The 117,990-nt window shown below is 38.8% G+C and overlaps 4 protein-coding genes across 8 annotated transcripts; 2 read left to right on the top strand and 2 right to left on the bottom strand.

Annotated features, from left to right (window-relative positions):
- Positions 1-21,337: 21,337 nt before the first annotated feature.
- On the top strand, positions 21,338-29,913 carry LOC137294509 (fatty acid-binding protein, heart-like). The gene is made up of 4 exons (XM_067825544.1): positions 21,338-21,598; positions 27,215-27,387; positions 29,068-29,169; positions 29,529-29,913. The coding sequence occupies exons 1-4, from the start codon at positions 21,529-21,531 to the stop codon at positions 29,577-29,579; spliced, it is 396 nt and encodes a 131-aa protein (XP_067681645.1). The 5' UTR covers positions 21,338-21,528; the 3' UTR covers positions 29,580-29,913.
- Positions 29,914-33,150: 3,237 nt separating this feature from the next.
- LOC137294371 (N-lysine methyltransferase KMT5A-like) lies at positions 33,151-44,565 on the bottom strand. The gene is made up of 7 exons (XM_067825377.1): positions 44,436-44,565; positions 43,216-43,315; positions 41,749-42,139; positions 40,649-40,736; positions 40,028-40,087; positions 38,277-38,467; positions 33,151-37,753 (listed from the first exon to the last, which is right to left on the bottom strand). The coding sequence occupies exons 2-7, from the start codon at positions 43,289-43,291 to the stop codon at positions 37,543-37,545; spliced, it is 1,017 nt and encodes a 338-aa protein (XP_067681478.1). The 5' UTR covers positions 43,292-43,315; positions 44,436-44,565; the 3' UTR covers positions 33,151-37,542.
- A 403-nt stretch (positions 44,566-44,968) lies between these two features.
- Positions 44,969-79,182, top strand: LOC137294393 (protein strawberry notch homolog 1-like). The gene is made up of 30 exons (XM_067825399.1): positions 44,969-45,072; positions 48,141-48,266; positions 50,569-50,709; positions 52,194-52,811; positions 53,235-53,358; positions 54,103-54,312; positions 55,358-55,442; positions 56,148-56,238; positions 57,042-57,203; positions 57,726-57,967; positions 58,409-58,562; positions 59,045-59,227; positions 59,403-59,500; positions 60,272-60,405; positions 61,427-61,615; positions 63,274-63,501; positions 64,508-64,644; positions 65,526-65,657; positions 66,361-66,496; positions 67,250-67,362; positions 67,558-67,629; positions 67,932-68,037; positions 69,008-69,082; positions 69,230-69,376; positions 69,680-69,774; positions 70,226-70,318; positions 71,348-71,494; positions 71,986-72,062; positions 72,452-72,648; positions 73,996-79,182. The coding sequence occupies exons 1-30, from the start codon at positions 45,055-45,057 to the stop codon at positions 74,127-74,129; spliced, it is 4,464 nt and encodes a 1,487-aa protein (XP_067681500.1). The 5' UTR covers positions 44,969-45,054; the 3' UTR covers positions 74,130-79,182.
- A 1,092-nt stretch (positions 79,183-80,274) lies between these two features.
- Positions 80,275-117,115, bottom strand: LOC137294466 (RILP-like protein 1). 5 transcript variants are annotated; one of them, XM_067825513.1, is made up of 9 exons: positions 116,719-117,115; positions 101,179-101,329; positions 100,487-100,605; positions 99,842-100,108; positions 99,025-99,203; positions 96,149-96,175; positions 93,859-93,963; positions 90,718-90,767; positions 80,275-86,958 (listed from the first exon to the last, which is right to left on the bottom strand). In XM_067825513.1, exons 1-8 carry the CDS (start codon positions 117,010-117,012, stop codon positions 90,719-90,721), a joined length of 1,191 nt encoding a protein of 396 aa, XP_067681614.1. In that variant the 5' UTR covers positions 117,013-117,115; the 3' UTR covers positions 80,275-86,958; position 90,718. The 5 variants fall into 5 exon arrangements, with proteins under 5 accessions (XP_067681614.1, XP_067681599.1, XP_067681592.1 ...); XM_067825498.1 differs by lacking the exons at positions 90,718-90,767; positions 96,149-96,175 and adding an exon at positions 97,631-97,648; XM_067825491.1 differs by lacking the exon at positions 90,718-90,767.
- Between the last annotated feature and the right edge of the window lie 875 nt (positions 117,116-117,990).

Raw genomic sequence — 117,990 nt, 5'->3', positions numbered from 1 at the left:
GTACGTCAAACCTGTCTGCATGCAATCAAACTAGTGCAAAAACAAATTCATTATTTTTGCGTCATGATATTTATATTTATCAGCATGTGTTGGTTTATGCACATGAAGCAGACCGTCTTGGTTAGAGTAGTGAAAAAAAGTGTGAATTTCACCAGAAGTGTTAAGTCAATTTTAATTATGTTTTTCCTGCCAACTAATGCGGATAATCTGGATTATGCGCATGGGTGATCAGCTTTAGGTCTGCCTCAATATAAGGAATTCTAATTTGGTAAATGTGTTTATTTACATTACATTTTATTACATTTACATTAATTCACTAATTGTTTAGATGCCAATAGATTCTACATTTATTGTTGATGGTGCTGTCTATGATTTAACTGCCGAGAAAGAAACCCCGTGCTTGGTGGTAGTTTTAAATGAACCAAATAAGAAATGAATACACAGTCCCGAATAGAAAGTGGTCAAATGTATCATATGCTATTTGGGGCATTACTCTTTTCAGTAAAGTACCGATTTTAGAACTATTGTTAGTGAATCCCATCCGAGTCTCGAAGTCACCCTCAGGTACCCACTCGCCAGCACACAAAGTCAGCCATCTAACCCACTCTGCCACCGCGGCTTCCACATGTCACATAAGGTGACAGAAATCCTGTATTTCATGCGAGTAATATTTTTAGGGGTTTTTACCTTCAGCTTCGGCCACTGTTTTCATCACAGTACCGTATAGTATGTCACTGCTGTTTTCTTGGGTTGTCTTTTTTGTGTTTTTTTTTTTTTTTTGGTTGTTTTGTTTTCGTGTTCCTTTTTCTTTTTCTGTTTCCCAGCAGTTTACGCATTAACCGCCATAACCTCAATAAATGTCAACTTTCATTCACATATTTCATGAAAATTCTTTTTTTTTTTTCATGCTGCCAAATGTCTGACGACATTTTATTAATGAAGAAACATTGTTACTTGTATATTATCAATGATAGTCACAGAAGTTCGCCTTATAAGAGATGGCTGTTGAATTGATGCGCTGACTGCAGCCTTGATGGCCCAGGGTGTTGTGTACGAAAGAACGAACGCCCGATTCATACCGAGAAATCACTCACGCCAAACATTTACCGGGCGCTTCAATCATTTCATCTACCTTTCACCATTGGATACAACTGGAGTCCTGAAACGGCATTTAAAAGTGGTGCATATAAAGCCAAGAATTGTGTGGATGTCAGCGTCTTGACTGTGATGGACACGACGCTTCGGAGCATATTCTTACTCATTCTTCAAGTGAATGATTTGGGCCACAATATGGTATGTATCACCTAATAAAGAAATTAGGTTATACTCAATGCCCATCACAACAAAGAAGTTGATATTCACGTTTGCCTTTATTCGTCACTCTTGCGCCTAGATTATCCTCAGTTGGTCCCACTAAACTTTCTAGTCAATAGTCTGGTATAAGGCAAAATCCCCAGGTATTCCAGTTAGGATTCGAACCGGGTCAATGACGTGACGAGTAGACACTTTACCCACTGGGCCTTCCCTATTCAAACCGTTTAATCACAACGGTCTAAATGGCTAATGGCCAGTGATGTAGAAAAAGACAGAACTCTTAGCTGAACCCAGAAACATGAATTATATTCCCTTAACATTTAGAGAGACGTTTTCAGAAAGAAATTTCTCGCTATAATTTACTGTTATTAGTAATAAAGTGTTATCTGTGTGCAAACTTATAACTTTCTATTTTAAAGTTCTTTCTATGTCATTAATATATCAACACACTCTGATTTTGAACAAATGTTGGTAAAAAAGCCAACAGGGACATAAATATTGGACGAAATGGGTGTGTCATGAGTGTTGGGTACACCACGCATCACCCGACCGTCCGTAATAAATAACCTTATCTCTAGCCATACGACGACATGTATACTTTTTATCAGAAGAAACAGAAATACAAAAATATTTTGACATTTCTATGGTGTAAGACTTGAAATATGTTCTAACACGTGATAACGTTTGTTCAAGTTAGGACAAAGTCCATACTACTCATCTCAGCCGCGTGTTTTACAAGATAATATGGTGAGAAACCACTGGAAGCGTACATAAAATATCACCATAACGTATGGGGTGTATGTTAAAAGTCGCTTTAATCATCCAAGTCACGATAGCTGCAAACCAACTGTCAAATAGTTAAATTTGAATACAAACATTCCTTCTTTAATTTACGTACTGTGAGACTTGACATTATCTCACTCAGTTAGATAGTTTAAGATTGTGTACGTTAGATACATCACGACAAACTGAATGTGGTTGTTAATCCCTCAATAAGGTATGTCCTTTGGTGAATCCGGGTTATGGTGCTAAAACTGATGAAGCAAGGATTCGAACTCACAATCGGTGCCTCATAAAGTAGGGGCGCACTCCACACGTCATAAAGCACCTTTCTTTTTATACAGTCTTCGGTTTGAGATTTGTGTCAAGTAATGTCAGTGACTCTCATTCTCTTTTACTGACGGTATGTTCATGTTTGACATTCTGATTATCTACGAGGATCAATACCAGTGACGGGCTAGCATCGATCTTCAGCATCACATGCATGTCGTAAGCAAGAGGCGACTAACAGGATCAGGTGGTCAGGCTTGCTGACTTGTTTGACACATGTCATCGTCTCCCAGTTGTTTAGATTCATGCCCTTGCTGTTGATCACTAGATTGTCTGGCCCAGATTGTTTACAGACTGCCGCCATACAGGTGAAATATATATACAATAAACAAATTTTGGTGACCCTTCATTAATTACACTGAACATGCTTTCGCCCTGCGCGTCATGCGTTCAGAATATGTACATTTATGTGCATCAGGATATACAGAAACAAACACAGAACTCGAAACCCAGAGGAACCTTGGTGACAAAAAAATTGTATTTTTCAAATGATAACGTTGATGGCTTTAGAACAGATAACCACGCCTAAACAATGATCATATCATACTTAACATTTGAACACGCGAAAACGTGTGATGTAAAATCAGATACGGCTGGCTTTAGGAGTAACATACACAGAAAACTTAATTAAGCACCCCTGTATCTTTGCAATGATAGGTTTTCAACACGTACATAAACCTTTTCACGGTGACCACGATAGAAAAACGTGCGTTTTATGATCCTTTGACTCATAAATGACGACAACATGATTTGAATCCATGTTGAATTTATGGATGATAATTACTCATTTATAAAAACACAGACTTTCATACAGAACCATGTCTGTGCATGTACAGACCTCCTGGAATGTTTAATGTTGAATATATTGGTGAATGTGAACAGATAAAATCGTATTTGTCATATCTTACATGATTCAGTGTAAACTCCGTGTGACAGCCAGCACTCTCCACCTCATACCAAATGTCACCCTCCTGATCCTTTGAAGGGACAGTCTACGCCATTCCCAGTGTAAAGGAGCTTCCAACTGGGTCAGGTTCTGTACATCAGGTTCGGTTCATGCACATGACCATGTTGCAGATATGCTCCAAAGAGTAAGATCGGGGCTCATTTAATTAATCGTTCTATATACCATGTCACCTTTTATTAATAATTTGAATTTACGATGCAATTTTACATTGTCAAGATAGTTCGGAGTTACACCATACCATGCCTGTCACGTGATCAGTAAAATGTGTCCACGCCTTTTGAAAATTTAACTTAGTTTCTTGACAATGTCACCAGCTCGCCTGCATGGAGTGTGTGTTAACTTTCCCTGTTGGAGAAAAGTATCCTTGATTTCATCACTGGCCAAACAATAGTGATATCAAGGCCCTTTGTAATACCGCGAGGTCATGAACGATAAAATACCAACGTCTCATACAACCATTCGTCACTTCCAACAAGTGTCCGTTCTGGGAGAGTTAGGTTGACATGTACAGGTTTGTCCAGTGTTAATGCACAGTCCAGACAGATGGCAACATTTGAGAAATAGCTCACCACATAACATGGACCTTGACTCCCCCATGACCTTGGTGCGACATTTCAGCACCTGGAGCACGTGCAGATGTAGGCGTAATGGCGAGCCGAAGAAACCCTCGGTCAGCACTCCCAGAATGTTATTAATGACTGCGTATACTGGTCGCTACATGTAGATATGTAAGCATGTATACAATGTGGACGAGACGGATACCACTTAACAACTATGTATGGAAATGTTCATAAATCAACGTGACATTGCCGGAGATTTGTTTAATAAATGCTACAATATTTATAAAAGCATTCTTCGAAACCATTTACAAGTATTTAACACACTGATAATTTGGGTTGCAAACATGAACTTTTGGGGCATATCTGAAACTAAAGTAGCAGTTCACAAAGCAAGCAACTAGCTTTATTACTTATTACAGATTGTTCAGACTGACCTGAGCCACTCTACATATGCATGATCCGGTAGGTCATTTGTCACAAAAGGCAGGTCGAATTAACTTCATTAAATGGAGGAGCACAGAATGTTAAACGGCGATCTTGTTTCGGCTGTTCGGACAGGTTGACGATCAACTGACAAAGGTGCATCACGCAACAATGATTATGGACCCAACCAGTTATGGCACGGTCACGCAATGCATTAGTATTGACTTGATCAGGTCAAGATGACCAGGCTATACCTGTAAATATCAGACTCGCGAAGATCAGGGTAAGAAAATACCTTCAGTAATCCATTCTTGTCGTATGAGGCGACTAAAGGGATCAAGTGGTCAGGGTCACTGACTTGGTTGACACATGCCATCCAGTTGCGCCTGATCCACACTCGATTATTTACAGATCGCCGTCATATAGTTGGAATATTACTAATTGTGGTGCAAAACTAAACTCACCCACTCTAAATCTCAACAACTACATACAGTCACCCCTCGCCATAACGTGGATCCATGGGTGACCCCGCGTTATACAAAACGTGGCAAAAAGGCCAAGGAGAATCGCATCTTCCATGTGCATAGCCTAACTGCAATTTTTTCTGTATTGTGCCCACTCAAACCTATGTCCTATTGTCGGAGGTTATCAACGATAACAGGAAACTTGCAATCAAACATCACGAACATCACATGATAATTCAATATGCTACCTCTTAGTCATGTAAGGCGGAAATAGCGATCTGCTGTGTAGACGTGTTTTGCTCTTATCTACATATGATTCAGCAAAAATATCACAACAAAGAATGTCCATTCCATTACCTGTATTATATTAGCCATAACGGTATAACAGTCGCCAACACCTAATGTACAAAAATACGGCTAATGTACCCCTATCATATGCATCATCACTGAATAGCCATAGCGTCTGTGTATTACGCTAAACCGCCCTCAAACATGGACGTTTGTTTCTGTGTCTGGCAGTCGAGGTTTGCTTTTAAAAATCTTCAGGTGACATACTCCACCTTTAATTCTAAATTGATATCCCTGTGTTTTCAGAGCAGTTCCAGGTTTATAGGGGAGATGAATGGGTTTCTTATCCGCTTGTTGTATTGTCCCTTATGTAGCAAGTTCATCCGCGTGGTTGGGTAGGCTGTCAGTTTTACCTGCAGTCATGGTTACGCATACAGTAGACATGATTTCTAAAAGTGTGAACATCACCCTTTATAGGTGGATATGTAAACGGTTCATAGTGACAGACTCTGAAATAATATCCCTAAATCCCGTGGACGTCTACAATTATGTGGAAAAGTCTAGAAACTGAAGAGGTTATTCGTGTCCCTATATATACTAAGGAGCGAGAGAAACTATACACCTTAGTTGATTTTTCATTTTGCGTTTTTCCCTTTGGCAAACATCGGCAGTTTCCGTAAATCCCTGAATGACTCAAAACGGCTCTCACTGGCCAATTTCCACGTGTGTGACTATTGCGCGGGAAATATTCCCTGTCAAGCTGACTTGTCGTCATCTCTTTACCGGGAAGTGTGTTTTTGAGGCAGTATCCAACACAGCGTGTTCTTGTCCCCATTATACATGTACCTATTTAGCGTTTGTATGAGAAGCAGCGTCTCTCTCTCGGGTCTGTTAGAAGTGCGCTGAGAAAATGAAATTGTGTGCTGGCCATTAGGTGCCTGATTCTGCGGGTGTGGTTTCGATTCTCGATGGGACTCACCCCAACAAAAGTACTAGAATCTGTACTTTACAAAAAAAAACTGTAATCCCAAACATACCATGCGTTAAAATGACTACTCGTTTGTCCCTTGGCTGTAAGTTAGTGCATGATGTATGTCTTATAACTCCACTGTGTACACAGACTTCCGTTAAGCGAGATTGTGTCGGTTTTTGCGGATGTATATATTTTGAAAACCATAGGCGGTTCTATTTCTTACAGGATCCTTGGATCTGTCAGTATAAATGTTAGTCTGATCTTCAAAAAGGGTGTCTCCTGAGCGTAATGCCTCGTAGCAACGTGGGGCACTTCATGGGATACTGGTAAGTGCCAATGGAGAACATGGCTTTGATGTTAGACATGTAGTTGGCTCCCCCTGATCACACCCGTGTTCTCGTCGAAATCTTGATTACCGGATCGCCAGGTCTTTTGGCAAGTCAAGTCTTGGTGCGATCAGGACAGAGATCATCTTTCCATAGCTAAGTGGCAGGTGTGCTGGAGCACCGGCTCTGGCAGTTCAAGGTAAGACTTTCCCGCCAGAGATTGAGTGGTAGTTTCCCGGTTTCCACTAAAGGGGCTTGGTGAGAGGTCCCAGACGCCCGTGACCAGTTTAAGAGCTTGATACTGTATCGATTGTGATGTCCAAGGGTAGGCTTCGCACCTGTAGTCCAGTTTGCCTCTGATAACAGCCTTATGAAGGTCATGGGAACGTCACTGTTGGTTCTGCAAGAGCTGCTGGACACAGCCCTCTTTACGCAGAGAAACTTCTAAAGGCCGACCAAAGATGGACTAACTTGTGACAGGATCTCAACTGAACCGTGACTGTTTAAGGTTTTTCACATTGGTGTATAGTCTAATTGGTCACTCAAGATCACATACCTGGCAACTATGTGCAGGTGTTTCTCAATGGCGCATAGTCTCATTGGTCACTCAAGATATCACACCTGAAAACTATTTGCATCTGCCAAAACTGTTTTTGAAAGTATTGTAGGTAGTCAAAATGAACAATCAGTCAGCGTATTGTCGGTTACTGTAGGTCATGAAATCAATACGAGCATTTTATTGATGTCAAAATGCGTCTGTACTCTTCTCGCCTTTCAGTCTGATCATATCTACTTTGAGAACTTAATATAAGACAGAAGACGTAAATCTCTTGTCTCTAATGGTTTCCGTCCCTCATAACAATGCAGAATATAAAAATAGACATCTATTTGCAGGATTTTTGGTCACTCAAGACCATACGCCTAACAACCATTTGCCTCTGACAAAATATTAAGGCGTCAGCCATCTCTGGAAAGTATTTCAGGTAATCAACAATGAACAACCAGTCAAAATATTTAGGAGATAAACATCATGTGTTGGCCAATTTCCGGGTGTTATTGAGTATTTGAAGCACGGGAATGCATTTGGAACCGACGGCGTCAGCCGGAGGTTTCAAATGAAATATTCCCGTGCTTCAAATACTCAATAACACCCGGAAAATGGCCAACACATGATGTTTATCGACATTGTAAACACAAAAGTAAACCAAAGGGGTTTTACTGTCTGCACTCGTTTACATCGAATACGGACACAGCAGTGAAGTGTCATCAGCTGGCCGTTTCAGCTGGTTCTCATGGTAGCATCTGGAGCTGCTCATTTGTGACGTCATTCTAACTTTACGTCACAATATGATTTGAATGACGTCATCACTGTTGATGACACAACAAAACAATTGTTTACGTGTCAATACGCGGTGAATAGTCTTTCAGTTTCCGGGAATCTAATACCATTTAATCATGTTTTTCAACCAATCAGATTACAGAACACAGTAACTTTTGGTTTACAGTGGTGGTTAATCCTTTGAAGAATGGCGTTTAACTGACCAATAATGACAAATAACAGATATGCAGGTTTATCCCAACAAGCACGGGTTATTGCTGGGGAGAAGTAATCGCTATATTTCATGCAATGTTATTTGCCTAAAAACATTTATAGGTCGACGCTCTTTTTAAGAAGATGCGAACGGAACTTCATTGTTGGATAAGAAATACACATGTATTTACACGACTGGGATACGATGATGTGTGTCAGCCAAGTCAGCGAGTCTGACCACCCGATCCCTTTACGACAAGCATGTGTTGCTGAAGACCAGTTCTAACCCGGAGCGTCACGGGTATTAGCCGCATAGAACGTCTAATAGGTTTTGCAAAACATCATAAGAAATGTTTTGTAAATAGTGTACACACTTAACAAACAACTCCAAACACACTCTCTCGAGCTGATGACTCATCACTCAGAGCAAACAATATTAAAATGAATTTCATGATGTGAATAGTATTAAAAAATGTGAACTCTCATAGGTATATGAAGGTCGCGAACTACGTAGTGTCAGCGTAACACTCAGTGAATGGGTCTTTCAGTGCCGCATTTGCCATTTGCAGTAATACTGTGTACACAAGATAGGCTTTAGGACTATATAAACTCACTATGAAACTAGGCAAACAGGACAGCCTGTCTGATCGTAGTCAACGCTGAGCTACGCTTTCACGTCAGCCTTGACCTAGACGCTAGTTACCTCACAACTGGTACACAGACACACACACATCTTTACAATGAACTGACTCTTGTGTTGTGTTATAAGCTGATACCCATACACTGAGACTTGGGTCTCCTTTATCATGTCACGACAGACAGGTGGGACAGCGCGGTTACTAGGTTCAGGTGTGGCTTGGGAGATGGTTAGTGGTTATTGCTTGGCTACGCTACATTAGTGTTTAATGTGCCGATTACAACACTAAATTCTTACATTCTATTGCTTGTCCCAATGACAGTGAACGACCTTGTTGTTAATGATTCTGCCGCTGCAGTCGTCCGAAAATGGGTTGAAATGTTTTGAACTTTATTGAATTATATGCCGTATCCCCACTACTACTACTACTACTACTACTACTACTACTACTACTACTACTACTACTACTACTACTACTACTACTACTACTACTACTACTACTACTACTACCGCTGCTGCTTACCGATTCAACTTCTACCGGTACAAATTTTAATGCCATACTGCAGCAACTACCGTTGGTGTGTCCACTGTCGCACGTTCTAAGCGTTCAAATTTGTATTTATTCTACACGGATGTAAAAGAGTTCGTGAGTGCGTGAGCGAGCAAGCAATGGCTCAGTTATAACATATCGACCGACATGGGCTTCAAAGCTAGGTAACATTACCGGGTGGGGTAAAACATATAATATTCAATGTTAAGTTTTTGAAATTTAGAAATGCATCTGCAAAAGAATGAGTGTGGTTTTACACCGCTTTTAGCAATATTCAAGAAATGAAGAGACACAAGAAATTTAGTTCAGACATTGTACCCATGTGGGCAATCGAACCCAGATCATCAGCGTGACGATCGAACGCTTTAACCACGAGGCTTCCTGCGCCCCAAACAGACAATCATTCGTTTACTGCGTTGACAAATCCGTATCCTTGGTGCAGCAAAAGCAGTGTTAGTCGAAATAAACAAAAAAGGCAGTGGTTCGCTCCCTAGCCGCGCCTTAGCAACATACGACGTAATATATAGCACGTGTTGGTAACCTGACGTGCCCTCAGCATGAAGGGGTACAACAGTGAATGGTTGGGTTCGGCAAGCAGAGCTGGCTACGATAGAGAAATAATCTCGAAAGTGGCATGTAAACACCGTGTCTAGCTACCTCAATGGGCTGGCAGGGGATATCTGTTCAAATGCATTGTGAAATATGCTGGAAGTGGGGGACAACGTCCAACGCGATGCTGTGTACACAGGTAACAGGGACACAGAAACTATTTGTTTATGTCATGTTTTGTGCATAACATTACAGTTGTGAGTGAGTTAGTTTCACGTCACACTCAGCAATATTCCACGCACTCAGTACTATTCCAGCTATACGGTCTGTATAAACAGCCTGGAGCAGACAATCCAGTGATCATGACCATAAATCATACGATGACATGTGTCAACTACGTCAGTGAGCCTGACCACCCGATCCCGTTAGCCGCCTCCTACGACAAGCATGGGTTACTGAAGATCATTTTAACCTGGATTTTTGAGGGTACATTAGAGAAACATGAATCACTGCCACACACACCCAGCGATATGAATGGACCTGTATGCGATGTCGGCATTGTCATAACAGAACCAAAAGAGAGTGAGGTTTTACCAATATTCAGCCAGACAATGAGTGCGTGAGTTTAGTGTTAAGCCACATTCACCAATATTCCAGTTATATGGCGGCGGTCTCTAAATACTCGTGTCTGGACCAGTGATCCAGTGATCAACAGAATGAACAAACGTAATAGAAAGAAAAATATATATACGTCCATCAAACGTTTAGAATCAATAGGAAAAACATTCCATACTGTTTAAAGGTACTGGTTACACATGAACAGACATTGCTAAACGAATTCGTAGCGTTGAGATTATTGTCATGAGTTAAATACATGATAAGAATCAGTGAACTCACTCTGTTCCGAGTAGGAACATTCTTAACGAAACTACATGTATAGGAACTTAAGTAATATTATGGAATTCATACGAATAAGCTATGACATACCTTGATATACACGAAACCTTAATTTTCAACAATAAACTTGTGCCATTTCTCAAACGTCTATCTTAGTTTACACGGGCTACTGTCGCATGTCCTCGGTTATACATGGCTCTGATTTAACCGATGACACTAATGACCCCTATCATATTTATACTGAGATATGCGGGTGATTAATACTGACCATTTCCTGTAACCTTTCTAGAACCTGGTATCAGAAACCATAAAATAGATGTGTAATAGCAATATATTATATGGTCTCTGCTGGGATTGGGTGCCAAAATTAATCAGAATAGACGCCGTGATTCAAGAGAGAGACGCTGTGTCAACAGCGAAATGAATACTAAACGAATGAGTTGGCCTTTATGTCGCTTTAGCTATGTTCCAGCAATTACACCAAGCGTGCGAAAGAACCACTGACCCGCTAGGCCGGGGCGGGTAAAAATCAAGTCGGAACAGTAAATTTCCATAGTCATTCGCTCGAATGTTTCTAGCGTATTTTCTTATGGTCATTATGTAAATATACCATTCTCTCCAACTTGTTATGTTTTTATACACTTTTCAATCATGCAAGATTACAGCCTGATAAAAATGCTCACCATGTTGATGATGAAACCCGTGTCATGGCTACAATATCTTAATCTCACCATATTGATGGTGAAACCCGTGTCATGGCTACAATATCTTAATCTCACCATATTGATGGTGAAACTCGTGTCATGGCTACAATATCTTAATCTCACCATATTGATGGTGAAACCCGTGTCATGGCTACAATATCTTAATCTCACCATATTGATGATGAAACCCGTGTCATGGCTACAATATCTTAATCTCACCATATTGACGATGAAACCCGTGTCATGGCTACAATATCTTAATCTCACCATATTGACGATGAAACCCGTGTCATGGCTACAATATCTTAATCTCACCATATTGATGATGAAACCCGTGTCATGGCTACAATATCTTAATCTCACCATATTGATGATGAGACCCGTGTCATGGCTACAATATCTTAATCTCACCATATTGACGATGAAACCCGTGTCATGACTACAATATCTTAATCTTTGTTTTGCTTAGTTTATACATTTAAATTTCGACCTAGTTAATTGTTTTGTGGCCTTTCGGGTTAGCCAAAGAGTGAAACTATTTCGCACACTGATTACACCAGGCTCACTCATTGTTTCCTTTGAGGAACCGAACCCGGACGTGATAATCAGACGCTTTAACCATTTGGCTACCACACCATCCTCGAAATTATCAGACATCCGAAACGAAGAAATACATGTACATCATTTGCCGTTAAGAAAGATGCAACCGCATAAAATGTACACGTTCAAAGTACGGATAAAAAACTCGTTGAAAATGCATCAGAAATGAACTTATGAAAGAATCTATAACCAGTTATCTGTTACAATCTATTGACAGAGGGCTTGATTATATCAACAGACCTCTGATATGACAGAAAATGGAACAATATTTCGCCCTCTCTTGCCAAGGAGGTGACAGCGTCCTCTTTCGCTATTGCGACAGACGCCTCTGTCTGCTCCCGCTGGGACGCGATCGGACGTCCCATGACGAGGTCAAGCAGTACCCAAGGGCTCTATATCTCAAACGCTGACGAAAACGACAGAGCAGATATGATGAAATTTTGCATTGATGAAATAGGAAAAAATAAAACTCGAGGCACTCCAAGCTGGTGACTCCCAACTTGTGAACGAGGCCATTGTTATATGTGGGCGCCTTTAGCTCAATCAATATACCTTGATATGATGGGGGAAGGCTGAAAATGTCCGTAAATATGATATTGCTGCTGGATAACGCCACGGGGCCACCTTTCGTTAATTTTTCAACGTCAGATATTTTTGGAGGACAACGTTAATCCTCGCGCCCTGATCACCTCTTTTACAGAACACTTCAATCAAGACATGACCATACCAAGGCCCGTGGTGTTAAGGAATATCTAGAGGACAATGGAATGGGTTATATAACAGCCTGTGCAACTATAGAAAGCCGCCTTTGAACTATGTCAGTTTATGAGAATATCTTTTGAAAACTATTCACAGAACTGGTGTGAGAACCTAAATACTAATCCTGACATAAAATGTAATTATTTGTCTGTCTGCCCCACATAAACCTCATTGAGTGAGTGAGTGAGTGAGTTTAGTTTTACGCCGCAATATTCCAGCTATATTGAACATCTTCTGAATTATGTTAAATGTCAAGAGCAAGCTGAACCAGAAAGAGAAGAACTGAAGTATGCACTGTATGGCGGGGGATACAGATACTAATCATACGATGTTTGACTGGCAGTATGAGGAGAGTACTGACAGATGTTGTAAGTCCGAGGGATGGTTACACATGATACTGGCGTGGTCAAATGTAGGGGTCCATACAAGCAGAACAACATTGCTCAAAACCCGTGTGACAATAAGATTTATGGGGTAGTCGTGGTGACCATACTTTCCTGCATTGTTGATATTCATGTTTTTGTGTAGTCTTCTCAAAATGAACAAACGTGTTGCCTCGTTTCTACTTCAGTTTTTTTTTCTTTTTTCTTAAATCAGGGTATAAACTGTCACAATTAACATTTTAATGCGTGTAATTGCGATATCATGCGTCTTCGTACTCATCTTTACAAAGTGGGTGATTGCACTTCTTATTATTATCAATGCATGCTCATGGATACATTTCATTGTGGCCTTGACCATGAGGTTGAGATTCAATATCGAAGCTTGTCATTTGTAGTATAACTGCAACGGGGCGGAGACGATTAATGTGCCACCATGAGTTTCTAATAAAATATTTCATGAACATAAACTTAGTATATTATCAACCATCCAGGAAGTCCAAACCTCAAAACTTATTTTTACTGGAATTGCATTGTTTTAAACGGAACGTATAAAAGATATTTTATTTGACCTTTGTAAAATCGAATTAGACAAAATTGTTACTGAATTGCAATAATTCACGTGGTGTTTAAATACTATTGTCGATAAAAATGCGGTTTAATTATGTTTAATCGAATTAAATAATAATAAAATAATCACTCTCCCTTTGCAAAAGACAAATCAGGATTATATGCCACACTTGCCCTTGAGTCTAATAACTTAAAGATTTTATTTGTCAAGTATCCAGAATGTTAGCTTCTGAATTTTTCTCCGGGTTGTTCTGTCAGACAGTTCTAGCATTTTCAGTCAGTATATAGGGATCAGATAAAACCATATCGTATTTATCGTTTGTCCTGGAGCTCCATATTTGAAAAGCCGTCTACCTGCCATTTTGGACAGAGGGGACATTTATAAATTTATTTTCGGGGTGCGTAAATTACTCATTATGTAAATTTACCATATCTTCTCTTTTCCTGTACCTGTAAATTATTAGTTATTAATTATTTGTTTTGCTGACTTTAGAAGAAACACTGAAAATATATAGTACGGCATTTTTTTACCATGTGTGGACACGGACAGAATAAAATGTGCCTCCATATCTGAAATTTTTCAAAAATGTTCTTAAAGATGACAAACAAAATCCATGCATTCCAGAAATGACGAGCAACGTTTCATGCATTTATCACTAAACGCACATTTTAATGGAAACTTGATCTTAGCCGCTTCACTACAGTGACGTAATCCAAGCTATAGGCCATCCTCTCCTGATAGATGCTGCTGCACTTAGCGTTAAAACCCAGGACGACCTCTCCACACATTCGTAGATGGCACATTACGTAGCGAGTCAGGCAATCCCCGAATCATATAATATCCCATCACACCACTCCGCGCAACAAATGAAGCAAATCTAGATATAGATGTGTCTCTCCCATATCACTAGGGCTCCTAGTTTCCAAGACCAGTGCTTAATTTTTTTAATACTAACTTACGACTATCTTACGACTAAGAGAGCTTCGAAAATCTAGGCCCTGGGTTGGAATTGATCTTCAGTATTCCACGCTTGTTGTAACAGGCGACTGACGTAAGAGACGCACCGAGGTTCACACATGCCATCGGTTCCCAGATCGATGATCATGTTGTTTATCACATGATTGTCTGGTCCAGATTCGATTATTTACAGACCGCCGCCATACAGATGGAATTTTGGTGAGTGCGGCGTAAAACTAAACTCAGCATGACTCCCACAAAAGCAGCATTCTGCTTTAAAACAAATACATATGCTCCAAGTGTTAGTGATTGAGCTGAAACACAAGTAGTATCAGGAACGTGTATAAAGCAGTGATGTTAAGGACCCTCATAGGCTGTCATACAGATCCCGAAGTAAATCTAGCCAAGAAAGCCCATGCAAGTCTTGGAAATGCGGCAAGTATAGATTTCCACAACTGCAAGACTCAGGGCTTCTTTTTATTATTAATTATTAATTTTTTTTTGCTACGAAGTTTTTTTTCTGTAAAATATGTTCATTTCAGAAACAAGATGTTAGTCTAGGACCATGGTTATATATCCCCTCGAAGTATGGTTATATATGTTCTCGCAGTGTTGATATATATTTTCTCGAGCCGTGGGTATATGTTATGTCACAGTATGGTTATATATCCCCTCGCAGTATGATTATATATTCCCTGGCAGTATGGTTATATATTCCCTGGCACTATGGTTATATATTCCCTGGCAGTATGCTTATGTATTCCCTGGCAGTATTATGTATTCCTTCGCAGTACGGTTATATATTTCCTCGTAGTGTGGCTATATATTCCTTCGCAGTATGGTTATATATCCCCTCGTATTATGGTTATATATTCCATCGCAGTATTGTTATATTCCCCCGTAGTGGGATTATGCATCCCCTCGCAGTACAGTTATATCTTCATATGAAGCCTGAACTTGAAGCATGTAATCACTGCGCCATCTTGGTTCCCATTTCATCCGATTTCAATTAACCTGACAGACATATAATTGGCATACATATCCTGTGTTTTGGAATGTCGTAAACAGGAAGTAACATTAAGAGACTGCATAACCTCCAACATGCTGTGATCCCAGGAAAAGAAAGGAGTCGAACTGGGGTCTCGGGGTGACGAACGGACGCTTCGACCATCACACTACCCCTCAGCCTCGACAGAGATATACAGTTTATGTTGAGTGTAAAATATGTGTGAAGTAATCGAGTCTTTGGAGATTGTGAAGTTGTTTTTACTTAATATTCTTAATAAACACGTGTTCCTTCCATGATGTTTGTCAAAGTGGGGAACCTAACTGATATCATGTACAGTCGCTGTGACACTGTCTTACATCCTGGTTATGTATCTTATATTGGGAATGCTTGTTAGCCGTTGTTTATCCGGATCCACAATGTTTTGTTGGGTTTTTTTTAAAAAAAATAAAAACAAACGCAAACAAAGTCTCTTTGTTATCCACGTGCCGAGGAGTCACTGATTAGGTTGACACAATTCTTAAACCGAACAGCCCCCGATGAGTGTACATGACGAAGTGTTTTGTGACGTGTGGGTTGCCTCCTTACCTTGTCAGGTACTGAATGTGAGTTCGAATCCCTAGTTTGTCGGTTTAGAGATACGGAGGAGGGAGATAGGGAGGGGGTTTTCTGGGCCAGGCACTGGCGGTTATTGAGCGCTTTATGCTTGTATTTATGAGTAATATTGTGCATGCGCTTGCGTGCGTTTAAATATGTTTAGCCTTGCACACCCTCCTTAATAAAGCATACTTATCATTTTGATGCATTGTAGAAATACTTATATAACATTTCCTAGCATGTCTTTTTACAAAAGTAACAAATAATTGGCCAATGTGGGCTAATGGTACAAACTTGGTGTTATGATTTCTGTATTAACCCACCGTCCCTCTACTTATCCTGTACACGGATGCGAAGCTTACACACGATGTCGCCCCCCCTCCCCGGGAAAGCCTGATTTGTAAAATACTACTAGCAGCTAAAGCCACATTTCAAGTACACACCTCGGTGCCTTGCATCGCATCGAAAGCCACAATGAGTAAGGGAATCAATACCATTTCTTCACAAATAAACGTCACCATTTTTGCGCGATCCGATTGCAAGCCGCTTCTTCGAATCTAGAACAGCTTCGATCCCAGATCAGCCGCGTGCGCGACACCATCGACCAAGTCTTGAACGCGGGCACCACGTTGGCAAACAGGATCCGAATTTTGTTCCGGGAACAAGGAATCACCATCGCCACCGTGCTGGCGGCTTTAGGGTTCAACATAGCGACCCTTTTCCCAGCGCTGATGACCACCACAGAAAGGCGGAGATTTTAATTTAAAAAAAAACATTTGAAATCGGGGATTTCAATTGATTTCAATTCAATTGATTTGAAATCTTGGGCAGCATCGCGTCCTGGCTTGCTGGGCCTGTTGTTGTCTAAAACGGCCACGTGGTTCGGTCAAAACCTGTGGACTGTCGTCGTTGGAGAGGCCGGCCTGCTGTACGTTGCTGTTAAAGAACTTTTAACCTATTGAGGCACACCTCGACGGTGATGCCCCCGACCATGAGCGTCGTTTTACGATCGATGTGTCGCTGATTGTTTGCCTGTACGGGCGTACCTGATGAGGCTGCTGCTGTGGAGGGTGACGGCACGCCATCCGTTGCACGGGTACGCGTGGGTGGTGCGATGTGACTCACCGTGATCTCGGGGTTGATGTCACGCTTTGGATCAGCGGTCGCGATGACGATGACCACTATCTGGATCCTCAGCTACACCCGGAGCCATGTACAATCCCGTGGAGATACGATCTCGCTCGCTACAATTGTCCTACCCAACAACATCCATCTCATGGGGTTGCAGTGCACGACCGAGAACTTATCCGAAAACCAACTTTCTGAAAACTATTTCGGAGGAAAACACCTTGTACCTCGTGCACTTACAAAACACCGTGTACGAGCGAGTGTCGCTGGCCGACTTCAGAGACCGACTGGTTGCTCAACCTCTCTCTTATGACATCCTTCCTATTTTTACGAAATGATTACGTCTCCGAAATCATAAACAGCGACATCCCCTACATGCCTTATTCTCCTTCGAGAGAGAATACCGTACAAGTAGTGCGAATATTGGGTCACACGGGTTACATGTTAACTCCCGTCAACTCGAATGCATCTTTAACGGCTGAAATACCCGATTACCAACAGTATGTTTCGATTCGAATTACGGCATCAAATTACACGCCACGCTCATCATCGAAGTCTTCCTCGTCAGCGTTTCCGGGTCACGACTGCTTTTGAATGGAATGTCCACAGGCTGGGACAATAGACACCAGGACCGACGTTGCCCGATCGTTCTACGGCCGGGATGGGCTCCCTTAGCATGCCTCGACGGGGTCCGTGTTTTCACTGCAAGACCCATTCACATCTGGACTATTCGCTCGCACGAACATCTCAGCTTGATCGGTCTCAAATATATCAATCAACGATTGACGAAAAATCAATTACATATAATCTTCTCATAAGTATAACTATGGGTGACGTGTCGAACCCGAACAAAAGCGCCACCATCGCGTTATCCGACCTCGGGGACACCGAGAGATCTGCCCGGCGAAGAAAACATCGTGTGCCTCTTGCACTTACAAAACATTGTGTACACGCGACGAGAAGAAATCGCGGAATGGAACTGGATTATTAATCTGGTCCTGACCTACCCCTATATCATCATGAAGGATGACGGTAATAACGACGGAGTAAAAAATAATGGGACTGTACTGAATTTTTTTTCCGTTCAACGAATTGACGGTGCACGTATCAACATTACAGGTGATATGTTAGTCACTCGTCTGGAACCCAAATATACACCGAAGCGATTCAGGTAAATAAATAAATAAATAAATAAATAAATAAATATCCGTGAAACGTGCATGAGAGTGATACGAGGCCCTACACTTATTATTGAAGTTTTTCTCAGAGATGACCCCGCGGAAGAGGTACCAATTCTGTATGGGTTAAAAATACGCCCCCCCCCCCCCCCCCCCCCCAACCCACTAAGTAATTGAAGGAATTACAGCAAATTTGAAGGAATTGCATCTCAAATGTAAACAAACGCATCTGAACCTCCAGGGGCATGACTTGTGACACTCTCCTAGAGTGACTATCTTTTCCTAAAAACATAAGCTATAGCTCCAACAACACCTCATACCTAACCGCATTCAACAAGGGTGGTCAAAGATGGATAAGTATAAAAATGTAATCGTACGAACTAAATACAAAACTCACCGAGACGGGTGCTTCTTCGAACGACGCCATGTTTTGCTGCGTGAGTTTCCGTTCGCGACCGACAAATCACGGATGTGAGCCGAAAAATCTCCGAAGACGGCCGAGTGTGTTTCAAGTATTACCGACACTGCTTCCGATATGGCCGATGTGTTTCTGTTACTACTGCTAAATTGCTGATATGGCTGCAATTGTTTCGCGAGTGGGCTGCGTTTGTTTACATTTGAGATGCAATTCCTTCAAATTTGCTGTAATTCCTTCAATTACTCGAATACATACATTTATCCGACCATATGCACTTCATCAGCATAAGTACATTCATCAACGATTGACGGACCAACTGAAGCTTGTTTCCTGACTGACATTATACTCGCAACGGAATTGTATCCGGCCATGGACGGCGTGGCTCGACCGCTCGAAACCGTGGTCGGATTTCGTTAGCGACAGATTAGTGAGATTAAACACCAGTTGCAACGAGAACACGACCTGCGACTGGGATAACACAAGATGTGATCGACGGAGTCGAAACCGTCCTCGTGGCCGCTGGCATGGGATCAGGCGTGACAGGCGTCGGCTTGTGCACCATCGTGGCCACCCCGTCACCCTGGGGATGGAAATAGCTGCTGGGATGCCGGGACTGGTGGGAATCGCGCTTAAATTCATCTCACGTCGGCTGCAGCGAAAAGCCTTAAAATCCGATGAGACCAGGGTGCTGACCGAAGCCATGCCGAACACGATCCACGATCAGGTTTCCAAAGCACTCAAAGACAGTAAAATCTACGAGGAAGAGTTTCGTCTGATTGATTTTTGTCGAACTCGCCAAGTACCACTGCATGAAGAAAGAGATTCGAACCAAGATTCGGAAAATTACCACCGACCTCGGCGAAGACGAGAAAAAAAGCTCATCGAACAGGGCGACAACAAACCATTCAAGCCGTCATGACCCAGAACAAAGATCTCATAAAAGGCTCACCTTAAACTGCTTTGTAGCGATGAACCTAACATGACCAAACTGGTTCAGTTAAACAAACCATTGTTCATCAAGTCATCAAGAAAGGATAAACTTATCCGCCGTTGCTAAGCTCGGTCGCCATCTTGGTTTGGTTTAGCAACGAAAGTTCAAGCCTTACTGACCTCGTTAAAAGTTTCACCTAAAACTGTTTTGAAAATGACAGACAAAAATAGTTTATTAAAGTGTCACAAGATAAGAATACAATGTATCTTAACAACCATTTTTGGGTCTATGAGTGTCTCATAAAATACATGTAATATTTTTCAGTTAACAATTTGATAAGAAGATCTGTAGGCCCATGTGCATTACAGAGGCAGAGGTTATTACAAATCATAAATCTTACATGCAGTAGATGTCTACATGACATAGACCTATTCAGTGATACTGCGAGCTGATTGTTATGTTACCTTATTGTAAATTGTTTACCTTATTCTAAAATCTTTTCAGCATATATGCCCGCATTCATCATGATCAGAGTGGTCAAGACTACCTATCATGTTTGTATTTTATGTTGGAAGCAATCTCAGGATAAACCCTGAGTAGGGGGCACTCTCATGGCGGTAGAAAGGCACCGACACATTCCCCCTTAGTGAGAAAAGCGCAACACCACCCTAATGGGACTGTGACTGCCGGGAACATGTTGCTACCTTTTATAACGTTTCTATCTTTTGTGGCACATCCAGGTATGGTTCTAGCCCAGTCCTCGCTGTTTTCACTGGGGGCTGGGAGGCTTAGATCCCATCAATAAGCCCCAAAGCCGCATTTCCGGCAAAACCATCATCGTAATACTATCTAGAAAGCGCAATTCACACGATTACTCAAATATGCCTCTTGCCGGTTGATCCACACCATTTTCAACTCTGTTTTCCTTACATGTGGCGTTCCCGGACGGGCCAGGGCACATTATTTTTAAGGAAGGGAGACTTATGAGGATATCACCCAACTTTCTTTACATTCAAAGTATTGGTCATTTCATAGGCCAAATGCAATGCAAGGAGTGTGCACTGTCATGGTCTTATTATTGAAACTGGTACACATCCCTTCATTCCTGGACTCGTGAAGGTCCCGGGGTAGAGTAGGCCTTCAGCAACCCATGCTTGCCATAAAAGGCGACTAACGGGATCGGCTGGTCAGGCTCGCTGACTTGGTTGACACATGTCATCGGTGCCCAATTGCGCAGATCGATGCTCATGTTGTTGATCACTGGATTGTCTGGTCAGACCCGATTATTTACAGACCGCCATATGGCGGCCGCCCTTCATTCCTGAAAAGTAATGAATTGAATGGGATGACTCTACATATGTAATTTCACAGGCTATACTATGCCTACATGCAGTTACCCATACACATTCTATGCTTTCTCATAGAAGTTGCGTATGCCTTCAGTGAGGTTAGGATACATCGTTTAGTTATAGAAATTGCCTTCGCTGTCAGTGCGGTATAAAAGTTTTCTTGGTACTTTAGCCTCTGACAAATGCTGAGCCTGTGGAAAGTTCCCAGGTCCATGCTGTCCCATATCGTCCGTTACTCATTCATGAGTGTTATCTCACCCTCTCTCGCGTCACCACGTGACCACCTCGAGGAGACCACAGTTGGCAGGTTTCTACTACACCATCACTCGGAGTCCGACCGAACAACCAACAACACGCAAGCATGTCCGCCCTTGTTGGAAAGTGGAAGCAAGTCGAGTCAGAAAACTACGACGCATTACTTGATGCATTAGGTGAGAATTGCGTTTTATTTGAATGATATTTTTGTAACAAATATTTGTCTAGTGCATAATTTCCGTTGTGAGAGAATTTCCACAGACCGTTTAGGAAATTTGTTAGATGCATACTTAGAGGTGGTACTTGAGTTTAGACTAACGTGTAGTCCCTGAATAGATATGATGTTGATAGTGACACATAAACCATTTATATTAAATAGGAGCCCCGTTGACACGGGAGATTCAGAACTTGGGGAAGTCTAGACTTGCATCATTTACGGTTTCGGCATCGCAAAAAAGGGATGGGCAGTAGGGAGGAAATTATTGTCCAGGAACTGAGAGACCGATCAACTATATACTTGAGTCCCAACTCAGGGTGTGCTTTTCTGCTACTAAATGTGTCTTTCTGGTGAGGTAATATGGGATTGCTAAATTATCGCACTTACACAGCAAGGTGGAAGAGCGTGCGAGCGTGTATGTTCGAGTTCGATCAATCGATCGATAGATAGAGAGAGAGAGGGACCGAGAGAGAGTAGCCTAGTGGTTAAAGCGTTTGCTCGCCACGACGAAGACCAGGTTTAATGTCCCACATGGGAACATTGTATGGAGCCTATTTCTGGTATCCCATGTTGTAATATTGCTAGAATATTGCTAAAAACAGCTTAAAACAAAGACGTGCTCTCTCACTTCTTCTTGGGTCAGGAATGTGATTGCTCAGTTTGTTTGTTCAGAAAGTTTAGTATGAAACTAAAGCTTAGTCTCAGAAATATATTTTGATAGAAAGAAATAACCCAATTTAAGTTGAAAACGTTCCCCGGCAAGATGGAAGTTGTGCATTTGTAGAATCTGCACTCTGGCCTTTTGCATGGATGCCCGTGCAGGTCCCGGGGTATAATAGGCCTTCAGCAATCCATGCTTGCCATAAAAGGCGACTATGCTTGTCGTAAGATGCTCATATTGTTGATCACTGGATTGTCTGGTCCAGACTCGATTATTTCCAGACCGCCGCCATATAGCTGCAATATTTCTTAGTGCGGCGTAAAACTAAACTCACTTACCTTTTGCATGGCAGGAAGGGGTTGGGAAGGGTAAAAGGTTGCTCAGAGACAGTGAGATTACTTATGTAGGCCAACAGTAATACCAATAATCATAATGATAAAATTTTCAACTGATATCAACTGTTACTATTGTGTGATAACACTCCTCTGATACGGCTTCACAAACAGGTGTCTGTCTCTGATTGCAATATGTGCATGTGCTCCTATTATCACTGAAGTTATGTAAAAACGCCCGAATGATCTTCAGGCAGTGAGGTAGCCAGGTGCAAAAGTGTTCGCTCATCACGTCAAAGACACGAGTTCGATTCCCCACATGGGTACAATGTTTGAAGCCCATTTCTGGACAGCCTCGCCGTGATATTGCTAGAAGGGGCGTAAAACTAAACTCACTCACCCACTTCAAGCACTCCTTATCAGTTTCATCACCACCGTCTGAGTGTGGAGCTACACAACAGGTTACATAGACATGGGTCTGTGTAGACGGATACGTTGTAAACAGGCCGGCGCAGCTAACCAGGTTATTGTGGCCCAAACTGCTCAAAGTCCATACTGTTCATTAATAACGTGCGAGGGGGCCTACTTTTTGTGCAGCAAATATTGGAGTAGCCGGTACATGGCGTCTGTTTGTTTGCAATCAGGTGGCGTAGTGCAGATGTGAGATACTGCCCAGGTAGAACAGGTTTATGTACATGTATGAACGCAATCAGCCGGACAAAAGACGTAAACTGCAAAGTACAAGATACGCTGCGCATCTGCGTAAAGTACGCAGATATTCATGTGAAACCTTAACTCCTATTACCTCTATTGCGTACAAGGTCGATTGAATTTTTAACACTCAAAAAATTTGATTTTAAATGCGTTACATGAGTTCAAACAAAAATTTGATCGCGCACCGGTGGATAGATAAAATAACTGGGAGTATATGAGAAGTTCTGTTTCAGCAAATGAACTTGGCAACTTGCAGTCGTTCTCTTCGTTTTTCATATTACAGACCAAAAATTAATAACATGCGCATAAATAAACGTTTAAGCTTTATTGTGGCTTTACAATTATTATTCCTATTATTGGAAAAAATGGCAAAATACCCACTTGGGTTTGAGTGAATTGAGTTAATTTATTTGGTTTCTCAAAGAAAAATTTGGATACCCAAATGAGATGAACCCAAGCGAGCACATAACACAGCAACCATATAGGCAATGGGTAGCTATGGTATACTCCCTTAAAACATTCTCTAACTTAGCGGAAAACAGTCACAGGAACGCTTTAATTCTAACGTCTAAATCTCAACCCTTACACAGTATCAAATACACTACAATGGAACAATCAGATCTTGTTTCACTTCCCACTGATATCAAACATGGGTGCGGACCCTGCAGTTTGAAAGCAGGGACCCAACTTCTTACTGTCAATATATAGGGAGCTTAAGAGATATTTCAAAGCATGTATTAGTTTTATTGAAACTACCTGTTGCGAACTTTAGCTAAACAACTTATCTATGCAACTTGGAGCTTTGAGATAAGGAAGTTCTATAAATATAGTAGATACAATAGCTATAACTTGCATGCATTCAAATTCAAACTTACTAGAGTCTAAATTGTTGGAGACGTCGACTGAAAAAAATAACTTTTAATATATATCTCAATTTGTTTGGCCGGTTCATGTCGTGTTCTTTTCACTGCTTCTGCGACTTGCAGTTTGTATACACACTGATGCAACTCGTCACTGGTGCCATGCAAATTCGTCCGAATGATAAAGGCATGCTTGTATGGCTGAAAACTGCGTAACCTTTTCGATCTGTGTATTCAGATACACTGAACATAAATAGAACCTTAACAACTGAATAGTGTTATGAAGGACATGGGTCGGAAGCGTCAGCAATGGGTGTTAAGTTTGACTACCGTATTTACACCAATAGCCACGGCATTTGAATGATCCAGCGTTAATCATGGGGCTTTCTGTTTCTACAGAAGGACAGAGAAGTCTACTTGTTTGATATTTTCAGCGAGCGATTTGGTTTAGTTCCGAGTTAGTTTCACCCGCTTTCAACTAAAGTTCAGCTCTACCACGGCCTGCCAGCTTGAAGTTGGTGGTAAACCGGAAGCGAGCAAGTTTTAAATGTTTAACTCGTGACCACATACCGCTGCCGATCTATGGTCCTCATAAACCTACAGGAAAAAAACAAAGAAAAAAATTTTGAACTTTGACTTCGGAAATAATAAATCATCCGTTTCTGGCATTCGGCATATTGTTCGATAACAGAGTTTGATTAAAGAAACTACCAAATTTTAGATTGAACGTGGACGCTTTATACTCAGTAAAACATAGGAGTACCAAGGGCGGATTCAAAGGGGGTGTTGCCGCGCGGCGTTCTCCGTGATCCCCATAACGCCATCTATCCACAGTTACAGCCAACGTGTACAAGACAATAGGCGTGCAGTGTTAATACAAGCCAGATTTTAAAGGTTCTGTCGGCTTGAAGAAATAGGCAGTCGAAGTCACTTTAACTGAAGGTATTCCGGCGGTGTGCCACTTCACATATACCACTCAAAAGACGTTAAAAACATTCTTCCATACTACCGTAGTAAATGGCGTGACAGATTAAGTATAGGCTCATCAAAGGCTCGGGTATTCTTTTTGTATATAGCGATGCAGATCGGTTGCTTGATGATAACCGCTCTGTAACAGACAGGAAAACTGCTTCCTGAATACTATCTATTAGTATCTAGTATCTATCTATCTAGTATCAATAAGACTGAGACTGTACACCATGTTATGAGTGTATCACTGCTATCGTTGTTTAACGCTATCTTCTTAATGTGACTGTTTACTTCAGTTTGTATGATTATCTCCGGGCACGATGTCGCTATAGAGCCTAACTTCTAAAACTGGTTATACAACACAGAAACGTTTGCGTATGATGTAACCGGAAGTCACGTCTTGTTGAATACCTCTATCAATCTCTTCTGGGTGGGAACTGACAAGTTGATATGTAGGACAATTGACGACGCCGTTACCAACCATGTCTAGCTTGATGACTTCACTCATGGTCGGAGGTGACTCATATATGGCGACAGACGCGACTACGTCCACAAAGGTCGTCTGCTACCCAGCTTTCTCGTATAGATAACCTTGAACTTGGACCAGCTCATTTATCAGCCTAGATGTGACTGTTATCAACCAAGACACGTCTGTTCCAGTTCCCACTTAGAACTCCGTCCTGACAGTTATTGCGTCATTACGTCGGTTATCTTCATTCATTACTCATTATTGATTTAACCTGATAAATACATCCGACGTTGGAACCCCTTTTTGTTATCAGTGGCATCACGCCCATCTGCCGCGTGACCAGACCCAACTATTCCGCGAACACGTGGAGCTTTACCCAGAGACCCTGAACATTAAGAAGAAAAGTAGTGTACATGTAATGTATATGATGTAGTTCTCAAGTGGTCAAAAAACAAATGAAAAACAAAGCAAACAAACAAACAAAAAATAAACAGTTGTGCTAGGCAGTTTTTAAGGAGTCATTTTCCGTAAGTTAAATCAGAGACCATAACAGATAATAATTTATTACATGGACTCTGTTGAAACCGGAAAGATAGGGTCTCATGTGACCCTGTGACCTGTTGATCCTAGTACCCCGCGGTTCAGGGCATCCTACTTCTGATCACCCCGCCAAAATTCCAGACACACTTCTGGTAGATTGACAATACCCAACCTTGGTCCATAGGCCACTTCCGGCCATAGCTTGAAGAGATAGCACTTGGGGGTTGAGAGGAGTGGGGCGCTTTGTGGGGTGTGGGAAGGGGAGAAGGGGGAGAGGGAAGGTGTAGGTAGACGCTAAGGACAATATCACAAACGGTTACACGTCAAACATATCTCGCTCGCACCTGCTGATTGTTTGATTGAAGCTCTTGTTGAGGCCATTCTTCTGTACTTTATCAAGATGTTACATATACTGAACAATAAAAGAAACGCAACTCTTTTTTTTTTGTCAAGTTTTTAAATAGAAGACAACCATGAACACTTACTTTTTTAGATTTCTTTTTTCGAAACTTGTGTTTCTATTGCAGTTCAGTATTTTATGCATGTACGTGTTCGAAACAATGCAAACCATTATGCCCTGTGGGTTTCATAATACAATTTATATCTGGCAATATCCTGTGGTCCCTTTTTAGTCTTTTTAATCGATAGAAATGTTGAAGTATAGATTTCCTTGTCATTAGGCGAATTTACCATATTTGGGATCTCACATTCTTAGTAAAGGGCAGATTCTAGTACTTTTATTGAGTAGAGTCCCATCCTACACCCTCAGGTATCTTTTCGTCGAAGGTGTGGGTTCGAATCTCGGATGGGACACCACCAACAAAAGCACTAGAATCTGTACTTGACAAAGAAGGTATACAGTAATCCCAAATATGGCATATGATACATTTGACCACTTTCTAAATGGCATTTGTGTTTCCATTAGGAGAATTGTTTTGATGTTCTAATAAAATTGTATCTATATCTTTTATGCATATTCTGATAATAAATGTCAGTCTGGTAATTTTCCTACCTCGACTGTTTTCTGCAGGTGTGAACGCTGAGACCAAGGCCTTGTTCCTTGGCAACAAGGCGGAAGTGGAGATCGGGAACGATGGTGACACGTGGTGCATTAAGTCCACTGTGATGGGGAAGACGCGAGAGGATTCCTTCAAGCTGGGGGAGGAGAGAGACGGCGTCTCCATCGTCGGCTTGCCAGTCAAGGTAGCATAGAGCGGGGCTCTCGATGGCTCTCGATGGCTCTCGATAATAACTAGGCTACCGACATCCGAAAGGTGTTGATGGACGATATGACGGTCCTGGCGACGTGTTGCTTCAAGGGCTCGACCACTAGGTGGACGGTCATCGGCGCTGTTGGTGGCGTTGTATCTCTGTCTAAGACATTCTATCGTTCGTGCTCTGCAACTGAATGATTACACATTGTCATTTAGAAAGTGGTCAAATGTAACGTATGTTATATTTGGTATTACACTTTCTTGGTAAAGTACAAATTCTAGTACTTTTTATGAGTTGAGTTTTATGAATTGAAGTCATCAGCAATGACGCGAGCACGTTGTCCTGCGTCTACGCGTATAATGACTTGTCGTCATTGATCTCTTATTAGTCTAACCATGGCTGCTGTTTTCATAAAACAAGTGAACGATTGCGATTCACGCCGGCAATGCGTGGTGAATGCATGCATGATGCACGCGCATCACGATTTCAGTGTTGTGTTTGTGCTCTTGTCCCTTTCTACAAACAAAAACATGTCAAACCTCAATCTTAAACATTACTTTGTTAGGCAATACAGACCATATGACCACGATTTATGTTTTCCTCAAACTCGACATCCGGTGTGTATTTTATTAAAATCGTTTCAAAAAATCAGTTGATACTTATATACGTATTTCCATTATTACGTTTCTTTTGGCTTTCAGTATATGTGTGTCAAGTGAAGAGTGAGTGAGTGAGTGAGTTTGGTTTTACGCCGCTTTTAGCAATATTCCAGCGATATCACGGCGTGGGACACCAGAAAATGGGCCTCACACGTTGAACCCATGTGGGGAATCGAACCCGTGTCTTCGGCGTGACGAGCGAACGCTTTAACCACTTGGCTACCCCACCGCCCCGTCAAGTGAAGAGGGTATGTGGGTAGGAGATATATGATTCTTGACTTTAGGATATAGAACATGTGGGATGGGGCATATATGACATGTGGGTTTAGAATTGTAGGAAATATGATAGGCGGGTATGATATGTGGGTTGAGTGTTGTATGACCTTTGGTTTGACTGATTCAATACAGGCCACGTGGGTTGAGTGATATCCGACATGTGGTTTGAGTGATATCCGACATGTGGTTTGAGTGATATCCGACATGTGGTTTGAGTGATATAGAACATGTCGGTTGGTGGTATAGGCCTCGTGAATCGAGCGGTGTAGGCCTCGTAGATCGAATGATCGAATGATCGAATGATGAAGCATGCGGGTTGGCTGATATAGGACATGTGGGTTGGGTGATATAGGACATGCGGGTTGGGTGATATCGGAAATGGTACAGGACATGGGGATCAGGGATACATGACAATGGGTTCAGGTGACACAGAACATGTACATTATAGAACAAGATGTATAGAACGTGTGGTTAAGGGGGTAGTGGATATATGGAAATATTCACCACGAATCAGTAGCTTGCCACAGACACGTTACAGAGGTAATTGATAGTATGCATAAATAATACTCATAGGAAAAAGATGACGCACGTTCATATATGTGTTGGTTTTTGTTGTTGGTTGGTTTGGTTTTTTTATATCAATAAGGGCCACTATATTTGTTCGCCGTCTCCTCGGCAATAAGATAACCATTATCGTGTGTTAGAAGCATACAGTGTATGTTAATTTTTCCAGTTTACAACGACCCTCGAAGGAGACGCGCTTGTGGAAGTCAGTAAAGCTCAAGGGAAGGAGGTCATAACCAGACGCGAGGTGAAAGGGGGACAACTGGTGTCGGTGTGTATACTGCAGTTACTTAAATACGTTTCACTATTCTTTGATAAGATCACAAAATCACATGGTCCCGATGTTTCAATTTCCGAAAACATCATGCTTCGAAGATAGGTATAACTTAAACAATATAGAATATGCAAGTTTACATTATTGTTTTCCGTGGTGATTTCTTACTTGTCTCGCAATAATACCTTCAGGTGAAAATAAAGGGAGAACTCGTTTTCTAAAAAAAATATTTGTTTTCAATTTTAGGACACGTGGAAAACCTGAACATTAATTTTAGTAAAAAGTATGTTTTGCACTCAGCAATTTTTCAGCTATGTGGTTCAATAAAAAGACAAATTACTCTGTTTTCTCCTCAGACCTTCAAATTAGGCAGTGTAACTGCTACCATCAAGTCCGACAAAGCATAACCGATCTCTCCTGTGAAGCTGGGTGTCTTGGATAGTTAGAGAAACCTTCTGACTTTAAAACGTGCAACGACAAGACGCACCAATCGGGTGTACCACTCTGGAAGCATAATGTGATATGAGGTTATCTCCCCTGTTTGAAAACGTCAACTTGCATGCGATTTGTTTACTGGAAGTTCAAGCACCTTCTGGAGCGATACAGTGCCTACAAGTTTAAATTAATTGTATTGACGGTACAAGTGTTTTGCTGGAAAAGTTGAATTTCTGAAGACATCTGATGCACAAAATCTGCTTGCATTGCAGTGCTTTTTTAAAGATAATAAAGAGAATTACTTGTCGGGTTTGTCATTGTCATTAAATTTAGATCCCATATTCCGAAATGACCTCTCAAAGATGTTTGACCATATTTCACCGAGTGATTAAGGTTTTACGCCGCTTTCAGCAGTATTCAGCAATCACTGGGGGTTGGGGGGGTGGGGGGGGGGGGGGGGGGTGGGTAGGGACGCCTGCTGGGGGACCGCACACACACATACCTACCTAGTACCTACGTGAGTATTGAACTCGGCGTGCTGAGGGATCGACTTAACCATTAGGCTACCCAACCGCTCCGCCACAAATGTACAGTTTCTATTTAGTGTGAGAGGTTTGTGGATTGTGAAGTGTTGATTTAATGCTGTTAATAAACGCAAGAACGAATTGACGAGTGTTTTCAAGAAATGAATTCAGTAACAAAAATGAGACTACTTAAAATGCAAAAAAAAAAAAAAAAAAAAATGCAAAACAACAAAATACAAAGTGAAGTTGTTAGGATTCATTGCAGATTAAAACTTTGTGTTTCGACTGAACACTATTTTCACATCAGAACGAACTGTTCGCTCGACATGCCGGGGATATGATTTGTGTAAAACAAATCTTGTGATAAAATGAATTTTGCTCGGCTCCTACCGTTCTTGACCAAACACATCCCATCAGATCGTCAGTAAATGAAACCAGTGTGACCTGACGATCCTGCAGCAAGACGTATGCTCTATGGTACATAGATGTACGCGTGGCTCTACAACAAGCGGTTCGGGCCAATCAGGGTATCCCGGGAAGTAGAATTTGGTTGTCACAGTAGTCTCCTTGATGTACCATGGTCGTGATGAGGGATTAAGTCACTGGGTGCTGTGATACTCTGAACTATGTTGCGGAATATGATTTGAATGTGAGTTCAGCTCACTGAGATTATAATACCGATTAAAGTGTTCACTCAATCAGTGCCATACAATACATACATGGCTTTCGATTACACGTCCCTAAACCTAAAGTCGATAAGCATATCAGGCATTTAATATACAGTCCATGTTGCTCTTCAGGATATCAGAGTGAAAACGACCTACACTATTTTTTCACTAGGGATAACTATATTCAGACACGAACTAAAATGTGTTTTATACAAAGGGTTATCACATGGATACCATTATAAGCTGACACAAAGAACTCATTGTGGAAAATAGTTGAATCCGTCCACGATTTTATCATCAAGACATACATGTTCAAAGTGATTAACTTAAAACAATAACCTGCAAGAATTGACACTGGCGGGCCCAGAACAAATAACAGCTTGGAAGGTTCACATGGAAGGTTAAAGAAGACTGTTGGAAAGGATCACCCCAACATTTCTGAGATGATAAAATTCTTGTTGGAGGAGACACAAATTAATAAACTGGAAATATTGCGCCCACCAGAGACTGCCCCCAAAGAAAAAAAATATCCAGACCTCCAAAGAGTATTTTCCACCCAGAACATAGACTTACGGTTGGCATTATTGATATGTTGTGTTACTTAGATAAGTGTATCATGGAAAGAAACTTGCTTAAATAATGTAATATGTGCAATATGAATTCTGGCTCTATAGTGATATTGATATGGTAATTACCATCAGTCAGAACTGAATTGTAAATATAACAGAATATATATGTGTTATTGGTAATGTTTGGTGCAATGTGTGATATATTGATAGTTCAAATGATATGTTTTATCTTCTGGCTAATAGTGTTAACACCAAATACTAGTAAATTATGACATGAAATGTCAAAAATCAGTTTAGACATATTTCGTTTCTTTTCCACTTCACCTTTTCTTTTCTACCTTGTGCGTGTGAAATTATTCGTTTTTCGACTGGAAGGTAATGCCCTTCAAGCTTACGCCAATGTATTTAGAACTCTACTTCATAAGAACTAACCTGCCAATCATTGATAATTTAAAGTACTATATTGCAGTGCACGGTAAAACAGCTCCTAATGAGATTAGTAACATAAACATAAAAAAATGAATATAACCATGATGCAAGGTTTTGTGGAGGTGGGGACAGTTGCTCAAATCGATCTTAGCTCAACGACTGTTTTTTGTTCATGTTAGAGCAGGGAGACTTACAAGTATGAGAGTTATGTTAGCGCTAATTAAGATTGATTTGGGCAAGTTGTTTCCATGCTGTCGTCTCAACCAGCGCAGCGAAAACCGCGGGGACGAATGCTGAACACATAAGATCGCGTTTCAACCACACAATCAAGTGATCAACTGCATGAACATCGATCTGCGCAATTGGGAAATGACAAAACGTTTTGTCAACCAAGTCAGCACTGCTGACCACCTGATTCCATTAGTCGCTTCTACAAGCATAGTCGCGTTTTGTGGGAAGCATGGGTCTGTCTTTTGGTTAAGACATTAAAACAATTAACTTTACGGAACAGTGTTCTATATCAACCTGACAAACATGAAACAGATGAAGTCTCTGACTAAGTCACTTGTTGAAAGCTCAAGTCCAGAGAAATTCTCTTCCGAGTAGTAAGCTCACAAATAATCTACTCAACAACAAAAGAAACATTACCTTTCAAAACTGACTGCAATGGGTAACTCAGTATCAAAATTGGCGTAATCAGCAATGGAGACCTGTGCCTTTTTCTCATGAAAGCCAATATTGTGTTTCGACAGTTGATGGCAGAGTGAGAGTATGACGAGGTGGAGGGGAACTGTGGGGTGGTCCAGCTATCACGAAATAATGTGCAGTTGGTCTGAACCTGGTCATGGTGTTCCAGAACCTTGGTCCAGGATGTACAGAGGACAGCTGCTGGCTATATTGACCAAATCATAAGGCCCCACATTACACCTAATTTGGATGTTACAGAAATCACATCTTGCAAAAATAGAATGTTTGTGTCCACACTGCCAGAGCAATGTTGGACATCCAAACCCTACAATAGCCTGCACCGAGTCCACACAAAATTCCAACAGAACACCTTTGGGACAAGATTCAAAGAAGACATTCAGACCTCCAACCAAGGCCAACAACTGTGACTGGAGTCAAGACTAATTTTACTGATTTTGTGTGAACGCTCAGTGTGATCAAGCCTGAACTTAGTCCTCCAATTTGTTTTTGTTAATTGTGCCTTAAGAAACAGTGCCACATTTCTGTAGTGGCTGAGTATTTGATAGCACAAACATCTACATGTATTGAAATACCAACAGCCAAGTGTGGCAAGTTGAGTTATTGCAGTAACTTCAAATCCATTGAAATATCACAAATCATTCAACAAACAAGTTAAAATTCATTTTATTTCCAACAAAAATTCCAAGTGAATTTAAAGGGCATGAGATGATATGGAACTTGCATGGAAGGTATCCTGCAGGAATACACACTGACTGGTCTATGCACCTGAACTGACAGGACATCCCTGTGGAGTATCAATAAGCCAAGATGTATTGCTTGTACAACTAGTCACATCCAGTATTTACAGTGGTTATGTGCTGGGTCCAGGGATGGCAACAGGAAAACCTTTTTTCAGCTATAAACTTAACACCATGTCATCATGAGTGAGTTCGGTCTTATGTCACTTTAGCAATACTCCAGAAATATCCCAGTGGAGAATACCAGAAATGAAGATTGTTCACTGAACTGATTAATTTGACATATAATCAGAATATTGCCATCCCTGGTTAGGTCCGATACCAATTTTCTGAGTATGCCCACCAGCAGCAATTAGGGCAGACTGATACATGCTTCATATAGTTAGGATAAACCTTAACTGTAAGCATGATATATTACACTAAACAAGTGGACAAAGATGACATTGTTTGAAATTACTATAGCCATATGTTAGACCATGATAAACTTATACCTTCACCAAGAATCATGTTTTCTTGAATGTTTCTTTAAGAAGTACACATACCTGTTTTGATAATTTTTGGGTTACCGATTTGATCAAATTCAACACCCGTAAATTAATCCTGAGAAGATGATCCTGAACAACAGTCCAACTGTAACAAACTCTAATCTTAATGTAAACATAATTCATTGTTCTAAGGTCAGTTTAAAGTACTTAACAGACAATCAAGACAAGACAATCTATGTGCCATGCTGGGTGAGAAACTATTTACATTAATAAATGCAAACAATAATGGAAACAAGCAAATGAGTCATATTTCCTGAAATAAACCAACAGCCCGGATATAAATTCACTTAAGAAACATCTGAACAAATCTGGGATTCAAACCTATGGTCACTGGATCCTGGCATGCCTAAGGAATGCAACTCTGCACAATGATTTATGATAGACACTTAGAAATAAGACTTGCAGTCTCAGCTGTCACGGTCACAAATATATGAAACAACTCAACAATGCGAGACAGACATTTGTAAGAGATTCTTCAATCAAACAGGGATCCATTTAGTGTAACAGAGCTTCATCACATAGTTCAAATACCATGTAAAGGATTGCATCATGTTTTCCAGTGGTTGACCCTTATATGGACATGTTGGCATATTTTAAGATATTCCTTTTAACCATAGGGCCATCTCACATGCATACTTTTTTGGCAACAAAAACATTGCTAAATAATTGTAACGCCATGCACTAACATCAAAGGTATTTCTGAATCAAGTACATGTATTTACACATATAAACAAACTTGCACATTCTCACACCTAGACTGTAAACTTTATGTTTATTAAGGTACTGACATTATCTTGACACATGTTGCACAGACAACTAACATGGAAAAGAACAAAGGTGGACGTATAGGTTATTGTTTATGCTGGTGCTGTGAAGATAAAAAGGAATGATATGTTCATGATCATGTGAATGAGGTTACAGATGATGTTTATTGATGAAGCACTTCAGAGCAGTTATACTGACTGAATGCTTGCCCTATATAAGTTCTCAGATGATGATGATGATGAAGATGATGATGATGATGATGCAGATGCAGAGATGTAATATTAAGGATGACAAACGTAAATGGCAAAGTATAGTTATTGCCTGTTCCAATATCAGGTAGGCTATACAGATGACATTGACTAACCGAACATAAAGATGATAATATAAAGTTATTAGCTGTTCCAAGATCAACATCGGCAACAATGGTGATATTTGAAGCACAACATGAAAATTATACAGGCAGAAACAGAAAAGGAACCATCCCCATTTCCTTCTCAATGCCTAAAGCCAAGTCAGTGCCATATGATAACATTAACTTACCACTATCTTAGAGCGAAGAGAGCTTTGAGAAACTACTCCCTGGATTATAGTACCCACTGTGCCACTGTACAAATCAATCTTAGCTCCAAGGTGACCAGAACTTCCATACCTTAACACAGACAAGGAAGTTTTGGCACTAAGGTTGTTTTGTACAACCCAGGTCCTAAGGGCATACGTATGTAGCAGTTGACATCATAGCACTAAACATTCAAATCCACCATACATTTATGCCCACAACAGTACATAACCATGACAAATGGTATAGTCAGCATTTAAGTATTGCATGAAAATATTTTGAAATTCAACTACTGCCACAATATGCAGCTAGTCTGCAAGATTCTGTTGTCAATGATGTCCATGGACATGTAAAACATAAACCATAATCAAACAAAACATTCTGACAGTTTCTTTAAACCTTTGTCTCAGGTCATGGTTAAGATGTACGCTTGATGTGGATGAAACCTGTGGTGATGCTGGTCTCACTATGCATGTGGAGTTTAGACTATGGTGCTGTCATTACACATACACTGCAAATATGTAAAAATAAAAAAACAAAAACAGTTTGACTAGGAAATATATCCACAAACATCACACCCTAAAGTACACTATAAGAACAACTAAACCATTCACAACCTCATCAAATGCTTTACTGATGAATTCCTCTCATTATTTCCATACTACGGTAACTACAGTCAGTATGACAAAAATGGGAAAGGTCTTGTGCTGCTTTGGTCAATATTCCAGCTATACTATAATGAGTGATACAACATATTATGGATACCAACCTCTTTATTTTACATGTGTATCATGATGAGCAAGATTCAAGCAAGACAATGGAATAAGAATCCATACCAAACTGCTGCATCAAAATACAACAAAGAAGTTGTTACCCATAAAGTATTGTACCTATCATACTGTTCATCAACTTCTAAAATGCCAATCCAGATCCGATAACAAGATAATATGTGTACACAAGTGGTGATATCTGCTTTACTCACTGATGAATTGGATTTTGGCGCACTATACAACACTTCAAATACATGGCTACTTCCCTGACAATAAAGACAGCAGGTGGGAATATGGACTTGTAAAATTGCCTACAGTCTGCCACTAGGTTGTGTTCTGTCAAACTGCATACACTGCGGGGAAGACCATGCTAGTTCCCCGAAAGTTGTAACAGTCACACATGTAGCCTACCCCGGCAATCTCCAGCTGATACAGCCGAGTGAGTTCAGTTTTATGCTGCACTCAGCAATATTCCAGCTATATGGTGGCCGTCTGCAAATAATCAAGTCTGGACCAGATAATCCACTAACCAACAGCATGAGCATCGATCTTCACAATTGGGAAACGATGATGTGTCAAAGTCAGCAAACCTGCCTATCCGATCCTGTTAGGTGCCTCTTACGACAAGCATAGTTCCCTTTTTATAGCAAGCATGGGTTGCTGAAGGCCTATTCTACCTTCACAGGTCCTGACACTTGTGAACGAAGTCCAAACTATAATTAAGGGTAATTCAAAGTTCAAGCTCGCAGACTGAAAGGATGTATCAACATTGACCCTTTCAGTATCTCGTGAAATTCATTTAGTGTCTTCAGTTACACAACATGAAGCTAGTGACAGGACAAAGAAAAAATATATCCTGGCCCATGATCAGCTCAAGTCCCTTACAAACAATTAAGAGATTCAAAAAGGTTTTTGTTCTTTTTTTATGCACTATTTTAATCAAATCAAAATTAATACCTCTATATTTGAGAAAATAGGATTAATAAAAATCACAATTTCATTAAACATATTTATTCCAAACCTGCTGTGATGGGCATATAGTTGGGAATCCTAGATAAATTCCACAGAGTTTTTCTAAGCATTAATTCAGGGGAGACTATTTTCAGCATCCAAAGAAGCATTCATACAATCCCAAAATAACATTACATGGACTCACTCAATCCAAACCTTTCCCACTCAAACATTGAGGCAATTTGATTTCTGCACATTTCATTTTCCGAATCTGAGAGACAAAGAAAATGGCAACTATAAACAACTCAGTGAATCCTGATTCAAGATTATGCAGTGGTGAACACCATTTGATCTGACACCCTATCCAACACAAAAACCCACATTGTAATGTAGATGTCATGGGTGTCAACTTTCTCACAACATACTCATTCAAACCTGCATTATCTGTCAGATAATGATGGAATATATTTACATTATATACATAATATAATCTGTTACAGGCACAGACTAAATTAATGAGTCAGCTTGGACATAAAAAACGAGTTTGGACTCCCAAGAATCAAGGAATTGGATTTACAATGTTCAGCTATGTTCCAACAAAAACATGTGGCACCAAGGGCTTCACACATTGCACCCACGAAGGGAATCACACCACAACTAGATAATGCTGAGATCATATGAACAAGAACATTAAGCTATACTCAATGGAAGCTTCATAACTTCAACCATGGGTGGGACTCAACAGAGGACTTGCTGCGGTCCCCGTAGTCATAAAGAAGCTCTTCCCCTACTGAAATTTTACGAGATGCCACGAGAGTTAGGTATGGCAGTTTCTTGATCTCAAATATTTTGGGTTGGCAGTTTCCATTTCGACTGTGGTTGATGAGTCGACCTAATTTTCCACTTTCTGCTGTAGCGTCAACACTGAAATAATAGCAATTATTATTCAAAACATTGACATATACTTTCAAGATAATATAATGACAGGATTAATAAAAACATAATATTTATAAGTTACCTAAGTTGTAGGAAAACAATGGATGGCAAACACCTAAAGGCATTTCCTTGGAGTGAGATAATATGGCAAGAAAATGATACAAGATGTAATCTTTTCGAAACACTGCTTTCAATAGTTCATTTCCCAAAGAAAAAATCATTTCATAGAGGCCATATTTAGTAGAAACCTTACAATGCATATTTCAATTCATTTTGTGCAATTTGACTGACAAAATGTTGGGAGTTTGGGTGTTTCATTAAACATGGAGAGAGTTCTTTAGTGAGTGTGTTGTGTCAAAGTAATACAGAAAACAATTATTGTATTAGTGCAATATGTATCATTTCAAAAACATATTGCTGCATACCAGTAATAACACAGAGTCCTAAAGAGGGTTTAAAATGAGTGAGTGCAGTCACCAGCCGTTATCCATCACAGACTGCCATGACTTACCAGTAGTGCTTGTTCTTGTGTATAAAGTAATACATGTAGCAGCCAACCTTCGGGTTGCTCGAGTAATACTTTTCTTTCTCTTTCGCTTCTCCGATATCTATCAAGTCACCAGCATACTCAACAACGAACTCTCCCTTCATGAATGGTTTGGTTGCCATTACACCACGACCTTTCCCTTCAAAATGTACAACCTGAAAGAAAAGGGTAAATATCAACTACATGTCACTTTGTTTCAAAGAGACAACACAGTTAAAACTGACATGATGTATGAATGAACAAGCCAATAAAAACAAACAGGTCAACCTTGTATGTTTCCATATGCATACAGGTTTTACACCTCACCATCTAGTCATCCGCTGCTCAGGTGTGGGGTAATACAAACACATATTCCCTGAAATTTACCAAAGGCCATGTCATTTGGGACATTATAGTATGAACAGGAACAGTACATTTCAATATTTTTACCCTTCTGTGACCACAGACTGTCAATGTGGCATGAGCCAGTTTCACCTATTCTCTGCAAAGAAATTGATAACACTGTCGGTTTTTGCACTTATAGGGTTACACTGGCAGTCATCTTGTCAATTTGGCAAGCTTCCATACATCTATATGATACAGCGTTTGATAAGGCTATTCTTTCTTTTTCCATCATGTCAGTGTAGATTTAAGTGATACTCATCTGACTTTCACTATCATAATTGATGTTGTAGTAATACATGTTCATTTTCAACGTTTGCCCAGTTCACTTATGAAGTTATATATATACTCTTATACTTATTGCTAAGTTCCCATAGGCAGTACAGGGTTTTTTAAAAAGTGATGCACTCTAGAACAGTGGGAAACCAAAATATCACATCCAGAGAGATGAACAAAATTACCAAGAACATACGTACATGAAGAGTAGTCACCTGTGTTTGTGTTTGTCATGAACCTTATCCACATGACCACCAGTTCATTCCAGGCTCCAAAGGAATTATCCCAACATACACAATATTACACAACTTGAAAACTTTACACCAGTAAGAACTAAAACTGATCAGTGGAGGTCCCCTGGATTGCCATCTTGGTAAGTCAAGGTAAAATCCTGGCAGTTGATGAAAGAACATTGTCAAAAGGTAAAAAAGTCAGAAAACACTACTACAGTCTGTTTGCAGTGAAAATGTACCAATAAATTTCACTTTCAACAAAAAGGTTTATCAAATAAAATGAAATTAAGATTACAAATCATCATGATTTTACCTTACCAACTGCACATTTAAATCTCAGAAATTTATTCAACTTAAAACTGATGATTCTAGTTTCAAATCACTATTACTGGTTTGCAATACAAGGGGGATAAACACAGTAAAACATTAAAAAAATGCATGTGGGGTATGTGATGAGCATTGACTAAGACCAGCACTGCTTGTTCTCTGTGTTTCATTAAATATACGGACCCCTAGTAATGCAAACAAGTCACAGTGATTTGAAACTATGATCGTTTGATAAACAAGTTTTAAGCAAAGTTGAATAAAATTCTGAGATTTAAATGTGCAATTGGTAAAGTAAAATTTATGAAGATGTGCAATCTTATTTCCACTTTATTTGAATTTGTTTTAAGTGAAATTCATTGGCACATTTTCACTGAAAACAGGCTATAAGTGTGCCATTCAGGCACCAGGAACCTTTTAAAAATCTGTCACAAAGACAGGATTCAATGCTGTTCAGCAAGCTGGTTGCTTTCGAACTGTGATACACCCATAACAACCTACCTTCAACCCGTCCTCACAGTGAGAAAGAATTTTTTTCTCCACTTCTTCAGTTTGTTCTTTCTGAAAATTCAAAATATCACTTGGTTAGTTACATGAAACATACTACAATAAATAACACCCATACTATTTATCAAATATGTTGTCATGCTTGTCTGTTGTTTAGTGCTTTACTTAGCGATATTCCTGCAGACTGGACCAGAGAGTTGATGAATATTGTGAACAGTCCTTGCCAAAAGGGTATGACATGCTATCAACCAAAATCAGCATGTCTGAACACCCAATGCATCTAGTTGCCTTTCACAACCCACAGGTACGACTATAATCAAGTCTGGACCATTCACCCCAGTGATCAACAGCATGAGCACTGATCAACATGATCGAGATACGGTGACATGTAATAACCAAGTCAGCAAGTATGACCAACGAATCATGTAGGCTGCCTCTTAGGACAGACAAGGGTTACTGAAAAACAGTTCTAATTAGGACCTTCACAGGTAGCCAAAAAAGGGAGAATCAACACGGTACTTGTGAACACCTTTGGGAAAATACTTGCACAGAAAGTATAGAAACAATATTGTTCGATCAGGTATGGCTTATGAGCACAATAGTGACAATCCATACCTTGAGTGAGGACAAACATCTTCGACCACTTCTTCTCACAGGGAAATAGTCTGTGATTGTATTGCTCTGTGTTGGAGCCTCAGTTTTTCTGTGAAATAAAGCAAATATGATAATCTCACTATCAAGCCATGACAAGTCTGCTGATATTAGTGATAATACTGAACATGCTGTTATGTGCAAGTTTGTGAGTAATGTAGGCATATACAACTTAGTAGAACGAAATAGACTGTAACATCATTAATGCAAACATTGCATTCAAAACACTGAAAGTTTGAGTGTAAATAAGGCTTATTGCTAAGTAAGAGCCTGTATCAGTTCCAAAGGCTGAAATGCTTTCCAAAGGTTCCCATGTGGTCACTGTTGTCCGAGATATCCTACAAGTTCAAATCAAATGCTTGATTGCACATCAAGACAGGCCCACTTTCCACACCCTCGCAAGCTGCCATTCATGATTTTAGGCATCATTTTAAACTGGTTGTTGACTAAATCAACCTTTCCAAACTTCAATCCTCTTATCACGCCCAGGGTGAGAAAATCACAGTTCTGGGTGTCAGGGGAATGAATGGCCACTGATCAGAGCATACTTTGAACACTATTTCAGTTTTAATAGTTTGGAGGAATGCAAGTTGCACAAATTTCCACACAGGAATGGTCCAGACAAAATATCAAACTCAAGGTAAATGTTTGACTGAACACATACCCCTAAGACAACTATTTGTAGACATTTATGGCATCCTAGTCAGTGAGTTAGTCTAGTTTTATGTTGCCCTTCAAAATATCCTAGCTACATGGTGGTGATCTGTAAATAATCAAGTCTGGGCCAGACAATCCACTGATCAACAGCATGCATGTCGATCTACACAACTGAGATACAATCATATGTGTCAACTAAGTCAGCGAGTCTGACCACCTGATCCAGCTAGTCGCCTTTTTATGACAAGCATGCGTTACTGAAGATCAATCTTAGCCCGGATCTTCACAGGTCTATGGCATCCTGAACAAATCGCCTCAAGTGCACCAAATATCTCCATGTCACTTACTGTAAGAATCATACATATCAAACAACTAAACATGGTGAATGCATGATGTAAAAGGCTTACTTCCTCCTTCCAGGCCTTGGTCTTGGTGGTGTGAAGGACTTATCATCTGCCGGTGTGGGCTTCACTTTCCCTCGTCTCCCTTTCATCTTCTTGGGCACAGAACTTTGTGAACTACTGGATGAGGAAGGACTTTCAGTCCCTTCCCTGAGCTGTTTACAATGTGAGGTAGATTCAGAGTCTGACAGACACAATTTGGGTTCTATCTGGGCATAGGTGTGGTCGTCACCGACTGGTGACTGACTACCTGTACTTGATGTTTGCACACCATTATCATCACTACATGCAGCAGATTCTGAAACTGAGTCCTTGTCTTTGATCGGAGAGGCCTCAGGAGTCAACAAGACTGAGGATGAATGTAGGGACTCCTCGCCATCAGCAGCCTTGTCCTCATCTGAAATTTGTAATAATGATGTGGCTTGTCATGGTAAGGTGAGTGACAGTGACTTTTGGTTTCATGCCATTTTTAGCAATATTACAAAAATATCATGGCAGGGGATGCCAGAAAAAGGGTTCACACAATGTACCCATGTCGGGAATCCAAGCTGGGTCTTTGGCGTGACAAGGAATGCTCAGTCTAAGTAAACTTAGTCTCAGTGTATTTCGTTACCCTCCACCACCTAGCAGAAGGTCACGTCAGGTAACCTTTGAGCGACAAATGGCCGTCCAATCAAACGCAAGACAGATTTAATCAATCAGACAACGACTACTACTTAGGGATCGGGGGGACTTTCAAAATATTCAAGTCACTGACACAGATATCTCCAATAACAAAAATCTGCATATAACACAGTTATTTCACCTGCAGTATATATGCGTTGGGGTTTCTGTTGACATTGTTACCATTAGCTAATATTTCCGCAAGACAACATCTTTGAATATTGCCCAAAACACTATTTTCAGCGACTGTTTACTCACTGTTGTCATGGTTGTACGTACGCCATGTGCATCACCCGGAAGCGAGTGTACGCTAAATAGCATTTGGAATCGTTCGGGTATGAACCTTTTAGAGATAAAAAGTTCAAAAGGTATGTGCGAATGTGCACTTTTGTGATCTTGTAAGCTGTGTTCTGATTGGTCAGTCTCAAAGGTTACCTGATGCGACCTTCCATAAGGCTTTGTTAGACTCAGTAGTGGAGTGTAACGAAAAGTACTGAGGATAAGTTTACTTAGACTGAGGAATGCATTAATTACTAGGCTACCCCACTAAAGCTAAAAGGAAAGGAAAAGAGAGCATAACTTGTAGGTACATAGTTTGAACATGCCAATGTAAACGTCAGGGTTAAAGAACAGTTATCAAAGTATGGGCATGGTCACTAGAGGAAATCTGAAGAGGCCAGTTGAATTCTATCATCTAGTTTTTTTTTTTTACAAAATGGCAGACATCCAAAATGAGCTGACCCTGTAGATGGACTACATGTATTTAGTTTTCCTGATTTTGTCTAACCCAGTTATCCCTTTTTAACTTACCTTCATCCTCCAAATGGATCTGGCTTTGTTTTGTCTTGGAGTCAATGGCCGTCTGTGAATCAGCAGTTTTTTCCATTTTATCTTAATACTGACAGGTCATCTGAAAACATAATGATGGACTGTAGGAATATCCTGAAAGACTTTTGTACTAGCTGTAATCAAAATTTTGGTTAAACATAAAATTTTACTAAGTCATGGTTTACTGTATACTGGCGTTTCCTATCCTAGTGGTTCTTGCAGATATCAGCTGGAAAAATAATACAAACAGTTCTTATCGCATGAATGTGCGTTGTTTTTAAATAAAGAGACTCCCCCTCTAACATCTGTATCTATCAACTGCCTGATCCATCTGGTGTATTTCCACTCATGAGCTTGGTCGTCTGCCACTGCCTTAATGACGCATTGCCTATTCTCGCGGCATAACAAGAATGTAACTTTATGAAGTGTAAAGAAGAGGAATCCTGTTGGAAAGGGTGGGAAAAAGTTATGATTTGTCCAAGTTAGTTAAAATTTACCAGTATTAATTACAATGCAAAATTTTGATCATTCGAAGATTTGGGCTACTTCCTAATTACCAGTCAGTGATGTAAACAACCGCTAAGTATCGCGCTTATGCGATCTCAGCAGAAAACATGTTTACTGCGAGAACAGGAAACAGACAGGAGACAGACTACATCATCAATGAACAAATCAGCTCTGTATCAATCAATCAAAGCTAGTGAAAGTTTGGATATGGTACTAGAAACCAACATAACAGAGGTTGTGGGCACATTTCCTGGCATGCCTTTGGGTACACACTCATGTACCTTTGCTTGGCAATGGATGGATCTAAATGGTTTCTGGTTGGTTGACATCTGAATTGTTTTAAATTACGCACATGTTCTGTTTATCTTACGCCAGTAACGGCTACTAGTTTTCACATAATGGTACAATCCTCAAGCCAGCGTCAAAGAACACACGATTTCGCACTGCCATTTTGGTTTTATTGAACATATTAGCAATGGATACGTAAAGTATGGTAAGTTTAGGTACCTACACATTCAATCTCAGGCAAAGAGCTGAATTAGAAGATACAAGGGCCAGAACGTTACACATCATCAATCTTACAACTATGTATCAACATGAAAGTATCGATATGGATGAGGCATGGTCTGAGACGTCAGTGGCTGTGAACACATTCATAAGATGCAATAAAACGTTGAACTATTTCTCAACCATACCATTTATACAAACATCGGTCAGAAATATTGTATGTCAATCAGTCGAGATTGTGACTTTCATCCCCCCAAACAGAGAACACAAATTCGTGTTAAATGCGCTTCGCTGATTGGTCGTATCGCCACCTGAGAGAACATTCCATTGGTCGGGGAACGTTCTTTAAAGGGATTTGATTGGCTTTTCAAATAGTGAACAAGTCGTTCTATTGAAATATAATTAATAATTGTACGCTTCCATCTAGTTTGATATTTATATGAATAATAATTACGCTGAAATTATAACTGTGACTTTCTTATGGAGAAATAACCTTCCACAAAACCGTGTAGACTTAGTTATACTAGTTTCTTGACGTACAACTACTATAAATATTCACCCGCTTTTAGTCATATTTAATTTGGGTAAACATATTCAATAAACATTTGACATGCAACTAAGCACAATATTAGCCATTTTTTCTATGCCAACGGATTATTCATCAACCTCTACAATGTGAAAAAAACCAGATGTGTTGTGATTAACAATATGCAGTTTTTGGAAGGTAGTTTGAAAGGCATTGTGGGTAATTAAGCAAGGGACGAGTAATGTTGCCGAAGAGGTGTCGTAATTTGCTGTGAAAATATTATGGCAACAGAAGCAAATGTAAGCCCTGTATTCGGTCAACATCGACTAAATAGAAATATTTAGTTTACAACTGAACCATTTTAAAGAAAATAATACGACGAAACTCGTTTGCTTTACATAAATTTGGATCTTAAAGGGAGGAAGTAAACTCACGTTCACCACCACACTACAGTCACGACACACTGTACTGATGGCAAATAATGTGTTTTGTTTGACATGGAGAATCCTTCGTTGTACCTTTATTTTTGAAATGTCAATATCAGATGAAACGTTCCATTCCAGGCAAGATTTCTATTAAATGGGGGCTTTTTTGAAACGGATTATTCATATAGGTGAACAACCAACAAAATAGAAACCAGATTATTTTTTTATAACTTTATGAATTTCAGCGCCAGTCCTTATCTTTTCTAATGTGTTTCCCATCATTGTTCATAGTTTGTTGATGCTACACTTCTTACTGATTGACAGATAGGAACTTTTAAGTTTGATTCAATTAGACAATTTTGTCATGTTTTTTGTGTAATCTTAGTATGGTATTTATATCAAGGAAGAACCAATCGGGAGTAAACCTTGATCTGATTTCTCGTCCATTTATGTCCATTACATGACGAACCATTAGCTTCACTTTTCAGTAGTTTAGTAGCTTATAATATAGCATAATTTACTGGAATGCATATTTTAACTAAGTTAGTGCAAATCTCCCATGACTGAGCAAAATATATAATGGAACTGCTTTCATTTCAGTTTGTAACCAGGAAGTCATACTGAATGTAACACATATTCCCATAATATGAAATATATAGAACAGAACTAGTTGAAATATCCAGGTGCTTTCTAAAAGGGATAGGACTTGATCTGTGACATGGCTTAATGGGTTGCATGATACTTTCATACCTCGCAGCTTGTTGTTATACCTTTGTAGCTTGTTTTCATGTCTCAGTGGTACACCTGAAATGCTGCTGATCTTCCATCAGATAACATTAAATTTACTTTGAATCCTTCAAGGCTACTATTCCATTTTCTGTCAGGCGTCTGTTACAGAACAGGTCTGGTGTCCATGCTCGGTGTACGGGCTAACTAAGCTGGAGATCATATAGTTGCAGATTGTAGCCTCTGGCCTTAGCTTGTAGTTGGTACCTTAAGGGCTTGGATTATTGTTTACGTTTTTATACATAGTTTTGGCAGGTGTTGTCACAGGCTTGGATGATGTATCTGTACAGCATTCACTCAACCATTACAACATTGTTCCTGTACCCATCATTTCCAGTTTGCCTAGAACTATCAATTTCAGTATTCCTTAATTCCAGTACGTCATATATGTTTGATGATAGAGGAAACTTTAAAATAGTATTTGACTATTTTCTTATAATTTGATGCCTAAGGTATAAGAATATGTATCAGTGTACACACTCATTCACTAAATATGTTCAGTACACAGTGACATGGGTTACATGTGCTGTTTTGCTGTATCTGATCCTGTTTCTCTTTTTGGACCACTGCAATGCTTTGGTCTTAGTTTGAAATTTACAGTGAGAAAGGCACGGCAATTGTTATTTTCTCAACTTTGAAGAACACAATGAGGCATGACAAAACAATGGCATCTTCTAACCATGTGTTTGGCTGATTGTTTAATCTCCAAAACCGCAAGAGTACACAAGGGGAGGTAACTCCCAGCATGACAAGACAACTCCCTCTGCGGCGATACCATGCTTGATTCGCTACTACTATGTCAATATACTACAGTAATGACTCATAATTCAACATTTATGTAGTATAGGGAAATGAAATCAAAATGATATTAAATACTTTTGGTCAGTATGGCACTGAGTGTAATGATATTAATGTATGTATAGCTTTTTCGCCAAACTACCTAAGGTTACTTTCTGGTACAGAGCTATTTCCCCTAAATATTCCAGCATGCACTGTGATATGTATTCCACAGATAACTAGAACTCTTTACATAGGCCCCACATGTTTGGCTGTACATGAAACCTTGTGGTGCCTGTAATCAGCACTATTTATTCTCCATGGGTTAGCAGTATATAACCAGCAAAAGTCTGGACAAGGACAAGCAGCAGCACACACATAATGCATGTTGCAGTGTAAATAGGGTACATTTAAACCAGACCACAATACACCTCAATCATGGGGATGCTGGATTAAAATAGGTCCCAAGCATTCTGTGCTGGTCATATGGGATGGATGCTCATATCAAAAATAGGAGAGCATGGTCCAGTATTTTCTTTTCACAAATTACAATCCTTAAGCTGGAATATTGCAGAGTGTGACATTAAACTAAGGGACAGTGGGGTACCCAAATGGTTAAAGCATTTGATTGTCCTGCTCGAGATCTGGGTTTGATGCCTCACATGGGTACAATGTGTGAAGCTCATTTCGGGTGTCCTTTCTTTTCCCCAATCTGGATCAACATTAACATGCTGTGCTGGTCACATGGGTAGATACCTGTTCAAGTGTGTCAGGCTTGATGGATTTCACAGTTAAGTGTCCTTGTGACTTGATGACATGATTTGCTTGTGATCCTTGTCCAGACATGATTATTTTCATGGTTATGATAGAAATACTGGAAGATTAAGTAAACAGGACCTGGGTGCTATTGCACAAAACAACCTCAGTACTAAGGTGATCGTAACATAGCCGTAGTCTTAGTGCTAAAGTTGGCTTGTACAAAGCAGGGATTGAGAAAGGCAGGGGCCATGGACCATTTTGCACATTAGATTGAAAAATGGCCCATTAAAATTTTAAGTTTACTATTGATAGAAGGGCAGTGGCCCATTCTAACTTCAGGAAATGGCTAATAATTCTGAAAATGGCCCATTGTCAACATTCTCTTTCCCAATCCCTGACAAAGGCAATTTGACCTTTGAAATTTTGAAGCTGAACGTCATAGAATTGTTTGGTAATGAGATGTTGCACAAAACAACTTCAGTACTAAGGTGATCGTAACATAGCCTTAGTGCTAAGGTTGTTTCGTACAAAGGCAGACTCTTGAAGCCGAATGTCATGATAGAATTGTTTGGTATATGAGGATTTTCTCTTATTATATTCCAAGACATGTTTCTTTTCAGAATGACTCTTTTGACCTGTTGTCGGCTGCATTGGATGAGTCTGGTATTACTGGAAATGATTTGGCAGATCTGAGCTGTGATTCCTCAGTGCCATCTACAAGTGACTATGGCAGTTTGCAAAATACAGTGAGTTCACATACACAGCTGGTTGCTTTTATGATTTGTAGCAGGTACAAAACAATCTTGATACCAGGCGTCAATGTGTTTTTAAAATGGTTACTTGATAAAACTTTGGAAGGGCCTTGCGGTGTGTCAAGGTCACTCAATGTCCTGGACAGTTTGCCCTAAGTCATTCCATCTGCATGCAGAATGGTGTTCTGTGAGGCAAGAATATTCCTGCTGCATTGGTATCAGTATGTTTTTTACTTTTACAGATTGTTGATCAGAATTTGTTGATAATATTTTTGTCAATGAAATTTGATTTTGAATTCATGTTTTTTGTGTAATCTTAGTATGGTATTTATATCAAGGAAGAACCAATAGGGAGTAAACCTTGATCTGATTTCTCGTCCATTTATGTCCATTACGTGACGAACCATTAGCTTCACTTTTCAGTAGTTTAGAAGCTTATAATATAGCATAATTTACTGGAATGCATATTTTAACTAAGTTAGTGCAAATCTCCCATGACTGAGCAAAATATATAATGGAACTGCTTTCATTTCAGCTTGTAACCAGGAAGTCATACTGAATGTAACACATATTCCCATAATATGAAATATATAGAACAGAACTAGTTGAAATATCCAGGTGCTTTCTAAAAGGGATAGGACTTGATCTGTGACATGGCTTAATGGGTTGCATGATACTTTCATACCTCGCAGCTTGTTGTTATACCTTTGTAGCTTGTTTTCATGTCTCAGTGGTACACCTGAATTGGTATCAGTATGTTTTTCACTTGTACAGATTGTTGATCAGACTTTGTTGATGTCAAATGTCAGTGAAGTTTGATTTTGAATTCACCGTGTGGTGTATTCAAGGTTACAGTTCAACAGTATGTGGTAAACATGTTACAGAACTGATTCCATTTTAAATGAGGAAACCAGGTGGTTAAAGCATCACCTGCCATGCCAGTGACCACAGTTTGATTCACCACATGGCTACAGTATATTAAGCCTATTTCTGGTGTTCCCACAGTTATGTTGCTGGAATATCGCTAAAAGCAGTATAAACCAAAATTCAATCAATCAGTTTGGCCCACCGGATCAAAAGTCCAGGAAAGTGGTCTTCCTGACTGGTGTCCAGCTTAGTTTTCATATGTGATTCCTACAAAAATCATGTAAGCCAGAATTTCCTACTTCCTATAGATGGTTGATTTTACCAGTTGACCAGTAAAACATGTTTTTTTCCATGAGCTGGTATATACCGTGGAAGCATGCAGAAAACTGCTTTTTTTTTTTTTGTTAAAGACTTTCTCGTTACAAAGATATATGTTAGCCAAATTTGTGATCTAACTAGCTTTCTTTGAAATGCTGTTAACCAATGTAGGTTGAATGAAATAAATACTTGAACTAAACATACTGGCAATGCGCTAGCTGTGCATGATTGGTCAAAAGCCCCAATCATCGTGATTTTTAATATGTGAATGGTTTAACAAAGCACATTGCTACACCTTGCTAGGTTACAACATGGTGAACACTCACTACGAACTTATACCAAATAAAAAGGCAAAAGCCGATATATGTTAGAGTTTGGGTCTCAGAAGGAGATTGAACAGAAAAATAGATGGTCATAAGTTTGTACTTTCTGCAGCATGCTATACCAGTATACAGTGGTAAATACTGTGGTGCTTGAACAAAAACCTTGGCATACCATGGTACTGAAATTTTTGTGGTACCCAACCCTACTGTTTCCACGATTTATCAAGAAGTTCAGATCAGATTTTGTATATGACTATCGTGTTTGTCTTTATGATTGGTTGTTTTGATGTAATTAATTAGATTTAGGGTCGAACCTGCAGCAACCTTTCTGGAATGGCTATTTTTGTTGATATTTTATGGTGGGTAGTGGGGTAGCCTAGTGGTTAAAGTGTTCACTCAGCACACCACAGACCTGGGTTCTATTTCCCACATGGGTACATTGTGTGAAGCCCATTTGTAGTGTTCCCTGGTGTGATATTGCTGGAATATTGTTAAAATCAGTGTAAAACTGAACTCACTTGCTGACATTGTATGTTGTTGACAACATATCCAGACAAGCTACAGTGCTTCAACATGTTTTTTCTTATGATTTGGTAATTAATTACACATGTTGAGCATTCACATTAGGTTTGAAGATTTGATACGGTTGAGAGTTGATTCTGTTCAAAGTTATGTTAGTAATTAATTAAAATATGAGATTTTGCAGATTTGTTGATCATGCGGATGATTTGTATCAGTGTAAAATTCATTGCTGAAAGGGCTGTTCTAGTGAATTTCATTCTTTGCAGGGATTTCCTGATTCACCTTTGGTAAATGGAACACCGAACAGCAAACATGGTGACGTGAATCAAGCTGATCTGTTCAACCAGGCCTTGGGCCAGCTGTCTGCAGCATCTCCACATATCAAACCCAGGAACACACCAAGCCCAGTAAGTCACAAGTCTAGACATGGGTCCTGTTTCATGTGTACAAGGCCTGTGTAGGATCATCATAGATGGTGTCCTCTCTTGTGACACTGTTGCTGTTGTCAGTATGTAGAAACATATCCTGCAGGATTGAGATTATAACTTTATGATAGGACTAAACAAATCCCCAGTTATATCATTTCAGTTTTCCTTCTCAACACTGGGTGGGGTCATTATCCTGATCTGATGTTTCCATTTCATTATTGTAATTTTAAATGGTGTGTCTACATATTTTACAGTTATGCAAAATTTTATTCAGAAACTAAGGATCACTCTGGAGCATAGTTTTTTTGTGCCCCCGGCACAGAGACTTGGAAATAAAATCTGTCATCTAAATAGATTTTGACAGGGTTTTGGTACTCTATAACAGGAAAGGGGTATAACAAGGTCAACATGCGAAGTTGGTTTGTTCAGTTCTCTTTGAAGCAACCCCTTTAATACTATGCATACTTTTCAAGCCAATAGATTTCACTACAAACTTAAACATATTCACTAAAATTATGCTCACATTTTAGGATCTACTGTCTTTGAAAGCTTTAAATTCCAGATTTTTCGACTCATATAACAGGTATATTCAATTTATAGCCAGTGAGATCAATGACCCTTCAGTGCATGGTAGGTAAAAAAGCCAAGCATGTTGGCAGCAAATAGGTTCATCATGGGTCCGATTGTGATGAAAAAATGATGTTAAACTGATCATGGTAGTAAGGTTTGAGTGGTTTGGAAAAAATGGTGATTAGCATCCTGACTGCTGCCATTTTTTCAGACTGTTTTAGTGTGTGTTGCTTGTGTCCACATGCAGATAGACAAGAAGTTCGATAACTTAGTGGTACAAATTAAGTGCAGGGAGTTTTGCTCTAATCGTATTTATTCATGTTTATGGGGAAATATGTTTTTTATTCATTTTGATAAGTCAGGCATGTGTGAAATATACCCTGATCCTGTTGTCTGTGCTTAGGAATAGTAATAATTCACCAGGACCTCTAAATGATATTTGCAATGGTCCTGGTAGCCAGAGAAGTTTGTATTGATAGTTAGGTAAATCTACTAATATTATTTTGGTCCAGTGAACTACAGACAGGGCCACTAATTATTGTCCACTTGCTGGTCCTGTGATCTAGTTATGGTGTGTGGTCCTGTGCACAGAGCTCAGGTCACGAATCAGTGGAAGATCAGACGGTCCGTGGATGGTTGACCATGTTTGGCAGCTTGACTCATGAGAATTCCTGGGAATTCAGGCCTGTCCCATAACGAAGGGCATTATACATGTGGCCTCAGCTCAAGTTAGTTCAAAATTGCCTCTGTTTACCCATCAGAAAATGGGTACCTGGTTGGATAAAGTCATACAGCCATAACCTTTTAGCGCTTACCAGGCAGCTTGGGTTATCCACGGTAATAACAATCAGATTCTGATCAATCAGTTTGACAGGTTTCTTTTGTTGTTGCAGGTATTGACAGGTGTTCCACAGTCTCTGTTACGAGCCAATACAGTCCCTGGGCAAAGTCCTACAGTACATGCACCAAAGATCATCCGTGTTCCAAGTTCATTGTTAAACTCTTCCTCCTCCCCACTATCCTCGCTCCCCAGCAGCATTACACGCTCCCTGGTGCAAGGGGTGTCCCCCAACCAGCCCCGGGTCATCACAATCACCCGCATGGGGTCCGGAGGCAATGTGGGGAGCAGACAAACTATCACCCTCACTCCACAAGCTACCAATGCAAACAGTCCAAAGATTATTGTAGCAAGTAGTAATAAGAATATGAACTCTATTTCAACTGTGAATGGACAGGTCATGCGGACTAGTTCACCGATACAGGTGGTCAGCAAAGTGGGGATGTCGGGAGGGAAGCTGTTACCTGGCTCAACCATGACTTCCGCTCAGACGTCTCTGTTGAACAGTTTGCAAGGAAATCGCTCAGTTACTTCTACGGTTCCAAGCAATGTTGCTACGTCACTTGTTAATGGTAATAACATTAATGCCATCAAAACTAGTCTTTCCAATAAGGATCTCTCAAGGCTGTGGTCTCAAGAAGATGTCCGGCTGAAAACAATGGCTGGAATACAGGTGGGTGGAAAACTCTGTTTCATGAAGTACAGGACACTGTTGTGGATATAGGGATAGAAAATGTTCATGACACCTTGTGTTTCACTATTTATTTCTTTGTTGGTTTATAAGTAGGAGTTATCTTATGTAATAACCTTCTGATATTTGGATGTGTGCAGTCTAATGACTCTCAATGCTGATAAGTGAATGGAAATGATGTGATGTTTTAATTTATTTGCCCTTAAATATTTATGATGAATGTAGTTGTAACAAATATTATTGCTTTCCAGAAATGTGACAACTTGACACAAGCTTGAAAAGGCTTGACTGCTTAAATTCACATTGTAACATTCTATGATATTTCAACAATTTCTCTTAATGAGCTTTACAAAGAGGGATGAGGACAAATCACTTGCGCAGTGTTAATTCTGGGGTGTGTTTCAGGTCCATCGACAACACAGTCAGACAATCATGCGCACTCCAACAGCCCTTGAGGAGGAGGAAGTTGAAGAGGAAGTAGAAGAGTTGGGACATGCAGAGACCTACTTTGAGTACATGCCGGAAAAATGTGAGTAGGAGATGAAACTGTTTTATGCACCACAGTTTTTTCTTTTTAGTCTTCCCATGAAACATACTGGCATTTTAGGGGAGCGCGTTTCAATCTTATAATACCTGGGGCACTACTCTTCAGTAGGTGTAGGGGTGACTAAATGTATCTGTCGGTCATACTTTGAACTTTGTCGATTGCATGACCGCAGCATGAATGTTTGCTGACATGATTCACGTACCAGGGTGTTAGTGACCAGTTGCTAACTTCTGTAAATCTCTGCCCCACCCCCCTCCAATCCCCATCAAAATGAAAAAAAGAAAACCTGACTAGAATTACTGTATTACTGTTAGTATGTGCCAATAATAGGGTTTTACATAATGCAGAAATGTGCTTCCAGTATCCACACCTATAGAATGGATGTATTGTGTCCAGTTGGACACTCAGTAATAAGTAATATTAATTGCACTATATACTTTGCAACATATATGAAGCCCCAGTTGGAAACGAAATGAGTACATCATATAGTGCACTACATTACCTAATTACTTGAGAAGACCCTCATGTTTTCTGCAAGGGCCCATGATGAAGTTGGTAATAACAGGTCCTCGGGACCACTGGCTTTGTAGAGCAAGGTAAGACACGGCGTGGTAATCATGATGTTTGGACAGCATCTGATTGTGGTGTTTGAGCAAATATTGTTTGACTGTAGGCTGGCCATTGTCTACTTCAGTGTTGATATGACCATCACAATATATGTTACAGTAAAGCTTGGAGAGAAGCATCCTGATGCTGTGGTGGAAACAAGCTCCATGGCAAGTGTGGAGCCTCCCGACATCCACTACAAGCTGTCTATACCTGAGTCTGTGATGGACAATTGTCAGTTGTCAGCTCTGCAGCTGGAGGCCATTGTTTATTCCAGTCAGAGACATCAGACAATCCTGCCTAGTGGTGAACGTGCTGGTTTTCTTATTGGTAGGTTAGAGCAGACTGGAGGAGTCATAGTATGTTGGCTGTGTTTGAAATAAATAACCAGGAGTCATCATTACTGATGTAAAACGTTAAAGTTTGCATTGTCCCAGTTTCAAATTAGTGTTTGGAATTGGTTGAAATCTCACAATTGTTAATCGTTTCGTTACCAATGAGCAGTCATCCCTCCAAAAATAATAGTGAATGTAATTTCTCAGATTTTTTGATTGCAGGCAAGTATAACATGGTTATCAGTTGTTTTTTGTTTTATTTAGAAACTGCGCAAATTGCATTTGTAAATATTATATCCAATGTAAAATGATGCAACTTTCAACTTTAAGTGACGATTAATGTACTTTATGAACAAAAACTTCCTGGAGTCTTAAATAAATATTCATTCATGACTTTGAGTAGCTAAACTGAGTTTTCTAAAAAGTAAACACTTTTTAAGGCCCAGACAGTTTCCATGTTATGTTCCATTGTTAAGTGTGTTTCAAACATTAAAACAGTTCCAAAGTTATTTGAGCTTGAAAATGTGATGGATTGCTTGGTCATTTGGTCACTGTGACCAAACTTAGATTATTTCAATTGATCATAACACCACTGTTGCTCTTTATGTGAAAGATCAAAACCATCTCTCCAACTTCACATCACCCCTCCCCATTTTCCCCCTTTGGCGGGCTTAATTTTTTCAAACAAAACCGAGGGGGAGGCTTCGATTCAGTGTATGAACTGGCCGAAGATAGGCTTTAGATATAAAGTCAATATTTGGAATTCACTATTCACTATTCAAATGGGATGCAAGTGGCAGCTGTTAACTTGCCTAGCACATGCAATGCACATACTCTGCAACTTGTCCAGCATGTTTGCTGGATGTCTTTTGAGGAACACATGGTTCAATCTGACAAGCTATCTCATACTTCTCAGTGATCCATTATAGCCTCATGGATGAAACCACCAAGTTAGTAAGTGAAAGGTTGCATGTCTGTAAATTAGTAATAATTTATTCCTCAGTATTGTGAGTGTTGTTGACATGCCTCAACTGTTGCAGGTGATGGTGCTGGTGTTGGTAAAGGCAGGACGATTGCTGGTATTATCTATGAGAACTACCTTCAGGGGAGGAAGAGAGCACTTTGGTAATGAAATATGCTTCCAAACTCCATAAGTAAATACAGCTTCATCACTGCAGCATCTGCATAATGTTTGTACCTTTTAATACTGTAGGTTTCGCTGAATTTCATATCTCTTTGCTGAAATAATATTTCAAAAAGAAATTAATTGATAGTGTGAATTGGAAATATTTCAAGGGTACATTTATTGGAAGCTAAGTTAGTCCGTTTGCTGCAAAGAAACTTGAAAAAGTGACTGATGGTCAGACGAATGTATGTGTAATCATGAGAACCTTGTTGGTGATCTTATGTTGGGTATTTCAGTAGTTATGTGAGCAAAGGGACTTAATGGGGTTTTTAAATATTGCTGAGCTGAAATGTGAAATTGAAGTTGTTCTGACAAATTTTGGGAAGGGTTGGTAAGTTATACAAGTTACCAGTGCTGGTGTCTAGTAGAATTTCCTGTTGAGATGATTCCACACTGATTATGGACTTGTTCTTTTTCTGATATCGTAAACCACAAGAGAACAAAACATACAACTTTAGGCTGGATTGTGTCTGGTTTAATGCTTGAGGTTTTTATTCATAATGTTGTTTATTTAATATTTTACACACTACCTTCTAGAATGTCAGTCAGTCACACAGTAAAGCATGACATGCAGCGGTGAAGATTTAGAACTTAAAAGATTTCATGCATCAACATCATCCCTAAATGATCCAATGTGTTTTTAGGTTGAGTGTTTCCAATGATCTGAAAGTTGATGCTGAAAGAGATCTGAGGGATATTGGGGCTGGGAAAATTGATGTCCACTCGCTCAATAAGGTAAGTCAAGCATGGTGACATAATTAACTGGCACTCTCAGACATCAAGTTTGGTGGAGGGAGAATGGAAGATAGCAGGGGAGGCAGGTGAGTTTCATCTTGGTGTATTCTTGGCCAGACTAGGAACCCAGGACAGACATTAGGCCATGCCATAACACTCTGAAAGTATTTTGTAATGATGGGTCAAAACAAAGTGTGTTTCTTGGTTTTACTGGAACATCAGTGCAATAATGTTTCTTTAGTTCAGAAAACTTAAGATTCACATAGGTACTTTCTGCTTGAAATCCTTTCTTCTGTGAGATACCTCTTTCCTTGACATCTATTACTGTTGGTTCAAAGGGTTGATGCTGGCTCTGTAGGTGGTTTTGTACACAGTACTCATGTCTAGGTTTTTTGTAATCTAAGACTTACATTGCTATAGGTTTTCATCCTGTATAAAGTATTCTAGCCATATATAACTTCCTGAATCGAGGATTGTGTCATATGTCACCAAGTGCTGGAATGCTGCTGAAACTATTCACAACTGTCTTGCCTGGTTCTTTGTGTGATAAATGTATATTTTACGCAAGCTCTAACAATACTTAAAACTGTCCCTTAAATAACCATAGGGGCAGTGGAGGAGCCTTGTGGTCAATGGGTTCAATTTCCCCTGTTTAAAGTGCTAGTATTGTTCTTTCAAGACAATAGTTGTTCAGGTAACACCACAAATAGTTCACATTAAAATCCTCATGATATGGCTGGAATATTTCTTATGTGATGTTAAGTATTAGTGCACTTAAAAATCGGTGTTTGATCTAATTTCAGTTCAAATATGCCAAGATAACTTCCAAGGAGAATGGAAGTGTGAAGAAAGGTGTGATATTCTCCACATACTCATCACTGATTGGCGAGAGCCAGTCCAGTAGCAAGTATCGAACACGCTTGAAGCAGCTCCTCAAGTGGTGTGGGAAAGATTTTGATGGACTTGTATCCTTGTCTGAGTTCTTTCATGTAGAGACCTATGTTTGTGGCGGATGCCTCCCATTGATGTTTTGTGGAATCATTAAATCTATAATTCCAGATTGATCCACTCTCATCAAATACGTCACAAATATTGTCTAAAAATATTGCCTGTAAATTAAACCAGATATTGACCTTGATATCATCACATTGCCCTTAAATAGACTGTTAACTCCCCCACCCCTAGATATCCCCTTCTGTCCAGAATTGCCTGTTCCCCTTGAGATGTGCCCAGTCCCCTCTTTCTGTGCCTGTGCCTCATAGCAATAGAGCTGCCTTCTCCTTATGGACCTACCACCCCTATGTCTTCACTTCCCCTCTAAATCTCCCCATCTCCCTATCAGTGTGACTGAACCCCCCCCCCCTCACACACACACAGATATTGATCTGCCCCTTCCCCATCGATTCTAGCCGTCTAGAAATGCGTGTCATGGATTTCAACATCTGACAGGTCTGTTTCTGTGTGTGGTATTTTCCTTGACAGCGGAGATTGTATTTGATGAGTGTCATCGAGCAAAGAATCTGTGCCCAGTGGGGTCTAGCAAGCCCACAAAGACAGGCCAGACTGTGCTGGAGTTACAGAACCGATTGCCTATGGCTCGCGTCATCTACGCCAGTGCCACAGGAGCTTCAGAACCAAAGAACATGGCTTACATGACACGGTTAGGCTTGTGGGGTCCAGGCACACCTTTCAAAGAGTTCCCAGACTTCATCCAGGCAGTTGAACGAAGGTAGGTGCTTAAAAATTTACTGAACATTGACTGTTGTTAGGAAGGTAGGATACTCTATGGATTACAACTTTGTTGTTATATTGTGATGCAAAGGTTTGTTGCAGATTCATATACTGTTGTCTTGGTTTTGGAATCTATGCTGATATGGCACCTCATGATACAAGACATACTTTGCCTTAGTCATCAACTTCCAAAATACCAATTGTACACGTCATTGACTGTTATGTCATAAATAAACATTGTTCCAAAGATTTGAAAATGTTTATTGATGATTGTCTTTTCTTCTTATTTTATTACCATCTTCCATAACTGGAAGAATATCACCCACAGGTTTAAATTAGTGATTGCCTGTTTAGAAGCAAAAGCCATGGAGTCAGCAATGAAATGTAGAATTTGGAACAGTATAACTGTCTTGATGTAACAAGCATTTTCATGTTACAGGGGTGTTGGTGCCATGGAACTGGTTGCCATGGATATGAAGCTTCGTGGAATGTATATTGCTAGGCAGCTCAGTTTCAAAGGTGTTTCCTTCAAGATTGAGGAGATTCCACTTGCTGGCGAATTCGTGGAAATTTACAACAAGTCTGTCAAACTGGTAAGCTATAAATCTAGAAACATGTTTTTTTTTCATAATTTCTACACTTTTAGCTAAGATTTAGCTAATTAACATGTACCAAGTTTGGGAAATCTTTTCTTATGTTTCTGTATGTTTATATTTACATGAAGAAAAATACTTTTGTGTAAGCCTGGAACATGTGTTATCAGGTCTATGAACGGTTTCTGGGGTTTCTTTGTGACTAAGGATTGGGTCAATGAGGCAGCCCAGGATCAGCTAAAATTTGATCTTAATTGTCTTAGGTCCATGGTATTTAGCACGAGTGCACATAAAGAGTTGCGTTAATAATTTAAATGACCTGCATTACTGTAGTCTTTGCTCCAACATGACAGGCTCCGACCCTACTTTAATAATGGTCATATCACTATTTACCCCAACTCATAATACATAGATTAATTGTTGTCACTTTCACTTTATGATGCTAGTGTGTGTATTAGAAAGTCCTCATTCTTCTGTTGCAGTGGGTAGATGCCCGTGAGAAGTTCCAGCAAGCTGCAGACCTGATTGATGCAGAACAGAGAATGAGGAAGAGCATGTGGGGGCAGTTCTGGTCCGCCCACCAGCGCTTCTTCAAGTATCTGTGCATCTCTGCAAAGTGTGCACACTGTGTGCAGCTGGCTCGAGAGGCTGTCAAAGGGGGAAAGGTGAGTGACTTTGAAGAGCATATTGCAGAACAGGTATAACAGAGTAAGGATAGGGGCCAAGATGAATGTCAAGTGGTCAGTCTGAGAAAAGATGACTGGCCGATAGATAACAGAGAATTAGCCACTTAACCCATAGTAAGCAAACAGTGCTCACTTGGTGATGTCTTTGTTTCAGTGTGTTGTGATAGGCCTCCAGTCAACAGGAGAGGCACGGACACTGGAACAGTTGGAAGAGTCGGGCGGTGAACTCAATGACTTTGTCTCCACAGCCAAGTAAGTGTACCTTGTATCACTGAATGTCATGTGTTCTTTTAGTCTTCCTTTGTTTGCTGATAGTTCGAACTTATTGTTGGTTTGGTTGGTAAATGCTGAAATGTCCTTGAAATCCATTTTTCATTTCTTATGAATTTGTTTGTATATTGTACAGATAATATCACGGAGTTGCCAAAGTTTCATCTGTCAAATAAATGGTGTGGTGTATATCATAAGAACATGATTGTTGTTTGACCTGTCTGCGTCTGGGCTTGGGTGGTCAGACTTGAATGACATGTCATTGTATCCCAGTTGCATCGATTGATGTTCATGCTGTTGATCACTGGATTGTCCAGACTTGATTATGTACAGACCCTGTTGCCACATAGCTGGAATATTACTGAGTATCCTGTAAAACAACAAACCAACCAGCTTGTCTGTGTCATACCAAAATGTTAAAAGTATGTTCAGGTTGTGAACCTGCCTGCTGGGCATTCACAGGATAAGTCAAAGACTCGGAGATGTTGAGTACTGTGAATGGATTGGGGTATCCATTGTAGATTGTGGCATAATGTTTCTCTGGCCTAACACTATGAAAGGGGCATATATCAGCACCTGCACAAGTCTACTCACATGCTTATATTCATCTCACTGTATGAGGGGAAGCAATCATAGACATGACCCTTTTCATACTGTCAGCACACAAGGTGCTTTCAACTCTCAATGCTGCCTCAGTAAGAAAAGCGTTCTACTCTTTCACGTATATGACTTAAAATCTCCATGTTTTTCTAGAGGTGTGATACAGACGCTAGTGGAGAAACACTTCCCTTGCTCAGACCGAAGGAAAACATTTGACATGTTTAACCTTGGTGGACATTCCAACAACAGAACCAATGGATTCTTCAATAACAACAAGAGAAAGAAAGGTATCATATTGTGTTTGGATAGTTAGAATAATGAGGGTAGTGCATCTCTCTTTGGAATTCCTGATAGGCATTTTTAGAGGATTTTTAATATTCCTGAATCTGGTAAAGATTTGAGAGGAAAAATAAAAGAGCCCAAAATGTTTTTCTTCTGAATTTGTGAATGTGTTTCACTGACATTGAATCTTAGTTCTTACTTCTGGTACAAAAAACTCTTGGTACATTCAAGTACAAAATCTTTGCATGGCATTTAAAAGTGAAAAACATAAAGGCAAGATTTGTTCTATGGACACCAACTTCTTTATTGTGATGAACGTAATGTTTTGAAGGATATTCATGTTTCTTCATCAGGGTGATTCCACCTGATAGAGTAGGAATATACTTTAAAAGGTCGTGTCCATCACAATAAAGAAGTTGGCATCCATGAAGAAGTCTTGCTATTTCAGTATGTCACGTCAGAAAAAGCTTTCATCTGACCAAATAAAAGCCTTGCTTTGAATATTTACTGAAGTCTGCTGTGCTGGAATCTTGTAACTTCCAACAGTTTAACTTGGGTAATTTTGAACACCATTACATGCTGTTTGTAAATGTTGGACATTGCCATTTGATCACTTTTAAGGGATGAGCATTTGAAACGGCAGAGCCTTTCATTGCCAGTGGGCAATGCTGCAAGACCCTCTCTGGCATCTGTTTGACATCACACAAGTCTGCTTTGAAAGCCCTTTTCAAAGTGGGGAATGGAAGTAGTAGTTTTGAAACTAGTGCTGTGAAACTTGTGCTGATTTGCCAGTCACATCTGTTGTTGATTGGTCAAAGTTTGTTCTCACTTCACATGTAAAGGGACATCCTCAGAACTCAGCACTTGCATCCGATTTAATGAGATGAGATCTGCAGACATTTAAACATAGACAGTTGTTTGAATACAGAAAGCAGGAATTTACAGTTCACATTAAGACCTTGACACGTCGTTAAAATTGTAAATTGTAAACTTACAAGGTAATGTGTAGATGTTGTTTAACAACAGATACAGTTAACAACAACAACGCCAAAAAGCCGCGCAATGACAGTGATATTGACAGTTCAAGTGATTCGGATGACTCGGGCAAGGAGCAAAGTGACTTTGACCTCAGCCTCAGCAGCTTCTCCGATTCTGACTCTGAGAGCGGAGATGACAATATCAACCCCTTTGGGAGTGGATCCGACAGTGATGATGGTAAGTTCTACAGGGTTTGATCTGAGATTCTTCATATATGAGAACCATTTTGGGGGAATATCATGATGTTCAGAATCAGTATTGGGTACAGATTTGTTTCCTTATTTTTTTTTAGGAATATTTCATTCAATGTGAAACTGTCACACAGTGTATTGAAGCCTCTTCCTCTTTACTGGTTCTGTATTTAGTTATCTCTGCAGTGTTAAAACTCATGTTAAAACTATATGTGTTTCAGAACTCATCAGTCATGCAAAACTCTCAGCTGTTCTGTTTTTTGTATTGGTTACAAATATGTTGCTAAAATTAGTAAAATGTGATTTTTATGGAAACTAGTAAGGCATAGTCCCAATCTGATCAGACACTGTTTGCTATTTACACTTCATCATATTGATTGACTTGTATCAGGGATTTACCCTGAGTGACAGAGTCCTGTGTTTGAGGGTCCCTTGGACTCATGCTTATACTTTTCAGGGGTCCAGGCCAACAAAAAGGGGGTCCCAGACACTTGAATAATATCTTTACTACTGTTATTGTATTGTGTATCATGATCATCACATTAATTGTTAAAGTAATCTCTTTCAACACCAGTCAGCCAGAGGCATTCAGTTCCCAGAGAGGTCATAGATGAAGCCCATGTTAATCAAGGAAAATATCAACTTGTAAAAATTTGTGCTACTACATCTCATACACCATTTGAAAGGTATAATTCTACTGTCTGAATGTGGAATTTGTCTTTTGTCATGTTATTCAAATAACACAACTACAATATAAGTAATGTAGTATTTAATGGAAAATTCAAGGTTAGAGATTTCTAATGTCCAGATAAACCACGAAGGGAACAAAAAATGCAGCGTCTTTTTTCCCCGTTTGTAACATGCCAGAATATCCCCTAACCTTTTCTATTGATATTTTCATTTTTACTTTGCCAGAATTTTTTTTATGAAAAGATTTGTCAAATAATATGTATGGTCATCTATTTCCTCGATATCAGTGGCATTCCACTCGGTAACGTGATACAATAGCGTGAAATACCTCCTTTTTCGAAGCTGTGCATGAATAACATAAGGTGAATCGTTTGTTGGCGGATGTTGTTTGAAAGCTGTGAACATCAACAACATCACCGTATCCTTGCCAAGAGCATTTTCACAGTTTTAAGAAGCGATTTTGTTGGATAAAGATTTTGTGTCTAATGACACTTTATTTGCCCAAGTCTGCTGTAAGAAACGTGATTGGTCAAAATCAGACACATGACCTAAGGTAGTCAGTCAGACTGGATACGGTCTGGAAAGACTTCCACCCATATCCCCTCTAAACTATAACATTGAGAATAACATCCTTAGAATTAGGTATGGATGGAAATAGTAAAGTATAATGTTTGTTCAACAACTTTTATGAGTACTGTTGTTGATTTTAGTATTTAGTTCATTTGATTTGTTTTATTATTTCCTTGAAACATTGTATTTGAGCTCATTGAAAACCCCGATGTGGACCTACTGCTGAAGCATGTGTCCGAAAATTGTTTTTTCAATAGCGTTGTGAAAAATAGTTTATGATTCAGCAAGAAGGTCTGAAAAAGAACTAATAGTAATTTGGGAAAGTTTTCTGATGGTAGAGTTTTTATCAGCAGTATCTTTAGATCCTTTATCTCTTGACCACAGATCCATGGTTGAAACGGGGGACCAAGAAGAAGTCAGGGAGTAAAAAGGTGAAGAAAGAGAAAAAGAAAAAGAAGAAGAAAGAAAAGAAGAAGAAAAAGGACACCAATGAAGATGAGGAGTTTGACAAAATGTTGGGGGCTGCAGGCCTTCTGTCTAAAAACAGCACCTGGGGAACGTCATCTAACAACCACAATGGGTCTTCTAGTCTACGAAGCAATTTATTTAGCAGTAAGTGTAATGCTTATAAGGAAGAAAACACAGTGTGTCGAACAGTTTGTGCCTTTAGTTAATTCTTCCAGTTAAAAGCCCAATTCTTGTGTGGCGCTAGTTTTGCTTTGTGGTTAAAGCGTTCGCTTGTCACAAACCTGGGTGCGACTTCCTACAAGGGTACAATGTATGAAGCCCATTTTTGGTGTCCCCCTGCCATGGTATTGCTGGAATAGTGCTAAAAGCAGCATGAAACAATACTCATTCACTCATGTTGCGGTTTTATGCTGTTTTAAGATAAATATGCATTAGTGAGTAAATTTACCGATTAGAAAGACAGGAAATATGAATATTGAAGAGTTTTGCATATATGACTGGTTTATAATAAGTTGTTTGCCCTGTGGTAATTGAGTGTTAGAAATGGTCTCCAGCAGCCTATGATTGTTGTAGGGAGTTCATTACAGGGTGGTCAGATTCAGTGACCTGATTAATTGCATGTCGTTGTATCACAGGATCAGTTGCATAATTACAGGCCCTGACACTAGGCTGAGATATTTCTGAGTGTGATCTCAAGCCAGCAAACTATCAGGACATTTTGTGGAGGGGAGACCATAGTGTAGTGGGTAGTGTTTGTCTCAGAGTATGAGGGTACTGGTTTGATCCTTAGTCACATCAAACCAAAATATCACAAGATGCTACTTATTTGCTTGCATGCAGTATTATGGAGGAAAACAATGACTGGCCCACTCAGTCAGTAGCCATGTATTCTTCTCATTTGATTTCCAAGGTTTGTTTTACAAATCGTCTTGAATTTGTCTACACAATCTACACAATCATAATATTGTCACCTCCAGAGGAACACTCAGACCTAGGCCATGTTTTACAAAGCTCTCGTAAGCCTAGGATCTCGCAAGTTTTCTCATAGCATTCATAGCATGTTACAGTATAGGAGGTCCGGTCAATTAGCCTCTATCACATTGGTTTATATGCAGTTCTTGATATTAAGGGATACATTGTTTTGATCTAGATGAAGATGGCTGGGATAAAGCAATGGCAATGAAGTCAGACCTACTGGCAAAGATTGAGAAACTGGGAGATGAACTTCCTCCAAACACTCTGGATTACCTTATTGATGAGCTTGGTGGACCAGAGAGTGTAGCAGAGGTAAGATACATAGGAAGGAGAGGCAGTCGTTGCCCCACTGTCTTGTACATTTCTGTTGGTCAAGTAACTTCTGCTTATAAACATTACTTGATGTTTACTCAGGAGATAAATGGTCATCTGTAGTCAGATGCTGAATAGTAAATGTATGTGAAACACTAAATGTGTTAAACATGTTCTTAGTTAACTTTTGTTGTGGAGATACAGAGTTAAAGAACCTGTTGTGACAGGGGACATGGCTCCATGCAACCTTAAGGCTTCTAGATTGCATTGGTTCTCACTGGCAGTGCATGCTGATTGAATCAGACCTTCTTGACAATATCAGTCACTGGTTCTGGTTTAGAATTGGCACATTTTTTTGTAAGAGGTTAATTTATGGATTTTTATCATTTGGCTTAATAACTTGGGTACACTGATGATAGATTACTGATTATGTTGTATCACTGACCAAAACCAGCTGGAGAGGTGATGGGATAGTATAGTGGTTAAAGCTTTCAGTCGTCAAGTCAAAGACCTGGGTTCAGTTCCCAACATGGGCAGAATGTGTGAGGTCAATTTCTGATGTTTCCCACCATCATGACATAGCTGGAATATTGCTAAAAGCAGTGTAAAAACTCACTCACTCACTCACTCACACATTATATATTGTAAGCAATAACTAGTGCTGGGTTTTATGCATGTAAATCATATATGCATTCTGTGGATGAAAAGTTTGCAACTGTTAGCAGGCATGGTGTTCTATTGTACCCTCCTTGCATCACAGTACTGACCATTTTTGATTGGCCAAGATTGGAACTTTTTAGAGAAGACAGTGCTAATGGCACATAGTTCTTTCCATGCTTTATAATTAAGTGATCATTATGAAGTGTTTATATGTTCTGTAGATGACAGGAAGGAAAGGAAGAGTTGTGAGCAATGATGACGGTGGTGTGAGTTATGAGTCTCGAAGTGAGGTCGATGTCCCTCTGGAGGTCCTCAACCTTACAGAGAAGCAGAGGTTCATGGATGGAGAAAAGGTGAGCAGTCACAGTGTATCAGTTGAATAAACTACTAGTTCTTGTTGGCAATATGTGGCTTTGCTGCACTCATTTAGCCTAAAGCCGGAATGGTGAACGTTTAGCTTTCCTCACAGAATGACCTGTGAAGGTCCGGGGGTAGAATAGGCCTTCAGCAACCATGCTTGCCATAAAAGGCAACTATGCTTGTCGTAAGAGGCGACTATCGGGATCGGGTGGTCAGGCTCACTGACTTGGTTGACATGTCATCGGTTTCCAATTGCGCAGATCTATGCTCATGTTGTTGGTCACTGGATTGTCTGGTCCAGACTCCATTATTTACAGACTGCAGTCATATGGCTGGAATAACGCGTGAGTGCGGCGTAAAACTGAACTCACTCACTCCTCACAGAATGAGCTTTCAGGCTATGATGTTACAGAAATATTGATCATGTTTGTCAGGATTCTAGTTTAGAAGTTCTCCTCATGTTGTCACAGGAAGTGAATCAGCTGGTCAATCTCCTAATTTGGTAGTTTGAATATGATTGTACTCTGATGGCAGAGATCGTTGCTCCTATTGTCCATCTCTACTGCAAAACAGGATCATTTACATATGTAATTATGTAAAATATAAGTGGTAGGTGCGTTATCAGACAAATTTTACAAAAATACTGATCACATGGCGATAAACCTGACCTAATCGTTTCTCTCTCTACCTACACAGTTTATAGCTATTATATCAGAAGCAGCCAGTTCAGGTATCTCACTACAAGCTGACCGGCGTGTCATCAACCAGCGGCGAAGAGTACACATCACACTTGAGCTTCCATGGAGTGCTGACAGAGCTATACAGCAATTCGGTGAGTGGGTATGCACTCTGAAAACTTTGAGGTGCATGGTTGATTCAGTTGTCTGAGGAGTCGCATATACTGTGTCGCACATCCCAGCAACAAGTGATCATCATGTTCAATCTTTATCACTACTTTGTCTCTGATCGTAAGTATAGCTGACCCGTGAAGATTTGGGGTAGGATAGGTCTTCAGTAACCCATGTTTGCCACAAACGGCGGCTAAGCTTTTCGTAAGATACGAGTAACAGGATGGGTTGGTTACGTCCCCTCACTTAGTTGACACGTCATTGGTTCCCAAGTGCCCAGATCGATGCTCATGGTGTTGATCACTGGATTGTCTGGTCCAGACTCGATTATATACAGACCACCGCCATATAGCTGTAATATTGCTGAGTGCGGCGTAAAACTAAACTCACTCACTCACTCACTCGATTATTTGTAGACCTTTGCCATGTGGATGGAATAGTGCTGAGTGCAGTGTTAAACTAAACTCACTCACTCATAAGTTTAACTGAAGCAAAACTTTAAGACTTTGAACTTTCTTATGTATCTGTCAAACTTGAATGCTATCATAAAACTAAAATACAGCTAAGTGCTTGTAATCCAAACTCATTCATTTCCTTATTAGATGCTCTACAACAATATTTATTTAGTTGTAAGGAATACACTTGAATCTTCACTGATTCAAAACAACTAGCTCAGAAGACAGTACCCACTAGGTGCCAACAACAATTAGATCTCATGTATACGTGTTCTTGTGCAGGTCGTACTCACCGGTCCAACCAGGTGACAGCACCTGAGTATGTCTTCATGATCTCTGAGCTGGCTGGAGAGAGAAGGTTTGCTTCTACTGTTGCCAAGCGTCTGGAGAGTCTGGTGAGTTACTTGTCTACTCTGTCCGACCTCGCAGTACATATTGCTTGTTGCATTGATGATGACAACATCAAGACATATCCAGCCTATACGAGAAACTAAAACTAATTAAACTTCAAGAGAAGTCTCATTTCAGTTTGAGTGTCGTTTTTGTTTGTGCCAAAACTGAGTGAGATCACATGGTGTCTCTGTTTGTAGGGAGCGCTGACTCATGGTGACCGACGTGCAACTGAGTCCAGAGATCTCAGCAGGTTCAACATCGATAACAAGGTGAGAACTTCAAGTTTGTATAGACGGTTGCAGTAAGTCTTGTAACAAGCGATATTGTAATTCTTATTAAGGACCCATATATATAGGGCTGCACAAGCACAATGTTAGGTAAATTATAATACAATTGCTATCAGAAAAAAAAGGCTTTTCATGTCAGCCATCCGTCTGAATTTTATGCCAAGTGTCAAGAATTATCAGAGTGAATGGTAGCTTTCATGTATTAAGCTTTCTGATGTGTCTAGATACTTGAAAGTTGCTCTTGTGATGGTTATTGGGTACAAGGACTGGTGTGTATGTTTCAGTATGGTCGTGCTGCTTTGGAGGCTGTGATGAAGTGTGTGCTCAACCTGACAGGGGACCCACCACTTGTGGCACCGCCTCAGACGTACAAGGGAGACTTTTTCTCTGGTAAGTGTTTGCTCATCGTGCTGAAGACTGGGTTTGACTCCCCATGTGGGAACTATATGTGAAACCCGTTTCTGATTTTCCCCACCATGATATTGCTAAAAGGAGCGTAAAACCCAACTCACTCGCTCTTCTCTGGAAGGCAGTACCAACAATCAGGTTTAACTTGTATCCGAAGGATGTCTTATTGACACCCATCTGAGTGAGAATTATAGCTTACGCAAAATCAGCAGTTATGCAGCTGCTCCCATGGACACCCTACCCCTATATATTGCCTTTCTGTTCGGTTTACAATCACTGGAGGTAGTCATCATCAGACCATCTGCATTGTAATGTTTGCATTTGTCTTTCTTGAGTTGGATCTGCAGAAATAGGGCAAGAAGTGACTGAGAAACACATATCAAACATTCCATAATGATCTTTGTTAGTCTGGGTTCCCACATTCTCTGGTTGTTGTAAGAGGGAGATAAAATAGATCAGATCACTAGTCTTAGTGAATCGGTTGAAAGCATGTCTTTTACAGTGCCAGTCATTGCTCACATAGGATTGTCTAGAGAATATAGAATTTGTTTTCTTTCCTAATTAGTAGCTCTTATATATCAGTTAGCTTAGCTGAAAGTGGAACCATGTACTCGGTACCTCTGTGGAGGATGGGGAGGTGTAGAAGAGGGATTGGGATATAAAGAAACAGTCCAGGGCTTTCTTTCACACAGCACTAAAGTGATTATAAGTCACAGGGGCACCTCAGTGCAAAATTTAAGAATGGACATTTGTTACACTTTTTGAAAGGACCCTTGGGGCTTCATTTCACAAAGCACTATGGTGGTCATAAGTCACTAAGGTAATGTCAGTGCAGTGGTAAAGAATGGGAGTTTGTTAGTTTAATAAAGCATGCTTCATGAAATGAGTCCCTGGTTGTTAAACACATATTCATAATGCAGATGATGTACATGAACTGCTATCCTACTTTCAGATGTCAAGAGAGGTCTCGTTGGTGTTGGTATGATTGGCATAGATGAGAGATCAGGCTTCCCAAGTCTGGAAAAAGGTATGTTATACTGTTACTGTGTGCTGTACATTATTACACTGTTATCAGTGATGAGTAATAATCAAGTTGGTTATCCCCGTATTGACATAACTGACCTTGAAAATTTAAGTAAGGTGATGGGTAAACTGACAATGTTTTCTTGTGCAGACTACAACAACATCAGCAAGTACTTGAACCGAATCCTGGGTATGGAGGTTGAGCTCCAGAACGCTCTCTTCAAGTATTTTACAGATACTCTCACTGCCATCATCCTCGAGGCCAAGCGGAATGGACGCTGGGACATGGGCATTCTGGGTAAGTCTGCATTTCATGCTTATCTTGTGAAATGTTCAATTTGATCTCAAAGCATTTTCAAGTAATGAGGCAATGGTGGGGCAGCCATGTAGTTAAAACTTTCGCTAGTCATGCCGAAGACCATTTCTGGTGTCCCTATGCCCTGATATTGCAGGAATATTGCTTGTAGCAGAGTAAATCTAAATTCATGCACAAGGAGATACAAAGTGAGAGATCCTGTTACAACAGTTGACAGGTCCTGAAGGCTCCATGCAACCTGTAAGGATTAAAACAAAACTCAAAACACTTGCTGTCCCATTCCAGATCTGGGTTCTGGAGGTGAGAAGGTCCACAAGGTGGAGACACTGACATTCCTGGGCAACACAGCCACAAACACTGCCAAGACAGAACTGACGACAGTGAGTAACAGTCCTCAAGCTGGTGTGTGGTACATGGAACATGTCACCTGTTTTCATAACCTGTATAAAGGTCGTGGGAATCAGGTTTTCAACTGAAACTAATCATTAATTGTAGCATGCAGTACCTTAATCGGGACATTTTTCAGTTATTGATGATCAGGATGCTTTTCTACAAAATGCTTTGATTGGGACCCACTGAACTGATGATCATTTATTGCCCTGGACCTAGATTTTCAAAGCTCTCTCAGTGCTAAGAGTCATAAGTTAATGTTTAATGTATGGAACTTACGGTTGTCCTAGTGCTAAGAGAGCTTTGAAAATCTAGGCACTGTAGTATAGCACAAATATTTCTCAATGAGATTCACGTAACATCCTATTAAACCAACACATGTTCATTTTCTACATGTGCAGTAGATTAGATTTACCTGAACTTCTGACTGTGTGTTTACAGGTGAGTGTGGAGAGAGGCATGTCTTGGAACCAGGCTATTGAGCTGTGGAGAAAGTGTATTGGATCTGAAGAGGGATTCTACCTGGCCTATCAGGTAGGGTATCGAAGTGATCAGAACTGGGCAACACAGTCAAAGTGTCTTGTCATAGCAACATTGTTTGAAGTGAGAGAACCAGGCAGATTGTTATTACAGTAGAAAATCTCCATGAGAACCAGACTCCTTTTCATTTTGAAGGCAGTTTGTGATTTATGGTACACAGATGTAGAGTAATGGCAAAACTAATTTAATCTTCAGTGTAAGCCAATAGCCAGTAGGTTGAGTGTAGTTCATGAACAGGGGAGCATTGTTTGTTGAAGTTCAATTGGTCTTTTAAAGTTTTCTTGCATGTATTTATCATCAAACAATTACTGGTAATACAGTGTAATTTCATAAAACCTTGTTACACATATTCATTGCTTCACCACCCATTAAACATGTTATTGAAAATAATTAATGGTGATGTAAACTTGTCTAGCTGTATATACATCTCACAGAGCAGTGCTGTGATACTGAAATTGAATCATTTTGACATATTTGTCACCTGTGTTCAACTTGAGATTAACGCAAACAAGTCTCAAACAATATACCAGTGCTGGTGGCAGTTTTTTCTATATTTTTACCTTGTCAAACTGTTTCCACACAGGCTGCTAACTGACTAATATACATCTTGTGTGGTATATATATCGTCAGTATATTAATTTAAAGCAGAAATCTATGTATGTGACGGCTCTCTGAAAATAATCACGTCAAGACCAGACAGTCCAGTGATTGATGATCTTAAACATTGATCTGTGCAAACGGGATGCTAGGACATGCATCAACTAAATGACACAGTCCTGTTTGTCACATCTTAGGGCAAGGTGTGGTTACAAAACATAATAATGATAATAATAATAGTTACATGTGTAATGCACCAAATCCAGACACAGTGTATGCTCATAGTGCTACATGAGAGATACAGACATGTTGAACACCAACTCAAACATGGATTGCCTCAGTAGACCATCTGCATAAAGTGTTGTAGTATGAACATTTTTGGATGCTCAACAGAGTTTGTTCAGATGAAAACTTTATCTCTTTCAGGAACGTAACATGAAGCGGACATCCATCTTGATAGTGCAGCAGGGAAAGAATAAGAAGAAGGAACGACTGTACAATGTGTACCGCCCCAACACAGGCCTCCAACTTCGTTGTGAGACATTAGAGGAAATACGCAAGAAGTATAAGAAGGTCAGACATGCTCATGAACTTAGGTGTAGAAAATATATGTAAAAAATATATTAGATTAATCTGTAGTATATGGTTAATAGTATAGTAGGGGAATTCCAAAACTTTTTTGGGTGTCATCTCCCAGGGAACAGTTAAAGGTTACGCTTAAGACCACAACAGATCAATAAGTAGAAGTTCATCCCCATCTGCCTTTTAACCATATCTTGGGGAGTAGGGTAGCCTAGTGGTTAAAGCATTCGCTCGTCACACCGAAGGCAAGGATTCTATTCCACACATAGGTACAATGTATGAAGCCTATTCATGGAGTTTCCTGCTGTGGTATTGCTGAAATATTGCTAAAAGTACAGTAAAACCAAACTCGCTCACTTTTACCAATATCCCTCACATTGTCTTACTGTCCCCAAGTACCAACAGACTCTGAGATGATACTGTTGATGGTAGCTGCTACTCTGACTTTGTGTGTGAAGCTCATGGCCTTTTATCTGTTCCAGGTGCTGCCTGATGAAGCTCAGAACTGGTGGGATGACCAGTATTACGCTTCAGCCAAGTGTTGTAGTCATGCATACTGGTCAGTATCAGTAGTAATTCACCTAGAGGAGGAATGGGGTTGGTGGGTGTGGAGAGATTCAGGGCAACTTAGTACTAACTCCTATCCTTTCAGCAATCACTTTTGAAAGATTAAACACTTAGTCTGATATTCATAAAATTTATGATACTGGCTCTGTACTTGCATACTTTTCAATATTTACTAATCACACAAAGAGTTTAGTATGTGTGCTCCTTAGCAATTGTTATGTATAACAAGATGAAATTCTAAAATAGTTACTCAACTTCTCAGCATTTGTCTTTATGCTGTAATAAAGTGTTTGTTTTTGTGGTCTTTAGGTAAAATTTAATAGGAAGTTGACAGGTTCAAATTGATAAATGTGATAAGTTACAGCATCCTTAATTCACCAGGCGGGGTAACTGTAAGAAGATGTCCCTTGGACTCCAGTGTGAGATCGGTCTGCGAACTCGGACTTACCATGTGTTGAGTGGCTCTGTACTCAGTGTGTGGAGCAAAGTGGAAGGAGTCTTAGCCTCCATGCCAGGTGGAGCCAGCTCCAAGATGCAGATCATACGGCTTCGCACTGATGATGGCAAGAGGATCGTGGGTAAGTCACGATTCGGTGTAAATCCCCTGAAGTTTATTAACCAATTCAACACCATAGGCAGAAAAATAGTCCAAAACGTCCCCATTCCCCAGACACCGTAGACCGAAAAATCGGCCAAGGAGTAGTTGCATCAAAATGATATATAATTTTAGGAACCTAACTAACATATGATTCATTTAGCAAATCTGTCACTCTTCTTAATGCCTGTTGAATACTGACTACATTTCAAATGGCCATATATTATCGACAGGATTAGAATTATAAACTTTTTGGCAATGTTAATGAAAAAACTATTCTGTCATGCTTCGGCAATGGGTCCACATCAGAGTTCTCAGTGAGCAAAGTAACAATGTTCAGAGGATAGGAAAAAAGGGCATATCATGCCATGTTACCAATGGAAAAGAAAGTTAGAGCATCCTTAGATCTCCCAAGTTTTTGCTTCCTTTGAGGTTTATCTGGACATATAAATGTGTAAGCCTGCATTTTCATTAAAAATCATCACAATATTATAAAAGCAACGTTCATATTTATAAACGGTAGGATTGGACCTTTCAAATGGTGTATGATATGTAGTAGTAATAATGATTATGAGCTGATATTTTCCTTGATAAACATAGGCTTTATCTATGGCCAGAGAATCTTTGGGATGATGTCGTGGCAGTATATGCCTCTGGTTGACTGGTGTTTAAAGAGTAAAACCAAGAGCATCATGAATTCTTGAGTAAATTTTTGAAGGACAGTAATTTTGGTTATGGTTCCCACCAAAAGGCTGCCTTTGTAAAATGTGGGCACTGGTGGCTGAAATTTGGTTTTAGAGACTCTCACATTGGTTAGAATTGGTCTTGAGTAACCCATGCTTGTTGTAAGAGACACCTCATGAATCAGGTGGTCAGGCATACTGATTTGGTTGACACATGTCATCGTATTCCATATTTGTAGAATGATGCTCATGCTGGTCCAGACTTGATTATTTACATACTTCTGAAATATAGCTGGAATATTGTCAAGTGCAGCATTTAATAACAAATCAATCAACCAACCAATACCTGTACACATACTATCACCACTTTCCATACCAACATGCTCACCAGCAGTAAGTCACTGGATTGTCAGGACCAGGCTAGCTATTCTCGAAACGTTTGTTGCCCTAAACCCCTTTTTAAACCCCTTCTTAACACATTGGCTACGATCAAAGTTAAGAATTTTGGGGGCTACGAACGTTTTGTGAATAAGTCAACAGGTCTGAATGCATGTATGCTCTGTCTGTATTACTGGAATATTGCTGCATGCGGCATTTTATTTTTATACTGGACTTTCATCCTACCTGTTTTGATTCATCTCTTCCAGGGAGCCTCATTCCTGGCAACTGTGTGAATCCCCTGACCAACATCCTGTCTCAAGACTCGGCTAAGATGTACTCAGAGAAACATCCACCACCCAGGGAAGACGAGGCCAATCTCAGCATGCCTGTGTTTTTCTGAGGACACTGTTTCTTGTGTATTTGCAATACTGAGACTAAGTCTCCAGAAATGTGCTTTCATCACCTCGTCAGTCTGCCGCTGTCTAGGTGAACAACTGAAGTTATCAGCCTTGATTAGACATTGGGAACTGAAGCCAGAGGCCACCTTCGCCAGTTTTGGTGAATCTGATGTTTTCAGCTGTATGCCCGTAACATTGTCAAGTTACAGAGTTATTCAATTTGGTGATTCTGATGTTATTTGTGTAAAGTCTTGACATTGCTTAGAAATTGTCCACTCTAGCATCTCAGATGTAATGTGCAGCAAAGACCACTCCTTGGAAATCTGAGGAAATATTACAGTAGTGGTTCCACTCAGGTCAGGATCTTGCAACATCAAAGGATGAAATATTCAAGCTGCCAGCATTGACCACCAGATACACAGCAGAATACATTTGCTATATAAGACAGATAAGCCATCAAACTCTATATTCCATTGATTGACCATCAAGACACTATATTCCATTGATCGACACTCAAGACACTATGAAGCAATGTTCACTGCAGCAAACGAAAGGGCCCAAAACCAAGTCAGCATAGGAAGTTGACCCACTTCTTTACATCCCATGTCGTGCAGTATAGGACCATTTCAGCAATTCAGCATTTGCTCATGTCAACACCTAGTTCAAAACTGGAGAATTATATATCTAAGCATCTTAGTGGTACTGAACAAGATGCAGTGTGGAATCTATGAACAATTTATGTATTTATCAACCTGTAGCAGTATTTTTGTCATTACTACAGACCCATGCTTCAACATAGAGCATGATCCTACTGAAGTCAGTGCTGTAGTCTGCAGGTTGTATGTGGTGATTTTGGTGTCAGTTACCCAGACAGGCTGGCAAGAGATAGGGCGAGACTAGATTGTACCCTCAGTCTTTCATACAATATGGCCATTGCTACATTCCTACAGCCGTGACAACGCTACAGCGCCAGTAGTCTAGATCATTGCCTAGACGTTCAGTACTCTGAAGCTGTAGATTCAAGGAACGCGACAAAAGACTCCAATCATTGTTTCTGATGTGAGGATCAGAATTCATGGATTATCAGAGGGAATTGTGCAAATTAAGCAGTTGAGCACCTGCGACTGCCCGAATTCTTGTGTTGCTGTGTGAAAGTGAATGTGAGTTTCAGTATATTTTGTGAAAGTGGATATTGAAGAACCCTCACATGTGCCTTGTATATTTGCCTGTCAGTTATGCAATGAAGACTGCTTGTTTCGAAATACATTGAAAAGTCCATCGATACAAAGTTGGGGTGTCACTAGTACAGAATATTACTACTTTATGTATCCGACACGTGTGGTTTCGTTCATATCATAGTTGCAGCCTCTTAAACTATCTATCCAAGGATAGGTCTATTTCCAGCAGTACAGGACTTCATGCTTGACTTGTAAATAAGGCCTCTTCCAGTCAAAGTTTTCATAAGTGCATTTGCCATTCAAAATACATGCAACGTGCTGTGTAGAGACGTCACGTGAATTTGTGATATATTTCAGTGTGTATATATTAACTTGAGTTTTCCAGTGAAACAATTCCTACGGGCAGATTCTGCCATAGCTAGCTTGAGATTGATAATGCTCATGACGAAACTGGTATGGATGATGAATCGATATATTCCAAGTCAGACGTTTTGCCAATGTAAATAGAACTCTGTGATTTCTGATCAAAAACTTGTCATGTGCAAAAATAACTATTTTTTGTATTGGTCTGAGTGAACCATGTGAGAATTTGTACAAGAATACAATGGATGCCCGTCTCTGTATCTCAGGATGTATCTGTTGCTAAGAATTTGATGCAAGCTACACTCACCATATTCTCAATAGTGATCTCTGCATCATTGGTCTGTCCATAACGGTTTGTACAGTTGTTCATTTCAATTTAACAAAAGGTGCTTTCAACTCGTGTTCAGTACCCAATCAATGTCACCAGAGACTTATTTATTTGGCTTTGTGTTGTTGTAATGTTACCCCTTATGTCTGTATGACAGATCTGTGTGATAGTATAGAGAGGGTGTTTGATGAAGGTTATGATGATTATGATGTCCAATTCAACCTGTTTATCATTGCTGTCACCTTTGTGGGTTCTTGTCAAACTTGAAAATTTATGGGTCTACAGTAAATACAAAGATTATACAGAAATGAAAGATTCTGTACTGTGTCAAAACTTAGTTATAAATTGTCATGTAATTTGTTATCCATGTGTAGGCTTAATATAATACATAAAGTATCTGATATAAGATATTAATTCTCAGCAAAGAAATAATAGATATTCAAGAGTGGTTTGTCATCCGATGTGAGCATAAGAAACGACTTTCCTGCCAAAACTGATAGATATGTTACAGTAGTTTCAATAGCTGATTCATGAGATATATGAAACTACTTTCTAGCCTACATTTAACATATAGTAAAGTGGTTTCTGTGTTTGGTTCCTGGAAAATGAAGTAAGATTATGACATGAATTCCACTGTTCAGCACTTATTTAATTGTTACATGTTGAAAGCGGTTCTTTTTAATCAGTTTGTATTCAGATATTGTCATGGATATTGTTTATATTTTTGCAATTTCAGTTTATTGAAGGACATTTTCTCAGCTGCAAGAAGGGAACATTACACACTGATACACAGATGCTATCGACCTCAAGACAAATGATACTATGTCAAGTCTGAGAAAGGAGGTTGAAGAAAATCTCATTCTGAATGTTGTTTCTAATGAATATCTTCATGTGCGTGTTGTATATGGTTAGGATTCTGTTGAAGGAGTTAGATGATAACAGGATTTTTTTCAGTCAATCACATTTAAGCTCAGTTAATTTTCAAATTGTGATACATCTTTTATGAGGTGATCAAAATTTCCATCTGATATCTTGCAGAGGTGCCTATTTGGAAATATGTAATAGATATGTAAAAGTCTGGAGATTTGAATTTGAGTTTGTATGTACCCCAAAATCTCTACAAACTTATAAGGATCAGGATCTTGTGGCAGGTGTATTATGTTGAGTCTCATCTTAGCCCTAAAAAAAATGTGCATGATTAGTGCTTAGAGTTATATCTATCCAGGCAGCCCTTGGTACTTACTCATGCTTTAGTCCCAGACACAAGTCCATTACTCCATTGCAAGAGGAACAGTTGGGTAGGTTATCGGTTAGGGCAGTCGCTCCTCATGCCAAATATCCAGGTTAGATTCCCCACATGGCTACTATATGCAAAATATGCTGAATATTGCTAAAAGCAGCGTAAAACTAAACTTTCTCTGAATGTCATTCAGAGGACCTCTCGTGGGTAGTTTCGGCCAAGGCTGAGATCAGTCTGGGTACAATGTGTGAAGCCCATTTCTGGTTCCCCCCATGTAATATTGCCGCAGTGTTGCTAAAAGCAGCTTTAAACCCTACTCACTCACTCTCCCCTATTATTGATGTTATGTTAAACTAAGTCACAATTAACCAATGCTGATTTAGTGGACAAAGTGCATCAGAGTGTCGCGTTTATTGATTTGGTTAAAAGGACCAATTAGAGTCATACTGATCTCAGAAAAATTGTTTTCCGTCTGTTTATACTAAAGTTAATACTTGCTGAAATATAGTTTTCAGTTTCAAGAGTTTTAATGTCAGATACATTTTGGGTGTTTTAAATTCCATTTTTTAAAAACTTAAATTTTATGGTATTAATTTATATATTGATATATATATATGACATAAGCATGATAAGTATTTGATACTATCTATGTTTTGTTCATAGGCTATCCCATTATTTTATTACAAATAAAATCGGAGAGACTGCGATATTGTCCCTCTTGTCAATGATCCCAGGTCATTAGAGATAGGATCAGATCGGAGGATGGATAGTGGTAGGTTGTACTCTCATTAATCATTCATTTCATTACAGACAGGATTGGATAGTTACTCGTAGGTGTATTCTCATCAATTTGTTTGGATATTGATGAGAATGTATAAACAAGGTTGTAGTCTAATTGAAGGCACTATATCACACCACGCTAAAGTGAATAATGTATTTTTCTCAATAATATTATCAGCCCTCATGGAATTTACCATACAATTTACACCCAAGCTCCCCCCAAAAAATATGTAATTAGATTACAATACCAATAAAAAGTTCAAAAGAATGAATGCAATGTTGCATTGCATCAGCTCTTGTGCCCTCTATTGGGTCAACATTAATTCAAGTGAATCCCACAGAGCAGTGTTCCCTGGAGTGCTCTTTTCAAGTATCCTACGCACATCTTGGGATTGAACCCAGTTCCACAACACCACATGGGACTGTTTTCAGTATATGGAGCAGTTGTTAACATTCCATATATGGCAAGTGTTCTCTGAAAAGCTGTTCGCCTTGAAGTTCAAGTCTCAGTTTGCGGGAAGTTATAAGCGATAATAAGTCTCTTACTCCATCAGTATGAAGCTAGAGTCAGTGCATATATAATACAGACCAAACTGTTGTTGAAAATGTGTGACATTGTGCCTTTAATAATTCATTTTGTAAGACAGGATTACGTAGTGATGGATAGGGTGTACTCGAATCAATTTATTTAGATATAGATACGAATAGATAGTGGCTGTGGAAGGTTGTGAAGTGCAGTGTTCCCTGACTGCTGATGAAGGAGGGAGAGTGACTGAAGGCTGGAGTGATGAGAGTATGGTTAGAAGTCGGGAGTTGACCACTGGTTAAAGGGACACTATTGATACAGACCATCTGGCCAGTAATCACAGCGCTTGTCACACTTCAGTAGCAAACAAAAACATTTTATTCATGTTCATCTATATCAGTCATATGCTAATTTACAAAAAATGTAAGTTTTTCAGTGTGTTATTTGTATTTCATGTTTAAAATGTGAGTAAAGCTGATTTTGATGTTTCAGGCAGTCAAGAGATGTGAGAAATTTTAATCTGCCTTAAGTACTTCCAAGTATTTGCCTTTTCTCAAACTTATGAAATTGATAGTGTTCCTTTAAAGTTGTTCTGTTGAATATGTCCTGAAATATGTTTGTAATAAACACATCAACAATAGCATATGGTATGTATTTTGTTACAGGTTACATTGTAACCTGTATCTTATGTCACTAGCCCTCATGCACCTTTCATCACTTTAGTACTAAGTTGAAGGCAGTCTTTAAAAACGTTTGTTTTAAATAAATATGCATTGTTCACAAGCACCGTCATGATCAATAACATCAGAATTTGCGTATTTGCTTTTAGAGGCTGTGTAAAGATGCACAGGCCTTCAGGTTTGAATTTTCTTCAGCCAGGATGTTTTGGGCTTTGTTTCTAAATGTTTTTATCAGTGCTTTTCAAAATTTCAGAATTATTCCTATTAATGGGCCAGCCAAAAATAGTGGGCTGTTTTTGATGCCCTACTGATAGCACTACCTTGTTCATATTTCCAGCAGCCTTGTGCAGATAACAATTATGGTGCCAAATTCCATAACATACTCTTTACAAAAATGCAGGAGAACTGTACTTTCAATGTAAGACTGTCAAAATTGAGAGATACATGTATATGGGATTGAATCAATGTTGATACAATAATAATGGATGTGTTGAGAATGCACCGCCACATATCATTCAAAGCAAAGCTGTGCGTTCAGTTTTCCCCCTTGTTAGGTGACTGGAGTACGAATGGATATTTTAGGTTTTGAGTTTTCAGTCAGTAGTGTGTGATATGACCCTGAAAACCCAAACTATGCACTGATGCAAGAAAATTATCGAAAAATATGGTCTACAGTGATTTATCGACCTGCCTGAAAAACATCAACAGTCATGATGATACCCCATGCACGTGCAGGAGGCTCGCACGTGTGCATGGTGACAATTTGAAATGATACTGTATATACACAAGATGAATGTCATTGTAGCGTTCCTCAACGGGTCTTCTTTCTACCAGACTTTGAAGTTCAGGTTCCTGTACTTTTTTTGAAGAGCATACATTGAAAGCTCCTGTGATTTATTCCAAATTTCTATTTCTATTATATTCTATTCAAAAGAAGTTTAAGTAAAAAGATTTTTCAGAATAGGTAATGTCAATGCATGGGTGTTCTTAACTGGCTATCATTTTGTGTTTTTTGTGTGGTGTCGTCAGACTCTATGCTATAAAAGAACAAATTTGTTTGAATTTGTAGACATTTTATTGAGTGATGAGCTTATGGCAGTAGAATGAGACAAGTACTAGCACACATTGTTCACTGGAGGCTCCCAGCATCTGCACAAATCTCAGCCCAGACTGTTCTCAACTCCCTGGGGAGTATACACGTTTTTACCACTTTTTTATAGTACTGTGTTTAAATCACACCAACCTTGACCTGATGCTTTGTTAATGTCAAGATGAGAGCTGAGAACAGTGTGGGTAAAGTTACAAAATAGTTCACACAACGTACAACCATACAACAGTCGTGTATCGAGTTAAAATGCAAACTGCACAATTTCCATTGGGAGGTGGTCTTCTCATTTACTGCTGATGTCCTGCTTTACCAGATTACTTCCTTAGAAATATCTGTCAACAAGGTATACGTTAACCATGGCATGCTAGCTTAATTTTCGTTTGAAGCTCGGGCAATGCAGGTATAAGGTCTTACCTAATGAAAGCCATAAACAGAAACTTCCATAGGCCTTGACATAAATGAGTACAAATGCTAGCCCCAATAACGAGTAACAATTCTTGATAGATAGAGCCAGAATGGTTGAATTTGGAAGAACTGGGCCCACATTTTTGAAGCTCTCCTAGAGCCAAGATAGTATTAATGTATGACACTTATGACTACATTTTGTATCTTAGTACTAAGAGAGCTTTGAAAATCTAGGCCCCTTTTTTTACACACTTTTTACAAATACTGCCAAAATGAGAAGACGACCTCAGTGATACTTGAAGTTGCATACAGCATGTAAGTTAGCATTATTTGCATAATAATTGAGGCACATGTACATCACTTCGTACACGAGTTAAGAATGAACAGAAGCAGATGCTTGTATGGTTCATGGAAAGTCTCATAAGAAAAATGAAACCACTTGTACCACTGATCTCTCACGTGACATCTTATCTTGTGAGTTGGCTTTTACACTGCTTTCAGCAATATCAAGGCACATTGTACCCATGGGGATTCAAACCTAGGAGGAGTGAATGCTCTAACCACACACCCACCCTAATGGCCCAACATTAACTGAAGTATTACAGAGTACTGTCCTGTCAGTGAATCGTTACAGCCACAATCATTCACATACAATCCTATCATAAGGTTAACCCACAGTACAACTTCAAACAGTAGCATGGAAATAATGGCATGAAATAGCTACCAGGGCTCCTTTCACAAAGTGCCAAAATGATCGTAACTCACTAAGGAGCCTTAATGCAATGGGAGTTCAGGTTAAAGTTAGTAAAGGTTGCTTCGTGAAAGGAGCCCCAGAGCTTTTCACTTATGCACTAATGGCTTATTTGCAAGAACCACGGAAATGAATCCAGGAGTCAGTGTATGTCTACCAAAATCAGAGATTTATCCAGAACCATACCAGCACCTGCCGACATCCACCCTCCCAGGCATACAGCAAACACCTTGTAGACTGGAGGACTATAGGCTTACAATATTTAGTTCAATGGTGCCATAGCTGAAGGTGAAATTGTTTACCCCCAAAACAAAACCAGAAGACCCATAAAGCTGGTTGTTTAAAATATTCAAGTCTGCCTTTCAAGAGTATTTTCAGTAAATTCGGGCAATACCAATCTGTCCATGTTTTACAAATCTTGCTAGTCAGGTGGATATGACTATATATAAATATAAGTTTCAAGGTAAGTACTGGTAGAAATAATCTGAATTTGGGGAATATTTGCATGAAAGGGTTGCCATACATGTTCTTTCACACACTGTATATAACCACAGTTGAAAAGGCACATGGATCTTGGCATGACTAGTGAACAGTTTTCTTATTGCTTGGCTGCCACACTAAATTTTAAAATTTCAAAATGTACTTATTTCCAATTACAGCCTCACTTTAAAATATTTGAATGCTTCCATGCTAGACTCAACAGTAAGACAGGACAGCTGCCCGGACTATTGAAACTGACTGAATGAGTATAGTTTTATGACACTTTTAGCAAGAGTTCAGAATTATCATGTCAGGTAACACCAAAACTCGTCTCCTCACATAGGGGAACTGAACCCTGGCCTTAAGTGTGATGAGCGGATGCTTTAACCATTAGGCTACCCCACTGCCCCTGACATTGGCTCAGTTTGAAAGTTTGAATTTAGATGTTCAGAATTTAACGAAAACTACACATTCCATATACCGGGAATCTGATAAAGAGCACACTGTCAACACTTGAGAAGAAATACCTTTGTTCATGTTAACAAGTCTACCAACGCATGTTCAACTTCAAGGAAATCAATCACCAATCTCCATCTCAAGAATGCATTTCATTCAGAGTATAAAAGCAGACCTAAATATTTTCAACTGTAGTAATTATGCAAGAAGAGCAACAAGTATTATCACACAGTCTCTTGCATTTGTGATGACACACAAACAAAACAAACATAGCTATTTACAAACAAGTAACATTTTAACAACACAAGTTTTATCAGACCTATCACAAACTGGTTTGTATCCAACATGACAGGGGTTCTTGTACAAGTCTATACATAAAAACCAAATTAGGTAATAATTTGTCATTTCCAAGAAAACTGAAAATTGGTCTTAGTGAAGAGATCCCTTATTTACACATATTTGTACAGAATGATGTCCTGATAACTTTAAAACAAACTGTGATAAAATCTGACAAACTAAGAAATACTAAACATAAGTCCTTCCTGGCAAATACAATAAACTGCATGTGACACCAGGGGAGCATTCATTTTCAAGAATATTTAACCGTTTACTCAGACGCTACTCCTACTTCATTTGAGGTCATAATAAATGTCTAATCAGCCAAACAACATCAAGACTTCAAAATTCCAACTTTCTAAGCGGCCAATCACAATCAAGGCTTATAATCATTTAGTATGGTCAACAAAACTTTCAAATATATCACATGATCCCAAATGCCAAAAATCAAGCCTTGTAATCAAATTTTGAATATTCTGTATATGTTGCATTGTGACACACCTATTCAGATGTTGACAGATCAAGGTATCATCTTGGAGTGAAAGATTTTATTTAAAAGTGTTTGTGGAGTGTCAACCTGTCTACACTGAGGCACACATTCTCTACAGGCATGTGTATATATACAACCTCTGACCAACATGGTAAGACAATGCCTAGGACATAAATTTTGAAGAAAACAGTTGTGAAATTAAAAAGTATCAATAAAAATATGTATAAAATCCTTTTTTCCCAAAAAAATATGGTTGATATTGTTATTCTAATGAGTATAAGTTCTCTTGGGAAAAACAAGATTGGCATACATATACCATATAGCAACGTCATGGAATTGACAGAAGTTTGCCAAATGTAGTGATAAGTCTGAACCTGAACTCTGCATCAGTTTGAGGGCAACTGTTAAACACATCTCATTTGCATTGTTCCTCTGACTGAAATGACTAAGCTTCGACTTCAGTTCTGTGGCGGTCTTATATACTCCACAACTTTATATATGGATAATTATTTGCACCATTTTGTGAAAATGTTGGTCCATGAAAATAACTAACTTTTTTCAAATGACAACATACATAATCTGATATTCACACCTGTTCTGGAACCTAAGGAATATTCTCATTCAATGTTGTGTGTTTTGTTTTTACATATTCAACCATATGTATGTTACCACTAGCCACAAAATGACCCCAAATATCCCCCAGTATACAAAGAACAATGCAGCTTGTACCACAAGCCAATACTTTCTAGTGGGCTGCAACTGATTATAGGATTCAGCTGTTTCCCACAAGATTGTACATAAGTGGGTCGGTCTGTCAACCATCTCATTTTCACAACTCATTTCACACAAGAGAACATAGGAATGAAAATGAAGCTATCACCTCCATCGAATCCATCTTCACTCTTAACAATCCCAGGATGGACAAATTGTAATTTTCTAATCTGTCTCGTGTGAGTTAGTCCAAAAACATCATAATCACCAAACCATCACTTTACAGTCACTTTTAATTACTAAAGAAATCAGGATTGGATGTTTCTCAAAAAATAAGAGATACTTGTTTAGTTCATATCATATGAACTTAAGGTCATAAATGTTTCAAAGGTAACAAAGAAATGCATACTATCATACCCTCACATATAGTATCAACACAATAGCGAGACTTGGCTCTGACACATCTATGGATAACAATCGTCAGCCAAAGGACAAATATACTTTAAGGTGGTTTGTAGTTCATGAAAAAAACACACCAAATCTTGTTAACAGAAACAGTTTTGGTAATCACAAAACTAAAAATCATGTGTGACTTTCAGAAATCAATTTTTTCACAATCTCTTAAAATAATTTATTCCAGTAACCATGGTAACTATAAATCACAAATGGCTACACCACAATACAGAACTGTGCAAGGGATATCCAGATTTGACACCCTCTCTGGTGTTAGCCTCACCTGGAGCATGGCATGATGGTAAATAGCACCAAGTACTTCCTAGCTGGCTTTTGTTTCTTCATACTGCTCTAATTCCACTTGCAAATCCTATAAAGGAGCTCTCTGAGTGTGAAAGCTATATCACTCAACTGTAATAGGGTTATTGATATATTTCACATAGCTATAAGACTATTTGGGTAACAACTAATAGACAGATGTTTCTTATGATCTGAAACATCTGAACATTTGTGGTAATATTAAGTATTCATCACAAATCTTTATTAAGTAATTAAGACCACTGACTTCCTTTTTAGACCTGGAATGTCCCAAACAACATCTGAATAGTACATATACAATATATAGGTACAGTGAGCTCTTCATACACAGGAGGTAATAACAGCTGAGGCCCCTGAACCGTAGCCAGGAGTTACCTGCCCTTGGCAACAGCTTTAGATAACTGGGATTGAGGTACAATTAAATATGGAACGCTGGATGTGTCTATTGACACTCACAGAGCCCCTTTAACTAGGCCAAGGAAGCCCAACCATATGTATATATATATATATATATGACACACTATATCTGCAGTTCAAGCACTAACCTCTAGATGAACTGTTTCTCATTGTACCACTATTTCACCTGATGAATCCAACTATTTGTGTCATCCATACATTCATCACAACATACCATTAATACAGCATTTTTGATAAAATACTTCCAACATCACAGCCTCCATCATTGTTTTTCTCTGTTTAGTTCTGTAGGGGACAGACATCACCATAACAACAAATGGGAATACTACTTTCCTCAATACAAGCGGTATTCTTTTGTTCTTGAAACAAAATGTTCAGGAGCAAATACAAGTTTCCGGATGGGTTGAGTCAGGTACGTCATTGGTACCTGCATTTTTTATTGTATTGTGTCAAAAAAAAAATCAGTGGAATGTTTGATTTGTTATTGTTATTCAGAATATCATCAAAACAATAATCACTTGGACAGGCAAGATGTGAGAGTTGGCAAACCAAACCGTAATAATAACATGGAGATATTGCAGTTATAATATCATGAAATCATATGACTATAATATACACATTATAATAATGGAATATTCCATCCAATACAAGCATCAGCTAAACTTATTTAATACTGATTACACAATTATCTATGACCTTGATTTAAAAATACATGGCGTTGTTCATCATGAAGTTGAAGTAAAACATAATTCTTAACATGCCAAGATATGTAGAATTTGCATTGTGTAAGACACATATCTTTGGCGAGATCAGTACGGAATGTTTTTCCATATCACAATCAGAAAACTAATTATAACTAATTATATTATTTCTAACTGATTTAAATGATGCTGATAATTACCTCATAAAATATGTTCAATAGCTCTTCCTCACCTAAACACTTGCCTCATCTCAATCAGTCTACTTGAAAATATGTCGTCATTCCGACAAATTAACCTAATCATCTAAAGTGATGTCCCAAAGCTCCAGTGTGAAATAGAAGGTGAATATTTGCAGACACCCAGTAACATTTCTTACTCAATTGAATTTTTCAGTTTATTGTATTCGGGTTATTTGTGTCAGAAATGACATGTTGCCCAGGGAGCTGAGAAAACACTGCCTTCATTGATGGGATAATTGTACATTTTTATCACAATCAATTATTATAGTATTATATAATGACATCTAATTTCACTCACAGTACACTGATTCTCATTTATCTAAAACTGCAATAATTATGGATAAACTTTGGAACAATATTAGTTATTTCAGTGTTGTGTTCTGGAAAACTTGAGTACAGAGAAGACTGGACAATCAAGCACTTGAGTGACATCAGTAGTTATCAGACAATTATGTCGTAATGTACAATTGGTAACATATACACAATATACATATACACAGTATAAAAATAAACATAAACACATCATATAAAATGTCCATCTGTATGATTGTAATCATTATAATATGTTAGTAATTACACGCTTCTATATTTCCATTCCCTGGGCTACATAAAATGTGTATTCGAACATGAATGAGTATTGAACTAGCTATGGTCCCCACTCCATACATGGAATAGCTACACGTTGCTTTCCCAATATGCAACAGGAGACAGGAAGTTTTGTAAGAGCTCCTGTTCATCGTCTGAATCTGATTGGTCATCACAGAGGTCGCTTGTACTGAGGTCCCACAGAGGTCATTTAGCGAATGTTGCACTGCGCTGGCGACGTTCCCTTGGTCGTGGTGATGGTCCATCCCCAAAAATAAACCCAAAACTGAAAATAAAAACGATTCACTGAAAGAATTAGCAAAACAAAATCTGGACAAAAACTATTTCATTCAGGAAATCTGATAAAAGGCAACAGTTTCAAATAACAAATAACCTTAGAATAAAACATACAAAAAGTGAAATCTTGTTCTTTAATGCTGTTGTTGTGTAAAGTTAAATATTTAATGTTATTATCCCTGATTTTCCCAAATGCCATTTTAACCAGTTGAGGTAAACACCATTCACTAATATCTATAGCTGATCACATGACAGACAAACAACTAGTATGTGAAATGAACATATTTTACTGAAAAAAAATGTTCAAAGTGAAAAAAAAATAATATAATGAAATGAAGCCCTGAGACTTTCTTCATTTTCCTAAAGCTAAGGAAATCTGGACTTGCCACATTTCCTAGACTTGCGTGGGCTTTCTTGGATATATATACGTCAGGGTCTGTACGACAGACTAATCACGACTGGTAAGTGAAGGAGTGAAGTCAAACCAACTGTTAATACACATGATGTCACCTGGCCAAATGGACAGCATTGGGAATAGTTAGTTTTATGAAAAGAAAATTGTCCAAGAAAAAAAATGACCTCATGTTTGAACTCTGCCAACAGAGTGTTTCATGGATCATTTATCAGAGAAAAGGATCAAACGTTTGTTTCCACTGGTCCATGGTCCCCAAACCTCGAAATTTAAATCACCTCAAAAGCTGTGGGGGTCTCAAATCTCGAAATCCTAATGCCTTGAAATTTTCGCAGTATATGGTATATGGCATGGGTCTGTAAATAATCAAGTCTGGACCAGACAATCCAGGAAGCAACAGCATGAACATCCATCTATGCAACTGGGAAACAATGACATGTGCCAACCCAATCAGCCAGCCTGGCCACCTGATCCCATTAGTCGCCTCTTACGACAGGCATGAGTTGCTGAAAATCAATTCTAACTTGGACCTTCACGGGTAGACTGATAAGTAACCACACAACCACTAAGGAAAGTTATCAAGGCAGACATAGGCTACATTATCTATGAAAGCAAACAGTGTATTTGTTTGACTGCTATTTAACAGCTGTTCCAATAATCAATAATGTAGATAACATCTGAAAGGAAACGCACGACACTGACACAAGAAAAGCAACATTTTTTGCATCTGACAGTCAACTCCTAAGTGAAAACCTTTAATGGTGAAGTCATTAGTCACACAGCTCAATACAGGCCACAAGAAGATATTTACTGGCTCTCTGGACCTTCTTCTACAAAATGTTGACATTAGGGACTTTTTGTATAAAATCTTTTGTTGTATCCATTCCAATCGAATACACAGTGAGTGAATGTGTTTCTCACTGCTTTTAGCACCACATGGGAAGTTAGAAATGGATATTGTACCCATCTGGGGAATTGAACCAGGCTTTGGTGAGATGGAATAAGGCTCTAACCACTTGGACCACTCCACGATCATAACCATGACATATACAGGATTGGTGGATCACAGGATAAGATTATGGAGGGTATCAACAATTATGTAGATGAAACAGTGGTATAGCTACGTATCGATGACTTAACTGTGGTATAACTAGCATACTATAAAGGGAGTGAAACACAACCCACACTGTCATTACAAAAAGAGGCTATGATTCGGAGCAACAGCTTATCAACTTGATAAAGCCTCCATGTACAGCTCTGGGCTTTACATAGCAGCTGAAACAGTATACAGAATGAAGCCTTCTGCAGAGATTGTAATATGAATTAAATAATTAGGAACAGACAAAAGCTTTCCTTATCAAAACAAAGCTATTTGCCCAATGTTAGATCTTTTACAGAAATGAAGATCCATAAGTTCAGATGACACCTTCATTGACGATCATACTTGGCAAATCATCAAATCCTCCAAATTATTCATATGAATACATGAACCATTTAGGTTTGGTTCCGGATTGAAAATTAACTTTAGTCAGCATGTAAATAATTACGGCCACACCGCATGATGCTGTTATGGACATTTTACACAATTTTTCATTTCCCACTGTCTACTGCCTGCACAAAATGGTAGACACTAAAGATATCCTTCTTAGAGAAGAAAAAAGGGCATTAAAGTAATGAAGCCGATTGATTTAGCTGGCTGACATTTGATTGGTTCAGTTAGATTAGTGGTCAAAGGTCATGGAGAGTTTGTGTGACCTTGAAATCTTCATGCAAAAGGGTACTTTACTCGAGTAAACTGGCATGCTCTTAATGAAATGGAATGTGTGCCATGCAAACTCCATGTGTAGCCAGGTGACAATTGTTGTCATTCTTGAATGGTGACTGGCATGCTAAGCAGCAACATCTTTCACAAAAACTTGTGCTTATGGTTTAGTACATCAACACTGAATGTTAGAGTGATCTCCCCTGAATATGAATCTTGCCTCCACTGCCAGATAGCAATTGTACCATTAACCAAAATGAATTGATTTTACAGACATGTGCAGAATGGACACCAACAACAAGCAGCATAATACCAGGTACCCACCAGTAACAAATTCAGTCAATGGGTCAGACATAACTCTGCTAATAACAAGAAGCTGTGTGTGTGAGCCCAAAGTTTAAGACAGTTCCCACTACAGTGCAAAACCACATCTACAGGTAATGTGCTGACAGTACTAGACACACAATCTGGGCAACTGAGATTCAAATCCAGTATGTCTGGGTTCTGGCAAATGATATGCTACAAACTTACAATGTGAGATGAATGGCTGTCTGAAGGCAAGTAACAGAAAGTGAGGTTTACCCTGCCAGGGAACACCAGAACTGGGCTTCACACATTGAACCCATGTCAGGAATCAAACCCAGGTCTTTGGCGTGATGAATTAAGGCTTTAACTTATAAGCTACAACACCACACTGTGCTAATAGGGACACAAAAGTACTATCAATGATAGATTATTACAAACCATGGGGGTTGCTCTTATTAATATTCCAGATGTTGTAATCTGAAATAAACACTAACAGGACTCAAACAATCCTTCCTCTTCAAGTATCCAGTGTCATAAATCACTATTCACAATGAAACTGAGATAATATACCCTGGATAAATAAAGATGTCTTCAGTGCAAGATTCTCTGTAGACATAGTGCATAATGCAGTCTGTGACTAGTCATATTCAGAAAAATACCTGATGAATGCCTTAAAATACTGACTTTGAAAATACATCTCTTACAAATACAAAGAAGACTGAAGTACATTAATGATGAGCATTGGAACAGACTCTCTTGTGGTAAATACTGTTTACTATTTTTACCTTGAAATTTACACAAACTCACAAAAAGAACATCTCATTGGAGCAGTGCCTGGAGATATACTGGCTCTTGATAAAATCAACTAAATTTTAAAATTTATATTATAAATGTTTGCATTGATTTTTCACTTTCCATGAATTCAAGTTGCCATCACACTTTATCAGAAAATCTATCAAATGTCAACATCTCTAAATGATTAATTAGGGTTTGTGGTGCAGCCTGAAGGTTAAAGAGCCCACTAGTCAATCAAAGACCCTGGTTTAATTAAGCACATAAATACAATGTATTAAAAAAACATCTGGTGTTCCCCACTATAATTTTCCTGGAATATTGCTAAAATCACATAAAACCTACCATATTATCTGACAATTAATTATGGCTACAATCTGAGAGAAATATTCAGGGGAGATAACTATGTTTGAAAGCAAATGAAGCAGTACAAGATGAGAACTAGACAGTAACCGACATATATAACCAATACATACATTACAAATCCAGTTGAGGAAGGCTCAAGTTATCCAATAAATTCTGAAAGCTAAGAGGAGACAACAAGCTGTCAATGTATCTGATCAAATGCACCATAGTGCCACAAAAAAGTCAAGGACATTGGTTTAGTAGTAGTTATATAACCTGAGCTAAAATTTATTTCCATAGATATACTACTCAACATATGACAGGGGAAACATAATCTGACTAGTTGATGCATGATTTGATTTTTTTTTAAATACGAAAAAAAGAAAAGAACAAAACAGTCTAAAGTAAACATTTACATACACTCTTGCAAGTCAGTGAGTTAGCACAGCATCCTTGTCAGAAGTTGAGTAGTATATTTCACATTCAGGAACCATTACCTCATCTGTCATTTTGTGCCTATTAGATATAGATACAATCGACTCTCACTATAAGGAAGGTCATAAGACTGTTTTATATATACTATTCAAAGATGTGAAAGAACACCAAATCTTTTATGGTATAAATGATTAACTAAAATAAGGGGCCATTCATAATTTATTGCAAGGGTTTGTGTGTGATGATGATTTGCTACGGAGAAACATGTACAATGTAAATGACTCCCCACTAAAATTTATATACAAAGTAAGTAACCCAGCTTGTCATGTACAAAATCAATGCTCCCTGACATAATTGTAAACATAATCTTTTCATATTTTTATGTGCACACTCACCCACACACACACCCATCCCCCCAGTACATGTGTACAAAACTGCTGACCCTCCTACCTGCCCTGAACAAAACGGATGACTCTCGCTTAAAATCATCATCAGACCACCCCCTAGCCATAAATAATGAACGGTCCCTATTACATGGAAAAAATGAAGTATTCTTTAACTTCTTTTCAGAAGCATATTTAAAGACAGACAAACACATAAATATGTGTTATTTATCTCTAATATGGATGACCTAACCATCAACGACCCTCATTACTATCCAAAAAATACCCTATGAACAAACAGGAGATAAAAATACACAATTACAATACTGTACAGGTATCAAATATTACAAAGGTTTTGTGATGATTATAACTATACAATTTCAAAATGCACGACACAAACAGACCAAAGTGAAACTGTACATATACAGAACACTAGGACTTCATCAGCACTGATAGACCAGAAGACAAAACTTATGGGAAGGGAGACAACTCATATATATTGTATACAGATTACCACAAGAAAATAACTGAAACTGGCAATGGAGGCAGTTCATCTCCTATTCAACATGCAATGATTCCCTCAGTGGATACACATAAGAATGGATACTTGTGCATATAATGACTGTAATCAGATTATATGTGGGTATCAACACAAGATGACAATCAGTGTCCAACTGTTTGAACTGTAAACTCAAGGCAAGAAATGAAAGGTGCAGAAATTAAAACTTTCTACAGCAAATCTCTCACAGAGGATCTAATTGGTTGTCAGCAAACAACATATTTCCACAACCTGTGACAGTGATTCCTTTCACATAACTACAAGTTTACACTGGCAAGCATAATGCATACATCATATCATTAGGGCCAGTAAATATTTCTTTAATACTAGTGGCACACACACTGTAATTACAAACAGTTTGAACAAACAATATGGAAATGAGTCTTATTAGCATTTGTCAGTAAACCATTGTCAGAGCACAATTACAAAAGCTGCTTAGTAGCAAATATCTACTTATCAACAACTATCAAAATTCTATTTAAGCTATATACACTACATGAAAAAGCCAAAGGACTTCTTGGACATCTGACTGTGTCCTTTTCATAACAAACACATATGCTAAAACAGATGTTTCCAATCATTGAAACATGTTTAGGCTTTGTTTACATTATTATATAAAACATCAACACAAATAAAAACATCTACACCCCTCCCCCCCACCCCCGCTAAAAAGGGCATTTCACAATTACTTGAGTGTTAGTTATGGTACCAAATCTTCATGAAACAAATATTGTTTGTTCTGTTTGTTATGAGACAGAGAGATAAGCATTATTGCTTTCTGCAACACAATGAAGGCCACCTTCTGGAGGTCCCTAGCAACAACACTGGGTGGTAACAGATGAAGATAATTAATGGAACACTGTCAACATGTGCTGGATGTACATACAGCCGTGTAAAATACAGCTATAATGCCTGGGGCGGGAAATTTGTGATTTTATCACTGTGTTCGTGATTATTGCACTTGAACTACTCATGACTAATTATTGCCATGGTCGCTATTTAGAGCTTGCCCAGAGAGCTACATGGAATTTCATTTGATGGAATACTGCCATTCGCAGTTTTGATGAATTCAACCTTATGAATATTTCAGAAAGTATGTGTTAACTGGACATGCCTAGCTTCTACAGAAACATCCTTGTGGCTGTTTTCAATAATAATGGTTTTAGAGAACTTAGATCTTGTCTTCCTAAATCTTGGGGACAGACCTCAATCATGTTTCTTATTGGTGTTCATGCATGGGTAGTGATTTATGACAACAGTTACACAGGACAGGTGAATAGGGAGGATAATGTTCTGCAGTGGTTGCAGGCTTCAGAGCAACGGATGTCCACATGCCAGATTAAAGAAAATAATTCAAGAAGCAATTTGTACGTGCCAGATTTGTTTAAACTTAGTCATGTTGTTATTCATCTTTTGAGGTCAGAGAAACTTATATTCTTTCTGAAATTCAGCAGCTGTCCAGTGAAATATATTTGCATATGTATATGCATGTGACAACCCTTCCGCTGAGAATTATGCATTTATTTTAGTGTTGTTGGCATAATAATGAAAACCCATCATTTTCCGTGTTCAGTATATACTCGAAGCGAGACAGGAAACTTAAAATAAGTCTGGCCAAGGTAAGAAAGGAAAAGGAGGGATGTGATCACCCTGCAGTTCCCAGCCTTATCCACTACAGTGTAATAACAGCTATGTGACTGTGTTATAAAGAAGAAACAATCCTCCTATCTCATCCATATCTAAGTTAGTGCAAGGCAAAAGAAAAAAGACTGCAAACATGGCATGCAAAGAGGAGGTAACAAAGACAGAAAAAAAATCAACACCTCAAAATTCATACATCCGATTCAGCGACACTTGATTTAAATGGTTAACTTTTACTGAGATATTCAACTTACAATTTCCGAATGCCTCCTTCCCGCTTGGCTCCTGGCACCTTCTCATCTGGCTCTCGGTTGATTGGTCCGTACACGAGCACCTCCTCCCCTCGATAGGAAGATGTCCTGTAAGCATCAACAAGAAACATGCACCGATAGTGAATTACTGAGTTTGACACTGCTTTCATCAGCTTTTCATTTTCCGTATTTACTCTAATAAGCACTCTGGGCATCATTCTTTGAACAAACCTTAAAACCATGCACTTCATTAGAGCTCTGGCTTTAAATGCGTCAACAGAGGCTTAGCTAGAGTCATTAATAGCTTCACAAACAACAAAAGTTCATACTAATTATACAGAATACCACCTCTTGTTGTGTTGTATATTGCATCGTACAAACCAATTATTGAAGGGTGGTGCCCATTTCAGACCTTAAAGTTAGAACATGAAATATATGATACATCATAGGGGTCTGCCTACACAGGGGTAAAGCCAAGAGTGACGTTTGTCACTGATGAATGCCATGGGTATGGTGCAGACAGACCCAGAAACATAATCACAGGCATCTGAACTCATGGCATTCTGCACAGTGATTTGTGATGCCTTTAATGACTGCCCCAATCCCTTACATTAAACCGACATGCATCTGTAGTACTAACTCAAAACCGACGTCTATTTAATACACAGGAACACTTGTTGACTCAAGTGCTTGACACCACTAGCAATGAACTGCTGCAAAATAACAGCTGATGATGAGCTAAGCAATATTCACTCACTTGCATGACATCAAGACTACATTGATTGACCTGGAGACAAGGTCAAACCACTGTACTGATATTGTGAGGTAACAGGTCATTGGAGAATTGGTATAAGACAATGCACCATTATACATTATTTCTCAAGTAACTAAATAAGGTCTGGAGATAAGGATGCTGCTGAACAAGGTGAGGATATTATAAAAAGTCCATATAGGAGGGTCTGGAGGGGAGGATGCTGTTGAACACGGACATTATACAAGTCAATTCAGGAGGGTGTGAAGGGGTGGGTGCTATTGAACAAGGTTAGAATATTATATACAAGTCAATTTAGGAGGGTGTGGAGGGGTTGGTGCTACAGAACAAGGTGAGGATATTATATACAAGTCAATTTAGGAGGGTGTGGAGAGGTTGGTGCTACAGAACAAGGTGAGGATATTATATACAAGTCAATTTGGGAGGGTCTAGAGGGGATTGCATGGCAATTTTGTACAAAATTGAGTATATGACAGAGATGCCTTAAAAGGAGAGTTCTAATATTCTAATGAAGTGGTAATGCAATGCAGGGTGGGTGACCATGGATTTTACAGTATACTACTGTTATTTGGAGGCCACACAAGATGAGACAGGCACTATGATATAAGTATAAGCCCATGTTACACCCCCATCTGCTACGTCTGCCCACAACACAACACAACAATAAAACAGAAAATGAAACTCCCCAGGAAGAAACAGAACAATGGAAGAAACAATCACTACTAGATCTCAGGAACATTATAGTTTGAATTTGAGTCAGTGTTCAGACAGACCACTTTCAAAAGGTTAAGGTCAATGAATCAGCACTAAGCAGTTCATAAAGCAGATGGAATGTATCGAGTATTCAGCAGAGGTTGAAGGTTGACACTCATAATTACCATCCCTGTAAACAGTCTGGACCAGAACTCAGAAATACAGGTTTGGGGAGGGTGAAGTAAATTAGCTCAGTATCAAAGGCTTTACTATTATGATTATATACAGGAAGCACAAACAAACGAGCTGAATCAGAACTAACACAGTTATGATGTCAACAGACATATAATTTTTTAACAGAAAAAACATTTGAAACATGAGTTGCATGTAATTTTCTGTCAACTCAAATCAGTGACAGAGCAGCTTTTTTATGAAAGCGACTAACACTAACAAAACCTAAATATCTTGAAGGGTCACAAAGAGCACATGATAATTGTGCAATAAATATAAACAGGTAATCAACGAAAACTAAGTTCTATGGATAGTCAAGATCTTCATTACAGGAGTTGACTATCCACAGAACTTGGCATTCTTTCATCTTTATAACTTCTAAAATACCTCTCAGAGAAACCAGTGATCAGTTATGAAGTTTATACATTTTCATGCTTTTGACATAATTTACCGCAAGTACAGCAAACATATTTATATCACCATGTGTCTGACCCTTCAAAACATCTGCCTTGTTTAGTTACAAATACTATACAGACACAGTAGAGACTTGTATAGTTCTAACACAGCTCTGTGGATCAGAAAAGGGAGGTTACTCACGCATCTCCTCTACCACCGCTCTCCTCTCTTTAGGGAAAGAGATAAAAAAGTTAATACCAGTCACATGCAACATGCAAACAGCACAGACACAAAAACATGCATGATTCTCAACATGGTACACAGAATTAACTGACCTGCAAGAGTATGGCACAAAGCATTAAAAAAACATGAGTATCCTTATAAAAGATACCTAAGAATTTCTTACACAAAAGAAAATATCAATGGGACATTTGTGTTGCATTTATAAAGAATTGTCTTAAATATCAACTGAAGAAAAGTTCACATAAAATTTTACATTTTGAGAAGTCTGGACTTCTTCATTTTAAGAAAAGATAAGAAGCAAAGTATCCTTACAACTTGTCCTCCACAAAAAGTTTTATTTTTTCTTTATAATGTCTTCATTATATGTACTCAAATATCAGACAGAGACTGTGCACAAAGTAGCTGAAATGGATGCATAGCCATGTTGAGAATAGCTGAGAGATAGTCCATCTCATAAAATCACATCTTTTAATCCAATATAACCCTGTGTAAAGATCTACTGACATATCCACTGGAGGGTTTGTAAGTTGAATTTTCTGAACTTCAAACCACCTGTTTCAAATGTAGATAATTAGTAGCAGCTTTCAGTCATAGCAGATGTTGAATAAACCCTATTGTACCTGAGCATCACAGCATCTGTGCCCAAGAATAAGTAACGAGAAAGAAATTTTTTGTTAACTGATTTTTGTATCTCTACCAAAAAAAATCTCCAGAAACATTTTCATGGCCTTATGAAAGTAAAAGATCTGATTTAATGAGATTGGAAAGAGAGCATGATTCTGTACATATGCTACTCACAAATAGTCAAGGATAACCCAATTCTTTCAAATTGTTCAGTTAACAAGTCATATCAAAACAAATTCATGATGGTAGTGTGAAGGAATTGTGGTCCTCAACATTTTGTGAGCACAGAGCTAATACACAGTGAATACACAGGCATCGTTCTGTCATGACGTGTACCTCAAGGCAGGATTGTAAGTGCACGATATGGATCACAGCTGACTACTCTATAGCCATATGTTTGCATATTATCATGATTCAGAGTCAATACAGCTCAGCTCATCACAAAACAGTTACATGCACAACAGCTGATAGTTACAGCACTGTACAGCATGGGAACACTGAAAAACACACACGGGCGTGGCAGATATACTGATTCAGAGTAGGTACAACTCAGCTCATCACGATATAGTTACATGCACAATGGCTGACAGTTACAGCACTGTACTGACTAAGAACACTACAGGTGGAATACATTAGGGGCATGGCACATATACTGATTCAGAGTCAATGCAGCTCAGCTCATCACGATACAATTACATACACAACAGCTGATCGTTACAGCACTGTACTGACTAAGAACACTACCGTTGGAATACCATGGGGTGTGGTAGGGTGTGATACTAAAGATGTGTGACAAGGACATTTCACCATACTTACATGACATCATTGAAAGTCCTTGTAGCACAATAGAGAGACATGAAAACACACATTCACACACAGGCAATGAAAACATCTCACAGAAGGGCAATAAAAATATATTGGTCAATAGAAAGTATGACCATAGCAGTAGTAGTAGTAGCAGTAGCAGCAGCAGCACCAGCAGTAGCAGTAATAATAGATGTAGAAGTAGTAGAAACAGTGGTATTGTTGTCCTGGCTATAGTGGCAGCAGTGAGAAGCACCAATGTCATGGCAGTAACAGATGTTCTGTTCTCACTGTAGTACATTATAAGTTCACTGGTCACGAAGGGACCATGGGTTGAGGTACCCTCTATGTTTATTTTCCCTGAGCCCATCATGGGTACCTCAACCCATGGCCCCTTCGTGACCAGTGAACAACGTATTTATCTTACCGGACACTTCATTGTTAATTTTGAATGGTTTGAAGAATCGGTATGGGATCATACACTTCAGCCAACCTGTCTGAATCAAATGATTTGAATCCTGCATCTTGCTGTTTTTTCTCTATGATATTGTTTTAGTAAAGTCACCGATATGTAATTCCCCTTCTTAATATTCACAGGGACTACATTTGAATGTTTTGTCAAAATTTAAAGAGAGTCAGATGTTTTCGTAGCCATTGCTAGATTTTGCAGATGACAAGAGAAAAACAGACTTAGAGTTAACTATCTCCCCGCAATTTCCATTGGCAAAACATTGGTAATTTCTGAATTTCTCAATCAAGCATCATTTAATGTTATTCGAGACAAAAAAACAACTACCAAAAGTTGCTATTGGCAGTGGGGTGTATTGCAATGCACCTCACATGTACACGAAGTACAATGAAAATATTAGAAGAGTGCTCAGTCAATCAGACAGTGACAATTATGTGTGAGGTAAGATAAACACTTTTGGCATTTGTACTGTTGAGGAGAGGTAGTTGTACTGCTGTAGTCATGACAGTAGCAGATGTAGCTATTGAAGTCACAGTGGTAGCAGATGCGATCATAAAGCTGTCAGCGTCGTGGTTATAGATGAAGTAGCTCTGGTCACAAGCCCAATAATCATCCGTCTCATGTACAAGACATGATAGGTTGTCTTGTGTACACGTTGCGTCTCTGACTGATAACAAGCAAATCCTGCTTTAAACCACAGTCAGCTATATTCCAGCTATGTGATGGCAGGAAACATAAATCAATGTGAAGCACTCCAGTGGACAGTATAAACTATTGTGGTGCCCATGACATCCCTTCACAAAATCCCACACATTTCTCACTCCAGCCAGCTTCAGAAACAAGACGACCTCCTCAGACCTGTTACTTGCACACGGGGAATCTTCAACACCTGTTCAGATGTGAATGATCTGATTGAAAGAGACGATTTCACACTTACTTTGGCTTGTACACCGACAACTCCTCTTCTACCTCAATGAGTTTTGTCTTCAGCTCATTGCGTTCCATCAGCACCTGTCTGAGTTCTTGCATGGTGAAGCGTGGTCTGTTGGGGTCTGTCATGTCAATGATCATCTTACCCTGGTTGTTGAGACGACTTGCTATGTCCTCCATCGTTTCCTGAATCAAAGTTCGGTATCAGGGTCCTTATTCCCAAAACTTTTGCAGCCCTATAAATTCTTAACTTTAATTACAGATAATGTATTAAGAATGGCTACAACATTTTTGAGAACAGCTCACGTGATCAGTGTCTCATTTCTGTAGCCAAGCATTCGTCATTGAAGAATGAAAATTCTGAACTGAAGAGGCCATGAGATCCTCCAGTAATTAGGAATCTGTTTCACCAACAATCACAACATTTTGACTGCCAAAACTCCAAAATTTTAGTCACTTGGAGAAGCTTACTCAGGCACAGGATAGTAGTTGGGTCACTTCGTTTCATAAATTAGGAACATTTGTTGACTCATTTGTCATCAACACTATTAGCCACATATAGTTAACTTTGCTTATTAATTCCTATTAGTTAAAAGTCGACTTTGGAAAAAAGATCACTTTTAAAATTCATTTCCACAGACTTCATGTCTTTATATCTGGCTACAAGGCTACAAGGCAACTGGGAACAAACGGCAGATTTCCTTTTCCAAGTGATCACAGGCTACATAAACAGATTACTGGAAATTAATAAGATTTACAAGTTACTGGAACTTAAGAGACTTCCTTTACCAAGTGATCACAGGTTACATGAACATCCTCCTTACCTCAGATGCACCCTCCTCGTCATCATCTTCATCGCCATGGATACCATTCCTCTTCCTGCGCACGTCACGGGCCAGTTTCAGCTGGTCCATGTTTTCCTGCTCCTTGAGGATCTCCTTGATCTTCTCCACCTCCTCCTCCTTCCCCTTCAGCTGCACCTCGATGTCCGCCCGTTCGTCCAGCAATGCAGCAGTCTGCTTCTTGTGCGTCTGGTTCTTCCGACGCAGATCAGAATTCATCTTTGCTACTCTCTCTAGTTGGGCGCCCAGCTGGATAATAATTACTTGTTGTTTTGGTTTGTTGTTTAACGCTGAATTCAGCAATATTCAAGCAATATGGCAAAGCATGTAATTAAAAATGTCTTGGACCAACAAGTGATCAACGCCATCAAAGTATGATACCACATATCAAAAGGGCCTGACCATCTGATTCATAACATCAACTACTTCATCAGGTTAATGTAAAAGCTAGATTAATCTATTAAAAGTGAAAGTGAATTTTCTTCCATTTCATTATCAATCTCATCTTTGGCAATGAAAATAAAAGTTAAAGATTCTTAGACGATGAGTTACTAATTTGGTATCAATAGTCAATAAATTTATATCAAGAAATTACAATTTTGCCATATGAGTATGACAGATACTTACCGCCTCACAATCAACTCCTTTCTGCTCCATTTCACGTCGCAGTGTGCGGAGCTCCTCCCGTTGTTTGTCCACCGTCTCCTTCAATTTTGTCAGCACTTTGATTTCCTGCTCCTCTGTCTCTGTTGACAAACACACAGACACTGTCAAGCATTGGACAGAGAAACAAACACACAGACATTGTCAGATATTAGACTGCGATAAAGACACACAAATTCAAGACTGGTAAGTCACTACTTTTAAGAATAAATTGTCACTAAGTGAGCAAGTTCTGCACTTGTGTTCTAGGACCATTATGCTGTTTCTATTCACATTTGTGTTTAAGGACCACCCGACCACCACAACAGCCTGTTTCCACTAGCATTTGTGGTTAAGGACCACCAGACCACCACAATAGCCTGTTTCTGCATTTGTGGTTAAGGACCACCCGACCACCACAACTGCCTGTTTCCACTAGCATTTGTGGTTAAGGACCACCAGACCATCACAATAGCCTGTTTCTGCATTTGTGGTTAAGGACCACCAAACCACCACAACTGCCTGTTTCCACTAGCATTTGTGGTTAAGGACCACCACAATAGCCTGTTTCTGCATTTGTGGTTAAGGACCACCAAACCACCACAACTGCCTGTTTCCACTAGCATTTGTTGTTAAGAACCACATCAACCCATGCGCAATGGCCAATTTCTACTCACGTTTGTGTTCTAGTACCACCTTGTCCACAATGGCCTGTTTCTGGTCCTGCAGGTTGTCCCGGAGACGCCGGTTCTCGTCCTGCAGCTGACTGATGTCCCATAATAGTTTTTTCACTTCACTTTGCCAGTTCTCTTCAATCTGCTCCAACTCCTGAAACCATAGTAACAGAAATAATGAGCAACAAGCACAGATATTAAAAACATCAAATCTGGAACACAGTACCAGAGAGGTTCCTGATAACCATGCTGAAAGAGATATTTGACATAATTTGTTCAATGTTTAATGGAGCATGCAAGGCTACAGTCTGGATCAATTCTGGACCAGTGAATCTGGTGATCAACATCATGAGCATCAATCTATGTAATTTGGACATGATGATGTGTCAGTGAGCCTCACACCCGATCCCATTAGCCCTCCTCTTATGACAAGCATGGGTTGTTGAAGACCAATTCTGTATCTCTACATGTCCATTTAGCACAGTGGCAGACATCGTATTTAATAGTCAAATAGTCACTGGGAACGTGAACTTTGACAACGGGCCATTTTCAGGATTATTAGCCATTTACACAATTTTGAATAGGCCGCTGCCCTTGTATCAATAGTAGACTTCCAAATTTTAATGGGCCATTTTTCATTCTAATGTGCAAAATGGCCCCTGCCTTTCCCAATCCCAGATAGTCCACAGCTCTTTTCGGGCAAACACCAGACCTTTTGAGTTTGACTAGTCTCAGATTAAGTTACAACTGCAGATACTCATCATTCATTGGTTGCAGACAAGAAAATTTAATAAATTTGGATAGATGGATTGTTCAAGTGTCTTTTGGTCCAAAGCAATGCTGGGATCACGGTATTCATAATATTAATATACACAGTTTGGAATATTCCTACTTACACCAGACTTTTACGTGACATGCAAATGCAGTGTCCAAAAGCAGACCAATGAATTGCAATATAACTTGAGAATTAATAAACATAAAGTACACAATGAAGTGTAATCAAAACATCATACCAACTCTGTGAGGTTTGGCAGAATTACATTTTCAAAAATAAAAAAGTTCTCTAACAAACAATCATTAAAACATTAACTCAATTCCATGTTTGTTAAAGAGAGGAGTGCAGAAAAGGGACAGCCAGTTGTTCGAGAACCACGTGCCGACAAAGTTGTTGATTCATTCACCTGTGCAGAGCCATCTCCATTCCATCTCACACACCTGGCTGTCAATTTGTCCTCCCTCATAAAATATAGTGAACTGTGTCAATATTTCAATGATTGTTTGTTAAAGAACTTTTTCATGGTTAAACAATTTTTTTAATTTTAGGACAAAAATTCTGCAAATACCTAACAGAGTTGGAATCTATGATTATGATCAGTGTTTGATTGAGGATTTTATGTTTTTCAGTATTCAAGTTAAAATGCAATTCATAAGTCCACTTTTGAGCCAAATGGACCACAGTAGAACTGGTTAGTTTGCCTTGGTATCCTGTGATGCAATCTAATAACTTAGTATTTTTGGTGCTCACACCGTCATTTATTAACTCTTTTCTAAAATGTCCAGAAAATGAATCACTTTATCAAAATCTATGCATTTCTTTTCTTGAGGAATGCTACTTTTCCAGAAGTAAGTTCTCACATACACCAAACAAATAAAATAACTGAAGGTCTCATACTGCAATGTGGACAGGACCTTGGTCAAAGCGTACTGTTTCACACTTCTCATTCTCTTCTTCAAAATTACTGATATTTCAGCTTTCCAAAATCACACACATCTGCTAAATCAGTTTTTGTAATGCTGTTGATCACTTCATCAATCATTATAGATTAAGTGAGTTCGCTTGGATTGTTATCAGTTATACAGCTACATAGCTACTTCAAAGATTGACCAGCCAAGTGTTTTGTATTACAGTAGTCACCAGCTATCTATCAAATCATGGCCTGATTCCAGCTACATGGCACGCTGATATATTGCAACAACTATAATTGTACTACTAATAGTTAATCCCACAGACTCATGTAATCACTGTCAAACTGATGAGAAGTGTTGTGTATGTTGCGGAGAGTAATAGTCCATGGGTTATGTTAACTTGCTTCGATTAAGCTTCAGGACAATCCAATCTGTCATCTGTCATAACGTTGAGGACCTGCCAGAAGCTGATTGATGCTTACACCACTCATGTTGTAACAACTTCAGGATTTGCAAGTGTTGATTCGCTTTACGATTATTCCATTTCAGTCTCATCTGGCATTCATTAAGAATCCTAATAGCTTTTATGGAATGCGTCCGTAGCGGTAGAAGTTGAACAGCTCCACCTGTTAGCATGGCAGAAGAGGACAGATTCAGTTTATGTTCATGTCTTTATTTCAAATGTTACAGGGGATAGCTTAGTGGTTGAAGCGTCCACTTGTCACATCAAAGACCCAGGTTTGATTCCCCACATGGGTACAATGTGTGAAACCCATTTCCAGTGATTCCCGCTGCGGAATATTGCTAAGAGTCACATAAAACTATACTCACTCACTCAAATTGCAAAATTCCTCCAAGAGACATATGGTTGCAAGCATACTGAGTCTAGTAATTATGAACAGAAGCAGCACAAGAAACGCGTCAGCAACTCCCAAAAGACAATTACATTTCTATGATTTCTTGCTCTCCATTATGGTGAATAGTGGTTGAAATTAATCTCCATGCATTCATATAGATATCCTCACCAATCGTACCTTATGATGAAACAATCCTGCAATAGAAAACAGTCTAATTGGGCAACTAATATAATGCAACTATTATTTACTTACGGGTTTGGCGATGTGTGGATGCAACAAGGGGTAGGGGATATTGATATGTTTTTAAATGCTTTTAAAGAAAGAGTGATTGACTGTGCCAGGCAAGATTGGCATTCTGAACTATCTGATAAAGCGTCGTTACAATTTTATTCCTTAATAAAACATTCACTTTCTCCAGAATTGTACATATACAATGTTAAAAATACTAAATATAGAAAAGCGCTTCTCCTATCTAGATGCTGTTTTAATCGATTAGGCATACAACGTATTAGAAAAGGCTTAAGATCAAGATAATGATTTTATGTGCTCTCTTTGTAAAGTTACCGAAGATGAATGTCATATTATATATCACTGTCCTTTGTACAAAGATTTTCGTAAGGATGTTCCATACATTTCCACTCATGGCTAAAATACTGATAATTTAAAATCATTATTGATTTCTACTGATTGTGACCACTTGTTTAAGTTGTTAAAATATCTATATAATGTGTTTCGCATAAGAGGAGATTATCTTTGATACGCATGTTAGCAATTAATGTGTAAAACATGTAACAATGTATTATGGGTAATATGGCCTTGAAAACAATAAAGCATTGAATTGTTATGGTGAATTGTGGAACCAGTCAGTATCATGATATTAAACCTATCACATGACCTCAGAAGGTACATGTGGTACAGGTGGTACCTGCCTACTGACGTCTGTCTGACAATCTTCAAAGGTTCAAACTCATAACAGTGCCAAAGCATTGTTGCACACATGACACAGCTGAAGTGAGCAAGACATGAAAAGTGACATCAGCCAAAATTTGCTGTGTAAAGTTGACTGTTTCATGTGATTACCTCAAAGTAATATCTGTTGAACCTACAAAACAAAAGTCTACTCGAAAAAAAAATGCTAAGAGCAAGTCCCCAGCAGACGTCAACCTGGAGATTTGAACCTTGTTCTACAGTCTGACTAGCCAACACTGTAACAACAATGCGCCTCACTGCCCTCAATAAACAATAGAGTGCTCTACAGCCATCCATCCATACATTAATCTGAATGACAGAAGAAAGCCCCCACATCACTGAGTATTTCTGGCTTGATATCTGAAGTGCTGGCTCATTGACTCAGTGGTCCAGGATTTTCCATTTTGGCAGAGTGTGTGAAAGACCATTACTGGATCAGCTGCCATTATATTGCCAGAATGTAACAGTGGAATAAAACCAAACACACTCACTTCCAACTTCGCTATGAGCGGAAATTGTTCGTCAATGAATTTAGATATAACAAACACTACTCCAAAAGAAGTCCACTGTTCTTATGTTAACAGTTCAAATATAATCTATGTCTTTGTTTGCAAAAGGGAACGAAGAATCAGAAAATGTGAGTGCTTGAGTGAGCTCTAAGCAAATTCTAACAGTATTTCATGGGGCAAAAATTAAAATTCACATTCGCCAGTAGTCTGATTACCTTGATCTTATAACCACTGGTCTTCATTAATTCTGCATATGATAGCTGACCTGACTCACCATCGTGGGGACATTTTCTAGCAGGACCTATTAAGCAGTTGTCAGACTACAAGTCTCTATCTGGCCACCAACCAGTAATCACCAATATTTTCAGAGTTACTTTCTATATATTCCATCAGGAAACTTTACTGTAACAATCACTGTGATATTCTATCAGAAAATATGAATCAATATCCTTTATTTTGTCCATGTGAAATGTCCGTCTGTTAGACAGACTTTCCCGCCAACTAACTTTATCAGTTATCATCAGCAACTTGATCCTCTCCCGTTACCCTGACTACAGTTTCTATTGCCTCTAGTATCACAGGTATCACATACAACTATTTTATTAATTAAAGCAAATACAAAATTGTTCCATGAGTTTGCTGCCAGCTATCATGCACAAACCAATGGCTGAATCGATCTACACATGTTAATGCTTGACATTATGTAATATGGTCTTTGTGAAACATTTTGGTTTAGCATTTCATAAGGAACCATCTACTCTGGCTCTATCATGTTGTAAGATTTGGTTTTACATGTCAGTTCTCTCCAGACATGAGTTGGTGATAGCTAGTGTTTGCTAATATCTGGTTTGTAGCCAGTCACGATTCACCATACATGTTGTCATAAAATCTGAATAAAGTTCTAAACCGAGTGTATTTGAGATGCACATTGGGAAAATAACATGTTGCTCAAATTCAATTTGTATTAATTTTAGATTTTCATAAATTTAAATTTTTACTGTTGCTTACCCTAGACTACAGGTCATATGTCTGCCTCTGAGCATGTTGAGACAATATCCAGGAAGTAATGAAGAAGTGTCCCCAATACTAGATAATGCCTTGATGAATGTATACATTTCAACATTAACATAATTTTCATTCACCGGCATCTAGGGGTGAAAAGGTACACAACAGTATCAGTTGCATGGTGGTGTTTTGATTCAGTTTGGTGTCCTGTAATGCAATCCGAATATTTGGTTTTTCTGGCTTTCGTACTGTCATTTTATTAACTTTTTCACAACACTTCAAAACTTTTCTAAAATGTCTAGAAGTCATATCACTTTGTCAAAATCAATCTAGGTTTGGCTCCTGTCAACTTTCTGCATTATGATCGTATCACATCTAACAAACCAAAACGGACCAAACTGAAGGTCTTGTACCATAATACTAAGGTAAGACTGTACAGTTTCACTCCTACTGCTATCCCTTCAAGACATACTTTAAAGCCTTAGATGTCAGAGTAACTACTTTGATATATATCAAAGTACACTTCACAAAATCACAAACCCAGAATGTTCATCAACACAGAACACATATTGAACACCACCACTCCATCCATTCCAGTTTGTACGCTTGAAGATCTTCAAACAAGGTTCACTCAATCCACTTCATCATTTCATAGTTACGAACAGCATACGTTGCTGTAGGTCTAGATTCTCACCTTGGCTAAAAACAGCATCTTAATGGAGAGTGAATAATGACCTCACAAAATCATTTATAATAATAAATGTGTCTGGATTTAGAAGAATGTTTCTATTCAATTCTGTGTCCTGTTCACTCAAATTTTGCTTTTCAAAAACCCAAAGGAAGTACATGGGTATAAAAACTGTACTGCTATGCAAGATACTACAATGTTTAGTCTCCTACTGGGTATCCCTTCAGTGCTGGATGAACAGAGGCATGTTTCAAGTAAAAGACTCTAGCCAGGTATGCATTCAGCATATAAAGAGTAAGTACAGTATTACGCCACTTTTAGCAATAATCCTGCATTAACAAGGGCTTCACATACTGCACCAATGTAGGGAATCAAACTCAGGTCTTCAGCTTGACAAGCAAACACTTTAACCATTAGGCAACCCCAGCATAACAAAGCCCTACTATCTGTCATCAGGGACTCCTGACACTCATCTAACTATTATCTGGTGCCCAATGACTAATATTACATAACTTCAATTACCGTGAGACCTGTGTGCAGTATGCAAACAAACCAATGTACCACCAGTAGCTATCATGTGTCAGGGATTAACATAGGTATCTTCAGCTGTATGTTTAGGAGCATAAGCTGAACAGCCTCGGCTCTATCCAAATCCCAGTTTAACACTATGGTAAGGTTACAGGTCTTCTGGTTAACACTATCAGAAATATCCAATCCAAACATAACAGTGAGTGAGTTTACTTTTACACCACTTTTAGCAATATATTAGCAATATCACGGTGGGGGACACCTGAAACAGGCTTCACACATTGTGCCCAATGTATGACTTTGTTAAGGTTACAGGTATTCTGGTTACCACTATCAGATATATCCAAATCCCAATGTAACTCTACATTAAGTTTACAGGTATTGTTAAAGTTACAGTTTTTTCTAAATAAACACTATAAGAACTATTCAAATTACCAATTTAACATTGAGTTAATTTTTTTTCTTAAATATTCGTTCCCTCCCAACAATATATATATTGAAGACCATGAAATAAATTATCCAAATTTCAACAGGAAATAAAGTTGTTATCCTTATCAAGTTTTGAATGATGTCTAAAGTTGTTATCTTTGTAAATGCTTCATCAACACACAAATCTGTTTTCCTTACGATGAGTTGTATGATAAATACCATTTTATCCTTATAAAAATTTGAGAAGTGCATATTCAGGCTGCAACTGTCACTGCTTATGTTGAAGTGCATGTTTCTCAGCTATATCAGACCTATGACTTTCTAGGTTTGGGTTGGCTGACACATGTCATGATGTCCCAACTGCTTAGATCAATCTTCATACTTTTGATAACTGGATAGTTTGGTCCAAACTTGATTACCTACACACTGCCATCATATAGCTGAAATATTAATGAGTGTGGCATAAAACTAAACACACTCATTGTTAAGTTCATGTTTTTCAGCTACATCAGAATATCTAAAATACACTGGTAAAGTGCACTGTTTCAAATTTCTAAATCCATCCAACTGAAATTCGAGATGAATTAATGTCCAAATAACTGTTAGCAATTCACAGATGTTCCCTTCCAGCAGTCAAACACAGGAACAATGATTTCAATTTGAACAGCTAGATGAAGTGTTAGCTGTGATTAATATGAACAATCAGTAGAGGTAGAAATGATATTGATTCGTCAAAACTCATGTACAGGATGATATTGATAAACAATCTACTGAGTGGAAGCTGATCAATACAACATGTAATGTGTCATCCATGACTCAGAACCTCGTGCTGTAACAAGGAGCAACAACCATGTGTCTGACATGTTGTCTACACAACACACCCATCTCTGTCAACGACAAACATCACACAATAGGTTTTCAGCATTTCAGGCTTAATACTTAAATTAGGAATGACTGGAATTTCAGGAGCTGTAACAACTGATGTAGGGTGTACCATCATGGTGCACTGTGAAACTGACTGATGCAATAATCTTCTGTATGGAAGCTAACCCAACAAATATGAACATTGTTTGTGAAGCTTCACATGGCACTGTTGCATTAGAGCAGGACGCCACATTAGCTGGCCTGAAATGTTTACAGTGGTCTGGAAAGTGCAAATTTAAGCCACACTTCTATTATGATACAATTTACGGATTCTGTTTAGCAGTATCTTGGGTTGGTTGATATAGAAATAAAAACAAATCTGCATAGCTCATTTTATTCAGTTTATCACTTGTATTTGGAATAAGCATCAAGACATTTGGGTTGGTCAGTTTAGTGTTAATTGTCAGACTTTATGTTTGGGGGTTTACAGATACTGAGTCAAAAACTTACATATTCAAAAACTATAAACAAAAACACCAAAAAACAAACACAAATTTAAACCAATTTCTTAATTCTAAAGAGGAATTTCAAACTTCTCATGACCAAGGAGTACAAAATTGTCGGTTTTGAAGATGTTGAGATTTGAGATTTTTAACATTGTAATTTTCAACTGGTTTTAATCTAAGCATCATACATTGTTTGTTTATGTCAATAGTGACTGCTAATGAGTCTATTTGAACATTACACTTGTTTGTGGCCAATGGAATAAAACAACTTTACTTTGTTTTTTTTCTTTCCACACTAATTGATTTACATACAAAGTTTGAACAGGGGGTTCCTATTTTGACGGAGACTTAGACAATAGGGGATTAACCTGTAGTCAGTTTAGGCCTAACAAAGTACACACTATAACTTCATCTCAATTTTGGTGTATTTTCTCTCCATGACAGAATTAATATATATACATCTCATACATTTTCAGTAAATGAGAAAATTGTAAATGAAGATCTGAAAACAAAAACCGTAACATCTATTACAAATGTAGAATATATAATTATAACTGACTTTGTGTTCCATTCCATGACGGTATTCAAGTCACATCCAGAATGCTAAACTTTCTACTTTTGAAGAATGTTAACTTGTGTGTTTGCGATTTTGCATAGTTTGGAACCATGTCTATATATTCGTTAAAAACAAGCACAATGACAGAAATAATGATTTGTAAAAGCTTCAGTCAGTTCACTCAAAACATACTGGTACCTTGTAATTAAAGAGTTTGAACTAAAGACTGCTAAATGTTTTTATCTTAACTCACACATAAATGTCGTGGTCTTATTGGCTGAGGGCTCTTCTGTTATTTTCAATGTACCCTACTTACAAACGACATACATTTCCATGTACGCCGAGCACGTCTTTACCTCAATTATCAACATAATACCAAAACAAACATAGTGTTTTAAAGGAAGGAAGATGATGAACTTAAATTCCTTGAATAGCATTCAGAAGTTGGCTGGATAAGGAAGGACAACCAGATCCATATATGAATTAACAATTTCTTTACTACAGCAACAGCGACACGACAAGTTGTTCACTGGCCTCTCAGGGTCCATGGGCTCATGAACCCTCGAGGTTTGTTTATGTGACTTGGGGAACATAAACAAATCTCGAGGGTTCATGAGCCCATGGACCCCAAGAGGCCAGTGAACAACGTATTTATCTTACTGAACACCTGAGTTTAAATTTTGAGCTGTTTGAAGAACTTCTGTTGAATGTGAGGCAAATCGCCATTTTGCAAATGACACAAGGTAAACAGTTTTAGAGTTATCTCCCTTTCATCAATTTTCAATCCCCAAAATTGGTAATTTCTGTGCTTCAAGCACGATTCAATGTTATTCAATGCAAAGAAGTACTACCATGAAGCACCTGAAGACTTCGGAATTCACAGCGGTGTACACTGAAAATAATACATCGCCTGTAAGCGGGGTACATTGAAAATAATAAAATAGCGCTTAGCCAATCAGAGAGCAACATTCATGTGTGAGGTAAGTTAATGTAGTTTGTAATACCATTATCAAACAGAATGTGGGTAGAGAAGCAAATTTACGAGCATGAGATGTTGGTATTGTACAGTGAGAAAAGGGATGCTTCATCCACTTATATTCGTCTTAGATTACTATGACTGATACCATACTTCCAAACAGCTTTGCCATGTAAACTGACGTGTGTTATGACATGACAGATTAGCATTTTTGGCTGAAGCCGAGTGAGTGAGTGAGTGAGTGAGAGAGAGAGAGAGAGAGAGAGAGAGAGATAGTGAGTGAGGATTTACACCACTTTAAGCAATATTCCAATAATCATGAATTAAAAAGAATGGAAAAACGCAACTTTCGATAATGTTTTGCTCCATGACTTTAAACACAGCAAAACTAACAGACTGCCAGATATAATAATCTGGGTTTTTTCTTCACTGCCACTTTCAGTCTATTATGGTCAAAATGTGTACATTCAATGACAAACTAAAATAAGTAGTCCCTTTGAGTTCATTAGAACTATAGTTGACTGTATTTGAATGCCTATTTTCATTACAGCTCTACCTACATATATTTTGAAAGTGAAGGAGTTTGGGTCATAAACTAGAGTAAAAGCTTAGGGATCCTTAGATCAAATTACAACAGGGCCATTTAAGAACACCAGGGTCTGATGCAACCATGCATTCCAAGGTTAGTTCACACACAAAACATATTTAAACAAAAACAAAACTGCTCCGAGATGAGTAGCTGGATGTAGCTCGTGGTGTCACCACTGACGAGGCCTGGGAGCTATTTGCTAAATACTCACCTGGATGTCCTTTCAACCAGTATCAAAATGTTAACAGGTCTGCTGACCTTAACCATCACCATGTAAACAACTGTTTAGAGCTATCAAGTGTGTTGACAAATCTGTTGACTGTTTTGAGGAAAAGAAATTCATAGGTCAAGGGAGAACAGTGTCATTAATCAGTGAGCTTAGTAAATATTTTCCATAATTGTTCAAAAAAGGTTACCAAATAAGACGACCTTTCATCTGAAATTTCCTGCATACTTTATGTGTCCCTAATCAGACAGTTATCAAGGTGAGTTGTACAACTGCAGAACCAAGAAACTAGGATCCCAGTTTGGGGTCACTTCAGTTGCATCCATATACAAAAAATATTCGTAAAATATTTTACTAACTGAAAACAGTAAGAACCAGTATGTAGAACATTTGCAACTACATACGTATATTCATTCATACACTACATCTTGACTCTGTGTCATAGTACATATCATTAGTTTCATACACATCATAAAATAAGCATGGCATCATGAAACTTTTTGGCAATAGTTTTGTATCAAAGCAGTGTTTATAACTCCCAAAATTTCAAGCCAGACAGTCAGACTAGTAACTAGAAAATATTACCAGTCAGGATACAAACGTGCTTGTTTGGCTTTCAACAATAAAAAATGAAAATAATCAGGTTTCTGAATACTGTCCTTACTGCATGTAACCTACATGGCCTTGTTTATAAACCTGTTTCATTTTCTGCCTCACAGTCACAATCAAGATCGGACAAAATCTATCAGTGTGATTGTCTGTGTTTGTCGGCAGTACAATTTTTTTCAGCAGCAGGAACCTCATCATCATCTGCAACTAAATGCTGCTGAAACACAACAGCACGCTTCAAAGCTATTTTGGACCTTGGTAAGAAGTCAGATCTTCTGTGATGATTTTGATATCTTCTGAACTTGTCTGCTGATATTATGAAAAGTATACTGTTAGCCAGTTAGGCAAGTTAGGGGTAAAAATATCCACCAGACAACCGGACTGGTAACTTTTGAAATTAGACCCTCAGAGATGGAAATAGACCGTTCCAGACGGTCAGGTAGGCGGGAAGTTTAAACAAAATTACAAACATGAAAAATAATATTCATGATGACTTGGCTTACTGCTCTCAAAAATTGCTCACAATTGTTTATAAATTCACATAATTCAATATCGATATTTTCATTTCACACATGTAAAAAGAAAAGAAAAGAAAAACAAAAAATAAATATCACTTGCTTATCTGACTGTTATCATGTTTTGCCAATTCTATGTGACGTGTCATTGAAAAAGCTGAGTAAACACTGTTTAATATGTATAAGACTGAAATTTTCACCCAAATCAGTCCCAAAATATGATACTATTGCCATGCTAGCCTGTCAAATTGTCAAGGATATGATGACCTTCTGGACCAAACATCCAAGTTTTGTACTCACATTAAAATGCTAAAGTGTACCCCATTGAATTTTAATTGTGGGCTTGTGAAAGTCATGGATACATGTTTAGTTCCTTTTGACTTGTGACCTTAATCACTTTCTAATCGGACCTTTCAGTTTGTTGGCTTCTCAACCTTCTTCATAATTTCTATCTGGCTCGTCAGTCACCAGGCCATGCACCTTCTCATGTTGCATAATCAACTTATCAACAATATTTGTTGGCTGCACTAATCTGCACTAGCCTGGATCTGACAACAACATGGCTGACTGTGAATGCCAGTCACACACCACTGATTGTCCTTTCTCTTGCTGCCACAGTGTCATACCAACACAAATATCAAAGTTAAGAAAGTGGAAATTTGGCTACTGAAGTACACTGTACACACTATGACTGAACGAAATTTTGAACAATTATAAGATCCAAATAATTAAATGAGCAAGCAAGAAGATCCTTACAGAATTTCTGCATTTATCAACTCACTGGATCTTAAAAAGTGATAAGAAGTTAAAGAGTGAACAGCCACCTACTTTGTGATTCCAGTTCCAATATGAACTCTTCACAAGCATGACCAACACCTTTAGGTGAATCTGGGTGAGCCAGGTAAATGCTGCTTGGAATGATGTTTCAGTTATATTAGTGCATGTCAGCTTCATATGGGGCCCAAAGTGATACAAAGACATCATTCAATTCCCATGATCAATTTACTTAACAAAAAAATGCAAAACATAAGCAACAGATCATAGATATTTTTCTAAAAGTGTCTTTATAAAATTGTGTGCTCAATCTTCATTAGAAATAAATCCATGACAATATTCAGCATACATTAAAATGCTTTTCAAGTTTTGCACATTTCACTTTATATAACATGCAAAAGGGAAATCATATGTTCTGAACACAGCTTGTCAGTTGGCCACGTGTAAATATTTAAGGCCCACAAGCAGCATGAAATACATTTACATATTTTTCACACCTTTTTTTGCTTTTTCATCCATATTTACTTCTCTCATACACACATGCACACACACAAGCACACATGTATCAATAATTATCTTATATCTAGTGAAGGATCATTGATATGTTCTGATGACCAGCCTTACACAGAAGAAAGAGGGCGGAGGTTGAGTGAAATATTGAAATGGAAATAATGTGACATTCACACAAAAACATGCATGCCCGTACTATTACAAACTGAGGGACCATTCGTAATTTATGGCTACAAGGGATGAGGATGATTTTATATTTACACTGTACATGCAACTCCACAAAATCATCACCACCATACACAATGAGAGCATGAGTAAACTTACAAAAACACACCATGATTTATTCAATGGTAAATGCCATAAATTTGACCCACTAAAACATCTTAAACCTATTTTTGCATCAAACTGTGGCACTCTGAATCTCGCAACTCATGGCCAGTTTGAAAGCCAGTGACCATAACAGGAAATCTTAGTTTGGATGATAACAAGGTTTTATGGTTTACCTCCTCGTGTTTGCAGGTCCAGGATAAATGAAACTGAATTACCTATAGTCATGATAATGACTTTTAATGTTGAGGAAATCAAGCTCCCATGTTCACTCATTTACATCATGTTTACTGATTTATTAACAATAAATTGAAGTGACAAAACTGTTGTGTTGTTCTAAATATAATTGTATCATCAAAAGGTATATTATTTTTAGAAAGGCACACCTGAATTATCCATCGGGTGCTCTATGGCACCTTCAGAAAGACTTCAGTTCTATTCCTTTTTTGGTAAAACAGTTTGAGATGACACCACAAGCCTTCTGCCCTTGGACCATGTTGGACATATGCTCAATCTACTCAAACATGGAGGCCCTCACTAACAATGATTAAACTGTTCTCACGCCCAGCTGCACAGTATACTGTAAAGTACAGCAATAACAAAATCACTAACTTCAGTTCACAGTAAACCTACCATAGTTTATTATATGTCTTACCATTACAATATATGCCAAGTGGTAGGAAATAACAGTTTGTTATATCTGTAAGTTCATTATAAGCGTGTTCACCATATACATGCCCTATCCACTAGACCACTGAGGCCCTCAACAGACATGAATTGATTTTGCACTAGCTACAACATGTACTCTACTGTGTCATCACCAAACAAGAGAGCAACAGAGAATGTAGAATTACCATGATTAAATTGTATTTTCTGCATCCTGACAATGCTACTGAACATGTCTCCTATAGCATGCATGTCATAAACATGTAATATCTCTTGTCACATCATGAGGTTCAACTAAAAATGCACAAAAACTGTGCACAGGTTTGGCTCTTATGATTTCAGCTTCCATGCAGATGCAGCTTCTTAATAGACGTAAACATGTTTTGAGTCAGCACTCTAAGAATAAATTGTTTGCAGATGTTCAATCAAAAGTATTTGAGAAAATATGAAAGGCTGATGAACATTATCCAACAAGGCCACTGCATGTAATCAATCACCTACTAAAACTCAGCTGTCAGTGTCCCATTTGCCATACATAATGCAATGGATCTCGAATGTTAATGAACTTTGCAAGTTGACTATTGATTCTATGTGATCAAAGACAAAGGTTGTGAATGTGTAGCTATTGACCAATTTTTCTGTGGAGTTTGCTGGAGACCATCTGTCAATACGCAGAGCCAATCAGTATTAATAGGTGGGGTTGTTTTGTGTAGTGATGTAGTCAATGATTGTAAACTAGAACAGGTGCAATGATTTATGTCAAGACTAATATTTGTACAAAATATATTTTTCAATATTCAAATAATTTATAGCATCTGTAATCAGCTTATATACAATCAAAGGAATAACTCTCCACAATGTGTAGATTATTTAAAAATACAGTGTGAAAGATTCTTATGGCAGTCCAAAATATTTGGCTGCATCTAATAAAAAATATGTTCTTCAATAGAAAATAAAATAAGAAGTAAGCTTGGTGATCTATTATTATTGAAAAAATCACATTCTGAAAAATAATTATTTTGAGCATGGCTAAGAATCTGTCTACACAATAATCAGTAATGTGAAAAGAACTGGGTACTGATTGCATAACACATTTTGAACTAAAATATTCAGTCTGTACCTTTGTTTGGCTTGACAACCTAGAAGGTATTACTACTTCCTGTCCATTTTATACCTTCATCATGTTCATATGTCAGATTTAAAACCTAAAGGACATGGCCAAGAATTCTTGAGGAATTTATCCTCTCAACCTTTTCTTCAGGAACTGTTATTTTGTAAAATATGAAGTATCTGGGTATCATGGTTTTTATCGTTTTGTTTTGTTTTGGGGATTTTTTGTTTTGTTTTGTTTTTTGTTGTTGTTTTTTTAAATTTTGTTTGTTTTGTTTTGTTTTTCACAAAATTCATTTCATTTTTCATTGATAACATTGATTCTACAAGCGTTCTACTATTCTAAGGGAACGTACATCTAAACAAATAACTAAAAACATTGCAAAACATGGAAATATACACAATTGGAAGGAAAACAGAATCCACCACGATAATAATTACTATATTAATTTTACTACATACAGCCGTTAACATAAAGATTTTCAGTGTGAGCCTTTTGTTGGCTTATTCAGTCCGCCTGATCTGATTTGAGATCATCTGACAGTCTATGATATCAGAATGTCAGGGGTTCTGTGTGCATGACTATCAACGTTAATACAATGGCATCTGTCATGCGATGTCTTTGATCATAGAGTCATATTTACCTGTTCAAATCTTGCCCTTTCTTGCGCCTTGCCTGCTTTCTCTGCCTTTAGATTATCCACAAGAAGTCGGAGTCCGTTTATCTCCTCATTCTCCGTCTCATAACGACTGGCGAGCGTCTCTAATTGTTCTAAAGCCTTGATCACTTTTGGCATCAAATCGGTCACAGCATCGTTTCCGTAGGTTGTGATGAGTTTATCAAATTCTTGAGCGATTCCGGCGGCCTGGTCGTACACATCGGTCACCGATATGGACGGGTCGCTCGACATACTACGATCACTGTATTGGCGCTCCATTGATATTAGTGAAGGAAGTAAATTCCATGGCAGGTTTGACTTCAACAAGGAAACGGTGTCTTGACAGTTATCATGTTGGCTGATAGGAGATCACGAGCTTCGAGTACCTGCCCACTACTGTTTACCTACAACCAGTTATGTATCAATAGCGCGGTGTGGGCGTCTAGTGGCGCTCATTGACACGCGCGACTAACGTGTACAAGCTCAAAACATGGGTCGATATTTGTCTCCATATATTTCCTGATACATTATAATGATAATTCTAAAACTTGTAATCAACAATTTAAACACACGTTCATAATTATATTATTAACAATCCTATAAAATTCGTATAAAATGTTGTCGGATTGCTGGTAGCTCTTCAGATTAACGCTTAGTCTCTGAATATATATGATTTTGATATCAACAAACAAACCCATGAAATTTGAAAAGTAGCCCCAGGGAGACGAAATATTCTTGTACCCGGGGTCTTTAGCGTTGCAGAGAGGGCTAGGCAGCATAGGAAATTATGTGGTCCGGGAACTATGACAAACTAGTAGCTGGTAGCTCTTTTGTAATACATTTCTACGGCTCATAATTCTCAAGTCTTCTTTGGGTATAATTTTTAAAAATCGTTTTCTTGAACACATGTTGATGTAATCAAAGACGCGAGTAGCCGACCAAGGGGAGGGAATAACCCAAATTATGACATATAATGTGCTCTCGGAACACATACACGCGACAACAAAAACTTCCTGGGCGCTTTTTTTACTTTCGAGATTCTGAAAACAAAATTTTAAAACTCGATTATTTGCTGTTTAACAATATAAAGTGATCTTCGATTTGTCTACCATTTAGCGTTTTCAAGAGCCGTAATATACAAATTTCTTTATGCGGGTCTCACTGCATGTACTTTCGTTAAAGACTACCTCAACAGGGAGTCTGTATAAATAATTTACAGTCATGGAAATCGCTTGTCCAAGTCATAACTGTGAACCG

The sequence above is a fragment of the Haliotis asinina genome, chromosome 1 (genome assembly GCF_037392515.1).
Source record: "Haliotis asinina isolate JCU_RB_2024 chromosome 1, JCU_Hal_asi_v2, whole genome shotgun sequence".
In the NCBI taxonomy this organism is placed as follows: domain Eukaryota; kingdom Metazoa; phylum Mollusca; class Gastropoda; order Lepetellida; family Haliotidae; genus Haliotis; species Haliotis asinina.
Note: the sequence above shows the minus strand (reverse complement) of the source record. Positions and strands in the feature narration are given on the sequence as shown.

What these genes read in the sequence shown, in the direction of transcription:
- LOC137294466 (XM_067825491.1), bottom strand. Translation starts at nt 117,012, where the DNA reads ATGGAGCGCCAATACAGTGATCGTAGTATGTCGAGCGACCCGTCCATA. An exon ending in AGCGGTGGTAGAGGAGATGC is followed by an intron (nt 93,964 to 96,148) that starts GTGAGTAACCTC and finishes TGATGCTTACAG; the next exon opens with GACATCTTCCTATCGAGGGG. An exon ending in GAAGGAGGCATTCGGAAATT is followed by an intron (nt 86,959 to 93,858) that starts GTAAGTTGAATA and finishes TTTTATTTTCAG; the next exon opens with TTTTGGGTTTATTTTTGGGG.
- LOC137294509 (XM_067825544.1), top strand. Translation starts at nt 21,529, where the DNA reads ATGTCCGCCCTTGTTGGAAAGTGGAAGCAAGTCGAGTCAGAAAACTAC. An exon ending in CGCATTACTTGATGCATTAG is followed by an intron (nt 21,599 to 27,214) that starts GTGAGAATTGCG and finishes TGTTTTCTGCAG; the next exon opens with GTGTGAACGCTGAGACCAAG. An exon ending in AAGGGGGACAACTGGTGTCG is followed by an intron (nt 29,170 to 29,528) that starts GTGTGTATACTG and finishes TTTTCTCCTCAG; the next exon opens with ACCTTCAAATTAGGCAGTGT.
- LOC137294393 (XM_067825399.1), top strand. An exon ending in AGGCTGTCAAAGGGGGAAAG is followed by an intron (nt 59,228 to 59,402) that starts GTGAGTGACTTT and finishes TCTTTGTTTCAG; the next exon opens with TGTGTTGTGATAGGCCTCCA. An exon ending in GACTTTGTCTCCACAGCCAA is followed by an intron (nt 59,501 to 60,271) that starts GTAAGTGTACCT and finishes ATGTTTTTCTAG; the next exon opens with AGGTGTGATACAGACGCTAG.
- LOC137294371 (XM_067825377.1), bottom strand. Translation starts at nt 43,291, where the DNA reads ATGGAAAAAACTGCTGATTCACAGACGGCCATTGACTCCAAGACAAAA. An exon ending in GATGTTTGTCCTCACTCAAG is followed by an intron (nt 40,088 to 40,648) that starts GTATGGATTGTC and finishes TTGAATTTTCAG; the next exon opens with AAAGAACAAACTGAAGAAGT. An exon ending in CACAAGAACAAGCACTACTG is followed by an intron (nt 37,754 to 38,276) that starts GTAAGTCATGGC and finishes CTATTATTTCAG; the next exon opens with TGTTGACGCTACAGCAGAAA.